At 42.2% G+C, this 144,179-nt stretch overlaps 2 protein-coding genes across 5 annotated transcripts; both read right to left on the bottom strand.

The window, feature by feature from the left end:
• Nucleotides 1-16,825: 16,825 nt before the first annotated feature.
• On the bottom strand, nt 16,826-61,084 carry PWWP2B (PWWP domain containing 2B). Of its 4 annotated transcripts, none has more exons than XM_054983425.1 (4): nt 60,981-61,084; nt 55,566-55,966; nt 37,738-39,406; nt 16,826-17,646 (listed from the first exon to the last, which is right to left on the bottom strand). In XM_054983425.1, the coding sequence occupies exons 2-3, from the start codon at nt 55,709-55,711 to the stop codon at nt 37,756-37,758; spliced, it is 1,797 nt and encodes a 598-aa protein (XP_054839400.1). In that variant the 5' UTR covers nt 55,712-55,966; nt 60,981-61,084; the 3' UTR covers nt 16,826-17,646; nt 37,738-37,755. The 4 variants fall into 4 exon arrangements, with proteins under 4 accessions (XP_054839400.1, XP_054839401.1, XP_054839403.1 ...); XM_054983426.1 differs by lacking the exon at nt 60,981-61,084 and adding an exon at nt 56,277-56,332; XM_054983428.1 differs by lacking the exon at nt 60,981-61,084 and adding an exon at nt 51,869-52,041 and having other exon boundaries at nt 55,566-55,642.
• A 19,780-nt stretch (nt 61,085-80,864) lies between these two features.
• On the bottom strand, nt 80,865-143,829 carry LRRC27 (leucine rich repeat containing 27). Its single transcript, XM_054983596.1, has 13 exons — nt 143,773-143,829; nt 141,116-141,181; nt 138,904-139,004; nt 137,360-137,589; nt 136,924-137,054; nt 130,161-130,219; nt 124,270-124,422; nt 111,595-111,841; nt 104,974-105,105; nt 103,449-103,545; nt 87,908-88,047; nt 83,638-83,764; nt 80,865-82,917 (listed from the first exon to the last, which is right to left on the bottom strand). The coding sequence occupies exons 4-13, from the start codon at nt 137,567-137,569 to the stop codon at nt 82,765-82,767; spliced, it is 1,449 nt and encodes a 482-aa protein (XP_054839571.1). The 5' UTR covers nt 137,570-137,589; nt 138,904-139,004; nt 141,116-141,181; nt 143,773-143,829; the 3' UTR covers nt 80,865-82,764.
• Nucleotides 143,830-144,179: the final 350 nt, after the last annotated feature.

Raw genomic sequence — 144,179 nt, 5'->3', positions numbered from 1 at the left:
CTAAGCCCCAATAAATTGAAATGCAGTTTGTTTCCATTATGTGAGCAGCAGATCATAATTCACTGTTCATGATTAATCCCCTTATCTGTAATAGGAGAAGGGGAATCTTTAACTGAAGTTTTTAATTATTTTCTGCCAAGGTAAAATGCAGTTTATAGTTAAATAAGAGTGAATTGAATTTAGAACCACAGCTGTTTTTTGCAAGAGCTGAACCACCAGATATACCAAATCCTTTCATTAACAAGGAGACTTAGGGGTGGTGACAGAGTTAAGAAACTGAAAGGATGATTATTAAGAAAATATTTAATTAAACCAGGCAATCAACAAAGCCACTGTTGAAATTTTAGCACATTGTGCCCCGAGTTTTCAACGCTCTGATCAAACATCTTGATCTTTTGGATCCATCAAGGACACTATCCAATAATTAAAGCCACACTACAAAAGGAACTATAATGCTAAGATACTTATTTTATTTTTATTTTATTTTATCGTATTTATATATTCCACCCTCCCCGCAAGCAGGCTCCAGGCAGACTTGTGCCCTCTTGTTTCTTAGTGGCTTTTCCAGGATGTTGCTTGAATGATTGTTCTTGGACATAGCAGCTCTTCTGGGAGCTGAGAAATAGGCTTATTATGTGCACAGATAGAACAGATACAACATGGTTCTTATGCAAAAACAGCCTGGTCTCACGAACACAGACTCTCAAGGATTTCAGACCTGCTTCAGTGTCAGGGAATTTACACATCATTCTTAGATAAGATATATGTAATGTTTGTAAGCTGCACAAATGTTGGCCTCCTGGCTTCATAATACATGCATATAAATGCATGGCAAGTTTGCTTCAGTGCATATTACAGAATATTCATGGTTCTATAATCTATATTGTTTTGAAAAGTTTTCAAAAAACAAGCTCTCTTTCCTTTGTTATGGAACTGGTGAAGATTGGGGTTTCTCCAGATGAGCTGATGAAATTTCTACGGCACATGTTTTCTGGGAAAAGACTGAAGGGTAGCTGAGCCATAAAGCATCCACATTCTGGTAAGTGCCTGAAACTCTTTTCCTTCTTGACCCTGGGAAAGGAGATTATATCATCCTTACAATTTAGTGTGGTAAGGTAATGATGCTCATTCCTCTCTGCCTGGTGTAAATGCATCCTATCCCTTGCATACCGAAGCTGGGTGCTTTGTTGCTCTTGCCCTATCCAAGATGGTGCGCATGTGCTCTTTTCTTTTCTGATCTGATACTGGTATACTGAACTTCTCTCAGGGAGTGAAAGTCCGCAAAAGGAAGGAGAAACGATATTTATAATAAACATTTTGAGGTAAATAGTTTTGAGATACAGTAAATTATGCTGAAGATGAGTAATTATGCTGAAGATGAGTAATTCAGCTGTGGCAATTAACATATACATGAGGTATGCAACCAAGCAGGAAGCAAAACCAATTGCTTCCATTGTACATAAGACCCAGGGTTAATTAGCAATTGATACATGATCTAGAGTTACTCACTGTGACTCTAAGTGGGTATTTTAATATATAATTGGTTTAATTTCCAGAATGTTGCTGGTCTAGTCATTGTTGCAGGCAGAGCAGGCTCACCTGATTTGTGAAAGGACTGCTTTCAGATTTGAAATAATCAAGTTTGGTTTAAAATAAAACACACTTTAAAACACACATACCTAAATATATACATTAATGTTTTAAAGAACGTATTAAATGGATGTTTGTAATTTGGGGACATTCACATGTGGATGCTTAGATAACTTTGTGAATACCCAGAAATAGGTATATACTTCTCCACTTTTCAGAAATACACAAGTAAATGATGATGATCACATTTAATTGACTGGAAACATTTAGTCATCTGTCCTGGATGTTCTGGACAGTTACAAAAGTTGTCTAGGTTGGAGACCCTGGATTGGGTAGAAAGGAGGCATAGAAATGTTTTAAATAATAACATATTATTATGTTTTAAATATAACAACAACAACAAAGAGGAGTTCTGGGGAGATACTTAATGGGAATAGGGTTGCCAACCTCCCACTGATGGCTTAGATCATTTCTAATGAAAAAAAATGGCGGCTTTGTAGGGTAGACTGTATGGTATTATTCCCTGCTGAGGTTCCTCCCATCTCTAAATGCCAGTCTCCCCAGGCTCTACCCCCAAACCTTCTGGAATTTCCCAATCCAGAGGTGGAAACCTAAATGGGAGGGAAAGGAAGTTCAGCACTCCTCATTCAGGCACTTCATTTGCTCTTCCACATCCGAACAGCCCTGAGAACATCTCCAACTAGCCTTTATAATCCTACTGTGGCACACTTATGTAGATCTAAGAAGGCACTCTCCATTAATGTTAGAAATTGTGACTGGGCAAGTGGGGAGGCAATTTCTTAGGAAGCCAACTAGTTAGGGCTTTATAGGTCATAATATTATCAGTTCTGACTTGTTGTAAATGTTTTCTAACAGCATGTAGCACTTCTATCCTCCAGTAGTAGAAAGCATGGCTAAAATAGAAAATCAGAGAAAATGGGGGCAGGGGAGGGGAGAATGAAAACTTGTCAACAAGGAAGCCAAATCAAGCCTAAGACTTGAGCTGGCAATGGAAAAAATAGCAACCCTCGGCATAAATACAAATTGTTTTCACACACGCCATCTGACTAGTTGTCAAAAGCTTTATCTTCCAGTGGAGCAATCTTGGTGTGAAAGATGGCTTTGTTTTCTAAGTAAACACTGATAGATATATGGTCTATGACGTAAATAAAGAAAACCCAGAACACATAATTCAGATTATGAGGCAAGAAGAGCACCTCTCACACAAACGTTCAGATATCCACAAGATTTTGCACAATTTTTGTATTGTAGTAGATGTCGTTCAGCACAATTTTCATTTTGCACTTTTTCCCGTGAAATGCAGGCTCACCGGAAGTGAGCATCTAGAAGCAATATTGAATTTCATTTAACACAGCACCTCTACAAATTTCATTAAAAGATTAGTTTACCAGGGCTGCCATTCTAGCTTTGAGAGAATGGGGGAAAGCCCTGTTCTCAGATCTATTAAACATTAAATTGCAAAAATGTCATGTTTTTAAATAATTTTCCATATGGTTACTTTTTTATACTCCATGATAATTAGTGCTGGACCAGGAGACCCGGATTTAAATCTCCACTCAGCCATGAAGCCTACTAGATATCCGTTAGCTAAACCTACCTCTCAAGATTATTGAGAGTGGACCATGGACGTCATCCTGAGGTCCTTGGAGGAAGGGTAGAATAAAAATATAATAGAAGTACTGTGGAGGAGTAGCCATGTGATCTGAAATATGATGTATGTGTGTATGTATACATGCACACAAACTTTAAGATCTCCCTACATTAAATCTACTTCACACTTTACTGGCAGTCATGTCTGTCTTTGCTGCATTGGTGTCCAAATAGGGTTTTCCACAGCAAACACATAAAAAGTGGAGGGGTGGTGAACTTATTGAAGTCCAGGGGGTCTAGAGTTGCCACAATGGTGCTGGAAATTTGTAGAGATTTATGGGGCAGGACCTGTGTAGGATGGAATTTGGGGAACTCAGAGAGGATGTGATGTCGCTTTGTGAGGTCCCTTCTAGTCAAAAGTAATGTGATGGCAAATCATGCAAGGTCACTGTGGTGGTAACGAGGATGGGATGGGGAAGGAAGAGGAGGAGGGAGGGAATGAGAGGCAGAGAGAGAGAGATGAGGAAGAATTCTGAGGTAACTGCCCTCTGGTCTTATGGCTATCCAGATCCCACACTCTGGCTTCTCCTTTTACTTGTTTAAAAACCCCTCAGTTGCCATAAACAGCAAAAGGCGGGACACAAGCTTTATTTAACTGGTTGGTAGTTGTCAGGCTCTGCTGTGGTGGCATCAGAGCCTGGGAGAGGCTCAACCTCCAGGATGGTCTACTTGGCTAGGCCAGCTGCCGGGCATGCCTCAGAAATAGGGAGGGGGGTTAAAGCACCCTCACACCCTCTCTCCCCTCTGAGTAGCCTGTCGTCCTTCAATCTCGCCAGCAAGCTACTCAGTCTTTTTCCTTCACAGCCACCCTGGAAGGTCTGCCTTTCTAGTAGATGACTGGGGACCCCATAAAAATTCTGCCAAAAAAATGCCGTGATGCAATGTCCCCCCATGGGTCAGTAATCACCTGATGCTTGCACAGGGGACTACCTTTACATTTTCCTATATTAAGTAGCAAAAAAAGAAAACCATTGTGGTTCTGAATCACAAATCTGAAGAATGACGTTTCTCTCTAGGTAAAAAAAAAATACCACATAATCCGCACCTGATTAAAACTTGTTTGCCCTACAATCATATCCTCATTGGTAATAAACCTTCTTCCTTCAAGAGCACTGGGAACCAGTGCATAACTGTCCTATTTTCATGCAAGGTCTGCGTATGTATGAGAAATCTATCAGCAATGGAATACATTTGTAAAGTTAAATATGATGACTGTGATAGGTCATATAAGACTAACAAAATTTGTGGTAGGTTATGAGCTTTCGTGAGTCACAGCTTAACTTTTTCAGCTGCTGTGACTCACAGAAGCTTATACCCTACCATATGCTCATACCCTACCACAAATTTTGTGGTGCTGGACTCTGCTCTTTTCTACTGCTATAGGCAGTAGTCACATGACTACCCATCTTGATCTGTAATAGGTCGGTATCTCTTCATTGTGGTTTGTTTCTCTTCCAAGTAGCTCCCACAGGTTTCTTCAAGGCATTTCATTCAACAACTCAGCTGGAGAAACTGTGTCTTTTGATGATAATATGGAAATGGGCACTGGATTTGACATTACAAACTTGATCACCTTCTCAAACCAGTCTTCCCACAGGGTGAAAGTTGGAAGGCTGGTTCCCTCACCCAGGCTCCATCCTATCCCAGTGTGATCTCTTCTCCCCCAGGCTGATTGAGTGGGCTGAAGGCCCATCTAGGGCTTCTGGGAGTTCTCCCTGCCCCTGCACCCTCCCCAGATCTTTAGGGCAGTTCTGCAGGGCAGAGCTGGCCGGCTATCTCCAGCAGTGTGGTGGCCATGCCACCATGCCTGTGTCCTCTCTTCTGGCCCTGCCCCAACCACCTGCAATGGTGCCACTCCTGGGAGCTTTCTGCAGTCTGGGGTGTGTTCAGTGCCACCAGGAAGGGTGGCCACCTGGCATGCCAGCAGTGGGAAAGCCCCCCATGTGGCTATGGCGTGGTTGCAGCATCTGGGGCCTTGCCCATTGACCAGCTTCTCGACCACTGGCCCCAGTGATGGCCCTGGCTTGATGGTGCCATGTCTGTGGCCCTTGGAGCCCTCTCCACCAATCAACTCTGCCAGCACTGGCTTCCACGGCAGCCCCAGCTTGGCAGCATCTGCTCCCAGCGTCAGCATCCCAACGGGTGAAAGTAAGACCGGGGGCCCTGCAACCCTGGACAGTAGCATTTAAGCTTTGTGTTCCCTAAAGGGTTCTTATTTGTGACTGTAATGATTTTAATATTTTCTCCTCCTCAGGATGTTTGATATCCCACCGCTAAGCTTCCACTTGTTACGACCCTTTCTTTCTCTTGGGTAGATTTTGCCCTTAATCTTTCTCTTACACCCTTTGGGTAGATTGCTGCCTCCAGGAATATTATATTCCAAGATATTTTATTTAATTTTCCCCTTTAGTAACGTGCCCAAGTGTCAAGCTCCTTTGTGGTACCATGTGGCCCTGAGGATAGGAATGGGATACAGGAATGATATAAAAAAACAAAGTAAACTTTTATTTTTATAAGAAGCGTATCGGTTTCATATTATTTCTTAAGCTTGATGGTATCTAAGAGAGTTATTGGTCCTTAAAGTTTCCTTTCATAGACACAGTCACACAGATTTTCTCTCAGGCTTCACACACAGTTTGCCTGCTTCAGATATCAACCTCTCACTAAAATCCACATAGACTTTCTCTCTCAGGTGCACACACAGTTTGCCTGCTTCAAATAGAATGAATATATAGTCTCACAGACACACACAGTTCAGGCTTCCACACAGGCTGCCTTTCTCTCAAAATACATGGACACTCTCAGGCTGCCCACAGCTTGCCTCTCCTGCCCTGACTGAATCCTTTTTCTCTCTCAGTAACTAAAAACTGCATTCACTCCACCCACACACTCAGTCATCAACCAATCATATCACTCACTCATCCCTCTCTTTCACCCCACTCTTCATCTATACCGCACCAAGCATTTAAAACATGCACACATTTAAAATCATTACAGTGACCCTACAAGAATAATGTGGAACTTAATTGTGAGGTAAGTATAACCTCATTCACACAGCTGTTTTAACTTGACAGGCAAGAGACAGATGGAACTGAATGACAAACATTTATTTACAGAAAATAAGTTGTGACACAGTAAAGGTTTAGTGTGGAATAATCCGTATGGAATGTACAACTGGCTCTCCTCTGCATTCCCCAGAGGTTATACTTTTTCCCTATTGTGAGTAGGAAACAAAGCACACACTAAGGGGAGATTTGTTTCCTGTTTCTCCAGATAGGGTTCCTCAGCATTCAAGGTTTAACACTAACTTTTTTACGACAGCTGAGAGGCTTACTACTCATGGTCCAGACTGCTCTTTTACTTCACAGGATCTCTGTTCATATGAACAGAGGATCTCTGTTCATAGAACCACTACACCAAAAGTTAGATTTGGTGGGTCCTTCAGAGGGTGTTTGTTTACTTCACTAAAACAAGTTTCCTTCCCTAACCTGACTCTAAATCCTAACTAAAAGCCAAAATTAAAAGCCTATAGGTCTCCTTAATTGGTTGGGGAAAATTACCATTAAGGAGGCAAACAAGAGGGGGTAACTAGGAATCTCCACCAATGTTTACAGAGATTATTCCCTTAGAGAACTCTCAAATGAATCAGGCAGATGTTCAACAAGAAAGATTTTTTATTAAAGAGAAATAAAAGGGCAAACATACAGAAATCATACACAGCACAATACATGGCTAACAAGAAAATCAGGGAGGAAAGAGGAAGAAATCAGTTTCGGGAGGGCGATAGTTACCAGTCTTGGAGATAGGAGTTCATTGAAGCAGCAGCAAAACAACCAGAGTTTCACGAGAAGAGAAGAAGCCCAAACAGATTTGGGGGTGTATGGTGGAACTCAAGACACACACACACACACTCAGCACTTAGCTGGGGAGCCCAGTTATAGGGTGAAATGCTCCCTGGGACAAGCTGACATCTTTGATCCCAAAATCATGGCTTAATGGCTGTCTCTGGAGGGGGATAAAAGTTGGAAGAGGTTTGATAAGTTTATCTATGGTGTACTTCTAAGTGTACAAAGGTGCTTGATGACCCAACAAATACTGGATGGGAAAAGCTCCCAGGTTTGGGATGTTTAATCAAGGTAAGTAATTGGGGAGAAGGGAACCCAGATGTGAACGAGATAAGTCCAGCATTCCTCTTGGAAGACCTCATTGTTCTAAGTTACACATCTCTCTCCAGGGTGTCAATCAATCAGCCATTCTGACTCACACTCTGGTAGTTTTCCAGGCTCCCACTGGATGGCATCTGCTCTGGACCAGGCAGTGACTTCAACTTATGATATATGAAGAAGGAGTGTTTATGATATCTCATTCATAACTGCCCTCTTAGCATGAGGAGCGGATCTGACTGCTAACAAATTAAGCTGATGCCCTTTTCCAGGGCTGTAATTTCCCTGTCTGAGGGCCAAGCTACACATGACGAATGACACTTGAACAGCAAGTGTATTTCTCCCTGTTCACTTGCCCTCCACTCAATCCACTTGCCGTTCAAGTGTCATTCGTCATGTGTAGCTTGGCCCTGAGAGGGGAAAGGATCTCTTTTCCCTCCCTAAGTTGAGGCTGATTTACCTCTGCCCATCCAAGTGAGTTCCAGGGGCTCTGATTGGCTAGCAATCACTTGGATTTGCATAAGGCTTAAATCACAAGGATTGGTTCAGAGCTCAGGAGGATGGGTGGGATGGTTGCCACAGTCATCTCCAGGTTAAAGGGTGAGTCATTAAACTTCTCCCCCTTCTGTGAAGTCCCTTCTTCTTTTCAAAATTTCACATCTTACATCACTTCCCACCCCATTCTCATAAGATGTGGGGGAGGTCACCACTGTAGGCTTTCAGCTGGAGCCTGCCAGTGCGTCCCCTTCTTCCTGCAAGACCTAGGGCAAATCCACATTACTCATTCTAAGTCGCATGTTCCCTGCATTCCCCATGCAATCCCGAGTGCCGGTCACATTACCTCATTAAACAGACGCATTTCATTCGCATTTCTCCTGAATATGTGGTCACAGGTTTTCAACGGGAGTTTCACAGTGGCCGTGAACAGGCCAATGCGCAATTTACGTGGTTTTTTTTAACCCCCCCCTTCCTGTCTCTCCGGCCGTTCCGAGAGTTCCTATTGGCTGATTCAACTTGCAAGTGCTCTGTAGTCTGCAAAAGACTGTTTTTGACTTCATAGCATTGGATTTATTGATCATGCTGTTTCTGAATCAAATCTGGTAGTTTGAAAAATCATTTTGGGGTGAATCCATCCTCAGAACGGACTCGCGAAACTTCCTTTTTAACTGTTTTTTATTTTTTTAATTTTATATTACTGTAATATCGAAATTACGAAATATCGAAATAATGACACTCCAAGAAGTGAAACTTCAGTAAAATTCAGGCACTGAACTGTCCTGCATAGGAAATGCCCACGAAAGCTTCCCACATGCTTCCAAATTTCCCAAAAAGAAACGGGAGAGAGCCATCAGTGCTGTCAGTGGGGGAAAGAGAGGCATCATTATCTTCAATGATGTTTCTTTATAAGGCAAGATCGAAATAACGGAAAAGTGCGCTCAAAAAAATAAAAAAAATGGGCGGGAAAAAAGATCCCACCCCAAAAAGCGGTTTTCGAGCGGCCGTGTGACCGGAGGGACGCGCGAGAAAGACGGATTGGAAGCAAGAATGTGAACGAAGAGGAAAAAATCGCAGATTGGAGGCAAACGGAAGATATCCGATAAACATGCGGGTAATGGGTGAATGTGGATTTGGCCCTACTTAGGGTTCCCAGGTCTCCTGCTATGGCAGGACGACTCCTGCTGGCAACCCCTGCTGCCAGATGCTGCTGTTTTATGTGCCACTGAGATAAAAATTAAAAAATCACCCTCAGTATTACAGCATTACATCACTTCCAGGGAAATGCCAAGGGTGGCCATGCCTCTCTAGGAATCACTGGAAACACTGGAAACACAGTTTTTAGTGATTTCTAGAGAAGATAATATTACTTCTGGGTTTTCCCTGGAAATGATGTAATGCTATTGCACAGATGGTACGCCCTATGTCCCCCACCAGTTGTCAGCTACTGGCTGGCAACCTTAGTCCTACTTATGAGTAGTCTGTAAGATTCTAGTAGTATGGGGTGCTTCTTTGGGCTTCAGGCTGACTCTGACACACACCTAGCCCAGTTGTAGTCACAAACAGAACAAAGCAGGAAGGTACCAGTACAGCTTCGGGCTCGTCTGAACTGGCATACCCTGTCCTACTCACAAGTGGCACCAGTCTGGCAAAGAGTTCATGCACTAGCAGGCTCCGGCCTGGGGCCTACTGGCGCCTCCCCCTCCTTCCCACCTTCTAAGATTTGCTTAGAGAAGATGGTGTAGGGGGCTGCTTTGGGCTGGAGCTTCCAGCCCAAAGCCCAAAGAAGTGCCCCTTCGCTCCATTTTACTTACAAGTAATATGCAGCAGGAGTCAAAGGCAGTGGCACTGCTTCAAAAGCTGTGAGCTCAGCATGAAGTGGTACACCCCATTTTACTTGCAAGTAGAGACAGCAAGGAGAAAAGGCATCACCAAGCATCAGTGAAGCCTAGCACCCCCTCCCCCACTTTGATGTACTCAGTAGAACAAGGAAAGGAGGTGAGCATTGTGGGGTCCTCAGGGGACCTGGTGGGGAAGATGAGGAGGTACTTTCCTCCTCCCTTCTGGCTCCTGTGAGCAGCCCACTGCACTCCAGCCTTTAAATCGGAAATATGACGTTCTTGGTCGCTTCCTATCTTTGTGATTTGTTCCATAGAAACAAAATACTGGAAATTCAAAGTGCACCGCTCTCATGGCAGCCGTTTTTTCTGCTTCCTCTCCAAGTCAGGACATTGAGGCTTTTAGCAAGTAATTGCCCACCTGCGGCAGGTAAATGGAAGCTTTAAGGAGACCTTGAATTTGCACCTGGTATGAAAGTTGTTGCACTAACTGCTGTGTTAAATATAATGTTGAACTATACGTGCTGTTGGTCTGATCCAGCACAACTGCTCTTGTAGTGCAATCCTAAGCAGAGCTGCACTTTTCTAAGTCCACTGGATTTAGGGTTGCCAATTCCTATTGTTGCTAGATGAGTTCAACAAAATTTTCAAGCTTGCAGGGATCACATGGCTTAGCAAGGCTGTCCTCCAAGCAGGAGGCAGAGATAGAAGCAAGCCACAAAGTCCCTCTGCTGCTGTGTGCACTTCATGCCACACCAACACTGGAACACAGATCCCCCACCAGACAGGGCAGTTTAGTGATTCTGGGGTCCTGGGCAAAAACCAAGGATGTCCCCCGCACCTCCTGTTTTGCCACCCAACTCACCCTAGAACTCAATATTCTGGTTCGGATTGCACTGTTAGGTTATTAACATACCAAGGAACTCTTATTAGACCATTCTTATTGGCTGTGGCTATTGACACATGTTCACTGCACGTTATGTTTGGTTTGCTTGTTGAATGTGGTGTGATTCTGGTATAGCCACAGCACACTTTTTAGTTTCTCATGAAGATGTAATGTGTAGAGTAGAGCCCTACTAGATGATGTCAGAGCTTGGGGGTGGGAAGGTCATGTGGAAGGTCTCTACTTAAGGCAGATCCCACTTTGTGAAGGGCTCTGAGTCCATAACTTGTTCTTCAAATGGGCCCATTAATAACTGGAAGCTTCAGAATTGACTGATTATGCATCTCTACTTTCCCAGGCCTGCCAGAAGGAAGGCTGCAGCATTCTGCACCAGCTGTAGTTTCCAAGCCAATGCTAAATGCTAGATCAGCTTATAAAAGCTTCCTTTAGCACAAAATCCTTTTGAAGCCACCTCAGATTCAGCATTATGTGCGTAATATTCTCCATGATATGGGAAATCACCTTGTTCCTCAGTTCAGTCAAAATGAGTACCAATCTTTCTTGCCAGTAGAAATGCAGCAACAAGTCGTGTATGCATGAATGTATATGTATGTATTTACAGCCAAGCTGAAATGTTTATTACCCAAGGTTGTGGTGTCATAAACAGTTTCCCTAAGAAAATGTCAAAGCGTTTTCCTCTTAGAAATAACTCGTGTATGGAGAGTTGTGGGGAGGAAAAGTTCAGTACACATTATTTTTTGACTGTAGACATTTTTCTTTGTATTGTATCAGCTACAAAACAGTCCCTCAGTTGTGTGCGTGTGTGACCAGAGAAAGGTTTCCTTGGTCCTCAAGATTTTGTTTGGAGGTTGCTAGGAAAGGCTTCTTCTGGCCACACCAGCTCTGGCAGTACTCATGGAACTGTGTGTGTGTGTCAAAATAAGGCCTGGTGCTAGTCCCAAATTGCTTGGGAGAGGCTTTTGCTAGACTCATGAGAAAATGTCCACTGCAAATATCTCTAAAATAAATCATGATACATTATGCTTGGTCTTCCTGTCAGAAACCACATGCTGGAGCATTTATTTCTGACCAATGGTGAAGGTTGCAGTGATGATTTTTCATGCCTATTCGGCATTTCTAGAATATGTAAGTTATTCAGATTACTTTAACATAAAGCAAGAAGTAAATTTAACCTCCCACGGAGTTATTTTCCTTTGAAAGTGCTCATTTGTAGAGAGCAACAGAGAGGAGCAACAGAACACAGCAATGTCACTTAGTGGTAAAGAGGGTTCCTCCCTGACCCTGAATCTTGGCTTGTTCCTTACTTGGCTTATGTTTCCTATGCCCAGTTCTCTTCGTCTGATGTTCACAGTCCTACCTGTGTGGTCACAATCTGGCTTCGCCTCTTCCTCTGATGTGACTGGTGTCAAACGATTCTAATGTTACATATTGCAACTCAATGAGTACCTGCATGTGGAAAGGTCATAAATTTAAAATCTGTTACAATTCTTCCTTTTATTCTCCAAGAATTTATGTTTTAGCTCAGTCAGCTGTTATTTTTCTGTAGCAATGGGGCAAGTTTTTCTGCTTAGCTTCGCAACTTTTGCTTTGGCATTCAAAGAACAAAAGTCAAGATCCCGTGAAAATGTTTCCACACTTCAATTTACCTGGACAGCTGTTTATCACAAATATGATTACCTATTGATCTTGCTAATGGAGTAGCATTTACCTACTTGAAATTATCACTTTCTGTAATCTTTAAATAAAAGCCTCTGCAAAAAAGGATTGCATATACAATGGCCTATCACCCGCATCAGTCTCAACAATACAGAAGGATATTTAGATCTTGTATATCCATATACCCTAATTAAAACTTTCACACAACTTCCTTGCAAGTGAGAGACTGGAATGTAGGTAATCATGGAAAATGGCCATACATTTTAAACATGCAAGTGACAGATTGGGAAATGTTCGCTGTAGTTCTGGAACACATTTCAGTCATGAAAATACTTGAATATTAGTTTGCCCATAGATATCCATTGCAGCTATGGAGTAATTCAATTTGTAGCATGGCAGCTGGTGTAGCATGACAGAATGCGCGTTTGGGATTTCAGAAACCGAAATAGATGCCAAACAGGGAATCTGAACCTGATTTTTAACTCTAAATTCAACTTTACTTTTCTATATTGTACGCTCCTGCAGAATGTGCAGCGTGGGAGCATGCCATCTCCAAATAATTTTTAAAGAGCGATCAAAAAAGTTGAATGCATACCACCCCACCTCATTATTTTCTTTGAAATGCTGAACACATTTGACATCCCCATTAACAAAAATTATTTCAGGGAAAACAACCAAGGTCTATGCAAAACAGATAGGGCACAGAGATTATTTATTGTGCAAAATAAAGGACCGTCTGACCACTTGCTGACACTTTTAACACTTGAAGAACCCATTGCTTTAATAAAGCTTCAGTTCCAGCTAGACAGTGAGAAATTTGGAGCAGAATCAATTTTTTAATTGATCTTTATGGGGGAGAGAGGAACAGAGAAAGAATGACACGTTTCCGCCTTCTTTGGCAGACAGTCACTTCACCTACCTGTATATCCCACAGGAGTCCTTTTAATTTTACATTTGGAACAAGTGACAGAGATACCAGCAGAAGAGACAAAAAAGACACACTAGGAAAGCCATCTTCTAATCAAGAACAATGGTTTTCTTACTGTTTCCATTTCTGGGGAGTGACAATCTGTGAGATCATTGGGAACAAGACTTTAATGCATGGGTTCCACTGTAGTAACTAACAGAGACTCTACCGAGAAACACAAATAAATACAACAGTGCCCAAGATTTAAAAAAAAATCTTATGGTTCAGACCACACAATCTGCAATGCCCACAGGAAAAATTCAGAACTTTCACTGGATGTTCACATGGGAAAATGCAGAATGTGGAATACTGTCCCAGCAAAAGATCAAATTAAGTCTCTCTGGGGAATACTGAAGAAATCACCTGAGATCTATCAAGTATTTTGACAAAACCACTGCTCAGTTTTGGTGGGGTAGAGCAGAATGTGCAAATACTAGTTTGCTTGCTCAGGACAGATTCCCAACCCTGCCTGAAAGAGTAATTTGTACTGGAGCGCTCCTCCCAAGCATTGACAGGCTTTCAAGTGAGAACAAATAAAAAGGCTTTTGTCCTATAAGCAGGGCAATCAAAATATGCTCTCTTAAGGGATCTAGTGTGTTAAACAATATAGGCTAACCAGAAATGCATCTTTCTGCATATCACATAAGAGGGCCAAGCTCCTTAGTACCCCTAGGAGTTGCTTTGAAGAAGGGAGAAAGGTACCAGGGAAGGAGTTTAACCATTCCTTTCATGCCTCTGAGTTAGGCTTTTCTCGTGAGCATGAAGTTTCAGGTGTAGGGATACCTGAAATGGTTTTGCTACGAGACAAGGGCACTGGCATGTCTGTAAGGAGGCTCTCACAGGGCAGCTAGAGTTGCCAACAGGCCTACCGAAAAATGTCCTGTTCCTTTAATAGAGGCTTGATGTGTGGAAATGAATAGCTGAAGCTTTAAAGCAGGGAGCTGAATAGCCTGATAAATAGCACCCCATTAACCCACTATTTAAGGGGCAGGACATTTTCCCCCAGGCTGTTAGCAACCCTAAAGCTGACCTTCAGCCTCATTTCAAAAGCCTAACTTCACAATATCCATGGGCAGTGAACCATTGGTATATAAATGTATATCTGTCTTTGTCACAAGCCTCTTTTTGTACATAGTTTCAGGTGAGTAGTCTGTTGGTCTACAGTAGATGAGCAAAATTCGAGTCCAGAAGAACCTTAAAGACCAACAAAGAATTTCCAGGGTATAAGCTTCAGAGAGTCAAGCTCCTTTCATCAGATTTTGTCCATGTAGCCCTTCCAACGCTGCAATTAGCTCTGCATGGGGGAAAAGACAAGTGCAAGTACTGAAGTCCATCTTTTCCTACCCAGGGAGCTAATTGTAGCTCTAGAAGGGAGCTTTAAATCATGAAAGCACAGAAGGAAAGGGTAATATACCCCCTTCTTCCCTGATCTTCAAGGCAGCTGCCTCCAAGATACTAATTAGTGTTTATAAAAGTGGACAGCCCTAATCATGGATCACTGGAGTCTTGTCTAGCTTAGCCTTTATGCTATTCTTTTAACTGTGCATCTTACTCATTCTCCATAATTTGGGTGGGTTATAGACATGTGAGGCAGCGCTTCTTTCATTTCTTGCTTTTGGACGCTGCAAACCTCCACCCCAGTCCCCTTGTACTGCTCTATGACCAGTCTTCACAGCTACAGGATAAAAGGATTCCTATGGAGTGACACATTTCATGCTTACCATTCGATTCCAACCAATCAGTTTTGAACTAGCCTAACCAGCTGCCTACCTGACTCTGAGACAGACAATAGTGTTTAAGACGGAGAGAAAGGTTTGGGAGAAATATTGCTTCTCAAATCCACTGCTTTTTGAACCCATTTATTTTTCCCACTCTCACTTCTGATTAAACAGACTTTGGAATAATTTTTAAAAAACCAGCAAAACCTGTTTATCAGGAGCGGAAAGAAAATCATCTACCACACATGGGATCAGTTTTAAACTGCTTCAAACTCTCCACTCAAAAATAACTGCTGGCCTCTATATTTTGTTGTTTTAAGCAGTTGTGAGAAATTTGCACTGATGTCTACAGAAACTAGCACGGCCCTCCTTTTCCTTTAGGAATTGTGTTTGCAAAACCATGAGGGATTTGCTTGCTCTAATCAAAATGCTTCTTCTTGAAGGAATCTGTAAAGCACAGGGCTTGCCAAGCCAGGTTGGCCATTTGTTTTAATAGTTAACTAAGCAGCCTTTCATTAAGCTGGTGCAGAGCTAGTTGAAGGTCCCTTTAGATACACAAACAGTTTGATAGGTGGGAACGTGCCATTCCCCTTTTTCCATCTGCATGAAACATTCCCTTGATGTCCATTCTCAGCTTTTCAATTTACACAGCAGGGATCCAATGAGGCCTCAACACTTTCCTCTGTAATTACTTTTGGACTCCTCCTCTCTTGAACTAGGACCAATTTAGTCAAACAGTGGAAGAGCCCACACCTGGAGAAGCTTGTTTGAACAGAATGTGGTCTCTCTCGGAACTAAATAAAATAATCTTTCACAGCCTGTTCTTCATTTTCTTTCTCATATAATAAAAAAGCGATAGTGTCCTCTCTTATCAGATGGCCAAACTGGCCCTCTATTAGGCTAGTTCCACACAAGAAGGATTATCCACATTCCTTCACTGCCACTGCAAATACAGAGACATGCACATTAGCGACGGAGTTTCGGCACATGGGAGTTTACTGAACAATTCTCTGTCTTTTTCCTTCTGGCTCTTAGGAGCAGGGTTATCACAGCTACCACGATGGGTTTTGTCCCCCATTTTTGTTCTTTTCTTCATGCATGTGCTATGGCACCATTAACAATTCTATTAAAAGTTTATGATGAAGTGAGCTGTGGTTCTCAAAACTTATGCTACAATAAAGTCAGTTAGTCTTAACAGTGTTACTGGACTCTTTACTATTAAAAGTAGGAATAGATAAGTGGCAATAAATTACTATAATCCGTGTGCTGTGCCCTGCAAAGGTACTGCTCATACTAACGCCATTTTCCTTGCAAGCCTCTTTCCCCTAACATTTTTTCCCCACCAGAGTAACAGAGGGCTTTTTGAGGGTTTTAAATAAATTATTGCTTTATTTATTTATTTCCATTTTTTATACCCCCCTTTTCTCCCCAGTTGGGGCTCAAAGTGTATTACAACTTGGTTCTTCCCTCCTCCATTTTATCCTTACAATAACCACCCTGGGAGGTAGGTTAGGCTGAGAATGTGTGACTAGCTCAAGGTTACTCTGTGAGCATCCATGCACATTGGGGATTTGAACAAGGGTTTCATAGATCTTACTCCAACACTCTAACCACTACATCACACTGCAGTGGGAGGCAGGGAGAAGTTGCATGCCACAGAAATGCCAATAAACCTGTTAGTGGAGGTTTATTGTGGGATCCATGCCATGGTTTGCAAGCAACAAAAAGTCTGACTTAAGCCAAAGAACAAGAACGGATCAGAAAACGGCATAGTTGGGATGCTTGCCTGCACTGCGGAGAAGATACTTCAGCCAAACCATCTCAACTTCTGCTAGTACTAAAAGGCTTTACAGAACAAATAGTTCCAGATGACTCAAACAACTGAACAAAACCCGCAGTGTGAAGGGTAGTATCTGGGCTCTGTGTATTAGAGTAGCTGGAAGCTTAAAAGGGGGGAGGAGGCGGGATTGTTTCAAAACCTCCTGCTGGAACCATGGTTGAAATGCTGATTCCTGCACCCAGCATGTTGTCTCAGAGAGACTGTGTAAGGGCCACACAGCCCATATCATCGCTTGGAATGAAAGCCATCCAACTGTGATGTGTTGCACATTTTCCAACTTTTAATAGAGACAGAAGTGAGTCCATTTTTCTTAAGACTACACTGATTCCACTGTGTTGCAAGTTCCTTTACAACTGGAGTAAACAGTTTTGCGCCTTTAAAATTAAGAGTGTGAGAGACCTTGTTAAGTAAAAGCAGCAGCAGCAATATGTGAGTGAGAGAGAACGGCAGAGGAATTATAAAGAGGAGCTAACATTTTACATAATAAATACATTCCATGAGGTGGTGCTCATTATTTCCCCTAGTCCACTGAAATGTGTATATATATGTATATATGTTGCTAGTTTGCTTCTCTTGTGTTAAGTTGCCTTATGACTTTTGGTCAGACTAGCCTCTGGAGGGTCTCCTAAGCAGCCCGGGGAGGGGTGGGGTGCCTGTAATCTTTCAGAGTCGATGAGCAAGGCTGGTCTGAAAACGTATCCAGCCACATATGCAGCAAAACCATACGAATCTCCTGGGGAGCGTGTCAGGATGTTTACCGACTTCATGAAACTCTAGAACAGCTGTGCTCTTATCTTCTGTTACCTTGAAGAAAGTGAAAGAGGGAGAGATTATTGCCTGTGGTGCAAAGCAGGCTAACATGAGCTACAAAACGTGTACATCCAGCCATCCCTCTAAATATAGCACAGAACTGCCCAGTCTAAATCTATCTCAGCAGAATCAGGAGTCACAGCTTCAGTTTTTAGGAGAGCAGATGCATATTCTGAAGTTATCAATGCAAAAACACCACACCTACAAAATTAAAAATACTCAGCACTCAGTCTTAATAAGGCAAAAGGTAACTTTTCTTTCTCTATAAATTTGTTGTAGAGGGCAATGTTTTACATCTTAGTGTCCAACCTGCAGCTAAGCGCGTGGAATGTATGTTCCACTACTGAAATGGACTACTGCACATTTCATGCAATGGGCTCACAAATAAACATGAAGTTTCTAGAAGGGATTTCAGAATTCATGTAAAGGGTTCAAAAGTGAGTCAACTCCTTAAGACCCATCTTTCAGTCAGTCTAACCACATGACCTATAAACCGTCTTGGCCCTTAGCGCCTCCCCTCCCCTCCCCTCCCCTCAACACCTCACACTTCTGCTTCTCGCTTTCTAGTTGGAGTTGCTCATTTAAGAAGACTTCAGAATGGATTTTACTGAGCACACAACTATCACATTTGGAATACCATCAAAAAGAACAAGCACTGAGATTCACATAAAAATCAACATTTTCCAAAACAACTGGAAGAATTTGGCCAAACATGTTGGTAGCACTTCCTTGTCCAAAGGCTGCAAAAAATAAAAAATTAGAAAATATATATTACAGATAATGAAATATAACTGATACTATTCAACTGAAACCTCCTGGACAGGAGGAGCCTTCTGTGAAATTTGTTACTAATCTAGTCTAGATACTTGTTACTGATCCAATTTGTTAGGAACAAAGCCTGCATGTATGGAATATTCTGTTTCCAGTCTTAAGAACATAAGAGTATTTGTTTATTTATTTATAGCATTTTAACGCTATCTTTCCAGGAACCTGCCTGAGGTTGCTTACAAAATAATAAAAACAAAACATTAAAAGTTATTAACATTAAGCATTTAAAAAGCCCCAGCCCACTATAAAAACATAAGATAATAAATCAGACCACAGACAGCTTCAAATAACAGTTTCTGGGCTAAAATAGCGTTAAACAATCAACCCTTTAATTAAAAGCCCAGATGAACATAAATGTTTTGGCCTGGCAACTAAAAAGAAGGAACACAGGCGCTAGGCAAGCCTCAAGGGAAACCAACGGGCATTCAGGACAGCTCTCTCAACACTTGGGTGATATGATCCCTGTATCCCACCAATGACAATAGCCTGGCTGCCACATTTTGGATGAGCTAAAGTTTCCAGACCATTTTCAGAGCAGAACCCCATGAGAAGCATATTACAGTAACCTAACCTGGATGTAATCAGAGCATGGATTACCGTGGCCAGATCATACTTTTCAAGGAAAGACCACAACTGGACATCAGCCAAAGGTGATAAAAGACAGTATGACCCACAGAGGAGATCTAAGTCTCCAACTGAAGGCCAAGATCTAGCAGTACCCCCAAGCCATGAACCTGTTTCTTCAGGGGGATTGCAACCCTGCCCAGGACATGCTGATTCCTCAGTTCTCGAGAACTTTTGACATTGGCCTGCAGCACCTCAGTCTTGTCTGGATTGAGCTTCAGTTTATTGGCCCTCCTCCATCTTATTACCATCCTCAGGCATCTATTCAGGACTTCCACAGACCCACCTGACTCAGTTATTAAGGAAAAGTAATGTGGGGTACCATCTGCATATTGATGGCACCTTACTACAAATCCAGTGATCTCTCTCAGCAGTTCCACACAGATGTTGAACAGCTTGGGGGACAAGACAGAACCCTGAGAGACTCCACAGCATAAATGCCATGGGTCTGAGCAGCAGTCCCCCAGCACAACCTTCTAGAATCAGCCCATCAAGTAAGAGCACAGCCACCAAAGCATGGTACCCTCGACTCCCAACTCAACCAGCCTCTCCCAAAAGATACCATTGTTAATTGTAATGAATGTCACACAGAGGCCCAGGGGAGTCAACAGAGACACACTGCCTTGTAACTCTCCTGGTTTTGGGGTGACCAAAGCCATTTCTGTCCCAAACCCAGGCCTGAATCCAGATTGAAATGGGGCTAGATAATCCATCTCATCTAAATCCACTTCAAACTATCTGGCTACTTCCACTCAAGTACACCTTGCCCCAAAATGGAATGTTGGCCATGGAGCAGTAATTGTTCAGGTCAGTGGGATCTAGGGATGCCCTCTTCAGAAGGGGGTCACATAACCACAGCTTTCAAGCAGCTTGGAGCTAACTATACCCTCCCACAGTGAGGCATTTATTGCCGCCTGGACCCATTCAATCAACCCATCCCAGCTCAACACTCCTACAGCCACAAAGAGCAAAGGTCAATTCTAGATGTGGGGGGCCACACACTTCTGAGCAATTTGTACACTTCATCAGGCCTCACTAACTGAAAACCAATCCAGACAATTAGGACCAGATTGCAGTCCAATGGACTGGACTGCACACCAACTGTGGAATCTAAATCATGGTGGATACAAGCGATTTTATCTTTAAAATGCATCATCAAAGCATCACGGTGAGCCTGAAAGTGTTCTGGGTCTACATTCTCAGAAACCTGGGATAAGAGCTCCTTCGCAATGCAGAAAACTTCACTGGATGGCAATGCGTGAAAGCAGTGATGTTGGAGAAATGAGCTTGCTTTGCTGCCATCGTCACCACAGAGCAAGCACCATAATGTGCTCTCACCTGTGCTCCGTCACATTTACTTTGAGTTTTTCTCCACTTGCACTACCCAACCACTTCACTGCTCCAAGCTCCTCAATAAACAAAGGAACATTCTGGACTCTGTCGGAGGACAGAGGTCACTCCAGCACGATCATGTTCACAGCCTGGATCATCTCCATATTCCACAGGTCAACCAGAGCTGTGACAGGAGCACCAAACCTGCTGACTGGAAAATCCTGAAGGGATGTGAGGAACTCATCCAGATCCTCCACCTTGAGGGCAGGGGACTAATCTAACCATCCCCCCTCCCCCTTGCAGAGGTTCTACGGGTCTGAATCTAAACCTCACCGGGTAATGGTTGATCCATGAAAAGTTTCTGAGGCTGTAGGAAAGTCCTGTGATGTTACACATACATGGACACGCTCAAGTATAAAACATCACTCACACTTCATAGTTTACACAGCTTCTCTGTTAACAGCCCATTTATAACAAATTCATTCAAACACAGAAAAGGTGGAGGATCTCTAATTTGGAGGGCCCTAACCAGGCTCCTCTAAGTCCAGCACTGCCAGAAAAAGGAAGCGCTCTCCTGTTCACAGCAGGATGTCTGTAAACGTTTGTTTCTGCTTCCTACTTGCACCTTTCTCATTTGAGCCCCAACTAGCTTAAATTTTGCCACTTTAATTTTGATGTTAGAATCATAGAGTTGGAAGTCTGACCCCCTGCACAATGCAGGAAATTCACAACTACCTCCGCTCCCCACACCCTCAGTGACCCCTGCTCCATGCCCAGAAGAACGCAAAACACCATCAGGATCCCTAGCCAAACTGGCCTGGGGAAAATTGCTACCTGACCCCAAGGTAACGATCAGCCTTACCCTGGGCAGGTAAGAAGGGGCCACAAGAACTAAGCACTGATGCAACCCTTCCTGCCCTCCCTCTCATGATCTGCCTAGGTTCACAGAATAAGTAATGCTGTCAGACGGCCATCTAGCCTCTGCTTAAAAACCTCCAAAGAAGGAGAGTTTTCTCCTATCCAAGCAGATTCTTGTTACACTACCTTTGCAGAACTTTGTTTCAAAATCCATGAGGAGTTCTAATTAAAAATTACTGTAAATCATTGTATATTAAGGAACTCCCTAAAACAAATGTCTCTTGTAAATCCAGAGAGAATAGCACCTTAATATAACCACAATCCAAAGATAAACTCTTGTTTTTGACAACAAAGGGCAACGGCAGGGGGGACACAATCCAGGAGAAAGACCCAGCTGCTACTACATACATTAGAGATCATATATCACTATAAAAAGGAAGCCGTAAACACGTTTGTACATTTCTACACCACGTAAGCTGTCCTGGACAACTTTCTGAAGCTCACTGCACTTCAGAGCAGCATTTTTAATACTGCATTCCAGGGAACCTACAGCTTCTTGGAAGCTTATGAGGGATTTCTTACTGAGCAGATCACCAGCAGCAGAGAAGCCTCCCTGGTTGACAGCTTGTTCAATCATTTCCAGCAGCAACCCTACAGATGGCTGGGTGCATTCTAGGTCATACAGACTGTGCCTTCTAAGTACGCAGTTATTATGTCTCTAGTTTATCCCACAAAGCCACCTAAGCAAGAAATGGTAGTTGCTCCCCATTTCTGAACTTCCCCTTGGAGTCTGTAAAGGTTAAATATCTTCTGCAGGGGGTGGGGTGGAAGTTTACATTTTTAGATTTTAGCTCTTAGTTGTTCACATTCATTTATATAAGTTACTAACAGCACAGTCCTAAACACAGATACAGCTTGCTAAGCTCGCTGAATCAGTCTTTAGGATTGTACTGTAGTTATTCTAAGCATGTACTGGAAAACAAGGATATATTTGTGAGTGTACTAACCTGCTGATAAGATCTGGCACTAAAGGAAGATACCCTTAGTCAAAGGTGCAATGCAAATGTATCTGAATTCTCTGGTTAAGAGGGACTCTGGGGAGCTTTTGTTTCCTAAGCAACAAAGGAACTATATTTTGTGAACATCTCCTGCAAGGCTGGAATAACATTTTAAACGATCCAACCATATGGATAGGGGCAGATGCTGTAGGAGGACCCACAGAAGCATCTCCCTGTATGCACGGCTGAATCATTTAAATGTTACTCTGGTCATATAGGAGCGACACTCAGAAAAGATGCTATGTGGCATTTAAAGAGCTCCCAGGGTTAGCATTAGCCATGGTTAACTCTGGGGGGCAAATATAAAGCCTCCCTGCAATTAAAATTGATGGAGAAAGGGCAGGCAAAATTTGCACTCCTGAAGAAAGGGGCTCCCAGTTTCTTAACCATACTTAAAAGGGATTCCAACAATCATGTCTGCAAAGGTCCAAAGAAATAGCTGCTGGCCACATTAAAGGTCTGAAACACACGTTAAAAATGCAGCATCTTGCTTAACTTGTTGTTAATCTAGCATTTGGTATGTTTGGTCTCTCCGCTCACCAGTTAGGAATTCAGCCCAAAACACACTACAAAGTGCTCCGACTCAACATGTATGCCTTGATTTAAATGTGCTGCAGGCAGGCTAGAAGAGCTAATCTGTGCAATGTTGAACACGCCCGGTGTCTTGTTTGAATTGGGCCACTATGCCTGCAACCCCACTCTGTGAGTATTATTAGCATGCCAGTGAAGTGTCTGCCCAGACTATGGATTTCTGGTCTTTTAACATTGCAAACACAGTGGCAGAAGGCCCAGTTTGAATCAGACACTGGGCACGTGCACCATTGCACTATTAAAATTGTTCTGCTAGCCAGCATCTTATTTAAATTAGGCTCTAAACCAACATGATGGGGGGTAGAGATTAGAGAGGAAGGAAGATGGAGGGGTGGGGGATTTACAAGAGAGCTCCTCGTGCAAATACATTTTTCAAAACCAGAATTCCTTGACTGATGCAGAGTTCCCTGCAAGATCTCAGGGACCTTAAATATCAAGATAAATTACTAAACTTGCTTTTCCTTAAAGTCCGAGACCCAGTTCAATAATCGGAACAGACATTGACTCAGCATGTAGATTTAGGCACACTTCTATACTGTCACATTCAACCCATCACTTCTCCTGTGTGGATAATCCTTCTGGCATAGCTTACAGGGGGGTTGTAATGCATACTGAGATAACGTAAAGCACTTTTGAAATAAGAGAAATTAAGTATTATTCAGCCTTAAATCATGACATTTTGAAGAATCTATTTTTTTCTTTTAACATAACTTCAGCAATTTCATCTCACTATCCAAATCACTGCAGGATGCAGTAGAGATCTTAAGCTGCTGCCTGAGGGCTGTGGTCAAGTGGCTGAAAGCAAACAAACTGAAACTGAACCCAGACAAGATGGACATGATGGTTGGGAAGGCAGCTATCTTGAAGGATACCATACTCCCCACTTTCGACGGAGTTCATCTGACCCTTACAGACTCAGTTAAGAGCCTAGAGGTTATACTGGATCCAGAGCTAGTGCTAGAAAAGTAAATTAAGGCAGCCGGAAAAAATGCTTTCCACAAACTCAGTGTAGCCTGGAAGATGGCCCTCTACCTCGACACAGCCGATCTGGCCACCCAGATCCATGACATGGTAATATCAAGACTTGACTACTGAAATGCACTCTATATAGGTCTCCCCAGGGCTCATTTCGAGGGGGAACGCACAGGAACGCAGTTCTGGCAGTTCCCCAAAGAGGTCACATGTCAAGTGGCCCCACCCACCTAACACTCGGCCATTTTGGGCCCATTTCAGCCTGGATTGGGGCTGAAACGGCCCGGATCGGGCCTCTGACAGGTGGCGGATCACTCTCCCCGCTCAGCAGAGGCCCAATCCTGACCATTTCAGCCCCTTTTTGCCAATTTGGGCCCAGTGTCGGCCCTGAATGGCCAGGATTGGGTCCAAAACAGCCAGGATAGGTGATATCAGGGGATGTGGCATACGCAAATGAGTTACACTAATGAGTTCCTCCAGCTCTTTTTCTACGAAATGACCCCTGGGTCTCCCCTTTAAGTTAACTCGGAGACTCCAGTTAGTGCAGAACGCTGCAGCTTGGCTATTATCGGGAGCTAAGAGGACTATGAATATTACTTCCATTCTACAGTCTCTCCATTGGGTATCTATCCATTACCTAGCCCAATTCAAGGTATTAGCTATCACCTACAAAGCTCTTCATGGCCTAATAACAACATTTGATTTATATACCGCTCTTCAGGACAACTTAACGCCCACTCAGAGCGGTTTACAAAGTATGTAATTATTATCCCCACAACAATCACCCTGTGAGGTGGGTGGGGCTGAGAGAGCTCCTAGAAGCTGTGACTGACCCAAGGTCATCCAGTTGGCTTCAAGTGGAGGAGAATCAAACCCTGTTCTCCCGATTAGAGTCCTGCACTCTTAACCACTACACTAAATTGGCTCATCATATCTACAGGATCGCCTCTCTCCTCATATTCTGCTATGGCAGCTTTGTTAATCTGAATAGGGTCTTCTGCAGATGTCAACTTGCAGAACAGCAAAATCAACAGTTGCCCATACACATGCATTCACTGTAGTGGCCCCCACTTTATGGAATGGTCTACCTGAGGAGGTTAGGAAAGCTCCCACTCTCCTGGCCTTCCACACATGATGCAAAACTGAATTATTCAAGAGGGCTTTTTGCTCAGATAGGAGGGCTTTGCTATAGGGAAGTAGTCTCATAGAGATCCATCAGTAAAAGGATAAGGACTTTACTATTATTTCTGTAAATATTCATGGACCATAGACTCCGCTTCTTTTGCTGTGGGTTACTGGGTTAGTTTCTGTGTTTTTTGAATATGTCAGTTGTAGAATTGCTTTTGCTGTGGTTTGGCATTTCCTTAGCTCTGTATTGGATTTCCTTGGGTTCCTAAAATCTTTGCAAATTTGCATATATAAAACCATTACATGTTTTATTGAAATGTCTTGATATTGACTGTACTAACCCACACTGTGTAATCCGCCTTGAGTCTCCATGAGAAAGGCAGACTATAAATAACACAAATAAATAAATAACGCAAAGTATCTTGGCTGCCTTATCTTTATTTTCATGGCCCAAGTTCTAAAAATTCCGAAAGTACACAGGAGAAGCCTAAATGTAGACTTTTAGAAGTTAACAGGTGCGTTAATTATTCTCAAATTGACTTCCTCATGTCACTTCATCTTAGGGTTGCCAACTTCAACTTGGGAAAATCATGGAGATATGGCAGTGGTGGCTGGGAAGGATGAAATGGGGGGAGGGGATCTGAAAGGGAGTGATGCCACAGAATCTGCACTCAGAAAACTTTATTTTCTCCATGGGAAATAACTTCTGTAGTCTGAAGATCAGCTGTAATTCTTGGAGAACTCCAGGCTCCACTTACGGGATGGCAACCCCACTTCTTCCTCAGATACATTTATGGGGTCAAGGGAAACCATGAAGGGCTATCCTCCAAAAATCCGTGTTTTGCCCTTAAACGAACTTCAGCATAAACATCTGAACCTCCTGCGGTTGCCAGTCTCCAACTGGTGGCTGAAGATCTCTTGGAACTACAACTGATCTCCAGGCTACAGAGATCCGTTCCCCTGGAGAAAATGGCTGCTCTGGAGTGTAGACACTATGGCGTAATGGTATATTCTGAGGCCTCTCCCCTCACCCTACCCTCTTCAAGCTCCACCCCCAAAATCTCCAGGAATTTCCCAACCTGGACCTGGCAACCTTAATACCTCCTTCCCACTAGAATTTGCATCACAGATTACATTTCACTACCTCAAAGATGGCTAACTTTTTGGGCTTAACACTGCAATGTCTCTCATCTTGTTTCCTTCCCCACTCTTTATGATCTGCCTGGCTACACAGAATATCTTAACCCCCCCCCCCCCAATTCTTAAAAAGGTCTTAATTTGCAAACTGGTAAGATTTTCAAAACAGATTTTTTAGGCAACATGCTGTCTGACTGGGTTCTACTGGAGAGTACCAAAAAACTCAAGCCCCTCACATAAGGCTATAGTAAAAGGAAAACTTGCATTTCTTGCAAGATGATTAGTATATTATTCCCGTTAGTCTCAGTGGGAAAGGCAGATTATAATTCCAGTAAATAAAATAAACTATCAGAAAGTTCTGCATAACCTATAATTTGCCAAAACCCTAGGAGGCTTTTCTTCACCAGAAGCCATAGTATTCATATTGGCCATGTACTTTAAGAGATACTTGGCAGGAGAGCTCCTCCGATATCACAAGGCAGCTGTTGGTCCTCACAGATTATTTCTTTCTAGGTTGGATAACCAATATTATTATTATTTATTGGGTTTATTAACTGCTTTCCCCCACACCCAGGCTCAGAGCAGATTACAACGTAAATAAATTACAATAAAAATAGCATTAAAAGCATATAATACAATTTAACAGTACATTTGGGCAGCAACCCATATAGTTCAACTCACAACCAAAAACATTCCATGAGGTGGGAGCAGGCAGGCAAAATTGATATATCAGTTCTTGCCTTTGGGCCCCAACCAAGTACTTCCTCCATCTTATTGTATGAATGAATTTGTATTGATTGCGTATTATCCTCATAACTCTTATGCTGGGACAGGAGAATTTAACTATTTCCATCTCACCCTTCCTTCAAGGATTTAACGGCCCTCCCGTCTCCCATTTTGTCCCAACACCACCTTGTGAGGTAGGTCAAGGTGTGAGTATATGAATGCTAGTGGTTAAGAGTGTTGGACAAGTTTCTGAGAGACCCAGATTTGAATCCTCACTCTAACACAGAAGTTTGCTGGGTGACCTTAGGCCAGTCACACTCTTGGCTTAACCTCTCTCAAAAGATTGTTGTGAAAAATGGAGACAAAGAGAAAAATGGAGACAAAGAGAATAAAGTAATCCACTTTTAGTCCCCATTGGGGAGAAAGGTGTGTAAATAAAAATAAAAGTGTTGCGAGTACATTTTCATCCTGTCCTTCTTCCAAGGAGCTCAGATTGCCATGTACTGTTCTCCCTCCTCCATTTTATCCTCTGAGATAGGTTAGGCTAAGAGAGAATGAGAGATCCAAGGTCACTCAGAGAGCTTTGTGGCAAAGGGGGGATTTGAACCCAGGTCTCCTGATCCTAGTCTGACACTCTCAGCCACAGCATTACACTATCTGTGAATAACAAAAATGCATTAATCTTTATTTTAGGATCTCAACATCATTATACTAACTATGCCTTAAAAATATACAAAACTATATGAGGGACAGCCACCGATTTTTTATTAGAGAAGGCCTCCAGTTTCCAAGACTTCCAAGTTCGTGTTGATAAAAATACTGTGCATGAAAGGATAGTAAAGCAAGAACCTTGGTAATAGAAAGACAGGTTACTACTAGTTTTAGGCGGGCAGCTGCAATGGAAAATCTGCATCTGAGTTCAGTGGCACATTAAAGACCAGTAAGATTTTCAGGGTATGAGCTTTTGAGAGTTCCCTTCTTCAGAATATTAATGGTACCTGAAAAAGGGAGTTCTAACTCTCAAAAGTTCATACTCTGAAAATGTTGCTGGTTTCCAAGGCGCCACTCGACTTAAATCTAGGTTACTATGAGGGAAGTCAATTTTTTTTTAAAAAAAATCTGATCAGGGCTGCAAAGCTTTACCTTAGAGTAACTCCATTTGGCAAAAGTGGGAGTTAAGCATGCACTGATTAGGTTACTTAATAACGTGCCATTCTACTGCACCCACATGGGAAACTTCTTTTCCCTGGGGCACCCCATTGGTTAGAACTTCGTGTGAATGATGAACAGGGAGGGGGGAGAGGCATTGCACCAATATTGTTAACACTGGCCCAGGCACATGGCATTGCCCGGTCAACAGCTGCAGGGAAGGGCATCTCAGCTAAAAGCCAAAGAGTTGCTTGGTAACATTTATACGTAACATGCACCATACAAAGATCAACAATAGGCAATTTTTAAGAGACCCCATTCTATTTTTTTTTTAATTAAATGCATATTCGACCTCCCTCCTAAATATTTCAGTTATGTGAATAGGGTTTTCAAGAGGTCTCTCATTCAGGACTTGACAAGATTTGGATCTGCTTAAGAGGCTATACAAGCAGACGTGAAGAGTAAAACAGCATTAAATAATCCAAGGTGAAGCACTTCATTATAACACACACACCCTTTCCCCTCCCCTCTGATGCCTTATAATTACTAAACAACACTCCTCATTGTTCAGAGGAAAGGTAATGCTCAATATTTCTGTCTCCCTTAGTGCAGAGATGAAGGAACCGGAATAACAGGCAGAGTGACAGACCCTGCATATAATTGCTGAGAGTTTGTTTGCTGTCAGACCCACTGACTAACAGGAGGGGCAGCAATTGCAAATCTGTCATTCAAGTTGTTAATTCATTGCCACATATAATCTGCTTCAGTTTGCAATCCTCTTTCCCAGTCCAGAAAGTCCAGGTTTTTATGGGCTGAACAAAACTGAATTCTCATTCCCTTTTCCCAACAGCCTCTTTTTTTTTTTTAAAGGCAGGCTTGGAAGGTTCTCATCAGTGGCCAATAAGCAGCAAGAAAAGGGCTGCTTAAGACTTCCATTTAGGGATCCCAGACCCCCGGTAGGGGCGGGGGATCTCCCGCCCCGCCCCCCTGCCCCCCCTGATCTGAGCAGTGGGGGGGGGTGCGCACCTTCCTTGCCCGCTCCCCCACAGCGCAGCATGCTCCTGTGCGCCACAGCCGCTGGGTTTGGGCCTGTTTTGGCCCGGGTCAGGGCCACTGTAGAGCACAAGAGCGCTCCTGCGCAGTGCTCAAAACAAGCCCGATCCACGGCAAACCGAGCCCGTTTTCAGCAGCTGCGGAGCACAGCGCAGTGCCCCAAAGCGGGCCCATTTTGGCGTGGATTGGGACCATTTCTGAGGCACTGTGGAGCGCAGGAACGCTCCTGTGCTCCACAGCACCCAAAACGGGACCGTTCTGCCACGGATCGGGCCCGTTTTGAGGCGCTGTGGAGCACTGGAATGCTCCTGAGCTCTGCAGCACCTCAAAACCGGGCCTGATCCATGGCAGAATGGCCCGTTTCGGTTGCATTCTTCAGCACCCAGCCACGCGATGACATCACCCCCGAAGTGACATCACTGCACCTGTGGGGCGCGCGCTCTGCACGCACGCACCCCCCTCTCCACAAAGGTAAGTGTCAGGCCCCTGTCCCCCACCGGGAGATTGAGGGGGCCTGGCACCTCTACTTCCATTTCTTTCCACAAGTTTTTTTTTTTTAAAAGCAAACCTTGCTGCTTTTCCTTCTGCAGAACTTCCTGAATTCTCACATATTTGCATACCAGTGTAATGGGTTCTAAAAGGCAGCTAGGCTAGCCAATTCATGGCAGGTCTATCAACAACTATAAACCTCAGCTGCGAAATAGAACCTCCAAATTCAGAGGCAGTAATCCTATGAATACCAGTGCTGGGGGACCAACAACAGAGGGAAATGGGCCTGTATGTCCTGCCCTGCTTTTGCACCTTCCAGGGACATCTGATTGGCTGCTGTGTGGAACAGAATACTTGACTAAATGGACCTGTGGCCTGATTTTGCACAGCCGCTTTTCTATTCTTATGAGAGCACACAGGTCTTGTAGCTTTTTATTTTTGTAGCAGCATCAGAATTCTCATACATCTGTCCACACTGATTATTTTCGGCAAGTTCATCATCTAGAGTAATATACATTTATGTCCCAATATTCTCAACTGCGGAGGCTTCAGCCAGGAAACACGGATACAATTTGATCAAACTGCAGTGGGGTGGAGTTGGGAGGGAGAATTTTAATATTTATTTCAATAGAACTGATTTAGTTTACCAGATACTCATCTTTTTTTGTTTGTTTCTTCTAGCCTGGTCCTAAATTTCTCACCTCTTGCTGTACAGCCTTGGTGTATATTTCCTTTAGTAGTTTAGTGACTAGGTGATGGGATAGACTTAATAATTTCCCACCTTTTAAAGCAGTGATTAAAAAGCAACACAGTTGGCAGAATATAACAAGAGTATCTAGAATCCAGTAACTCCAGAAGGGCATTTACTTTAGCTAGCAGTTCGACTCCACCCTCTGCCGTTCTGGAAGGAAAGTTTAAAGCTGTCCCTTACTCTCTTAGGCTTTGCTCCTATCCCCTAAGAGAAACTGATTCAATGGAGCACATCTTCTTTAACTGCCCAAGTCATAGTAAAATTAGAGCAGAAACCATCAGTCCATTAGTAGAATGATTCCCTGGAAGTTCAAATAAAATCAAACTTATCTTTTGTCTGATCGGAATCACCAGACAACACGTCAAGTAGCAAGATTCTGTGCCCAGGTCTACAAGCAACGTATATCGCATAAGGCAGACTGAATGTATTTTAACCTTTTAAACAACTAATTTATGATCTTATTTTTCTATTCTTATATTTATTCATTATTCTTCTCCTGTATCCAGTCTCAACTGTTTTTAAACTGATTTGCAAATGGTTTTATATGTGCTGGTCGCAGACTGTAATAATAAACTTGACTTGACTTATCTAGAACATCTTTCTTTCTGCATTTCCAGACTTAATTGTTAGCTTCTAATCAACTGCAGGAGGGAAGTTGTAGATCATTTTATTGTTCTATTTCCCAAATCTTGAGGATGTATTCAGTTGCTTATGATGAACACAAACCAGGTTTCTTTTCAGGTTCTGCCAACAGGCCTGTCCCTTTAATAGATGCCTAATGTGTGAAAATCAGCCACTGGATAGGCTGCTAAATAATATCACCTGGAAAAAAACATCCCATTAAGCCTCTGTGAAAAGAGACAGGACATTTTGTTCTCCAAGCAACTTGCAACTCTAGCTCCCACTGCACACACAACCATGATCAATAGGGTTGCCAACTGCCTCGAGAAACCTCCTGTCCCTTTAATAGAGGTTTAACGGGATGTCCTTTACCAGGTAATGCCATAAAAAGCTTCAGCCACCCATTTCCATATATTTAGTCTCTATTTAAGCAACAGGCCACTTTTTGCCAGGCCTGTTGACAACCCTAGCACTTGAAGCATTCCCAGTTTAAGACACCTTTAACCAAACCGCAATTTGTAGTGACATCCAAATTAAGGTATATTTTTTTTTAAAAAAATGGGCTTTGTTACCCTCCGAGTAAAGCTCCTTTCTAAAGCATGATTAAAATTATTTAGAAAGCTGGTTACTCAGAGATAAGACTGAGTACCACCCACATTCAGACATTACAACAAACTTTGCTTAGATCAAGGACTTCCTAAATCAGTATTAAATTTCAGCTCAACATGAGAGAAGAGGAAAGAACACAGAAGTTCAACAATATACACTGGTCATGCCAATCACAAATTTCTGGTTTGTTCATGATATTAGAATGTAGAAAGTATTCGGCAATTTTAAGAATATCCTAAAGAATTTAGTTTCCTGAATTTATATTTATTGTAAGGGGCTAAATCTTGTCTGTGCTGAACAAGATAGGAATAATGTGTTATCATACAACGTTATCTCACATTTTCTTGCTTGGAAACACTCTCCCACCCATGTAATTTATGTAAGATATTTTAGCATACCAGGTATTGTACATGCCAAGTTGCATACATGCCAATATTTTGCAAGCATGAAGAAAAGGTAGAGATACTGTACACATGTAAACATTTTTTACACATTACAAAACAGCCTTTTTGGGGTGCAAAATTTTAGGGTTTTTTTTTTTTGCACCACGTACTAACAGCTAATGGGAGCGAAGGCGGCATGGTATATAGCCTGAACTCATCAAATCTCAGAAACTAAACAGGGTCAGTACTTGAATGGGAGACACTGGTAAACCATCTCTGCTTCTCGCTTGCCCTGAAAGCCCCTTGCTGGGGTCGCTTGCCATAAGTCAGTTATGACTTGATGGCACTTTACACACATAGACATAAACAACTAAACATATGGCAAACTTGTAAGAAGTTACTTGCCTCCTGACCCAGTGAGATTAGTGTTTCTATTCAGGCACCTAAAACAAAGGCATCCGGTAGGCCAAGGCTACCCAGATCCCCGAGTCCAGAATTCCACCCCATACACTGACTCTAATACACTCTGTGCGGAAACATCTTTTTCCTTGACATTATACAACAGGCAAGCTAAATAGTGTCTGGCAGCTATCCTGAGATGGATTCAGCTGATACTAGGTAGGCATGTGCTGTCAAGTCGCAACTGACTTATGGCAACACCAGTAAAAGGGCTTTCAGGGCAAGCGATGAGAAGCAGAGGTGGTTTGTCATTGCCTTCCCCTGCACAGCCTTCCTTGGTGGTTCCCACCCAAGTATCAACCCTGCTTAGCTTCCAAGATTGGGCTATACCAAGCCACATTCCCTCCCCAGAAGATACTAGGGAGGTATAAAATGGAAAGCACAACGCCTCAATCCCGTAACTTTTGAGGATCTGCTAGCTTCTGTAGCTAGATTTCCAATTGCCTCCTAGGGCTTGGTAGTGTGGAGGGAAGGTTTCAAATTCCTCAGCACCTGACACTTGTGCATCATTTCTATAAGGCAGTCCAGCGCTTTGGGGACTGAGCATTGTCCAGCACATTCCAGCAGACCAGCGCCTGTCAGAATCAGGGTGCTGTAGCCGCATACTCCTAAATTCTACACAGGTTATTAATACTGAGCAACTTCCATTTATTAATTCAGGGTAGCACACCCTGCTCTCCTCCATTCCCTGCCCCTAAAAAGGCAAAGCTGAGAGGTGACTGGCCCACAGTTCCATAATGAGCCCTATGGCTGAGTGAGGATGTGAACTTGTATTTTTTAAGAGCCAGACTACAAGTGACGCCTGACACAGGTTGGACACTTGTCAGCTTCCCTCAAGTTTTGATGGGAAATGTCGGCAGCTTGGCGGAATGTTGGACAAGTGACAGTTGAAAAGTCCACTGGACAGCAGTTGGAGAGCCAAGCTGCAAGACCAGGACGCCTACATTTCCCTTCAAAACTTGAGGGAAGCTGACAAGTGTCCAACCTGTGTCAGGCGTCACTTGTAGCTTGGCTCTAAGTCAAGCTGCTCAACTAGCTACAGTACACTAAGCACAATGGAAGAGACTTGGCCTCGTTATTTTTTAGTGAAATAGAAGTCTGGTGAGCCTGGATGTTCACACCATCTTTTGTGTCCATTTGGTTGGTCCCAATAAAAGATATTATGCTGGTTTTGTTCTTGTTTGGGGACTTCCTGCAGACCAATATGGCTGCTTACAACTTTTTTCAACTAAACCTTTGGGCAGGACATGAAGAGAGGCTTAACATCATGAGCCCAAAGGCCCTTAGGTTTTTCTCAAAATATCAGCTCCCTCTCTACTGCTTCTCCCACACCACATGGCAAACTGATTTAAAAAGTGTTTTCAAAACCAGGTTGAAATACTGACGAGTGGGGAGGGGTACTGTTCAAAATCTTCTGAGCTATCATAATGCCCTGGGGCTAGCCCTACATTAGCTCTTGGGAATCCTGGTCCCTCTAGACAAGTCCACAAAAACAGAATTGTTGGCAATTCTTCTGGTTAAGGTTGGCATGCTGGTCAATCGATAACCTGCTACTGACCACAGTCCAACATTCCAAACCAAGAATCCAGAGTTGCACGAGGAGGGGGTGAGTTCTTTACAGTGCCATTTGTTAGCAAGGACAGAAATGAGGGTTCCTACACTCCACTTGTCCTGCAGCACACAGGAGTAAACCCAGCAGCGCTGCAACCTTCCCTTACTCCACACCTGCTATAACTACAAGCACCTCTGAACAGGAAGAACTGGCCGGCAGCTTACTTAGCAAGTCAAATTCAAAAGGCAGTTGCTCTTTTTAAAACAGCTGGAATTCCTTCTCTTTATTTAATTTCTACATTTTTAAAATTGCAGAGCACTTCTAGTGATCTAGGATAAAAGCCAAAAATGGAGAGTTTAGTGAATATTCACGTTTTACAGAAACGTACAACTCTTGACAATAATAATGAATCATTACATTCCTTCATCTTAAAAATTATTTCATGGTAAGTTTATTTTGATTAAAGTAACTCCATGTTCTAATAAAGTTAACATTTGAAAAAACACTTAATGTTTGACCAATCAACTGACCAAACCCTTTTTTGGACCTGGCAAAACCCCTCCTGGATTTCCATCAATATAAAGTATGCTAGCTTGCACCCACATGGGTGCAGACTCATCTCATTCACTAAAGCAGCCTGTAACCAACAAACTGATCCAGCAGGACCCGTAAAGCTGTTGTTCAGCAGCTAGTGTGTTAGCAAGCTATAAACTCTGTTTGTACATTAAAAAAGAGAAAAGTTCAAAGACACAAAGGAAATGTGATAAATACAATTTTTTTCTGTCCAGAAGTCCAACTGCACCCAGCACCATTTTGTTTATTCAAATCTACCTAGGGCAAGATGCAGACAAGAGGGCTTAAACATCGTCATCTCCCTTTTTTGGTCTTTACTTGCAAGGTAAGCAGCAACTAACACTTAAGCCACCTTCAGTTCCTGCAGGGTAGAAATGCAGCTAATAAATAAACAAAAAACCATCCTCAATATACTCATTTCAGAATAGTAGTTAATATGGGTAACTTTCCTCATCACTGGCAAAGGAAAGTTTGCAGAAGAAAAGGAGGCTTCTTGGAGAGGCTGCATAACATGTTAATACAGCACGATTTATGCTTGCCACTCAGCACACACACCATTCATGGAAATAAAAAAGCACGCGCGCGCACACACCGTTCGGCTTTGCAAAATAAACATTGACTTTCAGAGCCAGGCTCTCCATAACTATCTAGGACTAAAATAGTTGTGGAACTAAGTACTGATTCCTTACAGTTGAGGCTTTTGTGCTAGTATGTACAGAGGCCACTGTATAAACTGAGGCCATTCATACCCTATACAAGACAGTGCAAATTCTGCAGCCAGTACTTCTCAGTCAAGCATTTCCCCATGGCCTTCCAGTCCAAAAACGGTCCTAGTCAAGATTTGTCCTGGGTGGGTAAGTAGGTAGTCTGATTCCTCAATAGTCTTCAGAACAAGTTCCTTCAAAGCACAGTGCAACTTCAGGAACAACCAAACTCCAAATTTTGGTGGAGAAGGGTGAGGTCATCTGTATACAAGTGCAACACTGCACAGAAGTTCTCCAAGCCTTGCCCTCCTTCTGAACTTGGCACTGGGGGACAGGCACTGCACTGCTGGTGCTTCCGTTTCTAACTCATTTTCGTGCTTCCTTTCCCTCCCCCCCCCCATACCTGTCTCTCTAACCGCCTCCTCAGCTTCCCAGGCCTGGCATGCTAATGGCCAATCCACCTCCACTTCATCCTCATCTTCCCTTCCTAGCACGTCTGCAAGTCTAGCTGCTACTACTGCCCATCACAGTATTCCCTGAGGTAGGCAGCCTTGCCAGCGTTCTGGATGTCACAGCTAGAAGGGTTTGGGATCTGCGGGTGGAAAGCAGAATTAGTCTGTGCACTGAGCACTGGTGGTGCTGAAAGGTACTGGTGAATAAGTGAAAGAGGAAGACTTACATGCTCAGCACTGGCTAATGCTGGGAACAGAAGGAAGGAAGCAGGAGCTAAGCTGCTCAGTCCTCTTTGATGGATGGTGGGTGGAGCATTGCTGCCATAGCCAGTGGATGTGAAAGCCACCAGAAGTTAATGTACTTCTGGCCAGAAACTGCCAAGTCAGCATAGGTCTATCAGTTGGTAGTAGTTATTCCAAATTAACTACCTGGATCCTGACAAAATTTAGCAAATATTGAAGGGAAAAAACAACAACATTGCAGCAGCAGGACAGCCATGAAGGGGCATGGTATCACAGCAAGAAGGGGAAACATGACTAGATGAATGAGACCAAATACATAGCAATTAATGCAGAGAAACCACCTCCAAAATGGCTGCCTGATGCAGGTCCAAAGCTTTACCAAATTTCACTCATCATCAGTCTGCTTTGTATACGAAGTCCTGGAATATGTGAAGCAATAATGGAGAGAGGTGTTTTGAGCATGTGCTGAACACCTTTCCTTGGTCACAGAAACCTCCACTGATTGTTCCCACACATTTAGGCTTGAGGAGCAGAACTTATAACAACGCATTAATCAGAAACCAAGTGTCGCATCGGCCTGGCTCTCAGATTTCAATTCCTGTACGTAAGAACTTGGAACCTGCTCTTTTCAAGACAAATATGAACACTGGATTCTAGCAGACTAAGTAGCAGCTTATCTCTGCAGTCTCCCATGACAGACTGTTTTTCAAACTAGAGGGGAAGAAGAATGCAAGTCACGTATTTAACATCATATATTTCACTGTGATTAGCCTACAATTATGATTCGTTTTATCCCAGGCACTGACCCCACTTGGACCATAAAGAGGAATGAATTTGAGTCCCTGACCGCCTTTGGCTTAGTTGACATCATGACAATGATAAAGTTGCAGACAGGGAAGTGGTGCAGGAATCAGATAAGTAAGGAAGCTGATCTTTAAGAATCCCATGAGATTTTCAGATTGAGGGGAGGTCAGTAACAGTGAAATCCTAAGCAGAGTTACTCCAGTCTAAGCCCATTGAAATCAATGGGCTTAAATTGGAGTAACTCTGCATTGGATTTCACTGTGTCTATACACATGCAGTTTCATGCAGATGTTACCAAAAAAAAGTGGGAGTAGGATATAAACAGAAATATGGAATCAATATCGTTCTTCCCTTTGCAGCTATATCTCAAAGTTCAGAAAGACCCCTAGCTAAGCAGTCCAGGCAAGACAGAGGAATCTCCTAAACTGCATCTTGTTTCATACACATGAAATTGTTACAAAGTAATTGTCATTAGGTACATATTGAATTACCAGGACTGGTTACAATTGAATTGAATTCCAAAACATATTCACAAAAGTTACACAATCAATGCTAACAAAAAAATAGAATTTTACACAAAAAAGTTTCTGGTTATTTGTCAAATATGTCAAGGATACTTCTGTCTATTTTAGTGCAATCCTAAGCAGTTACACAGATCTATACCTATTGACTTTAATAATTTAAAATGGTACAGCTGCTTACAATTGTGCTGTACCATTAGTGCATTTTAAACAATTTATTACTATTGCTTTTATGACTGCAGCATGCACATATATGCATACACACACAAGAGGTAATATTATCTCTGTATTATATAGGTAATATAACACATACTATAAATTATACATAAACACACACCCGTATAGTATTTTTTATTCATTTGAAGCAGCTTGACCCTTACCATTTAAAAAAGTTCTAAAAACAAACTAAGCAAAATAAATATTTGACCAGCTCCTGCACTGCATCTGTGGCATCGCCTATACACTCACCTGTTAATGAAGCTAAAATTATGTTTCAAATTGTGTTAAGATGTCTCTTATGTCTGGGGTCAGATGCTCCACTGCCTTGGCAGCTTCTGTAATAGCTTTCCGATACATCCCTTTCTTCTTACGATTAAATCGCAGTTTGAAATATTCAGAGAAAGGGGAGAGTTTTGATAGTGACAAGAAAGATGTTGTTGGAGAACCAAACCATGAAACTTTTGCTTCTTGCCAAGAAGGGTCTCCGTTTTCCTTCTGGCTAAGATTTATATCAAGAACACGGGCCGGCCACCATGGGAAGCCATGAATTTTACCCCAAACGACGTCCCCCACCGATATAGTTCTTCCATCTTCAGTGACACATTTGGAGACACTGTGTGTGTGGAGTCGAACTGTTAACGGGGGCACAATTTTACGCTCCTCTTTTGAAGATGAAGAGACAGAGGCATCATCACCAGGCAAAAAGTCACACATTTCTGGGGATGTTACTTCTGAGCTGGAAGATTTGGATTCATCTAGGCTATCATTGCTACACACCGATAAGCTAGAAGAATCTGCTTTCCTTTTACGATAATTCATAAGGAAAGCCAAGTTATCATGTCCATCTTTACCTTGGTGAAACCTTTTGAAGTCCTCTTCTTCGCAAGAGCTGCCTGAAGACATGTCTGCTAGACTTCTATCTGCAGACTCATCAGTATAAAAAGCATCAGCAGCAGCCGCAGCATGAGACCCTCTGCTACTGGGAGGGCCATGCATGTCATCAATAAGTTCAGCTTTATATATTGAAACATTATCCCCCTCATTCATTCGATGGGGCTTCAGCCTGATCTTTGGAGGCGGCACATCTGTGCTGGAATGCACAGGCCTTGTTAACTTCAGTTTTGGAATGGAAGCAAGATGGCCACTCGATGACTTGTCCACAAAACATTTCGGTTCCTGACACTGCTCTGATTCTCGGTCCTCCTCCTGGTCCTCCTCTCCATTCTGTAGTAGTCTCTGAGGACAAAATGACTTCCCTGAGCCATGAACTCGAGAGGGAATTTTCACCACTTCCCCTTTACCTTGTGGGGTGCTGTAAGATATTTTGATCACGGGAGTCCGATGCAGCAACTCCCCAGAGAACTTCTCTTCTTCTCCTCGCTTTTCTCTTTTGTTCCTTTTCTCTACATACTCGGACTCGCTGTGCCTTTTTTGCTCCTTGTCCTGAATGCTTAGCTTCCTTCTGGTTTTAGCATTTTGCCTTGCTTGATTACCCTCCTCTGGATTCAGAGTGTTCTTACACTTCTCGCAAAGTACTTGCCTTGGTCTCAACCTAATGGTGCTCATAATGAGCCTTCCGGGGTCTCTATTTCGGGACAAGCGTCTCTTTGTTCTTTTAATAGTTCTTGGGGGTGGCTGTGGCACCCACTGATTATATGTGTGCCTTAGCCATAATGGAGGGGGGAAAGGGGCTCCCTCAAAATAGGGAGGGTAAGGAGGAACAGCACCTGAGGGGGGTGGAGGCAAGAGGGGAGGGACATGTTCCTCGCTATTTGCTTTGGAAAGTTTTTCTTCCAAAGACCACAGTTCAGTTTCCAGCTGTTTAGGCTCTCTGTCTTCAGACTTCCCATTAGTGCAAGGTTCAGGAGGGTCATCAGTCTTTGGTAATGAAGCTGGCGGTGCACAAAACAATCCAGACCTGGAATAATATGGGAAGGAAACAAAACACAATCAGAACAGATTCAAAACAATGACTTCTGCCCACTGACAAAACTACAATTGAAAATTCATATTGTAACTCAACAAACATTAGATGCTATGTGCTCATTTGACCACCCGGAACCAGCATAATCTCTATACTTGGATGGCCCAAATGAATTCGTATGCTTGAGATTCCCCGAGTATTCTTTAAAGACAGAGATAAGCACATTTAAGTATTCAGATGCAGTATGGAAAACCAAAATACCCATAGAACTGAATACGCTGCCCTGACTTACATGGGGATAGAGAGGTAGCACTAAGAGATGGCTTTCATGTGTGAGTGACCCACCATCAAGCCAACACCAGAGTTAGAACTTGTTCATTCGTTTCAACAGCAGCTGTCCACACATTCAGAAACAAGTCATCAACTGTGGAGTAATATTTTTGGCTAAGTGAACTAGCCCTGAATCTGCGGAATCATACAGTCCCACAAACACACTGCCTGTACTACTATTCTTAATGCCAAAGGAGTAACCATGCTTGTAACACCAGAGAGAACAAATGCTATGGGACCTATTTAAAAAGCTGGTTGTTTACTGTGGCATGAACTTAGACATCTCCCACACGGGGTATCTGACCCAAGTTCAATGCTTGGGAAAAACAGGTATTTTTCCTAATTCCCCACAGCACTGTGGTACATTTGTGCACATCTGGAGTTTCCCTGGCTTTTCTCGGATCTTTCTCAAACCTGCTTTGCTTAGACGTTTTGGGAATGATCACAATAAAGCCTGTTATGGTTGCTATGTGGGTGGGAAAATTCAGATTTTCCCCACCTTGAGGCTTTTTAAAAAAAAAAAATCAGTGCTAGAATATTGTTATATATACTGCTGTAACAATAGGTGCAGCAGGCTCTCTGAATTCACAGCTTTGATTTTAAAAAAATAATTCTTTAGACCCACCCCTTATGGAGACAAAAGGCATATCTTCGCAAGGGAAGGAAGGGGCTAGAGACTTGTTTTTAAAAATGAAAGGTGGGAATTCAAAGACTCTGCTACACCTACTGTTACAACAGTGTATTGCTATAACAATAGTCAAGTGCTGATTTTTTTTTTAAAAAAACTGCAAAGCCCTGGTGGCCTATGGGAAGGGGGGTGGCCACTTCCAGGGGATTGGGGCAGGGAAACTGTGGGGAAACCTGCCATGGGGAAGCCCCACTGCTACTGTGCTTTATATGCCGCTGCACTAACAATGAGAAAACCACAAAATCCCATCCCTAAGTGGAAGATATCTTTGACTGAGATCCACAGCCACTGGATCAAGCTACAAGAAACTAGGTCCCAACTTCATAAAAATTGGGTCTGAAAATAAACTATTCTTTTGCTTGAATTGAAAGCAGGTTAAGCCCTCAGTAGCAAGTGAAGCTTGAAGTAACTAATACTGATAGATATTTGAAGATGTTACAATTTATATACCTACTTTGTAGGCTTTTAATGAAGCAACCATAATAGCCAAAAGCAGCTGGACAACACTTACACGAAGAATATGGTAAATTAAGGGCCAGAAAAAATTACCAGGAAAAAAACCTCTCTCCCCCGCCCCTTCCTTTTTTTTTAAAGTATGGAGAGATTTTGGAAGCAACTGTCACTTTGGGTTGCAATGCTGGCCTTTCTAAATGTTTCACAATGTTAAGGACTCAAGTTCATTAGTTAGTTATACTTACAAGTACAGACTTGTAGAGGGGTGGGGGGAGGGAATCTCATTCCTCTACTCCCTCTCTCCATCTAACCTTTTGTGTTTGCCTCCCCTTCGCAGTGGTTGCACTCTCTCTTCTTTCCTTCTCTCCCTTACATCCACTTACCTACATTTTTCAGTATGTCCTCTAAGAGTTTCCCCTCCACAAATGTCACCCCCTTTCTGTTCCATTCCCCTGTTGGCCGTTTTCCCTTTTTTTCTCCTTTACTCTCCAAATTCATTTTCTCTTCCTCCTTTTTTGCTCTCCTCCACACCCCAAAACTTGGAAACATCAACAATTTTTACTGAGGCCTGGGGGTTGCCTACCAGCCCATAAAATGATCACCAAGCTTTCACAATATTCAAGTAGCATTTTTTCCCAAAGAAGCAGACATTTATTCCTATTATTTTAGGCACAGAGTGGAATTCTGTACCTCTATGTATTTTATTATGATGTTTCATTGTAAACTTCTCTGTATACGGCCCCATTGTGTAGATTTTTTTATACGAACTTTGAGGCCATTGCTCAGAATTAAATATAATGATATCTGTGAGGCTAAACACAAACATATGGATCCAAGAAAATGTTTCTGGGGGTATGAGAATTTCTGCCTACAGTGATTTCCCCACCTCTCATGGCAGCCCAAAATACCCTCTGAAATCCTATTCCTGGGAGTTCCCTCTTCCCTAAGAACAAGAATTCAGGAGGGCATTTCAGGTGGCTGGCGGAGGCAGAAAAGCTGCACTCTGTGGGAGGAAAACCTTGCACCTGTGGAAATACCTAGCTGGGATCCAAGCCTGGAAGAGCTGGGGCCACAGGACATTTTTTAAAAAAAATTCTATCTGGTAGAACTAGCCAAGGAGTCAAACCTTTTGGCAAGAAGATTATGTGAAATCTCAAAAAAGGGGTGGGAGAGTCTGATAAGAATGGTTTCAAAGTAATTAAAACATTCTAACTAGTGTCTTTAGCGTTTACTACTTTGTAATGTTGACTTATGAATTGATAAGCATATTGTTATAAAAAGAAGTAATAAATCAAGCCATCTTCTTAGCTGCAAAGCAGCATGGTTCAGCAAACAGTATATGTATTTTTAACTATGTAATTTTGAAATGCTTTATTGGTTTTTAAACTGTACAAACTATTTAATGTAATTTTAAATTATTTGGATATAATCCGCCCTAAGCCTGCTGGTGTGGGGAGGGTGGAATATAAATCGAATATAAATAAATAGGTCAAAGGCTCACCTGTTCCACAAAAGCACATAATAACTTGCTGTAAATTAATCTGATATTAAACAGCGCCCTTAAAGACAGCACAAACTAACTCTTACAATCCCCAAACCATGATTAAGGAAATACAGTTGTGGGCAAATGCAATCTCTCCCCTTAGTCCCACTCCAATTGCACACATTTTCCCAAAGTTAACCATCATTACTGCTCGCTAGGGGTCACAAAAGCCTTAATTCTCCCCTTCTGTAAAACAGGTTTCCCTTGGTTGAATGAGGATAACTATGGTAGCTCCATCAACAGCTACTATCCTTGGTGAGAAATGGGTGCCTCCATATCCAGAGGGAGTAAGCCTCTGAAACCCAGTGTAGGAGGCAACATTAGGGAAGACCTTAGCCTCTATGCCCTGCTTGGTGGCCCTCCAGGGCAACTGGCTGGCCACTCTGAAACAGGGCTAGCAGGACCACGGGTCTGATCCACAGGGCTCTTCCTATGGTAAGGTATAATTTCAAAAACAGAATTATGTTTAATCTTTGTAAACTATTTAGTTATTTACCATGAACATATACACAAAAACTTTGTGCAGGTTGCAGGCCTTTTGAATAAAGTCAAGAAGGAAGGGAAAGAAGTTGCACATTCAGAGGTGAAAGAAAGTTACAAAGAACTGACAAGCTGCCACAACATTACTAGGGCAACAAAGTTTCTTCTTCAGATAGACTTTGTGCATGTGCATTTGGTGCCAGTTTGGTTAAGAGGGGCAGGACTCTAATCTGGAGAGCCAGGTTTGATTTCCCACTCCTCTGCTTGAAGCCAGCTAGGTGACCTTGGGTCAGTCACAGCTCTCTCTGAGCTCTCTCAGCCCCACCCACTTCACAGGGTGATTGTTGTGGGGATAATAACGACATACTTTGTAAACTGCTCTGAGTGGGCGTTAAGTTGTTCTGAAGGGCAGTATATAAATCGAATGTTGTTGCTGCTGCTATTGATAGAGACCATAGCCCACTTGTTATTGTTTTGTCCTCAATGGACTGCTCTTATGTCAAATACCATCTCCCAGTGGAGCCATGGACGATATCCTATTTACTGGCAGACAATGGTCTGGAAATAACGGTCTTGGTGGCAAAATTTTTGGCAATTATAATTTCACTGAAATGTCAGAATCAGTCTCAAACTAGTTTTTAGGTGAGAGTCTATGTTGTCATTTGCACTTAGAATCTGTAAAGTTTTGATTCTCTTTTACATTTAAATACTGAATTTCAATTATATGGGTCTATTTTGTATTTATTCTATAAACTATTACTATTTTTCATTCACTTTTCATTCTAAAGATCGTGTGTTTTTAATGTATTGCTACCTGGTGATTATATAGTTGTATTTGATTTTAATTATGTTTAATTATGCTTAAGGCCTATGGTCATATGAGCAGAATAAAATGATCATGACTAGGGCATCAAGAAAGGTGCTGACAAGTCTTTTGGCTGGCTGAAGCAATGCGCAGGAGAGACTGAAATAATGTTGGAAGCCGGCATTTGAAGTCTCAGCTCTCTTGGAGTGTACCAACTACTTTGCACTCAATATAGGGATCAAATTCAGGCAGCAACCGCACTCAAGAGTGCAGTTCTTGTGCCTAGAAAAAGATTTGTAAGTAATGTGGGTCACAGGTCTCCATAAAAGTGTCATCTTGAAATTAGTCTACTGAGATACATTTTATGGTCTCAAATGCAAGGTCACTAGAAACTTATGCTGGCACCTAGGTTCTTTGCAAACCAATTGTAATGGGCCCCCACAGACTCATTGGAGGGACACAACACTATGCTTCTAAGTATAGTTTCCAATCGAGCTTGACAGGTTCTGATAAAAGTTAGATGTTACCAAGCAATATTTGGCAGTCTTTTTTGTAGCACAGTGTCATTCAAAATCTGTGTTGAAGTTCATTAAAAAACATAACCATCAACATTTATTTATTTTGGCTACCTTAAAAATTTCAAGGTTCAAAAGCGTCTGTTTCCAACTATAACTCTGCTTCAGCCACTCCAGACTGGCATAGGCCAATAAGATTCATCCATTTTAACAGACGGACCTTAGTAGTGCTCACATTCCTTTGCGTGCATCAACTGGTTCCATCCCAGGAAATGAACTGAAAGATTCCTCAGGTGGTTAAGCTCCTCAGCCTATTAGAATCCCTGTGTCCTTAAACACAACCGGATACAGTAAGCAAACTCCAATCATAGTTTGTAAAGTTAACCCTCTCTCGAAAGAAATTAGGCTTCTTGAAGATTTTAGGAGTCAATATTCTAAAACAAAAGATTCAGGTCACTGTGGCAAGAAAATATAGAAATATCTTTGGATGGATTCCATTCCCCTCGAGCTATTGTTCCAGGTATGGTTGGCAGGTACATGATATCTGCTGAAGCTAAGCAGTTATGTGTCTGGTCTGTGCTGAAACAAGGAACCTTCCAAGGGCCCTGTTTGTTACCATGATGCATTCCATGACGGCAGAAAGAGGATATGAATGTGGTAAGTAAATAATATACCATACCACTTTCTATAGACCAGGGTATCCTATATTCAATGAGTCCCTTTCAAGCAATTATTTGGCAAATAAAATCAGAATTATGCAATAATCATAATTTTGTACAGTACGAGAATTCTGACTACAGAATATTTGTTTTCTTGGCTTAGAATTTAATTTCCTTTCCAGGCGCAAAGCCTCCATCTCAAGCTATCCCTGGGGCAAATCAAGTAAATGGTCAGAGAGCTTTGTAACCCAATGGCTTGATTTGGAAGGCATCCGAGATATAATATTGCCTGACAAAAAAAGAACACAGCCATCAATTGTGCCTTAGCTTGTGTGTGTGTGTGTGGGGGGGGGTACTTCAACTAGTGAGCTGTTTTCATCACATGAGGAAATTACTGTCAAAATCATGAAAAAGATTTGTGAATTAAAGAGATGGCCTTTTGCATATGGCAGTAATATATAGCGGTTTCCTGCACTAACACGTCTGTCTGTACATACAGAGAAATGTAATATTTTCTCAAAATTAAGAAGTTTTCCTCCTGAAGTTTCTGGACTGTAATCTTGGATCTTCTGACTTCTGAAAAGAAATGCTTTCTCCTCTTCCTACTTTCAACATACTCTGATAGCCTTACAATCTGTTGTTATTTCCTTTCTCAAAGAAGTGAGATCTTTTAAAGATTCTGCACATTACGATCTAATTGGGGCAGACAACACAAGCCTTTCTTTTATTTTTATGCAGCCAAGTCATAGTTTGTAAAGCTCCAAGCATTCCAGCTTTCTAAAGATCACTGGCCACTCCACACAATCCAAATCTGAAATAATGTGCGGCATAGGGCTGAAGCCACCCACACATATGTGAGACACACACACACACACACACACACACACACGTATGCACAATCTGAACCTTCTAACTTAAGAAAGGTCAGCTCTGGGAGAGGAGCTGGGGAACACTCATGGGTCCGCTGCAGAGGTAGATTTAAAAAATGTGATGGCACTAGTATAGCTTTTTTTAAAAAGAGGCAGGGGATATCAAAGGACCGTCTCTTTCCGTATGTCCCTGTGCACCAGCTGCAGTCTTTAGGCAGCCATCTGCTGGCAATCCCACCTCTCAAGAGTGACTCGCCTGACATCGACCAGAGCTTGGGTCTTTTCTATTGTGGGCCCTGCTCTGTGGAATGAGCTCCTTGAAGAGATGAAAGGAGCTCCCACCCTGTAGATCTTTAGGAAGTGTTGCAAGACCTTTCTGTTTGCCAGGGCTTTTAAGGAGTAGGGGAGGGGAGATTAGGAGGTTGTCTTATTTTGATTTTAACTGTAAATGTTTTTAATCTATTATTGTGAGCCGCCTTGAACCACAAAAAGGCAGGATAAAAGTGTTTTAATAAATAAAATATAAATGAGGAAAAATGCTTCAGCAGTGTGCAAAATTACTCCATTCTACGCCTATCAGTTCCAATAGGCTCCATTAACTCTGCACAGGATTACACTACAAGTCATCCAAATGCATTATGTATTGCTCTGAACCCTATGGACATATGCCAGCACTTTCCAAAACAGAAGACTGGGATATTTTTAGGAAGAGTGTTTTCTCACCAACTGTGGCTTGGTGTTATGTCAAATTCATGAAGGTGTGGCCTTTACTTCTGCAACCCATACTTTCAGGCACGTCAGCAGGGCCTGGCACTAAATCACGTCCTTTCAGAGGAGTTCCCAGAGCTGAACAAGTACAGCCTGATTCTCTCTGTCTCGCAGCAACATTCAGACATCAGCTCCAAAACAGAACAAGCTAGACAATCTTTTGAGACCCAATTCGCAACCCTGCCCCCAGAATTGAAGAGTACTTGGTTTAAAAAAGCCAGTTGATTGTTATGTCCAAAATCAGGCACTTAAACAATTTACTATACCTATAACCTGGGTTTTTCCACTGGAATTAAACCATGGTGCAGAATCCCAGTTTATAGCTGAGAAACAAACAGCAATTCGCAAGAACTCCCAGTTCAGAAGTCACAACAAACTTTTGTTTTTTTTCAGACTAGGAAGTCAGTCCAAGGGGGTTCTTTGGGAAACAGGTGGGAAAGAAAGGTAAATAAGTAAAGCAGAGCAGTAAGAGTTTACTGAACTGAAGGCACACACAAAATGAGCTATTCAGCTCATTCATGCAGTAACTTGATAGTATCTGGAAACCTGAAAGGGTGAAACAGACAAGACTGCCTGTTAAAGAGGTGACCTAACAACATAAAATGGATGCCAACCTGGGAAATGTCAAAGCAATGTTGTGATATATGATGACACCTTAAGTTACAGCTGACTTAATTATGACAGTAGGTATGTGGACAATACTAAAAAACAACCTTTGCAAACACTCTTAGCAGTCACATCATATGTAAAAGTTCTCAGTCCAATAAACTAGTCTTCCATACATTGCTGCTATCACCCAGATAGTATATGTACACGTGTTAGCGTGAAGAGCCTGGACCATAACTCAATGGATAATGCTTTGCATGCAGAAGGTCCCACGGTCAGTCCCCAAAATCTCTATTAAGAGATCCCTGGAGCAGAACGTGGAATGATCTCTCTGCTAGAGACTTCAGGGAGTTACTCTCAGTCAGATTAGATGCTAATGGATTAGACTGACCAAGATCTGATTCAATAAAAGGTGGCTTTATACAAGTTACAGGAGGAAAAAGCGAGATCTGCTCAAGTTCACAGATAGGTTTACTTTGCGGCAGATAATCATGTTCACAGCATATTCACCCCTAGAAGGAGACATTGTCCTTAACTTGGGGAACTGATCAGACATAACACACACACACACAAGATGGCATATATTGAATCACACACATATTAGAAAGTTGACTTTCCATTTGATATATTTTTTAAAGAAATGGTTTGTAGTCTTCATAACTATAAAGAAAATCTTGATAATGTACAGATGTGTTAACTAAGACGAATGCTTCTGGTGATGGTAGCACACATTAAGTAGAAGGCCCATCTTTTGTCACGGAAAACCACTTTTGTCATCTTTCTCTTCAGCCTCACCCTAGTTCTTGCCAAGAATGTCACACAAACTCTTCCCTTACTGTACTCTCCAAAAAGTAAACCAACATAACCACATAATAGCTCATAATGTAAATAATCATCAGGAGTAGTTTTTTAGCTGTGCTTTCCAGCATTTTTAGCACAGTCTTCAGAGTCTTTGATTAAGGTTATACAGTAGGGGTGTGGTTCTGTTGGACTTTGTGGGTTGCAAGGGAGTTCACGTTGAACCAGAGAATCCCAATCAAAAGGGGGAGAGGGCAACAAGCCTTGGAAATGTTTCCTCCATAGGAAATAATTAAGAATGGCTGGAGGCACCCTGTTAAGGGGCCCATAGAATTGGCCCTGAGGTCCAATCCTCCTTAAATGTGGGGGGTCTTTAGTGGACAGGCAGAAGTAGATTCTCTGCAAGTTTGGTGGAATTTGCATTAAAAATGCACCTCCATCCCCCAGGTATTTTTCCCCACAGGAAAAATCGCCAGATAAATCCAGGAGTCTCTATTCCAGATCAAAGAATCTGACCTGGATTTCAGAGATACCAGTTTTGGGTTTTTTTTAAAAAAAAAATCTGAAACCTGGTTTATCAGATTTGGGGGGGGGGGGGACATAATCCTACTGACTGTATTACTAATTTTGTGGAATGTGGGTAAATAGGTTGAGGGAAATTGATTTTTTAGCATATTGTGAATTCAACAACAAAAAACGCTTGATGAGGAGAACTGGTGACCCAACAAGGTTAATGGTGTTTAACCTTTACCCTGCTGACCCCACTAGTCATTTTACATTTTTTCTCCAGCTGGTCTACAAAACTGGAAGCAAGCCCAGTAGTAGAGGCATTTACAAAGGAGAAATAGTAGGTCCAGGAGAAGTTAAGCACTAATTCTCCTCTAAACCCCCACCCCACATTAGTATCACCCCACCAAGGGAGGCTTTGGGAGCATACGTTTACCAAGGAAACCTGTAGTTTTACCCTCAGAAATTTTATCTTGAAATGGGTAATGTTCTGAAGAAGAACATTTAGTCCTTCACACCCAGAGGACAGCAGAGAGCAAATACAAATCCCTGCAATGTTAAATAACTGCAGGAAAGACTTTAAAAACATATCTGAACGCCTTCCTGAACAATGACTAAGTCACATCAGACAGCACATCGCTGCAATCTTGAGATGAGTAATACCCATATGAGTACTGTTAAGCATTCTAACTTTTACACACCTCTTTTCGGTTAGCAGACTCTTACTTTTCTAACACCAGCTTTCTCTTCTTGGCCTAGGCTCCATTTTCTCTTGTTTCAGTGCTTAATTTCAAACATGTGAAGAGCCAGGTTTAAGCCTGCTTGGAAGAAGCACCCCCTGAAAGTATTTTTGATAGTCCCCAATGTGTGAAGGCTGGTTGTGGTTACTCACTGGTGGCCAGGAAAACAAGGAGCAAGAGAGTTACTCACTAATGTTCACAAAGCTTATGTGCCTTTAATATGTGAAAGGAAAAGGCCTGAGAGGTACAATTTAACCCATCAGAGTTCTGTTGTGATGGGCAAATCTGCTAGAGTCGCAATGAAGGCCATATACTGAGAAATGCCCAATTACCTTGGTGGTGGAGAGTGCCCTCAAGTCACAGCTGACTTATGGCAACCCCTGCCTGGGATTTCGTGGCAAGAGACTAAGAGAGGTGATTTGTGGTGCCTACTTCTGCAGGAGGTCTTTGCTGGAGGTCTCCCATCCAATTACTAACCAAGGCCAACCCTGCTTAGCTTCTGAGAGCTGACGAGTTCAGGCTTTCATGGGCTATCCTGGTCAGACCCACTGCCTTACTCTACCATATATGCCCATACTCATTACAGTAAGAAACAGAAGATTCTGGGAACTGAAATGCTTTTCAGTGACAAACCTGTCAGTATTCACATGGATACATTTTGTAATGTTTGCATCACAAAGTTTATGCTGGCATAGCACAGCCCACCCAGAACACTTCTCACAGCAAATTTTATATTTACACGTTATCCTGCCCATCCTCCAAGGAGCTCAGAGCACTGTGTAAGTTTCTTCACTCCTCCATGTCAGTGTCACCACAATTCTGTGAAGTAGTTTTGTCTGAGAGGGAGGAACTGGACAAGAGTCAACAAGTGAACACCATAGCAAAGGGGGGGGGATTTGAACCTGGGTCTCCTTGTTCCTAGGCCAAAATTCTAACTACAACACCACACTGCCTGTGGTTTGTGTGTCAGTGAAACCCATTTTAGCATATCTGTACCAGGCCTTTCCTTTGCAAGGTGGCGCACGCAGGAGGGTTTAGCATACCTCATCCTCATAATAACCCAATTAGGAATGAGACACGCCGGTTTCCCCAAGGTCATAGATCCAGAGGAGTTAGCCATGTTAGTCTGTAGTTGCAAAACAGTAAAAAGTCCAGTTAGCAACTTTATTGAGACATAAGCTTTCAAGAACCACAGCTGTCTTTGTCAGATGCAGAGATCTGAATCTCGGGTTCTCTGGACAAAATTCAACACTGTGCCCCCTCCACTGCTTCTAAGGCTCTTTTGTAGCCATGATGGTGGGGAAGGGAGGTCTACCAGTTTTATCCAGCAGCTAAGCAGCATTCAGCGGACTGGGTCCACAAAGCAAACTGGGGGGGGGGGGAGGTGTCAGACAACTGGAAGCTATATGTTTGAATGCACATTTCATCACAACTGTAACATGGGAGGAGTTAGTCACCATGATTGGAAGCTACAATCTTCCTATATGGTAAGCTTTTAAGTAGCTACTACATGGCTGCCAGTAGTCTAAATCCAGCCAAGAATCCCTTCTAGCTAATGGACTGAGAACAGATTATGTGCACATTTGCACATAAACACTTTTGCTATTCCTCTCCGAAACTTGGGTTGTCTCTTCACATCTTCTATGTTTGCCTCTTCATGCAACCACATCCCACCTCCTCCCTGTTCCCAGTTATCTAGTCCTCCATAAGCAAAGACATCTTACAACCAAAACCATATCAAAACACTCAAATGTGCTGTGCACATTTCTTAGGGAAATGGCCTGTTAACTCAGAAGGACTTACTTCTGAATAAATACACATAGGATGGGGCTGCCAGTTCATTCATAAATAATGGTGTTTTTTTTTTTTTTAGCACATTGCAAGTAAGAGGGAAGCCACAAACTGTCAGCTACCATTTTGCAGAAGTGGAAAGCTACTGAAATTCCCGGCTAGTCAAAATTTTGTAGATTATTTAAACTGTGAATTGGAAAGGGAAGGGAAGGAGAGAAGACTTCTGTATTATTGCTTTTTCCCTTCCCAGAGAAAGCACAACCTTGCTGAGACCAGCTAAGAGAGAGAATGGACTGGCCACAAATGCGTATCTCCTTTCCCTTTATATTACAAATTTTCACCTCACTGGTGAAATATATCTGCTGCAAGGGTGGAGAGAGAGAAAAAGGGAAGGGATGCTGTTAAATAGGCACAAGGTACCCCCATCTGTTGACAGCTTAGAGCCAGGTAGGCACAAGGGTACTCAACAGATAGCCAGGGGCAAGGGCCCCGTGAACCTCTGCTGAGCAAGACATTCAGCAGCAAGACATTCAGCAGCACACAGCTCCATTTATGCTGCAGTTCAGAGAAGATAAGAAACAACAAGATGCTTTTCTCAGCAGCACAAAAGGCTCCTGTGTCTTACCTTCTCCCAAACCACAGTCTAAAGAACCCAGCCCCCACTTTCAAAAGCCCTGAGAGGCTGGGGAAGAGAGCTTGCGGTGGCAATCACAAAAAGCCAAGCCAATATTTGTGGACTCTTTCCCATAACACAAGCACATTTTTATCACCATTACACTTAAAACAGCCGAGTAGCAGGATTTACAACATGGGATGAGGACCATCAGCCTCATGAGGTCATGAAATCAAAGGATAGTATGAAAGTCCAGCCTGCCTTCCCAGGACTACACAAAAATTTCCTTACATGTCAGCCTCTGATAAGCACGATTAAAAGAAATCTTTCTGCATATCAGTCACTTGAAAGAGAAGGGGCTCCATTTCCCAATCAATGGCAGGGGGTCACTACAGCTGGGCTGGTGATTTAACCAATTCAAATCAAAGATTTAGTTGAACAGTCCCAATAATAATTCAGCATTTCTAAAAAAAAAAGAGCAAAGATGCTTTAGTCATCACCAGCAAGACTGATACTATGCTACTAACAGAAAACGTGCTTATTGTGAAAAAATGAAATTAACTTTTCTTTAAAAATATACACACTGAATTCAGAGGAGTGTAGTGACCTTTGCCACTGATTGACTTTCAGCTCCTGTGTGGAAATGCCTGCAATTCTAGCAGGTGGCCAGCAGGAGAAACTGGCTTGTGCTGCTAGGCTTGCCCTGACCAAGGTAAGGCTTAGGCACGAGCAAACCTTCATTTTGTAAAGGAAGCTGCTACCCAAACAGTGGCATTTGGCTTCACAGAATATTCTACAGCAATCAACAAGCAACATCTGAAAGCATGGCCAATCCTATACTGCAAGAAGGAGGGCTTCCCTCCCCCTCCCTGAACTGTCTATCATTATCTGGCCTTTTACCTTCTCTAGTATTTGGTTATCATACACATTTTGCTAGGCTTTTCCTCATTTCTAATTGCATCTAAGCCTATATACTGCCCTTCAGCCTTGCAGCACACCTGTACTTTTCACCCCCTTGTGAAGCATTTAGCTTTGGATTTTCTCTCCTCCTCTCCATTTCCTTCTGAAGTCACCTGATAAAAGTCAGCATGGTGTGGTGGTTAGTGTCAAACTAGGATCTGGGAGACCCAGGTTTGAATCCCCAGTCTGCCCTAGAAGCTCACTGGGTGACCTTGGGCCAGTCACACACACTCAGACTAGCCTACCTCACAGGGTTGTTGTGAGAATAACATGGAAGAGAGAAGAATTACGTAAGACACCTTGGGCTCCCACTGGAGGGAAACGTGGGGTATAAATGAAGTAAAATAAAAAATATAATAAGGTTCAGGATTTTTTAAGGCTTCCCTAAGGGATCTGTAAAAGGGCAGTAGATTAACAGGCCACGTGACTCAACCTAATAAACATGCATGACAAGGCAAGTTCCGGACGTGTTTTAGAGGCCCGAAAAGAAGACAGGAACTAAATGAGGAACATCTTATTGGGAAGAAAGATCAAAAAAAGAGGTTGGGTAAATAAGGAGGGGGGAACCACAGCCAAAGTGGACTGGCACCAAGCTTCTGAACAGTCTGGGTGGCTTGGAAAAGAAAACAAGAGATAAAGCTATTTAAACTTAGCACAGAAAAGCAGCCCACAGATTTAGTTTATGCTGGCCTTATCCAGGAAGGCCTAGGCGCTTAGGAAAAAACTGTAATCCAGCCCAGCTAAGAATATTAGCAGAGATGGTCTCCAGATCCCTCAGTTCTACCCTGTTATTTAGAAAAACTCTTATTGCTGAAACGTACCAGATGAACTCAAAGGCTAGCACATGTAATTACATTTTTTTCTGAAACAATCCAAAATAAAGTACAAGCTGCACTCTTACGCAGAACCAATCCACAATACATGTGCTGAACACAGTCAACGTGAGCTGAAGGGCACTGCCACAGGCTATTGGGCCTGATTTATTGTACAAAAAGTCACCGGTTCACAAGAGCGAGTGTCTACAAAAGACATATTAAAAGGGTGCGCGTGAAGGGATACAATGTCTGGAAGAACTTGGCAGCAGGCAGCTCAGAAGCAGTGCAGGTGTGCAAACAGTCTACATTGGGCAGGAGGCAGACTGGCACAGAGGCCTTTCTGAAATTCTGGAAACCATGGTAACAACCCAACATGAAACTCCTAATACACTTATCCTGTGGAAATCAGTGGGAGTTTCACAAGAACCTTGCACACTTCCAAGCAAGATTTCCCAAGCATTGTGCCAATTCTATATTGCTTCAAAACCTGAAGTGCCAGAGAAAAATCAATACAGCTGCAGCAATGGCTGACCATATAATACAAGGCCTTCTGTGGCTACAAGACAATGCTTAGCAGCCTGGACAATGGAAAGGGAGGGGGAGACCCCCACACACCGACAATTAGCTGAAAATAGTTCAATGCAAAGCAAGTTCCTCGCATTGAATGAGATATGTCTGAAGTGTGCATGAAGCCAGATATGATTTTAGCATGAATCGCTGTTGGCATATCTAATTAGGAGATAATGCTGGCAAGATAATCATCAAAGGCTAATGGCTGCACATTGCTGAAGGGAACCCATTCCCCCGACCAAAACACAGAAAAACTGCCAAGAACTCTGAATCTCTATTAAGAAACATGAATTTTGGGGCCTTCAAAAGTGGCAGGCATTTATTTATAGTTCCCTCTCAAAAAAACCGAATGGCAAGGAAAAGCCTATGCTTGATGTATGCCCCCTGATCTTCACAAGAGGCATCAGAGGATCCCATTTTTGTGTAGTAAGCATTTTCAAAAGAAGTTTTAACTATGTCAGGACAAAAGAAAAAGAAGTGTATGCCCTACAGACTGTCAATTCTACCACAGGTCATTTAGACAATGGCATTTTTAGCCAGTAAGAAATCGGCACAATTAAGCTCAGTTTTCTATCACTGAATGTGTTTGAAGGTGGTTGTGTGTGTATTTTTAAACTTCCTTTACCAGGGACCCTTCTCTATTTTCTGTTTTAAAATTATTTTACATGCAAGGTTTTTTTTTTTATTTTTGGTAATATAGCATAACAGAGCAGACCCTTTTAGATATTACATGTTGATATACTTACTATTTCATTCTGTACACAATGGCAGAAGCACCAGCCCCTTTACAACAGCAAACCTTTCACTCAAGATAACAAAAGCCCCAAAGGAGCTACTGAGCCTGTGTTCCTGTGAGTTTGTGTGCGAGCCATCATTCTGATACCTATATATCAAGGACAAGCTGGGAGAGTTTTAATCCAAGGCACAGGCTGTTTGAAGTGTGCAATACTTGTGAACAAAGAAGTCAGTAATTATGGCAACGTGTGACATCATAAGGCTGTGCATCAGCTCAGCTACCACCCATATGCAGCACAAGTGGAACCTCATCTAGGAAGAAACTTTAGCAAACTCGCAGCATTCGGGGGAAGATCCGTCTTTTCTACCTGCAGCATACGAGATACAGAAGATTTGGCTGGGGTGATCTTTTGAAAGATTAGGGCAACCCTCCCCCTTCCTCCCACGACACGTTTTTTTTAAAGAGCCTCCATGCCCATAAGAAGTATGGCCATTTCAAAATAGGCCTTTTTTAAAAAAAAAGTCACCAACAGAGGACGTGTGTTGTACAAACTGGAAAACTTGACATTTTTCTGAACAGGGATTTCTTACATGCTGGATTTAAAACAGAAAATGAAACCACAGCCTCATCTTCAGGAGGGAGAAAAACCTGATCCCCCCCCCCCCGCCCGCCGTACGTCCCACCCTTCCCCCACCGCAAAGTGCCATATAACTTTAACTCTTTAATAACATGGCCTAACCGCTCCTCCTGCCCAGCTGCACCGCCTTCTCCTTCTTGCAGGCCCCAAGCGAGAACAGCAAACTTCTCAATACAATCCCCTTCTGGAAGCTTTTGTTTTGGTTTGTTTTAAATTGGGGGGGGGGGCGCACACAGAAAGAGGGAATAATAAAGCGATGAACGTTCCTACTTTTTAGTGCAATCCAGGAGGATCCCGGTGAAGCGCCGCTCCCCACAGCTCAAGGTGACCACCAGGGTGTCGTTCACCATCTGCTCCACCAGCACAGGCAGCCAGGAGCCGACCTGCGGCTCTTTCGCTTCAGCCTCCTCCTCCATGCTTTTGCTGAGGAACTCAGCGGCGGCAAGCTCGGTTGCAGCTGAAGTGCGGCTGCTGGATCCCAGGCGGCCTTGCTCGGGCCAGCTCCCCTCCCCCCGCCGTGGAAGCTGCTGGGCTGGCGGCGGCTGCTCTCGGGATAGCTACAGTGGCCGCTGCGATGACCTCATGGCTCCAGGCTCCCCCTCAGCAGGGAGGATTAGTAGGTGCGCTGACGTCACAATGCTTCTCTCCCGGGAACGTTCCACGGCGGAATCCTGAAACGATTGACTCCATTGGGATGATTGTGGAAAAGCAAGCAGGGTGCTTCCCCCTCCCCCAGCTCTGCTCTACCAAACGGGTTACCCCTAAAAGGAGGCCTGCCCTCTGGCCCACACTTGTGCTCTCTGAAGGGTCAGGTGATTAGGTTTCAAGGGTTTGCGGCCCTGTACAGGGAGAAACACCTTCAAATGATCGGACAAAGCAGAGACAGCGTTAAACGCACTTTTCTCTTACTCTTCCCCCGCAAAGCTATCACCTAAAAAAAAGTGGAATGTGTTTCCAATCTGCTCCGAAGTGGCTATTTACCTGGAGTGGATGGCTGCAACACACTCCACTTTGTATCTCGCAGATTTCTAGACAAGCTCGCAATACGTATCCCCCCCCCTTCCACCCTCATTACTCTGTTAAACGGGCAATCTCTCTTTGTGGCTTGCAAATAAAACGTAGGTGAACTCCTCCAACTGGTATCTGAGTCCAGCATGCCTCAATGACGTTTAAAGGTAATCCGTTTAAAACACAGTTTCGAAAGTAGTAATAAATGTAGCGAAACGCTTTCATCAAGCGACCACGCAGCGCCCTCTTCAACTCTTTCCCCCTTTTCAGGGATGTAGGAAAAGGAATGACAGGATTGCCCATTGGAAATAATGGGAGAGGTTTGAAGGCCTATTGGAAATAATGGCACCAGGAATTCCCGTTTACTCGCATGGGCTCCATTGAAATACATTACAGCACAAAAAAAGTTGCAAAGAAAATGTGGAAAGGATTTTCCCGGAAGGTCTCAGGACCCAAATAGACTATTCAGGAACTGGAATGACAGCCCCTGGGAGTAGCAGAAGCACTCTGGGTCTGAAATGACAGGCCGCAGAGTGGAATGACAACCCCTAGGTGTAGCAGAAGCACTTTGGGACTAGAATGACATGCCTCTGAGTGGAATGACAGCTCTGGGAGTTGCAGATGTGTTCTTTGTCTGGAATGACAGGTCCCTGAGTAGAATGACAGCCCCCTGGGAGTAGCAGAAGGGCTCCGGGACTGGAACAACAGACCCCTGAGTTGAATGACAGCCCCTAGGAGTAACAGAAGTGTTCTGGTCTGCAATTGGAGTCACAAACAGTAGAACAGAATTAAAAACTTTACATTTTAACTGATATTTCTGGAAGATATGTAGCTATCACCAAACCAGTTCCATTTGTATATTTATCTTCCTGTCAGCTCCTCAGTTTACTTACATTTTCATGAGGTTGATATCAGCCACCTCCTCTATTTTCAAGCTTAAATCCTGCCCTTGACCCATTCCTGTTCCCCTATCCAATTCTTAAGCCTCCCAGGCCTCCATGTTCCTATTATGTGTCCTATTACGTGTCACACTCTGGCTGAGTTCCTTGCTCACTTTTGCTCACTCTGTTGACCAAAGGAATAATTTTAAAAATCTGCACAGCCCATCAGTAGCCTTGCTGGGCAAAAGTCCCATCTGGCCCCCCTCTTTCTTAAAACACTTGGTGGGCACCAAGAAAATGTTGCCTTGTGCCATAGTGCCCACAAGCACCATGGCCCATTCCGCACGGCACACTTGAAGCTGGCAATGCTGAGCATTCACATTGATTGGTGCTGAAACGGCTTGGGGTCCCATCATTCTTTACTGCACAACCTTGAGGTAATTTTGTGTCTGCTGATGAGTTGAGATGTGTGTGTTTGGAGCCGCATTTTGTGGGGGGTGGATCTGACATCAGTTTTTCAAAAAAATTATTCACAGGTGGTGTAACATTGCAATGTTGGAGCCCACTCCCCACCTCAGCATTTGCTAATTGGGCTGTCCACTGCCCACTGGAGAGGCAATTGGTAGTGCAGTTCTGGGGAAAAACATGTACTTTTCAAGCTTGTTATAGTCTCATTAATTTTTTAAAAAGCAAAAGTAGGAAAGGGTTAAATTGCCGGTGCTTCATTCCCTCCCAGCATCTTTTCTGCCACTTTGTTTTGTAAAGTGCTGTGCATCAGGATGGGATGGAGATAAGGGAAAAGCTAGCAGCAAAGACACATCTGCTACTCACAGGAGCTTTTATTCCCCTCAAGGGGCTGTCATTCCAGTCCCAGAATGCTTCTGCTACACCCAGGGGTCGTCATTCCACTCAGGTGTCCAGTCCCAGAGCCCTGCTGCTATACCCAGGGGCCGTCATTCCACTCAGAGTCTTGTCATTCCAGTCCCAGAGCCCTTCTGCTACAGCCAGGGGCTGTCATTGCACTCAGGGGCCTGTCATTCCTGTCCCAAAGCCTTTCTGCTACACCTAAGGTCTGTCATTCCACTCAGGGGCTTGTCATTCCAGTCCCAGAGCCCTTCTAATACTCCAGGGGTTGTCATTCCAGTCCCTGAATAGTCTATTTGTTTCCCGAGACCTTCCTGGAAAATCCTTTCCACATATTCTTTGCATCTATTTTTGTGCTGTAATGTATTTCAATGGAGCCCATGCAAGTAAATGGGCATTCCTGGTTCCCATTATTTCCAATGGGCCTTCAAGCCTCTCTCATTATTTTCAATGGGCCATCCTGTCACTCCTTTTAATACATCCCTACATTTCAATACCACCATGGATGAAACTGACCTGGTCTTGAATTGAAACTCCCCTCCACAGGTTGGCATACTGAGACACAAACGTAACATTTCTCTCCACAATTTAATTAAATCAGAGAATCAGATTTAGTGTTTTGGTTTAACCAGATTGTGAAAATGGCTGACAGTTCATTTTTGCAGGAAACGGTGGGCAGTTTCATCTCTCAGTTCCTGTTAAATCAATTCATTTGTTCATAGTGAAGAGCATGTACTTTTTTTGCAGAGGGGAAGGGCCAACATAGTGTAATAATCAGTTACTTTTCTCCAAATGACATGGGAGATTTCAAATGCCAACCACAAAGCAAAATACTTCATCTCAGGAATGAGCTGTTTAAATACTAAAGCTCATCCCCAAACAGGATGTAAAGATGACTTTATCGGAACAAGCCTCCTTTTGGAAAAACAGAATTATGATTAGCTTTCTTACTCATGGTAACATAGATTTCACCTAGCTATCTTCTGTTTCTTTTTACTAAATACTTTGTTCTTTTATAATAAAAATAATTCAAGCTGCAGTCTACAGGTTTGTTACTCCATAATAATCCTATTAGAGTAATTGGGGCTTCATTGAATATACTGAAGATTTCAATTTGCATCTTCCAACTAAAATTCTAAACTTATGTACCTAGACATAAATCCAAGGCTGTGAAAATTACTTGCAGATAAGCATCTTCTGATCAATGCTTTCTGTTTTATGAACAGGGCATTTTCAAAAGCAGCATTCTTAATAAATAATGGAACAATCCCCTCCCCCGAATTACTAATAACTGCATGCAGCTCACTCTTGTACATATTTACTCAGAAGTAAGACCCACCTAGTGCAACGAGACAGAAGTATGCATAGAATCACAGCCTTTCAACTATTGCTGGGTGTGTGCGGGTGTGGAATCTTCTACAGCAATGAATCTGCAAATAAAAAGTTTTGGAGACCCTGATCCTCATAGAATACAATGGGGCTGGGCGGGGGGAGATTTCTACTGCCAAATCATTTGTTCACAACCAGGATGTAAGTGACTATCCCCCTCAGATCCCAGTGCAATCAAATAACTGCTTGTACAAGATGTTTACATGAAACGACTATCGTTTGAAGTTGCAATTCAGCAGCAGGCCCAGTTTCAGTTCCAGCCAGTGAAACAAAACCAGAGTGGGCAAGTCCAAGTTCCTTTCTATGGAAAAGTCACAAGGAAGTACAAACTGTTTGTTCAGGAAAGAGGTTAATTTTTCTTTTACGAGAAGAAGCAAACAGAGTTAATGGTCTTGTGTTTCTGTCTAGATGCATTTGGAGTTTTCCACCGGGTGAAGATGAAAATCTTTCTTAGAATTCAATGACACCACATGGCTCTGTGTGTGCACAGCATGTGTCTCGTGGGGCTATGCACAGCGCAACAAAGGAAGCAGGCCAGCAGTCCCTCTTGAGCAAGGCTGCACTGAGGAGGGCTCCAAGGTCAGCAGCTCTTCCTGTTCCTGCCACTCGGGCATTAGCACTCTAGATAGAAATCTATAATGCTGCCAAAAATATTGGTGGGTGTAATGCTTCATAAGATTTATCAAATGAATAATAGCGATCTTAGCTGCAAAATTCATTGAAATGTAGCAGCTAATTTCAACATCCAGGTCTCCATCTTTGGAAGGGGTGGGGATTGAAAGCACATTCCAAAAGCTAGCATGTGGTTAAAAGCCATATCTTTATACAAGCAAATGTTACTTCCTAGAGCACATTTATTTTCAGGATTCAAGACTCAGGATTAAGGGAAATGAGGACAGTAACAAGGGGATGCATGAAGTGCCATTTTTAATTGGGTACATTTTTTAAAAAGCATATTTCTTGGCTGTTCCTTTTTTGTTGTTGTGCGTAGCTTACATATGCTTTATGCTGAATGTATTAAAATATATTAAAACAAACCTGGAGGGTTTTTTTTTATATCACCACCCCCCAAAAACAAACTACTGTTACTCAGATGCAATTTCTTACACAGAGCAAATAAATTCTTTTGCAAGGCCCAATATGAGTAGCACAAGACAGATAAAGCTTACATTCCCCTGATACATTCCGTGCCATTATTTTAGTGTGACAGTAACATTCATTGTACTTTCTCCACACATTCATGCTGGTGGGTTGTCTGAACTTAAAATGCGGTCACTTCAGAATTTGTACAGAAGAGTTGAGGATTTAGCTGGTCAAAATTTAATCATGATTTAACCCCCCCCCCCCCACACAGAAGGATGGCTTTTTTCCCTTTGAAGTTATGCCATAATCTCCTTCAGCCTGAATAAACAAGAGCAGCCAGAAAGCATTTAAAGGGGAAGGGGGGGAATCACCCAGTCAAGTATGAATTAAACCCTGGAAAATGAGCATAATGGAAATGTACAGAAATAAGGAAGAAAAGGAAGTCTGTGGCTCGCATTACCTGAGCGATCCCTGTCTCCGGCCCTTTTAACCATGACAATGTTTGACAATTCGGCGAGGTTACTATGTGCCGCGTTTCGTTTCCATCACGCTCCCCCTAGCGGCCTCTCTCTGCATTTCCTCCCTAACACTGACCTCTGCGGTCGCTCCTAGCTAGGAAGCGCCGCCCCTGCCGTTGAGATTAAACTGAGTTGTGCTTCTGTCTGGACTGGAAGGGTGTGTGCGTGTGTGTGTGCGCAAAAGGCGCTGGGATGCGGATGCAGCCTGGCCTCCGCTCTCTAACACGTTCCTTCCATGCTGGTGATTCCCAAAAGCGCGCCTGGAACAGGCAGGCTGTCTTACAGTAAGTATTTGTGTATCTTTTCTGGAGCCCTAGAAGACAAAAGGGGCTTCAACCCCAAAACGGCGTCCCAAATTTTGACTCTCAGTCAGAACTCATACCTTGAAAATCTAGTTGGTCTTTAAGGGGCTACTGGGCCAGAATCCAGCATAGCTACCCACTTGAAACTATGCCCCACATGTCATTGTGATGTCTCAATGCTCAGCGGAGTTACCTGATTTCCTGCAAACGTAAAATAAGCAGAATCAGGGTGAACTGGGATGTTAAAGGAGCCTCGGAACAAGCAGAACCAATTGGCCCCCCTGCTGCTGGCAGTGCCATGGGCTGCTGTGCTCAGACCTGAGCCATAGTGATGATGGGTATGGAACCAGGGGTCAGTGGCAGAACATCCACTTTGAATGCAGAACGTCCCAGGTTCAAACCTTGGCATCCTCAGATAAACATAGCAGGAAGCAGTTGATGCGAAAAGCCCATAATGCAGCTGCTAGTCAGAGCAGACAACACTGGCCTTGATAGACCAAAGGTTGACTCCATATCAAGTGGCTTCATATGGGTGGTTTCAGCCAGTGGGCACTTGACTCAGCTTTTCCGCTGGCCACCACTGGTCTTCTAATGACCAAGAAGTTTCCCATGAAGTTAAAGATCCAGGCTGCCCCAGAATGGAGTGCCACCTTTCCTTGACTACAGATTGTCTCATCTCAAAAGAAACTATTAAGGACAAAGAGAAGGACCAGTACATGTCCTGGAACTCCCATGGATCCCTGGTTGGCCTACAGCAACCTGACCCATGTTCATGGGCACTTAAGGGCACGTGGCTGTTACTCATCCTTAACATGTTCGCTACAGAAAACACAAGAAGCAAATGGATTGCAGTGTAAAATGCTGCTCCATCCCTCTAGTTCCTAGCTGGCTCCATCTTTCCATACAGTGTACATGCTGCAAAATGAGTGTATGAGCATGCTGTTCCCACACAGAGAGGCTAGGAAATACTTGAAAGCGCATGGCACAGCAGCCAAGTATGTGCATAATGTGTTTAATTCACATGGAAGGTACAAAGGGAAGCTGTTTATCCAACATTCTGGGTCCCAGTGGATAGGTGCCAAAGAACCACCGATAGTCATTACCTGGTGCACATTCACTGCTTGTTTGGAGATGCATGCCTCCCCTTCAGATGCTGATGGAGAGTGCATGTACCTGGGAACCAAGAGCAAGAGGGAAGCAGTATTTGTGTAACTGATGAGATCATATTATAGCTTCTCTAAGGGTGCACTCTATGTACATGCAAATACTGTAGGAAAATATAGCAGAGTTTGTGCAAAGATTGTGCATTGGAAGTAATGAGAATAGATTGACAAACACACTCCAGTGTAGCTCTGTAAAAATTACTTTACTAAAGGATAAAAATTAGGGTTACATTTGGAGAAAATAATAAATTGCTAAGCTGACTACATCTTGCTGGATAAGTGACTTAGAGTCAAGACAAGTGAAGTAGTGGAAGGAGAAACAGAAGTGAACAAAGAGCAATAAAACTTCAGTATATAGCATCAATTAATTGCCCCCAATAAATTAACTGCCCAATAGAAAATCCTAATCTTACTTCATTATGCTTAGTGACTCCCCTTTCTATGGCGGGAATCTTATTCGAAGCTCTAATGGTTACATTCAAAGTATGTTTACTAATTAAGTAGGTAACACAAACAGTTTAACTCTTTCATGACTGAAATGAAAACACTTGCTAAATTCCCACAATTACACATTATAGACGCTCTTAAGCAATATGGCATTGAGGCAAGGTGCCCCTTGATTCTCGGTAAACTCTGTAACCAAGAAACAGGTTGGACACAATGCCCTGGAATCTTTTTTTTTTTTACCCCATTGAATTTAGATGAATGGAAGCTAAGCAAGATCACAGCAATGCTTCCTCAATTAAGCATCTAAGTTCAACTGGGAGGTTCCTGGTGGATTGTGCCTACTGTAGGCAGTCTTTCCTGTTCCGAACAAACTAGGCCCTTTGCTCTGTCCAAACCACCGGGCGACCCCTTCTCTTCTCTTGCTCCCATGGGATCAGATTCCTTGCCAGTCTGCCCTTGTTGCTGTACAGCTATTTGGCAGTTACTCTGTGGCTCATAGTCATGGTCGCTGTGCAGCCACAAACATATGCTGCTCCATAGCAGCAGAAAACAAGACAACTGGCCCGGAGAGGAGCACATTTCCTACTTAGCGATGTGCCTAAAACGAGTGCTGCCTAAATGCTGTTCCTAAGACACGATCAAATTTATTTATTTATTTATTTATTTATTTATTTATTTATTTATTTATTTATTTATTTATTTATTTATTTGCACTTCTAGACCACCCTCCCCGTCAGACAGGCTCAGGGCGGTGTAACAACATACAATTTTTACATAAAAATTAAAAGCAATAAAACATTATAAAAACATTAAAACATTATTCCATATACAATTAAAATGGGCAGATATAAATATTAAAATACAGCATTTTAGATGCAGGGCTTGGCTTTTGCATCATGCTCTGCATCACACTTACGAACTCCTGCATGGGTGGTGGATGTTCTTCAGTGGTATGGCTGGCAAGAGGACAGCCTAACCCCCACCAAATGCCTGGCAGAACATCTCCGTCTTGCAGGCCCAGTGGAAAGATAACAAATCCCACTGGGCCCTATAGTTTCCTCAGACAGAGAGTTCCACCAGGTTGGAGCCAGGACTGAATAAAGGCCAGGTGGTCCTCCTTGGGGCCAGGGACCATCAGCAAGTGCTTATTGGCTGATCGAAGTAACCTCCGGGGAACATATGGGGAGAGGCGGTCCAGAAGGTATGCTGGGCCCAGTCCGCATAGGGCTTTATAGGTCAGCACCAGAACCTTGAACGGGACCCAATACTCAACCGGTAACCAGTGCAGCTGACGGAGGATGGGTGTTATATGTGCCATGATTGAAGCTCTGGCAACCACCTGTGCAGCTGCATTCTGAACCAGCTGCAGTTTCCAGATCAAGCCCAAGGGAAGCCCTGCGGAGAGCGAGTTACAGTAGTCTAATCTGGAGGTGACCGTTGCCTGGATCACTGTTGTAAGGTCATGGGTCAATAAGTAAGGGACAAGTTATCGAGCCTGTCTTAGATAGAAAAATAAGGATCGAACAACCGGTGCTACCTGTGCCTCCATAGACAGGGAAGCATCCAGGACCACCCCCAGGCTCCTCACTCTCGACACTGGTGTAAGTGGCACTCCATCGAGAGCAGGGAGCCGGAGTCCTGCACCCATGGACCCTAGATCCTCATGCAGGACCTCCATCTTCAAGGGATTCAGTCTCAGCCGACTCTGCTTCAACCATCCAGTCACAGCTCCGAAGGCACGTTCCAGGACATCTGGGGCAGAGTTGGGCCGGCTGTCCGTCATCAAATACAATTGGGTGTCATCTGCATATTGATGGCACCCAAGCCCGAAACTCTGTACCAGCTGGGCGAGCAGGAGAGTATTACCCCTTGAGGGACATCACACACCAACGGGTGGCAGGATGACAACTTCTCCCCTAGTGCCTCCCTCTGTCCCCGACCATGAAGAAAAGAGACAAACCACTGCAGAGCTGTCCCTCGAATCCCCACATCGGCAAGGCGGTGGACCAACAGGTCATGATTGACCGTGTCGAATGGTGCTGATAGATCAAACAGTATCAGCAGCGCCGACCCGCCTTGATCCAGCTGTCTACGGAGATCGTCCATCAGGGCGACCAGTAATGTCTCTGTCCCATGTCCCGGATGGAGGCCAGACTGGAAAGGATCTAGGGATGAATCATTCAGGAAGACCTGTAGCTGCTCTACCACCACCCGCTCAATCACCTTGCCCAGGAACGGGAGGTTCAAAACTGGGCAGTAACTGACCGAGTTGGTAGGGTCCAAAGATGTTTTTTTCAGGAGAGGCCTAACCACAGCTTCCTTCAACGCTTCCGGAAATGGACTGGATGAACATAGCTGAAGCACTTCTAGAATGCATTTGCCTTCTGGGTTTGGGCACAGAGGTTGTCAACAACACCCCGCTGAAAGCTGGACGTTTACTGCTACGTACACCAATGCCTTACCATGTACAGCTAAGGAAGGAAAGTGAGTTACAGCCCAATGTAGTGCACAGAATTTAAAAAGTCTAGCTGAGTTCAGTGGGACTTATTCCCTAAAAATTGGTAGGATTGCAGTCTTGAGGGACAGTGGGGACCCATATTCAGATCCCTAGATGTGTTTTGGCTGAAAAAAACAGTCATGGAGCACTCCTGCTAGAGATCAGGCTGCTCTGCCAGTGAAGTGGAATTAACTCTTCCCTTGTACCATTTCTTCAGTTGGTAATGCCCTCCCCCCCCATCCTTTAAGCCTCAGGAAGAAAAAAAAAGACAGGTTTTCATAGCATCTCCTCTTTCTGCCCAAAAAAGTTTGCAAATTCTTCATCACCATAGAAGTAAAGGCCCTGAACTGACCTCTGGGTGATAATTCAGCATTGTAAACAGTTTTATTCCTTGTGTCAGGAAATGGGTAGTTTATAGAGTTTTGCTTATTTCAAGTTAAATTATATACTTAGCTGGACATGCATTTTGCTGGGTTTTTATATAGCGTATCCCTTGAGTAATAAGTCTTCCATATACATAACCACTGAGGCCATTTTCTGAAAAGATTTCAAATTGCCAGTATTTCTATGAAACTTGTTAAATCAGAGGAGAATAACTTTGCCATGTTTCACATTTTAGTTTATCACAACCATTTCCAAAATAATCACCAAAAAAGACCCATTTCACACAAGGCAGTTTTCTGCATGGATAATCTTCCACTACAGAAAGCACACGATACCATCTGGAGATGCCCCCCGCCTCCCAACAATTGTACATTTGGTTGTATATACATATGGCAAAACAGATGTTTGCATACGTCACACCATTTTCTTAGAGATGTGAAATCCGTGAGAGGAAAAAACTCTTTCGTCACGCTGCACTATCAGTGCAATCCACAGATCTACAAAGAATCCTACTCAGGTTTTTGTTCAGTGAGGCTTACTTCCAGGAAAGTGTTCTTAGGATAGCACTAAGTCTCTTTGGATATCATGACACAATTAATACAGCATACAGGCAATCGTTTTCAGGAACTTGGGGGCAGTCTTCTAATTGTTCCTGGTACAGACAGTCATTTTTTACTTTCTGCTACAGTTTTTGGTCAATCCAGTTTTTCAGATTTGCAGAGCCTCAAGGTATACCAGACAAAGTCAAAACTAGCTCGCAGCAGTGTGGCATGCTCCATGGCAATAGATGCGTGTACACATATTTGTATTTCAAGTCCCCACTGGACAGTGCTCGTGATATCCCCACTGTCCCCACTGGACAGTGCATGTGATGAATAATAACACAATTCCCCCACCTCCAAGTCTTGAACAATCTGTGACTTATATTGAAAGGATGATGATGATTGATGAGGGTAATGTTTAACCATATAGTTTGTGTTTTGTTTCTGTTGTTTAATGTAGAGTTTTTGAATATTTGTTATTGTGGTTAAAAATTCAGGCCTCTGAAGTAAGGAAGAAGTAGGCTGTATGGGTGAGTGAAGAGGGCTCTGATTAGATGGTAGTTATACCCTAGGGGGCAGAGTGAACTGCAGTTTAGACAGCGTTGTTCTGAGGGAAAGAGTTCAGTGTGTTATTCAAATGTTTATCATCAGAGGTGTTATATGGGAAAGAAGAAGGAGTGAAGTCCTGTAATTTGAGGGAAGTCTCTGTGTTCTTTTCTTTGTGGAAATTACTAGCCTAACTGGCAACAGGGGGGAAAAAAGTCTTTGTGACTGAGTTTGATTAGAAACAATTGAAGATCTGTATCTATCCTGAAACTATTACGCTTATGAACTACTTTGAAACCAATACGTTTATGAACGACTCCGAAACCATTAAATGTATGTACTTATAAATAAACTTAATTTTTGTTTATCGAAAACGTCTGTTTCATCTACTGTAAAGGATCCCTCACAGCCCCCCATGAGCTAATCGTTCTGTCATTCTGCCAAATATAACAAAGCCTTCCTATAGTACAAGTCAAACAGAAAACTAATGAGAGAGTCTTTGGTGGCAATGAAAACCTTTTGGGAACACTAAAGAAGTCAGGGAGGCAGTAATACACAGGTCTCATAAAGGAGCAAAACCCTGATGATGAAAATAAGATTTTAAATGCAGAACAATACGTGCTTAGGCTTCCTATCTGCATTATCCCCACCCAAATACAAAAGCCCTTTCCAGGTTAGTTTGTGGCACTGTGAATGCACATATAGAATGGGTATGCTACTCATGATCCTCCCAATATGGGCAATCACAATTTCTTCTGAAACGGGCAATGCACATATACTCGATCTGTGAAGAATGTGCCTGTGATACAGATTAATCTTGTGTCTGGTATGCATGTACCAAGGTGCAAAATCCACATGCCCATTCCAGATGAAACAGTGATTGTGCATCTCAGGAGACGCATATGTACTGTGTTTGTCCCATATGTGTTCACTGTGCCAGAAACATATCATTTGGAAAAGGTTACAAACACTTTTTAATGCTTCCTCTTTGGGGGCAAAGTGATATTTTATCAGAGTGACTCTCTAGGGTTTCAAAAAGGCTTCTTTCACATGACCATCTCTAACCTGCTCTCGTTTACTGAAGATGCCAGGGATTGAACGTGGGACCATCTGCAGAAATTAGGACCAAAACTAACAGGCTTATCCTCCACTGTGAGGCATTTCCTTCTCCCCTTACTACCAGTGCTGTGTCAGAACTGGTGTTTCAGTAGAGGTAAGGGAAGTTTCCTCTATTGCTCTACAGAGATCTCTGCACAAATCTGTGCATAGATTTACAGTATTTTTGGTGTTGCAATTTTTCAAAGAAATGGGGTATTAAAAGTCCATGCTTGTTAATGTTTTAAGATATACATACACAGAATGAGTCTTTGCTACTGGCAAGATTGTTATCTGCGGCACCTAGATCTTATGTAACAAGATCAGAGTCATGCCTTTAAGGGCTACCCCTTTCATGGCAGTGGATGCAGCAGGTGTGCGATGTGCAAGTATATTGGAGAAGATCTGCTGCCTTTACTGAAATGAATGGGAGCTTCCTCCCTGCAAGATTCTCTGAGTCTATTGAAGAGCATGTGGACCTCTGCTTTATTATTCATTTATACCCCACTTTCTTCCCCATGGAAGGTAAAAGTTTACATCGCTCTCCTCTCCTCCATTTGTTCCTCACAACAATCCTGTGAGACAAGTTAGGCTGTCTCACAATCCTGTGACTGGCCTAAGGTTACCCACCAAGCTTCCGTGGCAGAGTGGGGATTCGAACCTGGGTTTCTCAGTTCATAATCTGACACTTAAACCAGTGTAATCACTACACCGCACTGACTTTAGGGTGAGTATTAGTTGGGGATAAAGTGCATTAAATTCAGAGGGACTGACTTCTGCTTCAATAATGCATTTAGGACTAAATAGTAAGTAATATGTTTACTGCCGTGATTGCTTAATTTTAAAAAGAGGCATAATAAAATCATCCACATGTACTGGAACCACTGTATCTAACAGTAAATTGGGTGTGTCCATCACAAAAAAAAGAAAGGCAGGCCATGCAAAGACAAAATGGGTTGCATATACCTGGGGTATATACTCTTTAGCTATAAAAATTAACCAAAAGAAAAATACATCCACATACATTCCCAAATGATAAGGAAGACATGTGCTTCAGGACGCCTTGAATGTTAAAAGTGGTTAAAGAGGGAGAAGAGTGAGAAGAAATTAGCTGGTTCAAATCCCTGGGAAATTATAGAAACCTGGAGGTGGGGAGTCTATGAAGTAAAGCAGATTGGGAGGGATTACCAAATTGTCCCCAACTAGGGTCCCCAGTCTCCTGGTGGGAAAGGGGATCTTCCACTCCCTGCATCTTCCCCCTGCTGCCTCTTACCTGGCTGGTGGGAGGCAGAGGTGCCAAGAATGGGCCTGGGAGTTCTGAAGCACATTCCTGTGTACTCCAAAGCCTTTGTTGTTGCGCCAAGAATGACGCCATTTCCAGCATGACAACAAAGGGCAGGCCCCTGCATGGGGGTATTTTCCTTAAAATCGTCCCCCAAGACACCCCCCCCCATCCCCTAGGTCGGGCCCCAGGGGACCTGGCAACCCTATCCCCAAACTATGTTGTTTCATTATATTAACTTCATTTATACCCTCCTCTTTTCCCCAGTGGGGACTCAAAGCAGCTTAGAGCATTCTCCTTTTTATCTTTGCAACAAGCCTGTGAGGTAGATTAGGCTGAGTGTGACTGGCCCGAGGTCACCAGCACGTTTCCATGGCAAACTGGTTATTCCTCAAGGGCTGGAATATTTATTCAACCAGCCCAGATTTGCATGCTAGGCTCTTGAATTCCTGATCCTGTCCCACATACTTCCATGGACATGCCTTTTCTTTTGTGAGAAATACATAATGTACTTTGACAATTCATCTCGAAGACAAGCTGTCAACTGAACTGTATATTTATGAGAAAAATCAACATCACACATTGACATGTGCTGATGCAATCCAGACTGGTTGCTATCCAAGAAAAGAAAAGGGCAGAAGAAGGTTTAATATGCTAGCCGAGTAGAAAAAGAGTTGGTTAATATTTAGCCTCTCGAATCCCTTTGTAGTATGAGAAGGCTGGAGAATGTTGGAATGTAACAGCAGTGGCTTCAATTGTTGCTGGCATTACATCACAGCCATTTAGATCAAGGCAACAAGGCAGACTTCTTTTTAGGAACAAAGCAAAAGAAACAATCTTTTAGAAATGGATTTGTAGAACTAAGATATCAAAGGAGATTGTTACATGCAACTCTAATAATCCACCAAATTGAAAGGGTTTAAACGTGAAGTGATAAATCTGTGAAGCATACACACATTTTATTATTCAATCATGTGTTATTTTAGATACACGCATATTCATGTGCAAAGTGTGTATGTTGCAATTCCACCGTTACTGCAACCCATCGATTGATACGAGCTAGGGTAGGGTGAGCTTGATATGCCACATTATAATGTATTTGAACACAACGCAGTGAAAGGTTTGGATCCAACACCAGTTTCCATGAGAAGAGATTTCTGTCCGCAGAGCGGAACTTCCTTGCTTCCTGCTGCTGCTACAATTCAAGTGCCTCCTGAAATGCTGTTCCTTTCGGGCAGGGGACTCCCGGAAACTGCGTCTGGAGGAAGTTTGGGGTCTGCAGCAGAATGAGAAAAATCTCCCTCTGTTCTATTCATGAAAATTCCCCTGGTGTGCATTTAACCCAAAGGATTTTTTATCCTTCTTTCCTGAATAATATGAGGATTTGAAGAATCTTTTCATTGTATATTTCCCTCTGAGGAAACGGAGCTGAAATTGTTTTGTAAAAACAATTTTAAAAGATTTTATATTTTTTATTTTAACTATTTTAAGTAAAAAAATATTTGCAAAGATAAACAACAGGAATGACAAGTAGTACAGCCGGTGAATTTTCTTGGGGCGGGGGGCGGGAAACAACTTTATCAGAGAGTTGTATTGTATAGCTACTGGATTCTTTTTGATATAGCTGCAGAAGACACACTTATGAGTATTTTTTCCAGTGTTTTTCTGCTAAATTCTCATTAAATATGTTTACTTCTGCATTGTTTGTATTATTGCATACTCTAGTTCCTTGAAGTCAACAATGCTCCGGATCTCTTGCTTTGCTCCCCACCCCCCATCATATCTAAATAGTTCTACCCCAGGGCGGCAGGAAAACAGCGGTTGTCAGTTTGACCGACCCCACACTGGCCTCAGCCCATGGGCTGAACCCGGCACCAGGTCTGTCAAACTGACTGCTCTCGTTCTCCTCCCACCCTGGGCTGGAGGAGAATGAGACAAGTCAATTTGACAGACCCAGCGCCGGGTTCAGCCCCTGGGTTGAGACCAGCATGGGGTCTGTGAAACTGATAACCCCTGTTCTCTTTCTGCCCAGGGCAGCAGGAAAACGGAAGCTGTTTGATAGACCCTGTGCTGGCCTCAGCCCAGGGGCTGAACATGCCGCCAGGTTTGTCAAACCAACAGCTATCATTCTCTCTTTTTTTTTTTTTGAAAATTTTTTTATTGGGTTAGAATCCGTTATATTTACATTACATTCAATTTTCCCCAAATTTTTCATTTCTAACCCCCTCCCTTTCCCCCCCTTTTGCTGACTTCCAACAGCTTTCCAACCCTTTGTCCCTTTTCCCTTACTTCTATTAAATTCCTCTATCTAAAACAAATATACATTCTCCATTATACTAAGCAGTACATCCTTAACTACTTTTCTTGTTATATACCCAAACTGTAAGTCCTTGTTTCCATCTTGGATAAACAATTTATCCCATTTTCCAGTTTTAAATATTTCTATATATCATAAACCTATATATCATAAACCATAAAAATCTTACATTTAATTCAAACAATTTGACTTATTCTCTATAAATTACTCATTGTATCTTTTTATGGTAATTCTATATAGCTCATCACATAGTCAATCAATTTGACTCTTCTGTACATTCAGTTTGGTGCATTATATAAATCTTATCAAAGAAAGAAAATATTGTTGGTTACTCAATCCTTATATTTAAACCTTATCATTAATTATTTTCTATCAATATTCTATCTATTAACCTATATATATCTATATATATATCAATCTGTTAATCTAACTGCTTATAAATTCACATTTATCTCTTCCCCCCCCCGGTAAAGTCACCCCCCTCTACATTTTGTTATACTTCAGTAGTTCTCAAACTGCCACAGTTTTCCTCCCACCTCCCATTTCTTCTCCAGATATTGTTTCAGCTTCTCCCAATCTGTGTTGAACTGCCCTGAGTCCAGATTTCTCAATTTTCTTGTCATCTTGTCCATTTCTGCCATGTACAGCAATTTGTAGATCCAATCTTCAATAGTTGGCACTTCTTGTACTTTCCATTTTTGCGCATACAAAAGTCTGGCTGCTGCTGTCATATAAAATATCAACGTCCTATGATGGGCTGGAATTCCCTCCATTCCCAAGTTTAGTAGCAGGAGTTCTGGGTTCTTATTTATTTGAAATTGTAAAATTTCACTCATTTCTCTTATTATTTCCCCCCAGTACTGCCTAGCTACATCACACGACCACCACATGTGATAGAGGGAGCCCTCATGCTTCCTACATTTCCAGCATTTATTAGAAGTGTTCAAGTTCCCTAGCGCAATCTTCTTTGGTGTCATGTACCAACGATAGATCATTTTGTAAATATTCTCTTTAATATTTGTACATGTCGTTGTCTTCATTGTAGTCTTCCACAAGTATTCCCATGTCCCCATTGTTATCTCTTTATTAAAATTTATAGCCCATTTCACCATTTGTGTTTTAACTGTCTCATCCTCAGTATACCATTTCAACAGTACTTGGTATACCTTGGATATTCTTTTCTTGTCCTCTTTAAAAAGGGTCTGCTCTAGTTCCGAATTCTCTGTTCGTATACCTCCCTTTACAGAGTCCGAGTTATACAAATCTCTGATCTGTCTATACTGGAACCAATCGTAGTTCGGTGATAGTTCCTCTTGCGTCTTTATTCTAAGTTTAGATGCTTCTATTTTAGTTATTTCTTTATATGTCAAACATTGTCGTTCGTTGTCAACAGCTCTCGGGTCTATCACCTCATATGGAACCACCCACCAAGGAGTTCCTTCTTGTAGGTAAATTCTGTACTTCTTCCAGATTGTGTATAGACTTCTCCGTACAAAATGGTGCAGGAACATCGAGTTGACCTTTACTTTGTCATGCCATAGGTATGCATGCCATCCAAATATTTTTTTATATCCCTCTAGGGCTAATAGTTTCTTGTTCTTTAATGTCATCCACTCTTTCAACCAAACTAGGCAGATTGCATCATGATAAAGTCTCAGGTTGGGCAGTTGCATTCCGCCTCTTTCCTTTGCATCTTGTAAAACTTTCATTTTCACTCGAGGCTTCTTGCCTGCCCATACAAAGTCTGATATTTTCCTCTGCCATTTTTCAAATTGTTTAGAGTCTCTGATGATTGGAATTGTCTGTAGCAAAAACATCACTCTTGGTAACACATTCATCTTAACCGCTGCAATCCTGCCCAACCATGACAGATTGAGCCTATTCCATTTAATCAAGTCTCTCTCAATCTGAATCCACAATTTTTCATAATTATTCTTGAACAAATCTATATTCTTTGCAGTCAGTTCAATTCCCAGATATTTCACCTTACTTGTTACTTCACAATCCGTTGTTTCCATTAACAATTGTTGTTTCTGCTTTGTCATGTTTTTGCATAGTATCTTTGACTTCTTTTTGTTAATGAAGAAACCTGCCAAGTCTCCAAACTCCTTGATCTTATCTATCACTTTTGGCATGTTCTCCAATGGGTCCTCTACAATTAACATTATGTCATCCGCAAATGCTCTGACCTTGTATGAATAGTCCTTTATTTTTATTCCTCGAATTTCCTCGTCTTGTCGTATTTGTATCATCAGAATCTCCAATACTAAAATGAACAACAGTGGAGACAACGGGCAACCTTGTCTTGTTCCTTTGCTTATAGTCAATTTCTTGGTCAATTCATCATTTACCACAATTGCTGCAGTCTGGTCTCTATAAATTTCCTTAATTGCTCTGATGAATCTTTCTCCTAATTGTAGCTTTTCCATAGTGGCAAACATAAAGTCCCAGTTTAAGTTGTCAAATGCCTTTTCAGCGTCAACAAAGAAGAAACCAACCTCTTTATCACAACGCTTATCATAGTATTCAATAGCATCAATCACTGTCCTTAAATTGTCTCTTATTTGTCTGTCTGGCAGAAAGCCTGCTTGCTCCTCCTCTATAACTTCCGAAAGCCACCCCTTCAGTCTCTCCGCCAGTATCTTCGCAAAGATTTTATAGTCATTATTGAGTAACGATATAGGTCTGTAATTTTTCACACTAGTCAAGTCTTGGCCCTCTTTTGGGATCAATGATATGTTCGCTTCAGACCAAGTGTCTGGAATCCTTTGGTCCCTTAAAACTCCATTGATCACCTCCTTTAGGAATGGTGCCAGCTCATTGGCCATAGTCTTATAAAATTTAGCTGTAAGTCCGTCTGGCCCTGGCGCCTTTCCTAGATTTGCAGATTGTATTGCCTTACTTATTTCCTCATCCGTTACTTCACTGTTCAATTTATTTCTCCAAGCGTCCGAGATTTCTGGAAGTGTCATTTTCTCCAAATATGACGCTATTGAGTCTTTATTTACTTCTTTCTTATTATACAGTTTAGCGTAGAATTTATAAAAGGCTCTACTAATGGTATTCTGTTCCAAATACGTTTTGTCATCTTCACAAATTTTATTTATTGTTTTCTTTTCCCTTCTTTTCTTCAGTTGCCATGCCAGGTACTTCCCAGGTTTATTTGCACCCTCAAACACTTTCTGATTCAGCCTTTTGAGATTCCACTCCAATTCTTTATTACTCATTGCTGTTAGCTGTTCTTGCAATATTTTAATTTCCTGATATAATTTCTTTTTCCCTGGTCTCTTTTTTAACTGTATTTCCTTAGTTTTTATTTTCTCCTCAATCTCTTGTCTCTTCTCCTCTTTCTTCTTTCTTGCTCTACCATTTAAGTCCATTAGTATGCCCCTTATAACCGCCTTGTAAGCATCCCAAACTTTATCAGTTGGTACTTCTTTATTCACGTTGTATTGAATGAAAAACTTTGTCTCTCTTCTCAATATTTCCATATTCTCTTTTTCCTGTAACAAATCCTCATTTATTCTCCATGCTTTCCTTTTCCTCCTTTTCCCCAGCTTCCACATAATTGGGTTATGATCTGAGCCTACCATCGGCATTATTTCTAAATCTTTAGTCCATAACGCCAAATCTTTTGAGGCCCAGATCATGTCAATTCTTGATAACGTGGAATGCCTTGCAGAATAAAAGGTAAACTGCCTACTTTTAGGATATTCTCTCCTCCATACATCTTCAAGAGTCTCTTGTTGAATCAACTCAAAAAAGAGCTTTGGTAATAGTCCTCTTTTCTTTTGTGTCATTGTAGTCTTTTTATCCAGTTCCAAGTCTGTCACTCCATTGAAGTCTCCAGCAAGTATTATTTGGTCATATGAAAGATCATCTAAATGCTTCCTCAAATCCTCAAAGAAGCTCTCTTTTGCGGCGTTGGGTGCATAGATTCCGACTACCAACACTCTCTTTAAGTTCCAAGTACATTCCACTGCTACGAATCTGGCTTCCACATCTTTCATTATAAATTTTGGTTGTAGCTCCTCTTTTACATACAACACCACTCCTCTTTTTTTTTTACTTGAGGCCGCTACAAAGTCTTTGCCCAATTTTCCCAATTTTAGATATTTTACATCCTGTTTTCGAATATGAGTCTCTTGCAAACAAACAATGTCACATTTTTGTTTTAATAGCCAGTGAAAAATATTTTTTCTCTTATTCGGTGAATTTAGTCCATTTACATTCCAAGATAATACTTTACACTCCATATTCATAATCTTGTTGGTAAGTCTTTTTCATTGTCCCTTATAAATCGCTCCATCTCCCGCTCAGACCTGATACGCTTTTTAGCTCCTCCAAATTCGAAGGACAAACCCTCTGGGAGCTCCCATCTGTACCTGATTTTCATGTCCTTCAGCATCTGGATTAGCCCTTTATATTTTTTCCGATCTAGTAGCACTGATCTGGGTAGTTCCTTCATTATGATAATTGTCTTGCCATCGATCTCCAATGGATCTTGAAACTGTTTAGTCACAATCTTCTCTTTCATGTTTCTTGTTGTAAATTGTACAATCACGTCTCTTGGTAGTTTCCTCTGGGTTGCAATTCTCGAATTCACACGATATGCCACATCTAGGATAGCCACAACATCCTCCTCCTCCTTCCCCAGGTATTCAGCTAACACCTCCGTCATCTGTTCTTGCGCTGTCTTTCCTTCCACTTCCGGCAGGCCGCGAAATCTGAGCTGCTTCTCCATATGTCTGCTTTCCGCAACCGCCATCCTTCCCCTCATCTGCCTCATCTCTGTTTGTTGCGTATCTGCTAGGTTCTCCATCGCTCCTTCTACTGTTTTGACTCTCTGCTGCGTCCCTTGTAATTCACTTTGTATTGTTTCCATACCTTTCTTCACTTCTGACAGCTCCGATTTTACTTCTGACAGCTCCGATTTTACTGTCTGTTTAACCTCTTTAATCAGCTCCAATTTCATGTCTTTAAATTCTTTAATCACCTCCAAAAGTTTTTTATCCAGGTTTTCTATTGCCGATTGCCACTCTTTCTTCGACATCGTGGGGCTTGCTTTAGCTCGCTCCCACGAGTCCGCTCTCTTCCTTAACTCCGTGGCGTTAAATTTAGTACCTTTTTTATTTCAAATGTCCTGGTCTTCTTGCATTAATTAATTTTAAAGGGTCCAAAATGTCGGGCGTCTTTTCTCTATGGTCTCTCTATGATTTTATAATCCAATATGGCCTACTTCCTTTTCCGCTGAGGCCGCGGCCCTTCCCCTCTCAAAGATGGCGATTCCCTTCTTCCTGCCCTCCAGCCAGGGCCGCTTCTCTCCAGCCGCTCTATTGCCGTTACGCACTTCCTGTCTCCCGTCTTCCCACAGCAGATCTCGCGATGGTGTCTTTTTCTCACAGCTCCAAAGCCACAGGTATTCAAAACAATAGTCCGATTTCTTTAATAACTTCTTTAAACTTAGTCTCTTTTCTAATACAACTCCTGCCGAAGCTTCCCCTCCTTTTCACTAGTCTGTTGCAGTTTAAAAGTCTACTTTTTTTCCTCTCTGTTTTTATCAATCTGTCCCGTATCGGAAGATAGTGATCTTTACCTTCCCTTCACTTTTCTCGGGTTGTAATCGCTGTTTCAATTTCAGATTCTCCTTTCCACTTCTTCCCCCAATCGAAGCTTGGGTATGTAGGTCTTATGCCAGCCGAGTTGGCCCCAAAACTGCCGCAGAGATTGTAGCCGACCCGTCTCAGGGTGGGACCTCAAGGATCGGGAGGGGACCCGTTGTGTAGAGCCCCCCCTCGTCCGAGATCAACGCGCCCTAGGGTCTCGAGCGTTCTTTGCCTGCTCTCCGCCTGAGAGCAGTCGGCCGCGGGCTATTTTCACCCCGCCGGCCGCTTAAAACGGCAGTCCGGTCAGCTCCGCAAATGGAGCTGCGTTAGACCTCCATAAATCCCAAACCGGAAGTCAACAGCTATCATTCTCCTTCCATCCAGGGCAGCAGGAAAACGGGCTGTCAGTTTGACAGACCCCATGCTAGTTCAGCCCATGGGCTGAGGCTGGTGCAGGGTCTGTGTCATGGGCTGGGCCAGCCCAAGCAGGGTGGTTCAAGTCCAAGCACCAGCACAAAGCCCAAGGGGAGTTCTAGGGTCAAAAGCCAAGTCCAAACTGTGGTCAGAGCATGAGTCCAAGAGCCAGGTCACGTAAAGTCCAAGGTCAGTTGCTAATAGTGTCAGATCCAAAGGCAGTCACGAGCAAGGTACACAGCACACACAGTGGTTGCAGGTAGTTTGACACTTTGCTTCCATGCCTGGCAGTTCCCTCAGCTCAGCTTTTATAGCCAGGCATGGATTACAGCCAGCTGCTGGGGCTCCATCCTACTGCTAGTCATCATCGCTCTCCAGCAGCTGGCGTTGGTTCAGGAGACGAGCACTGCACCATCTCTCCTGCAGCTCCAGCCTCAGCCTTTGTCTGTGGCGTTCTTTATGCGTGGGCGAACCTGGGGGGTGGAAGCCCCTGGCTGGGCTTCCCCTGTGGTGCTGGAGCTGGAGAGTACTAGTAGCTCTGCTTCAGCTGCTGGCTGTAAGCTCCGATTAGCCAGCTGCTGTGGCTCCTGATTACCAGCCTCTGCTGAGTCAGGGCTGGCTACATGGAGCTCCTCTTCTCCTGAGGAGTCCTGGCTGGCTACACGAAGCCCCTCTCCTCCTGAGGAGGAGTCCTCACTCTCACTGAGCCCAGACTGGGCCATGACAGTCTGTCAAACTGACATGTCTCGTTCTCCTGCCACTCGGAGGACAGGAAAACGAGAGCTGTCATCTTGACAGATCTGGCGCTGGGTTCAGCCCATGGACTGAGGCCGGCACGGGAGTCTTTCAAACTGACAGCTCCCATTTTCCTGCCACCCTAGGCAGAAAGAGAAGGGGGGCTATCATTTTAACAGACCCTGCGCCAGCCTCAGCCCATGGGCTGAACCCGGTACCGGGTCTGTCAAACTGACAGCTCCATTCTCCTGCCACTCAGGGGACAGGAGAATAGGGCTGTCAGTTTCACATGTCCCGCACTGGCTTCACCCATCTGATGAAGCTGTGGAGGTGTTTTGAAACTGACAGACTTCTCCTGCCGCTTCAGGGCAACAGGAGAAAGGGGCTGTCAGTTTCTAACACCCCGTACCGGCTTCATAAGCTGGTGCAGGGCGTTTGAATTCCACAAACTACAAACCACGAACCAATTTGTGAACTGGTACAAGTTTGTGGATTTCCTGGTTTGTAGTTCATGGAACAGCGACGAACCACGAATCAGGTGGTTCAGGGTTTTTTTTTGTTCATGTCCATGCTCAAGTCAGGAGAGAGAAGAAGGAGGATATTGCCCTGTTTAGCCCAATAGGATATAAGACAAGGAAATGACCTTTAGAAGACAAGAGAGTTGTTGCCCTCACTTTCCTAACTAACTGATCCTTGCTGCCCCCTGTATGGAAAGGGTCCTCTTTTTCCTTATTGTACACCAGACATTGCTATTCCCAACAAAGATTACACAAAATGTTGTGCAAGGTTTTCTCCAGAGCTTGTCAGCAGACTGCAAAGAGTGTGGAGGTGGGGGGAGTTAGGGGAGAGAGAAAAAAAGATATTTCAGCCTTTGGTCTTAAGGCCTTTTGTAAACATTGTGTATAGAATGCCAAGCACGTTTGTGTAGATAAAACAGTGCAGAGTGGACCTGGTGTGAAGTTGAATCTTTGGTCTTCTGGAAAGAAAAGGAAAAGTGGAAGCATCGGATTCCAAATATAAATACCCATAGCTGATCATTTTTTCTAACAACAAAAGGAACACACAGGTCCCTTAAAAGGCTGAGAGTGGAAGGGAAGCATGGTGGTCATTATGTCAACAATACTGAAGATTAATTTTAGTTGATGCAGTGACTAGATAAAGAATCAATGGAAGCAAAATTGAGAAATATCACCTTGCAGTGGGGATGCATTCTGGCCGATTGTGTTAATTGGAACTAACGATAGTACCATGTGGATTCACTTCTCGGTGCTGATCAGGAACAGATTTATGCTTCATCTTCCAGCATTAGTTAGAATGCTTTCCATACGACCTGAATAAAGCATTCGAATTTTCCAGCACTGAAACATTTCTACTTCCAACTACAATTCTCAAAGGAGATTAGAAAAGGTCAGCATCTCTATCCTACACAATTCCTATCAGAACTAAATCTCTTTACTGCTACGGTAGGTTCAGGCAAGCAATTTTAAGAGTTCCTTCAGAACTCCCAAAATAAATTTGATGTGGCTGTCCAAGACATATAAAGTAGGTAGATCAGGAATATCTGATCTATCTTTTGTCTCAGATGCATTTGCCATTCAAAGAGCTAATTTGACCTAACACTGTTGGATTGCCACTAAACTCAATTCAACCTACTCAACTTTAATAAGGAAGGAGGAGAAGAGTCCACAGTGCTCGGAATCTGGCTGTAAAACTATTGCCAATGATATTTAGTTCAATTCTACAATTAAGCTTTTCTGTTACCCTATTTCTTATAATCTGAATGTTCTTTCCAATCTTGCATTTATTCCACACCATAGCAAGGCAAAGGATTACACAAGTTTATTGAGGAATGGGATATCATTTTTAGAAGATACTGGGTGGGCATAAGATCAGGACTGGCAGAAGCTGTTTTAAAGTAACAGATAATAGACGCTGTGTAAGAGCTGTGCACTCATCTGGTGAAAAGGTATGTATGCACCAGTGTGCTATGTTGTACTTCTTTACATTTTCATTTGCCTCCTGATAGCCCTTCCATATATTTGCATACCACCTCCTAATACCATTCTTGAAATCAATTTAATGGGAAAATCAAAAAGGCCTAGTAAGCACAAAGATAACCGTGTGCACTACCAAGCTTTAATTTTTTTTAAAAAAAATGCCACCAGAAGAGCTGGCGAATGGGTGGGATCCCCCAGGGTTTATCTAGTGAAATGAAGGGGCATTGTGGGAAATTTACAGTGCAATTGAACCCATTTATTTAAATGGTCCTAAAAACACATTGATTTAAGTTGCCTTAGACTGGAGTAATTTTTCATTGGATTGCACTGCTAGTATCTCTAATGAGGTGCAATCTTTTACACATGGAAAAAGGCCAGAGTCATTCTGGACATCAGAGGTCATGCATATAGCAAGCCTAGGTCCTTGAAATATGAAAATGAAGAAACTTTTATTTCCAACATAATTTTAATGGAGGCATTTGCAATGACTTTCTGCTAAAGTTATGTTTGTTTCTTCTCCATATTAAATGTGAAATATTGCATTGAGCTAATAATTTTTAGATAAAATATATTTTATAGCCATGTCTTCTCAAGAATAACTTGTTGTTTTCTATCAACCTCAACTTTTCCATAATCACAGAAACCTTGAAAAATGGTGCTGACACAAAAACTCAAGATTTTCTGAAGTTTCCAAGGACAAACCAAAAACTGTGAACTAATCTACTGAGGAAAGCTTTTAACTAAAAATCAGACCCATATTGTTATGATGATTTATAAAATGTTAAGGGTATCTTCTAGACAAAGCATATGATATACTCTTCAATATCTACAAATCAGTTTTGTTCATTCCTTCATAGGGCTAGGTTGAATGCCAACCTCATTTACCTTCCACTCACTAATACACAATAGCTTTTCTTCTGCAAAATAGTCTAGCCATATACATTAAGCCTACGCATTTTTAGGGCACCATTTTATTACTGGAAATAATTTTGAAGTGTCTAGGATGAAAATTTTCATGGGTTGGGTCACTTTTCTAATCTTGGCATTTGGCAGCCATCTTTTAAAATGAATAATGAAAATAATAACCACCAATATCTTGATATTGAGTCCACTTTTGAATGTCTAATGCATTTAAATAGGTATTGCAATAACCTACAAAATTCCTTTGTTTTAATGAGTAATGACTCATTGTTTTATAGTTCTAAGCCTTTGAATTTTTAAAAAAATCATTCTTGAACAATTTTTTTTACAAGAATGATCTGCAAAAATTAGTGTCGTCCCCATACACTAATGGCCATGGTGCTAAGGAGAAGTCCCACCTTCTGCAATCCAGGCCTAGTCTAGCTAGGTAGTCCAGAAGAATAGTATGGTACTGAACGCTGTTCTGGACAGCTCTCTATATTTAAACCAGGGAGAAGACTCTGTAAAACAATGGTTCGTCACATTATTTTGCATTTAATAATAATTCAAAAATGTGCATGTCCACCAAATGTGTAGTTTATTTGTGAGTTTATAGTTGTTTAGAAATTCAAAATTGGCCTCAAAGGATCTGAGAAATTAACATGTATTCAATTCATTTCATTAGTCATGACTACTATTTATTAAAGATGGCAGGAAGACGCAAGCTAAATTTCTTTTTTAGCACCTCAGTTCAAAAACAAAACCTGTTTTAAAAAACTTGGGCCTTATATATGAGACCAGACTAATAATGGTGGTTTTACATATAAAGGCTTAAGAGTCGCCAAACCATAGAATGGTTCTCTTCAAAAGGCAACGGTCATTTGTAGGCTAGTGCAATACTTACGTACAACCAATTAGAAATGCCAAGATAGGAACTTTTACCCTCAGGCAAAGTTTCATTCCAGGCACTTCAAGATTATTTTCTGCCATAAAAGGTCCTCTGCAATGCACAAGCTGCGTATGTATGAATGGAATAAAAGTTTCTTTTGGTAGCCCCATTATTCTGCTCATCTGCAACAGCAAAGACAAATAATAAAAATTCATTTAGAAAGACATTAACTGTTTTTTCATGCATTACAGAAAATCACCACAACAGAACTGTATAATTTTTGGTTTAATATTTCTCCTTCAACTAGGAGTCTCCTTATAGGATTTCTACTTGCAACGTATTACCTAGGGCTGCATGGTGAAGTTCTATGAAGACCTAAATTGTTCAGCATGAAAATCAATGGGTAATGACTAAAGGCACTTCAAAACCTTGTAGATATGTCTATATTCAAACTGGGGAGAAGTTAAGAGTGAAAAAGGTGTCACTCTAATTATTTCTATGTTATTAAATACAAACAAAATTAAAAGAGAAAAGGACAATTTTATGAAGCCTAGTTAGAAACAGATCCAACTGCAGGTGGTTGTTTCATGAGAAGTACTCCTTTATATAATTAAAATGTCATGTTGAAAAAGATATTTTGAGGATTTGTAACCGATAATGAATTATCTGGTGATGCTGGCAATTCTCCAGTAAAGGCTGTGAACCGATATTCTGGGTGAAGGTCCTTTTTCATGTCAGCTACCTCTGCTTCTAGGTCTTCAGCCTGTAGGGGAAACCATTAACATACAAATAAAACTATAACAATCATTATCATATTAATGCGACAGCAGAAAAGGTGACATTTCCCTCTGTACCTGAAAATAGTGTCTACTTTTCTATTTATAAAAATGGATGCATAAATTGAATGGCTGCCACAATGGTTTCAAAGTAAAATCGAGAACTGTATTCAGCTGTTTTCTCATCGGAATTTTTTTCTATGCAAACAGCAAGAAGTCCCTGCAGTTAAAAGTGTTTCCAGACTGCCCAATTTGTGCACGGTTTCCCTGGTTCCTGTAGCTTCACCTTAAATCTAGAGAAAAACCTTGTTTTCTCTGAAGTAAAGAGCAAATTTCAACATGGCTGTAGGTGGAGCATAAATCGGGACACCCTTCTGTAGTCATCCCAAAAGCAGGGGCGGGGACTAAATTCTACCTCCAAAATGATAGAGCTAAACTCTGCATTCTCCTTACTCCCCCTCCTTTAAAGAGCTTTTGTCATTTGTTTACCAAGCTGTAGCTATATGGTAGAAAAGAAGAAGAAAATAAAATCCTTTACATTGCAATCCGAACCGCATTTTCCAGGAAGTAAACGCCATTGAATGGATCTAAGTAGGAGTCTGACTAGATCTGTACAGCTTTGCTGTCTTAAAGTGTTAAAATCATATGCTACCTGAGAGTAAAAAGCAACTTTTCACTGTATTTCAAAGAGAGGAGAAGTAACCTACGATTTTCAAGTCTTGCTTTGCTCTTTCCATATCCTCATGGGGTATTCCAGTTAATTTTTTCCTTCTTTCTTTCATTATCTGTGTGTGCTGCCTGATACGGTTTTCCACTTCTCTGTATTTGGCAGCCCTGAAAAACAAAGCAAAATTTAATTATTTTTCAAATTGTCCATACTTCTGTACCTTCTTAAGATCCTTGCTGCATATATAGCATACACTATCACAGCTCAGGGAAAAGAAATTTCAGTTGTGCAAGTGCACTGACACTTCCAACAGTGCTTTCAACGTTTTGATGCCTATGGCACAATTCACACATAACAAACATGCCATGGTTTGTCATTACAGGAATGAGTCCTGGAAGACACTCACTGCTCCCTTCCCTCTTACCCTTTAACAGCTCAGAAGTAAAACACCTCCAGCTGCATGGCAAACCGTAGTTTGCCATTAAGCACAGGGCCAGGTCTAGGGTTGCCGGTGCCCAGGGCAACCCAAGTCCAGCCTCCCGCGCTGTGTGATGACATCACTTCCATGACATCATCACGCAGGGTGGAGCGTGCCACCAGCGGAGTGGCAGCAGTGTGGGCAGCTGGGAGGCCGCCCGTGCCATTCGCCTGCCCCACTGAGGGGGCAGCCAGCTTGCTGTGCGCTCCCTGTCCTGCGTGGCAGGCGAATGGCGCGGGCGGCCTCCCAGCCCTCCGTGCCATTTGCCTGCCCCGCTGAGGGGGCAGCCAGCTTGCCATGCGCTCCCTGTCCTGTGGGGCAGGTGAATGGCATGGATGGCTGCTCAGCCCTCCATGCCACTCGCCTGCCCTGCTGAGGGGGCAGCCGGCTTGCCGTGTCCTGTGGGGCAGGTGAATGGTGCGGGTGGCTTTCAGTCACCTGCACTTCCGCTGGCACACTCCTGGCAGCTGTGCCTGGCACCCCCTCTTTGGCAATGCCAGGGACAGACTACCCCCCTGCCCACCCCCATCGATCCAGCCCTGATTAACCATGGCTTGTTCTCTTGCCTCCAAACTGGGATTCTAAACCACAGAAGCTGAACAAGCTATGCTTTACTCCTGAAAGTAGAAATGCTTAATTTCCAAGCAGCATGTAAAGAGAGGAGGGGTGGGAAGGAGGAGAGAGCCCAAGATTTCCAAGGTTTGTTCACATAATAGAAAACATGGTTTGTTGTTACATGTGAATCATGCCTGCTTACATGGTTTGGGAAAGGAGTTTTCAAAATCTGCAAAACCAAAGTAAGTGTTGAAATAAAATACTGGCACTTTGAATGTGCTAGGCCTAATCTACAAACTCGGTCATGCTTAAGATCTATCGATTTCAATGGGCTCTCCTAACATGTCTGGTTCAGGCCTCTGATTTTGAATAAAAATCATCTGTGAATATTAAGAGGAATTCATGAAGCGCTGCTGCTAGATGCCTCCCATTTACTTGAATGGGCTTCTGTAGGATTCATGTGCTGTTTTTATTTATTTAATTAAAACATTTCTATCCCATCATCCGTTTATTTTGTATTTTTTTAAAAAAATTACATTCTACCTTTTACTCAATTTAAGACAGCACAACTTTAAACACATGAATGTTAAACAGCAGGTGCAGGAGGGTGAAATGTATTTTAAAGTGAATTGCTTTTGTAATATAACAAGAAGTTTTAGTCAGCCCATGAAATGAACGGCTTACCTGTATGACTACAATATATTTTATGTTTTTGTCCTGCTTCTAAAAGCTCCTAAAGCAGATTAATTATAACTAGTAAAAGGTGGTATCTATTTTGCAAATATTGGAGATTTTCAGAAGAGCATTGTACGTAGCAGAAGATAGTGTTTAAATGTCTAGGCCATCTCCCTCAATGTCTTTTATTTCCAAATATAAAATTTTGAGAGTGATGAGGTACACAGAAAAGCATGTGAGTAAATTTATTAGGCCATTAACAATCTACTCTCCCACCCCCAGGATCAGTAATAAAACAAATAATAATAATAATAAATCAAATCAGTAAAGGATTTAAAACAAGAACCCCCAATAAGGCCTTCTCAAAAAAAGGACAGCCTTATATGCCTTCCTAAAGACCAAGTTCTAATCTTTATTAGCAGACCATTTCGTAAGTTTGGAGCCACTGTAGAAAAGAGCAGGCTGAGGTTGTTCTAATTATCCTGAGGTGCAGTGCGCACATGTGCGCGCGCACACACACAAAGGCAGCTGGTCAGAGAAGCATAGTTGGTGGCAGGGTTTATCAGTAGGGAGAGGCAGTTTCTAAAGTATGTGGGTCTCAAGTCATAAAAGTCTTTAGGAAACAGAACCTTGAACTGAGCCCAACTAATCAAGGAAGCTGTCTTAAAATCAGAGTATCATATAAATTAGCTTGCTTCTGCCAAAAGGTGAGCTCTATCACCTTAAGTTTCCAAGTTGTTTTCAAGGGCAGCCCCATATCGAGTGTACTGCAATAGTCAAGCTCTGGGGTTACAGCTACATGGATCAGCATAGCCAGGACAGTTGAATCTAGAAAGGACAGCAAATGTTCTGCTACACACTATTGGTAAAAAGTTATTTTTTGCCTGTTTCTCCATCACCAACGAGGGAATCAACAAAATCCCCACCCCTTGACTGATTCAGTTATTGAAAGAAATGTCATCCAAAGCTGACAATACATTCCCTTTGAGAACACAAATCTCTCCAGCCAGTATCACTTCCATCCTATTTGGATTCAGCTTTAGTCTGTTTACCTCACCACTTAACCATGGCAAGTAGTAATCAAATACAGTCCTCTTCTCTAGGATGTGAGTGCTCTAGGAGGTGCAGGCACACATACCATCTTTCCATCCCTGCTGTGTGCTTTTCAATACTTACTTGGAGAGTTTGGCGGCTAAGGGGAAACTGAGGGTCGAAGGGATTGCTCCTCCCAGAGAGCGGGCTGTTTTGGCAGGAAACAAGCTGCACATGTGCACTGGGAAGGGGTAGACGCCTCTTAGAGGAATTTTTAGCTGCAGAGCCTACTGATTGGCAAGACGGCTCATGGACAGTCCCATGTGGGACTGCATAGAAGACCAAAGATGAACTCTCTCCTCCCTTCCTTTTTAGCATGCTGCACAGAGTTAATGGAAAAGTTGGCTAATAAGCCAATGTGATGTGGTGGTTGAGCTGATTGCTTTAGATGAGAGGCTTGTCGTTAGATTCCTGATTACCTGTGAAGCTCTCACTGGGTCCAACTGAACCAGGCACTTAGCTTAAGCTTTGTGAGGGAGTAGCTGTAAGGAAAAAAATGGCATACTCCTTGTGCATCACCATGAATGCCTTGGAAGACAGGTGGGACACAAATCTAACACATATAAACAGAGGGATTTCCTAGGTTACTTTTTTCCAGGATCTGAGAGGCAAGGAGTATCTGTCTCTGAACTCTACTTAGCAAACATGTAACATGGTTAATTCCTCTAGCCTGACCATAATGACTGTTGTTTGTCCAGGGTATTAGTGCAGAACGTTCAATAGCACTGGGCTCGTTTGGCTAGCTATATATGGAACTTTCTTCCCTCCCACAAACCCTTACGGATGATTGCACAGTTTCTCTTGGGCAATTAGCATATCAGGCTGAATTTCTGATAGTCAACCCCAACTGCTGTGCCGCTGATAAAATGCAGTTGCACCACACTTTCATAACAGCTGTTTATAGTATAATAACAGACAATATACTGATACAACAAATGCCACCTGCCTCTCCTACAGTCCCCTTTCTTTTCTTTAGGCTAAACATGTCTAATTCTTCCAACATTTCACTGGCATCTATACACTGGATTGAAACTCAGGGTTATAGCATGGACACTGTTAAACTCATTTGCTATGGTAACAGAGATCTGAGTACAAAATTAAAGCAAAGAATCTGTAAATCCACCCCTAAAATGGTAAGGATGACATAAGGGAGGGGGGTGGGAATTTTACAGTAAAGATGGGTAATTCTGAAAGCAGTTTGAGCTGAAATGAGTGGGAACTGGAATCCAGATCTTTTAAGTGAGAATATTTGCATGTATGAATACTTATGATTTAAAAACAGGCCTGGAAGCAGCACACTATATGATGTGAGTGTGCCAGAGGTGAAGAAGAAGGAACCTTTGAACTGTCCTTTGAAATTAACATACCTAATTAAAATGTGATGCATCTGAGTTCAGAGACATCTCAGAAACTTCAAACACAACAGGAGCCAAAAGAGAGGATGCCAGCACAGGAGTCCTAGGTGCAGTAACCCAGTGTAAACCCGGTATTCTTCTAGATTTGCTCTCACCTCGCATCCTCAAGGGTTTTCATTGCACTCATATTTAGCATCTCAATTGGATCTTCTTGTTTGTTCAGCACTTCCCAGCCTTCTAGCTTGCTGTGATAATGGCTATTGTCATCAGTAGCATAAGGTGCATTCTGTGAAACCTAGAGAAATATAGCATAGTATGACATTAGTATGCCCTAGAGAAAATAACAAATGTCTTCAGTGACTAGGACTGCAAAGACTCTGCAAAGCACAGGGCTCCTCTCCAAATGCATATTAAATCTGGCAAGTTAAAGTCCTATTGAGGTTATCTGTTTCCTCATCACTCTCTAATAGAGATCTAGTTTCAGGTGCAAAACTCATTATGCAGGACATCTCATTCAGTTGATAACAGTTGTGAACCCCCCGTATCATAACATATCTTTTACCTATGTATGAAACAACTAAGGAAAAATACTATGTCATGGGAGTGAACACCCTACTAAAGACATGGGATGTTCAGATAGGACCACAATCTGCCCCTTCTGGTGGGGTGTGCAATTTTGACTGCCACTGCAAGGTAGTCAGTGGCACACTTCTTTACTTAGAAGTAGAAATGGTATCACCAATCAGAGACCTATGGAATTTATGGAGACATGATCGGTCAGCTGTCTGCCTTCGCCTCTTCCCTCAAGGCTTCAGTGAGACAAGAGCAGATACACAGCACCAATGTGTATTTTTGGTTGATTGGTTAATTTTGTAGAGGGGACTCTATTTTCCTTAGCCGACTGTACATCCCCTAGATTTGGTCTTTTCGCTTTGTTTTCACACCCATTTCTAAACCAGCACCATAGACAATCAAGGAATTACCCACCTCTGTTCACCAAACTGTGTCTTATAGAATCTGCAAGGAACGGCCACAAAAGGTATTGGTTACATGATATGAGAGTTTCCCATGTGCCATGTTTTGTTTGTTCATCTCAAGCTTGGCTTTTAAACTTTAAATTTTTTATTACGTCTGTATTTATTCCTGCCAAACTACTTGAGTTGACACATAGAGGCATGAAACAAAGAGTTCCTCAAGGTCTATGTTTTATATGTTTATTCCGAGCCTTATTTTAAATTTATAATGTTTTTATATGCATTTCTGTAGCTCAATATGTGCTGGTTACGAACTGTAATAAATACTGATGATGCTGTTCACCAAACCGTGTCTTCTGGATATGCTATCCTCTGCCTCATGTAAAGATTCATTTTTATTTATGAATTAAATAAAGACTAAGAATGCAAAAAGTGATGTGTGTGTCCGTGAACCTGGCTTCTCGTTGGATTCACGCACACATCACTCATCTGCCTTGTGGACGCCATCAACATTTTAAAGCCCAATGAGGCAATTTCAAAAGGCCAAGAAGGCATGTAGCATGATGCTGTTGTCCCCTCCTCATGATGGTTCACGTGCTGAAACAGCGGCACTGAGGTGTGCGCTGCTGTTTCAGCAGTCCTAGTGAGAAAGGTGGACTAGAAATAACATAAATAAAGAAATCATAGCGCCTCGTCTTGTTGCGCTGCAGCCCTGGCAGCACTGGGCTTTAAAATGATGGTGGCATCCATGGCTCTGACCTGTGGATGCCATCACATCTAGTTTGGCCTAGACTGCAAAGAAGGAATCCAGGTTAGAAATTAACTCTGGGTTCCCATGATATATGAATGCAGGTGTGCGGGTTAACTGGAGTTAGTTTTCCCATAGGGATTGCTTCTTTGTGTTTATGTGAGAAGGGGGGGGGGAGAGAGGAACAGCAACTAATTGATCCCAGCAACAAGCGGTTTGTATACATACTGTCTTAATCTTAGTTAAATGTCATATCTGAATGCAGCCTACAAGTTTATCACAGCCCTCTGAGGTCCCAGCTTCCTAACCCTTAAGATCTCACAGTTTGTGAAATCTTTGGCAGTCATATGGCACATTCTGTTTACCTGGTAGGTGATACAAAGGTGACTTGGCTCTCCTCCAGGAATTGGCAGCTGTGTAAAGATGAAGCTCTCCACAGGAATTTGCCCTTAGTGTTGGCTTGAAAATCTAGTGCCTTGAGGAACACGTCACCTTTCCACTTTTATTGTCACTGACCAGGTCAGAAGTTTTGCCACCCCAGAAAATAGTGTTTTACAGAATGTGAATTCTTAATAGCATCTATAAATTGCTATTATTTGAATTTATTTTACAGAAAAGTCAAGCCTGTGGTCTGGCCAGTGTTAGAATGATTACTACCCATTTAAGATATCTGAGGCCTAGATATTCTTATCATAGCATGTGGTGCACCTCCTACAGTGAACAAAATGTGCTGTTGCTAATGAACTTGCCTAGTAAACAATTCAAGCCAAGAATAGGACATAATCTATGAGTGACTGTTTCTTCCCGTACGCCTAGACAACCTCTACTTTTCCTAGTTTCATTATTATTGAACTGTCATGGGGTGAAAATACACAAGACGGGGTCCCTGGATTTAAACCCATGTCTGCTGACTCCATTTTTAATCCATTTGTAGTTTTTTAACACAGAGCTGTGAGGACTCCCTCCAGAACAGGTGCACAGTGGGGCAGCCCTAGTTGATGCAGGACAGAGAAAAAGCAGACAGGCTTAATGACTTTTTTGCCTCTGTTTTCTCCCTGAAGAACTCAGGCACATGTAGAGATAGTAGAAAATGTGGCAGGACACCTGAGTGGCTAATTGACATTGACAGAGAGGTAGTGGAGAGGCATCTGGCTGCACTGGATGAATACAAATCCCCTGGGCTGGATGGGGTGCACCCAAGAGTGCTGAAAGAACTTTCCAGAGAACCTGCAGAACCCCTGTCCATCATCTTCAAGGCCTCCTGGAGGACTGGGGATGTGCCACAAGATTGGAGAAGAGCGAATGTTATCCCAATCTTTAAGAAAGGGAGGAAGGATGACCCGGGAAACTACAGGCCAGTCAGTCTGACTTCTGTTGCTGGAAAGATATTAGAACAGATTTTAAAGGGATCAATCTGTAAGCATCTGAAGGACCGCTCAGTGATCCGGGGAAGTCAGCATGGTTTTGTTCCTAACAGATCCTGCCAGACCAACCTGGTTTCCTTCTTTGATCGAGTGACCAGCTTACTGGATCGGGGGAACTCTGTTGACGTGATTTATCTGGATTTCAGTAAAGCTTTTGATAAGGTCACCCATGACATTCTGATGGGCAAACTGGAAGACTGTGGAGTAAACTATAGGACAGTTCGGTGGATAGGGAACTGGTTGGGGGACCGCACTCAAAGAGTGGTGGTCAACAGCGTTTCATCAGGTTGGAGGGAGGTGTCCAGTGGGGTGCCGCAGGGCTCGGTTTTGGGCCCGGTACTTTTCAATATTTTTATCAATGATCTGGATGAAGGAGTGGAAGGGCTGCTCATTAAATTTGCTGATGATACCAAATTGGGAGGGGTAGCAAACACCCAAGAAGATAGAATTAAAATTCAACAAGACCTGAATACTCTGGAGAAGTGGGCAGCTGTGAACAGGATGCAATTCAACAAAGACAAGTGCACAGTATTACATCTGGGCCACAAAAATGAGAAGCACAAATACTGGATGGGGGATACACTTCTGGGCAGTAGTATATGTGAAAGGGATCTTGGGGTAAGAGTGGACTGTAAACTGAATATGAGCAGTCAGTGTGATGCGGTGGCAAAAAAGGCTAATTCAATCTTGGGTTGTATCAAAGGGGCCATAGCATCGAAATCGCAGGAGGTCATAGCCCCTCTCTATACTGCCTTGGTCAGGCCACACCTGGTATTGTGTGCAGTTCTGGAGGCCTTACTTCAAAAAGAATGTGGACAAAATCGAGAGGGTGCAGAGGAGAGCGACGAGGATGATCAGGGGTCTGGAGACTGAGCCCTACGAGGAAAGGCTGAGGGCCTTGGGAATGTTTAGTTTGGAGAAGAGGAGGTTGAGGGGGGACATGATTGCTCTCTTTAAATATTTGAAAGGCTGTCATTTGGAGGAGGGCAGGGAGCTGTTCCAGTTGGCAGCAGAGGGTAGGACGCAAAGCAATGGGCTAAAACTACATGCACAAAGGTACCGACTGGATATTAGGAAAAACTTTTTCACCGTCAGAGTAGTTCAAAAGTGGAATCAGCTGCCTAGGGAGGTGGTGAGCTCCCCCTCACTGGCAGTTTTCAAGAAGAGGCTGGATGAATACTTGTCAGAGATGCTTTAGGCTGATCCTGCACTGGGCAGGGGGTTGGACTAGATGGTCTGTATGGCCCCTTCCAACTCTATGATTCTATGATTCTATGAGTATGCTTGCTGACCCTCCAGCTCGCCCAACAAAGATGCAGGAGGAAGACAGGCCTCTCTGATAATAAGGCTGATGAGCATCATCTGCCTGCCTCCCCTTGCCCAGCCTGGTGTTGAATCCACATGCAGAAAGGGGACAGCTCAGACTCAGCTTCACTGGTGCTTCTTTGCAAGGGGCCAGGGAGAGCAGGACATGCATGCTGGGCTTCTCTGGGCAGAAAGAACCAAAGACATGTAATCCCCACCCCCATCCTGGTTCCCTGACTCCATCAATGTCCATATTTACAGGACCCATGAAGTGTCTGTAAGCTGGGCAGAATCTGTGCTTTCATTTGGGCACTTTCACAGTGCAACCCCCCCTCCCCTTTCAGGATAGTAACATGCCCATGAATCACTCTGCAGCTATTCCAGAGGAACCCTTCCACCCTGTCTTTTGAAAGAAATACAAGGCAGCTCATACTACAAAATCTATTCATTTTTGTACACATTGAGGTTTGCCAAGTGACACCCCTTGAACACATTTGGTGACTGCAGTTAACAGCAGGGAGACAGTGATGGGGCTCACCAGTCCATCTTCCACCTGTGAAAGGAGGAATCCTTTAAATCCAGGGTCCCTGTCTTGTGTATTTCTATTCACAGAGCTGGATGCAACTCCAAAACAATTTTGGGAACCACACGGAACCGGTTGCTTGGATTCCTATATAATAGGCTTCTCCCACCTTTAATACAAGCAAGTGAACAAAACAAAGCAAACCCAGCAGGAAATTAAAGTATTAAGCCATCCTGCACTTGACTTTTTTAAATAGTACATCTCCAAGGTAAAGGCTTTCCAGTTTGAAGGGAAAGCCCTTCTCGCTCTGCTCCACCAGTCAGTATGCCTCTTCCACTTGCAGTCCTAGCCACCTTGGTTGCTCAGTGGGGACACAAAGGTGGGGTAAAAATTTGTTAAATAAATAAATGACTAAATAAATAAATAAATAAAATACATGCTATTGTTTGTGCCTCAACAGCTAATATAGCCCTATCAGATCAGACTAGCACAGAAGGCCCTAACCTTGATGAACCTGGGGGCACTTCAGGAAATTTGAAAAAAGTAATGGCAGCCATCAGATGGCGTATGGCCAACCACAAGATGATAACCATGGCTGTTGGGAGCAACCATAAAATGCTGGGAAGTTTCAAGCCAAGCATCTTTCCATAGTGAAGGCTCTTATTTCTGAATGAGTACACAGGGCAGACACAAAGATGAGGCCTCCCAGGTTCTTCTAAGATACCTCCTTTCCAATGAAGTATAGGAAAGCCATTATTGCCTTTTTGTTTTTGGGAAGAGAACCTTCGGGAAGAAGGAGGTGAATACCAGGAGGTACACTGGAGAACACCAAGTTAGAGATCACTGGACTAGCTGTAGCAAGAGGTTGACAACTGAGGATGCAGAAACAGGCCTTGTTGTCAGTCTTTTCTTTTTGCCCATGCTTGTGGCTGGTATCCCCAAATTCATATTTTTTTTCTTTTATGACATTTTAACATCATTTATGTATTACAAATGTAGACCTTTGAAAAATTCATAGGAGAGAATATCTTATTGCATCTACGTATTAAAGCCAATAAGCTCTCCGACCAGAAAAAGACAGCAATATAACTAAAAAGTTACTGCTGTTCAATATACATTAAAAACAGCAATATGACTAAAAAGTTACTGCTGTTCAATATTCATTAGAAACAAGTGATGTTTAATTGCAGTAGCTCTATATTTATTCATATCCAATATTGTATTAAAATCCAGGTCTGCTAACATAAATCCCCTCACTGTTCCCTGCTGCCTCCTCCTGTCCCTCTACCCACTGCCGCCGCCTTCCTCTCCACCCTTGTCGCCACTTTTCTTCCCCACCCTCATGCCACTGCTGCCTCCTCCTTCCTTCCTCCTTTCTCCCTCTCACCCTTCCACTGCTGTCCCCCTCCTTCACTGCCTCTCCCTCCACCTCGATACTTCCCTGCCCTCCCACAGGCATTTCCTGTTGTCCTCACACATGCCTTATTCTCTCTTCCTGCCGCCACATGCCCCTTTCTCCTGCCACTGTAACTGCCTTCTCCTCTAAGCCCGGCTTCTTCTCTCCTTCACCACCATCTGCTCCTCCCCTTCCTCCTCCCTGCCTCCTCCATTTCCCCCTCTCCACCATTCTTGTTTTTCTCTGGCCGCAGCACTGTTTACTGTGGTTGCTAAGAAACCTCCAATATTGCATGCTTTCATTACTTTTTTTTATTTAACTTTTTAAGGGGTTAAATTGTCCTCATTTTTTTATCTAGTTCTCAGATTTATCTGGATTTCCTCAGATCCCCCTACTCATGTCTCCCCTGGCTGTATATGGCCAACTGTGCAGATTTTGTGATCCACAGTGTGAGGCCATGCTCAGCAATTATATACAACTGAAGCAAGAATATTGTTAGCAATTGTGCAAATTTTATAGGAGAAATTAAGCATGGAAAAATGGTGCAAAAACAGAGACTCACAGATTCAATCTGTACAAGGGAGAAATGTGCATCCATTTCACCAATCCAGTCATTCTGCAAGTGAAAGTGCCTCTTGTGTCAGCAGAAGGCTCCTTTCACCAGAACAAAGTGCTGCCATCACTGGAACTGATCCACAGAATCTAAACTAGGGATTTTAAAGTCAAAACAATAGAGCTACACAATCCTGTAAAATAGAAAAGAGTCCAGTAGCACCTTTAAGACAAACCAACTTTACTGTAGCATAAGCTTTCGAGAATCACAGGTCTCTTCGTCAGATGCATGGAGGGTAAGAAGAAACTGGTCATCTATCTATCTCTCTATCTCTCTATAGGGGGAGGCAGTTTCCCATTGGAGTCTGTTTTTGAAAGGCTTCTGTTGAACTACAGTGACCTTTAAGTCCTTGATGGAATATCCCGATAGATTGAAGTCTTCTCCCACTGGTTTCTGGATGTTGCCATTTTTAATGTCAGATTTGTGTCCATTTATTGTTTTGCGCAGAGGTTGGCTGGTTTGTCCAATGTACAGAGCAGATGGACATTGTTGGCATAGGGACTATGAATGGTTATCTGATTCTCAAAAGTTTATGCTACAGTAAAGTTGGTTAGTCTTAAAGGTGCTACTGGACTCTTTTCTATTTTGCTACTACAGACTAACACGGCTAACTCCTCTGGATCTATGAACACAATCCTGTGGCATTTGTATTTGGAATACACACAGGGCCACACAATTAACTAAAACTTGTCAGAGACATGCTCTATTTTATAATTTACAGAGTCCCAGAGTACAAAAGAATCTTCACATGTGGCATTGACCCATAAAGTCATTTCTAAGGGAAGTCCTTGCGTCTTCTGATACACCACAGAATAAATCACTCTGGCTTTTGAGAAACAGCCTTAAGGAATGTGTCAGTGATGTTCAAGATGAACATTTTGGATAAAAACAGATTTATCAGCTGTTGAAGACATTTCAAAGAATCCGAATTTGTTTATTTTCAGAGAAATGTGTTGTGTGATAGGGTGGTATGAACACATTTTGACAGCTGAAGGCTAAAACTCCCTTTTTTTAAAAGAGAGAGAGTTTGTTTCCGTTTTATACAAAGAAAGATGTGTGTGCTTTACAGTGCTGGCATTCCGACAAGCTCTAAATGCTCTAATAAAGTGGGAAATGTTAAACAATCTTTTGTTATAAATTTGTTAGTAAACATGGCAAACATAGAGTATAAACATATCTGGTTTTGTGTTTTATATTTAACATTTGTCTTATATGGCCTTGGAAGATAAAGGGCTTTTTCCATGTCAAGAAAGTGGCCCGAGTGTATCTTCATCATAGCATGATGCTTCTTATCTGGTTGCCTAGAGGCTAGTCTTGGTCACCAGATGAGTGGTTATTTATAAGCTTGTTTTAAGATTGGCTTATAAGTGAAACTTTGGGAAAGCTTGAAACCGAATCTGTCTTCTGTTTTTTCTGTGGCTGCTGTTACTAAACTCCTTGTAGAGTATGGAATGGAATATTGCTAAAAAAGGAGATTCTACTTCCTTTCAACCAGGAGGGTTTTGTTTTGTTTAAAAATTTTTTGGCACCTATTGAGAGATTCTAATTAATTAAAAACATAATTGTTTATTTAGTTGGTTATTGACTATATTAGTCACCTTTTCCACACCTGTTCAATGGAAAAGCACAGCTGCGAAATACAACCTAATGCCAGAAAGTCTACCCTGAACTCAATTTCCAAACCGTGTTACATACTTCAGCCAGCAGCCCCAACCAAATAAGAAATTTTCCAGTGTTCTGTGATAGGTGATTCATCCAAGTCTTATCAAGTGTTCTACCAGTCTTCTTATTCAGCCATATTATTTAACCATTTTTACTCCACTACAATTAACCTTCTTTTCCATGCTGATATTTCTATTATTGGAGAACAGTCTTACAGTGCCATCATAAGCAGAATTATACCTTTCTAAGTCCAATGAAGACAAAGGTCTTTGAAAGTGTAAATCTGCTTAAGAATTCACTGAAAGGTACATGCCAGGCTTAACTGGGCAAACTGGTAGACAACTGGATTTTGGCATTCTGTGCGCAATCTCTTGTGCATGTTTTTTGTGCCACATCTTTGCAAGCTCAACTTCCCTATGCTAACGCTCCTTGATCATCACCTTGCCTTTACCAGTGTAGCTATGGCGAAGTTCATTACAAGCACCACCAGGGCCAGATCCACATATTTCTCAAGAAAGAGAAAGATGGGATATAAATCCTACAAGTAAATAAATAATTTTGACCAGTCTTACAATTTTCTGCAGATTACTCAATGCTTTGAAAGATGGCATATACATGTTAAGTATTATTACATGCATTATCCTACATCAGCAGCAACATTCCTCATTTTCTGAATGCTTTGGATGTCCTCCTCCTGCTCCCTGTAGCACGCTGGATTCATGTAACTCTATGGTATGTATATCAGTATCAGAAACAGTCAGCTAATCATACCACTGGTGGTGGTGGAGAGTGCCATCAGGTTGTAGCTGACTTATGGTGACCCCTGCTGGAGTTTTCAAGGCAAGAGACTAAAAGAGGTGGTTTGTCATTGCCTGCCTCTGCATAGCAACCCTGGTCTTCCTTGGAGGTCTCCCATCCAATTACTAACTAAGGCCAACCCCGCTTAGAGTCTGAGATCTGACAAGATCGTCTTGTCTGGGCTATCCAGATCAGGACAAAATCACTATCCTGCAAGCAGTAATAATATTCTATGCAGGATGTTCTCCATTGCTAGTTCAGAAAATGCAACCTGCATTGCTTAATCAGTCTGAAGACTGGCAGTGATCAAGGTCATAAAAGCTCAAATAGGTAAATCCTGTTCAGTTTGTTCTTCTATGAGTAAACGTGATGATATGCCTGTAAGCTCCCCACTGCTGAATATATAGTGCTCCACTGCCCTCTTGTGTCATACATTTTATTGATACAAATATATTTGTCCAAAGTAAGCAACATCTTGTGAGCTTTTGAGCTACGCAGAGTTCTTACTGAGGTTCATGATCAGACCCAGAGAAAAAATTATGATATTCTAGAGTTGAAGTGGGAAATCTGTGGAAGGAGAGGAGAAACTGGATGGCAGCTGTGAGCACAGGTATCTATGTGGCGGAGGCTGGATTGTAAAGGGCTATGAAATGAACAACCCCAGGATCCAGTGCAGGGAAAGAGGGGAGGAAGTGCCACTGAATCAGTGGTGGCTGTGCTTGCTTATGCTATATACGCTTGAGGTTAATATTTATTATTGATTGATTTGATTTGATTTGATTTGATTTGATTTGATTTGATTTGATTTGATTTATACCCCGCCCTCCCCACAAATGGGCTCAGGGTGGCTAACAACATTAATAAAATACAGTGAATTAATCATAAAACTATAAAATCAATAATAATCTTAAAACAATTATAAAAATAGTCCAGGTACAAGCTATTTAAGTAAATAGTTGGGAGTCCGTATATCGGCATATATATGGGCATAACACATGGCCAAGGGTAGTCCCAGAAAGAGTGGTGGTCTTAGATGGAAGAAGGGGGACAACCTGCTGGCACTCAGCCAAAGGCCCGGTGAAACATCTCCGTTTTACAGGCCCTGTGGAACTGTAACAGGTCCCGTAGGGCCCGGATCTCCCGTGAGAGAGTGTTCCACCAAGCCAGGGTCAGGCAGAAAAAGCCCTGGCCCAGGTTGAGGCCAGACGGATGTCCTTCGGGCCAGGGACCACCAGGAGATGCTTGTCTGCAGAGTGCAATGCCCTGCAGGGGACGTAATGGAAGAGGCGGTCCCGCAGGTATGCAGGTCCCAGTCCATGAACGGCTTTAAACACCGTTAACACCTTGAACCGGATCCAGAACTCCACTGGGAGCCAGTGCAGCTGGCACAGCACAGGATGAATGTGCTCTTGGATTGGCGCTCCAGTAAGGATGTGTGTCGCTGCGTTCTCGACCAGCTGTAACCAGGGCCGGTGTGCCCACTGAGGCCAGGTAGGCGGTGGCCTCAGGGCGCGGGGTGCCGGAGGGAGCACTGGAGGAGGTGCGGGGGGCAGGAGAGCGTACCACGAAGCTGCAGCCTCCTAGCCCTCCCGCCCTGCACTGCTGCCACCGCCAGCACACGCCCCTGGCCAGGCGCAGCAGCCGCGGGCAGGCATCTGCAGCGGTGCAGGGCAACCAAGCGGGAGAGCTCGGAGGCCACCTGCACGCCATCCCAGCTGCCCGCAGTGATCGAGCCAGTGGGGCGCGCACACCTGTGATGACGTCACACGTGACATCATCACGCAGGCTGGTGTGTGTGTGTGCGCGCGCGCGCGCGGGGCAGCCGGCCAGCCGCCCGACCGGCTGCGAACACCAAAAACCCTGGCGCTACTGCTGGCTGTAACTTCTGGGTCAGGCCTAAGGGCAGTCCAGGGTAGAATGAGTTGCAGTAGTCTGGCCTGGAGGTGACTGCATGGATTACTGTAGCCATGTCCTGGGGCAAAAGATAGGGTGCCAGTTGCCTGGCCTGTTAAAGATGAAAAAAAGCAGACCTGACAACGGTCACGACCTCCAGCCTCCATTGAAAGTGTGGCATCCAAGGTCACACCCAGGCTCCTCACCATTGGCGAAGGTTTCAGTTGTACCCCGTTGAGGGTTGGGAGTCGGGTCCCCAGCTCGATTGCCCCATGACCCAGACACAGAACCTCTGTCTTCAGGGAATTCAATTTCAGGCAACTCTGATGTAACCATGCCATCACAGCCTCAAGAACCTTGGCCAAGGAATCTAGAGCGAGATCAGACTGGTCGTCCATCAGCAGATAGAGCTGGGTGTCATCAGCATATTGATGAACAACCCAGCCCAAAGCTACAAGCTAACTGGGCAAGGGGGCACATATAGATGTTAAATAGCATTGGGGAAAGAATCGCCCCCTGAGGGACGCCGGCCCGCATACCAAAGAATGGCAAGCAGACATCTGTTCCCCAAGTGCCACCCTCTGTCCCTGATTGTGAAGGAAGGAGTCCAGCCATTGCAGGGCTGTCCCATGAATCCCCACATCGGCAAGGTGGTGGGTCAGAAGATTATGATTGACTGTGTCGAATACTGCTGTAAGATCTAAAAGTATCAGCAGTGCCAGCCCGCCACAATCCAGGTGTCGCTGCAGGACATCTGTGAGGGCGACCAGAGCTGGATCCAGGATAGAGGCATCGTCAAGGTATACCTGCAACTGTTCCGCTACTGCCTTCTCAATTACCTAACCCAGGAATGGAAGATTCGAAACTGGGTGGTAATTGGATGGATCAACAGGATCCAGTGATGGTTTCTTTAATAAGGGCCACACCACTGCCTCCTTCAGTGAGTCTGGGAAAATCCCAGAACTCAGAGAAAAGTACAAAAAGTACACATTCAAAATTCATAAGTTGAGCAAGTGGCCACTGTGCATGGAAACTGTTATGTGATATACCTCGATTTGTCTCTTTGTAACTGCCAAGAGGAAGGGGATATCAGAAATGGGAATCCTTGCTAGCAAACCCATTGCGGTTACTACTCTTTGGAATGCTTGATGTATAAAGCATTGCAAACTTGATGCTGCCATTGGAATCTGGATTATATTTCTGTACCTCGGTTTGTCACTTATGAAGTTTGAATTTGTACTTTTTGTACTCTCTGGTATAAGGAGGTGCGGTTATTTGTAGCTAGCTTTTGCACCTTACAACTGAGTATTGATTAGCATTTTTGCACTTTGTAACCTTCATAAACATCCTATAAGATGTTCTTGTCACTTCATTATGGAGTCACCGCCACACTCGCTCCCCCCACCACACATACCAGTTGGCTGGAGGACCAGTTGCCAATACATCAGAGCCAGAAGATATACTGGGGCAGGGGAGAAGGAGAGAAAGAAGGAAGAGATCTTCTGAGTTATTCCAAGCTCAGAATTAGTCAAGTTTTATATAGATCTTTTTGTAGATCAAAATACAATTCCAGTTGAGCTTAGGGGGACTTGGCCATCACTACAGCTGATAGGCTCTAGTCCATGTAAGCTTCTGCCAAAATAAACCTGTTAGGCTTCCACCAGACTTTTTCTTGTTTTTGGAACAATGAACATAGCTACTCTCTGGATGGAAACTGATGTCCTTTTGTGCAGCTTGGCTTTGCTGGCATTTCTTGAGGTCAGTTCCTCCAAGCATTCTTTCTTAATTCTACTTCTGCTACAAAAGGTCACCTTCTTCCCTCAAACTTTTTCTCTTTGGAATTTTTCTGACAGCCCTGCATGCCTGTATAATGCTTAGATTTTGTATGGCAATGGCTTCATAACAAAGCTATAGGTTAGGGGCACTTATGAGCCCCCTCTAGAAATACAAACACAGATATTCTCTTTTGAGACCAGGATGACAGATTTTGTTTTCTTCTGGAACAATTGTAACATCTAGCCTACAATGTTTTCAATCTGGAAGAGGCAAAACCTCAGGAGGCATCCATCAATGATAACAATTCTATTTTAAATTAAAGTCCTTCTGTTTCAACGCCTCCAAACAGCCTGAGCAGCCCCAGCTTTGGAAAAGCTATGCGCAGGATGTCTCCACACCTACAAAGCACATGGGCCTTTCCTGCATCACCAAGAGCTAGCTAGAGTATGTATTTACTTATGTTTGCACCTGCTTCCTGAACAGGCTTCCAGTGGACAACAACAATGTAAGATAAAATTGCCTATTTAAGAAAAATTGTGCTACGGGGATTAAAGTGTAAGGGGCTGATTATGTATAGGCTCTTATCAGTGCAGATAATCCTATGGTAATACTGCAGATATGATATTTTATTGCAATCTCAATGACTAGAGATTTATCTGCTTTTGGAGGAACATACATTCAGAAGCAGGCAGTTCTCTGGGCTCTGGGCTCCAACCCCCTCAAATGTTCTTAGCTCATTCTATGTTCTGGATAAATCATCCTAAGTAGCACATCAGTATTGCCTAGCAGGAACTCTCTCTTTTGATTGTATTGTTAGCTTCTTATGGAACTCAGAATTATTAAGCACTCAAGCAAGGACATATTGATAAAAATTCAGTAAGTAGCCATAGACAGAAGCTAAGCCTGAATCCCAAGAAATCTTGTCTACCTCCCAGCTTCTGCAATGATACCAGAGACAGCTGACAATTTTTCACGTTTCTCTCACCAGCTCAACACTTCAGCTATGAGACAGTGTGGTGTAGTGGTTACATGTCAGGCTGCCCTGGCAAGATCCAGGTTTTAAAGCTAACTCAGCCTTGAGGTTCACCAGGTGACCTTGGGGGCAGTCACATGTTCTGTCTTCTTAACCTACTTCACAGTGTTGTTGTGAGGGTAATAGGCAAGAGGAAAGAGCTATGTTTACTGCCTTGAGTTCCTTAGAGGAATTGTAGGATAAAAATGTGATTATCTAAAGCTAAAAATGCTTTTTAATTCTACATGAAAATGGAAAACCTCAGGATTCCTTGCAATTATGCCATACTACAAACATGGTCCAGGAACCACAGATGGGCAAAAGGCTGCCTGGAGGCACAAATTCCAGAGAAGCAATAACAGGCCAGAGAAGGCTTATCTGCCACTTCACTGATACAAATCTCCTCCTCCTGGTACCTCTTTGCAAAAAAGAGGTAGCTGTGGTTTAGTACACAATGGCTGCTTCCATGCAGAGCTTTTGAGCTAGTTTTATGACTGAATAGGTGAAGGATTTTTGGACTGCCCATGTGACATTGCTGCCCAATCTTGCGCCAGTCTTTTCCCATCCTTGGTATTTTCTCCATGGCCAACAATCTAACCACTGTACCATGCTAGATCTTTCTGGGAAGACCATTGTCAAAGCAGGTTTACCCACCATGCAGACAGGCAGGTGCAGATTTTCGACCCTCCCCACCTCACTGAGGCCATTTTCCTTTCCTACCCCCTTACACTTACCATTCCTTCCATTACCATTGGCAGGGGTTTTGCCACCTCAAAGTGGGCATGAGGAGATACCAAAGAAAACTTGGCGTATACCCCAGTGCGGACATGCCATTGCCACTGTGAATGCTTGCACAACAGGAAGCTGTCTCAGTGTGGATGGAGCCATGGTAACTTGCAGTTCCTTCTATTAATTTAGTGCATTGTTACCCTATCTTTCCCCCACAGAGCTCAAGCCAGTGTATGTGGGTCCCCCTTCCCCATTTTATCCTCACAACACCCATGAGAGATAAGTAAGATGGAAACTGGCTCAAGTTCACCTAACAAGCTTCATGAGAGAATAGGGATTTAAAGGTCTCCAGACCCTAGACCACTCTAACCACTACACCACACAAGATCTTCAGTTCAGCCCTTCAGTGACTGATTCGATTAATGCAGCTACAATCTCTATTAGAATGAATATAGAGTGCATATGTACTCCAAATTTGGCGAGGTTCTACTGACCTGAATGCTGCACACTGAAACCATATTGATCATATGAGTAGAGGCTCCAGCTTACGGCCCTATAACACTGGTCTGGTAAGAGGATGGTTGGTGCTTCCACACTCCTGGTGAAAGTCAGTCAGTAGCAAAAAGCTACTGAAAATGATTTAGTACCAAGTGGAGGGGCCCAGAGCAAGTTCCTGTTTAGCTGGAGAGTCATAAGTCTCTCTGTATGCCACAGCAGCCAAATCAGACCCTTAGGACAGAATAGCAAGACAAAAAAAGCAAGTGGTAGCCCAAGACCACATGGCACATCAATGTCAAAGATGAAAAACAACTCTTTCAGACAGCTGCTGTAGCATTTACATACCGTGTCTCCTTTTTCTGATGGAGAAGTATATAGTACTTCCATCCTCTCTCTCATCAACTTGGCCTGTCTCCTCCATTTCTGAAGCACTTCTTTATCTCTAAAAAATAATTAGCACGGTTTTTGGAAAATATTTTTAAAAGTTCACATGTCTCTCAGATTATTGAGGGTGCTGAGTAAATGTTAAATAGTAATAGTGGCAGTAGTAAAGCATAATCAGAGATTTCAAAGTATTAATTCCATTAACCATCTATGAAACGTGGCAGCAGTGTGTGCCTGTATTTCACTGATGTTTAAATCTAATCATTTACAAGGAATGTAGGGATATGTGGAGGTTTGTGGAAGTATGGATTTGGGTGGTTGATCAGTATCAAAATTAGAAAGCTAACATGATGTAGTGATTAGTTTTGATCTAAAATTTGGGAGGCTTACGATGAAATCCTTACTCTGTCATGTAGCTGGCTAGATGGCCATGAATCAGCCATGCACTCTCAGCCTAATCTAACTTGCAGAATTGTTATGAAGATAAAATGGAAGAATGGAACATGATGTACACTGCCCTGAGCTCCTTGGAAGAAGGATGGAATAAATACACACTAGGCAAAAAGAAACCAATTATTTCTTCACTATGCCATGCGAATGAGTGTATATCACTCACTGTTACCACTATTATCAGAGCCAATGAATCAGACTCTATGACTGTACAATCCTATGTAGAGTTACTCCAGTTATGGGGTTTGCAAAGAGTTGTAATTCTTTGTTTTTAGCAAATGAAAATATGTAGTGCTAACGGTTGTATCCAGTGTCCCTACACTATGAACAACTTCTTCTGATTCTGCCTTACACTGAATCAGGCCATTGATCCAACTAGCCCAGCACACTTCTTACTAGGAGTGGGTCACCAAGGCAGAGGCTTTCCCCCAGCCCTCCTGCCACAGTTCCTTTTCACTGAGGACTGAACTGGGGGAAGCACACATGAACAAAGCAGACTTGAATCTTTATCTGCTGATTGCCACCTGTGTGTGTGTGGGCCTGTTAAGATCTCACTGCACTTTCTGTTTCTGACTACAACCCTTCTCTCTAGGCTATTCCCTCTCCCACCACCCATCGAACTTCATTTCCATACTCAAGAGAGAAATGGGAGAAATGCAACTGTAATGACATTTTGCAAAAGAAGGAGAGTGGCAAGCAGGGAAGGATTTGCCTTCCCCCCCTTCTTGCTTGCTGCACACACATTTATAACCACACACAAACACACTGCTTCAGAAACAGGAGTCTGTTACCATCACCTGTCATTCCGCCCTCAGTTGTGGATCTGGCCTAGATCTGGTTTGGTCATCAGAAAACAATGCAAATCCCCCACAAAGCAGAGCCAAGTGTGTACATATTCTTATCAGCAGATCACAACATTTGAAAAGGTTGTGCATTCTGTCAACTAGGATACAGTCACATGGTAGCAGGAGGGACACTGCAGTGTTCAAAGACATGCACAAAAACCAAAGAAACCAAACACCCCACGGATACTTGCTTTCTCCGCTGTTCAATTAAAGCTTGTTTCTCCTTCATTTCTTTGAGTGCTGCCAATCGACCCTCTTCAGCCCTCTTAGTCTGAACTAGCAGATCATAGGATGAAATTGCAGGAAACAGATTCTTCTTGCCCCTTTTGAAATAAGCATGTCAGTACGGTCAATTAAAATTTTGCACTGTAGGATAAAGCAAAGCAAACATTTAACAGCAACTTTTGGAAACAAAGGAAGGTCTCCCTCTCTCCCCTTTCCAGGATGCTCCAGCTCTATAAAGTAAGCCCTCTATTTCAGAATCAAAAAGAGTCCAGTAGCACCTTTAAGACTAACCAATTTTACTGTAGCATAAGCTTTCGAGAATCAAGTTCTCTTCGTCAGATGCTTGGTACAGAAACTGTGACCAGGGCCGATTCCAGACGACTAACCGGAAGGCGCTTCATGCCACCATGTTCCGGATCGCAATGGGGAAAACACGATATTTCACGTTTTCCCCGTCACGATCCGGAACATGGCGGCCTGAAGCGCCTTCCGGTTAGTCGTCTGGAATCGGCCCAGTTTCTGTACCATGCATCTGACGAAGAGAACTTGATTCTCGAAAACTTATGCTACAATAAAATTGGTTAGTCTTAAAGGTGCTACTGGACTCTTTTTGATTTTGCTACCACAGACTAACACAGCTAACTCCTCTGCATCTATTTCAGAATGTGTGCTGCTCTGGTCAGTTCTCTCATTTGAGTACCACAGCTGAGTAATATCAGAAGCACTGATGGCAACATTTTACATATGGCGGTTTAGATTTGGTGTTGACTGAAAAATCTAAATAATTTAGATTTATACCTTCAGTGTCCCCTGCCCCCTCCCCCCACGCCAGGAAAGCAGACGCCAGCAGCTTTTTAACATTAGCTTGGTCACATCCAAACAAGTCATATGTATCAACAGGATAAAAAAATTAACTGATTTAACCATAACCCTTCATGCAGTTATGGCTAAATGCATTTGCAGGGTTGAGCTACATGAAGATTTCTGTAAAAACATAATCAGGTTACAAGAGGGAAAAAAACCTAAACTCCACAGCACCAGTCCCAATAAAGTTAGCTGTAATAACAGTGCCATCCTAAGCAGAGTAACACATTTCTAAGTCCATTATCTTCAATGAATTTAAAAGGATGTAATTTTACATAGGATAGCACTGTAAATCCCATAGAGAGCCAGGGCTTGTGACAAATTCCACAGGTTTCAGTGGGACTTAACCATGAGTAACTTGAGTTGGACTGGAGCCAACACACACACACACACACACACACACACACACACACACACACACACACACACAGAGGACTGCGGCCCATATATTTTGCACTGGAACACACAAGAATGAAAAGAAATGCAGGCTAGGATTAAGGAAGTATGCATTATTAAGGAGCTGAGCTGGTGGGGATCCCTGCTTAATGTTTCCATAATCATAAAGTGATTCTTATAAAGCGTATTAAGAAAAGGAATCATGTACCCACTATTGGCAATAGTTTCCATTAGTGTAAGGTGAAAGGCATTTTAACAGATGCAAAAGAGCTTAGCCTGTTGATTTTGATTTCAGGAGACTGTGCTAGGAATATGAGAACAAGAGGAGCTGCCTTATACCAAGTCAGAGCACTGGTCCCTTTAGCTTTCAAAGACCTCCCCACTGACCAAGAAGCATGGTTTCAGGCTTCACAGAGTGACAGCAGAGCTTTCAGGGGGAAGGCCTTTTGGATCCACTCAAGGTTCAGCTACAAACCAACCAATAAAACCCACAAACCTCACATGTTGTTTGCCATGGGGTTCATTGCTATACTTGACAATAACCAGAGGCGCAGATGCTCTTCGGGAATAATAGCAGATGACCTAAAACGTACATTATGGTGGTCCTTGCCTCCCCTTCTCTAAATGGTACTTTTGAATCTCTCCCAAGTTTCAGAAATGGATAGCTGCAAAGCATTGTGTTGTTGCTACAATTGTATGGTGTTTTGGATATTTGCCTCTATTTGTGAGTGACTGCTCAAGATATTTGATCAAAAGAGATTTAATCAAAGGAAAGGAAAGGACTCTTATTTGAGATCTATTTAGGAACTAAAGAAACATAAGCAAGCATGTTAACATTGCTCATTTCAAAGAGTGTGTGAACAGCCTGCCACCTCCTGGTTTTCTTCAGAAAAGAAAATACAGGGATTGTTATTGTGCCACACATCTTTGTGCTAAGCGTGTGACTTTTGATACACCCTGCAGGTTAGATGCCTTGTTTGTGGCACTCTTTGTTGACAACTTTGAATTGCTCAGCACATGTGCCTTATCTGTTTCCTATTCCTCCCTAGTTTACTCTCATAGCATTCCCTTGTCTGTCCAAACACGCCACAGTCCATTTTTCTCTTAAGAGAAAAATAGGTGAATGTTTATCCTGTCAAGCAAAGAATAACTCTGTGCAAGCTGAAGGGTGGTTACCTTTTATATTATTGTTTGTTCAGCAGACTAGACTATATGGAGATATACTTTTGCTCTTTGAAATGCAGTGTTGGCTTTTGAAGAATTCTGCTAGAGTGGTCTGAAAGAATGGGAGCATTTTTGATACCTTATTTTAATTTGAAATGTATCATGTGGTGCATCTCGAAATATTGGGAGGGGACCCAGCTGCCATAATTGTGTGGGTGAAGGAAAGCATTTTAAAATTTAAATTACTATTCACGGAGGTCCACAGGGGCTTCATGTTAAACCTCAGAACAGATTTTAGCGCATGTACTATAAGAAGAAGAAGAAAAGAGAAAGCAAGATCAGGTACTCATAAAAGCAGCTCCTGAAGAGACATCAAATGGCCTGAGATAATTTTGCTATTTTATTGTGCTGTCTTTTGTATCTTTTATTTAGGGTGGTCATGCTTTAATAGTTTAAACTGAGAGCCTGGGCAGAGAAGTGGTATATAAACACAGCCAATAAATGAATCAAACAAATAAACACAGAGGAAGGGTTAAAATAATGTGAGCAGAAAAAATATGCTGAGTTATGCTGAGTAGAATCCCATGGTCAGAAATACCCAAGGAGAAGTGAGTTCAAGATGGGTGGCAGTTTCTTAAAAGTGAGATATTGAAGGAACAATCACAAATTATTCCAATGAGAAGGAAAAACAGGAGGAACCTAAAGAAACTGGGGTGGCCCCATAAACAGCTTTCTGAAGATCTGAAAATTAAGAGAGACTCATTTAAGAAATAGAAGGAGGACTGTATAACCAAAAATGAATACAAACAAATTTCCAGTGCTTGTAGGAAGAGTGTTAGGAAGGCTAAAGAACTAGGAAGTAGTAGATCCATTGCAGGGAGAAGAAAGTGGATTTTAAGACAGGGCAGAACTGCTCAATTCCTACTTTGCCTCAGTATTCTCTTGCAAGGGAAACTGTGCTCAATCTGGCAAAAAAAGAAAGATGACAAAGGAAAGGAATTGTAGCCTAAGATAGGCATAGGGGTGGTACATAAACACCTAGCTTCTTCAAATGAAATTAAGTCCTCAGGGCCAGATGAATTGCTTCTTAGGGTACTAAAGGATCTTGCTGATGTAATTGCAGAGCCTCTGTCTATCATCTTTGAGAATTCTTGGAGAACAGATAAGGTACCAGAAGACTGGAGGAGGTCTAATGCTGTCATCTTCAAGAAGAGGAATAAAGGAGGATCCAGATAACTATCAACCCGTCAGCTTGACATCCATATCTGAAATTTTGGAACAAATCATCTAACAGTCAGTTAACGAGCATTTTAAAAAGACAGCTGTGATTACTAAGAGCCAGCATGGGTTCCACAAGAACAAGTCATGTCAGACTAACCTTATCTCATTTTTTGAGAGAGTTACTAATTTGTTGGATCAGGGGAATGCTGTGGACATAGTTAATCTTTATTTCAGTAAGGTTTTTGATAAGGTTCCACATGATATTCTTGTTGAAAAGTTGGTAAAATGTGGTTTGGTTCTTACTGCTGTTAAGTGGATTTTTAACTGGTTGACAGGTCATACTCAAAGAGTATAAATGGTTCCTCATTCTCTTGGAGAGGAGTGACAAGTGGAGTGCCTCAGGGATCTGTCCTGGGCCCTGTGTTGTTCAACATCTTTATAAATGACTTGGATGAAGGAAGGAATAGAGGGGATGATATTTGCAGATGATATTAAATTGGGAGGGCTTAAAAATTAGAAATCAGAATCAAGATTCAAGGTGATCTTGACAGGCTGGAAAACTGGGCTAAAATTAACAAACTGAAATTCAACAGAGATAAATGTAAAGTTTTGCATTTGGGTAGGAAAAATCAAAGGCATAATATAGGATGGAGGAGACTTGTCTTGGCAGTAGTACATGTGAAAAGGATCTAGGGGTCATAGAAGATCATACACTGAACATGAATCAGCAGTGTGATGCAGTAGTTAAAAAGGCAAATGCAATTTTAGGCTGTATCAACAGAAGCATAGTATCCAGATCATGGTATCACTATACTCTGCTCTGGTTAGACCTCACTTGGAGTACTGTGTTCAGTTTGGGACACCATAGTTTAAGAAGGATGTTGACAAGCAGGAACATGTCCAAAGGAGGGCAAAAAAAATGGAGAAGGGTCCGGAGACCAAGGAAAGATTGAAGGAGCTGGGTATGTTTAACCTGAAGAGGAGGTGACTGAGAGGTGATATGATAGCCCTTTTCAAGTATTTGAAGGGCTGTCACATACAGGATGGAGCAGAGTTGTTTTCTGTTGCCCCAGAGGGTCAAACAAGAAACAACAGGTTAAAATTAAAGCAAAAACGTTTTCAGCTAAATATTAGGAAGAACTTCCTGGCAGTTAGAGTGGTTCCTCAGTGAAACAGCCTTCCTCGGGAGGTGGTGGTTTCTCCTTTCTTGTAGGTATTTAAGAAGAACTGATGTTAGGCTCTTGTGGCCCTTTCTTACATGACTAAGGTAATGCCGATCACCACTTTGGGGTCAGGAAGGAATTTTCCTCCTGGCCAAATTGGCCAGGTATCCTGGAGTTTTTTTGCTTTCCTCTGGGCATAGAATAAGGGTCAATGGGGGAGGTAAGGGTGGGAGGAGATAGCTGTGGATGTCTTGCATTGTGCAGGGTGTTGGACTAGATGACCCTTGGGGTCCCTTCCAGCTGTATGTTTCTAATACCCATAAAGTGCAATAGCTACAGGTAGAGCTTAGAAGGCAGTAGATTTTAGCTAAATGTTAGGAAAAACTTCCTAACAGTAAGAGCCGCCCAATGGCGGAACAGACTATCTTGGGAGGTGCTGGACTCCCTTTCATGGAAAATCTTTAAGCAGAGGTTGGATGGTCCTCTGTCAGGAATGCTGTGTTGTATTCCTGCACTGAAAGAGAGGTGGATTATATGTGCTCCAAGGTTCCTTACAGCCTTTAACACTAAGACTTCCAACACTACCATTAGTGCAGTCCCTACAGCTGCTAACATGGATCAAATTCGAGGTCACTCATGTCAGTCTATTGCAACAAAAACAACAGTCTTGTGGCATTCCATTCAGCTTTTCTCTCTACCTCATATCTTCCATGCAATACGGTGGTTTTGTGTATAGTCTATTGTTCCAGGGCAAGCAGCATGAAAGAGGCAGGCAGGACTATGACCTAATTTACTCCATAGCCAGGCACACTAGCCTTCCTGTTCCTATTCAAGAATGTCATAAATTCCAGTTGCTTTTGTTGTGCAGAACCCATATGTCTGGTTAGGGGCAATTTTAAAACACAAAGAAAAAGTAGTGCCCATATAATCCAGGACAGATGTGTGCTGAAGTGTCTGGGAAAAAATGACAAGAAGGAAGGATGGGAGGACTGTATTGTAGGGATGGGGTCTCAGATGCTTTGCTAATGAGTTAGGGACCGTAGACTTCATCACTATATTGCCTTACATATTATCTGCTGCTTTAAATAGGTACTCCAATGTACAATGTCAGTCCTAGAACTGATTATGTTCTGTTTCAGTATTTTTTCTACTCCGTATTGGATTCTTGCTAATACTAAGTCTTTTAAACTTGTATCTGTTTACCCTATGGTATTGTTTATGGAAATGTCCTTGTCCTTGATACTGTATTGAAATATACTTGATACTGATTGTACTAATCTCATGCTGTGTAATGTGCCTTGAGTCTCAGTGAGAAAGGTGGACTATAAATGACAAATAAATAAATAAGGAAGGAAATAAATAAACAAATAAACAAATAAACAAATTGATCCTACCCTTATCCTACTATTCCACATAGCAAAGTTTATTTATCTATTAATTAAATGAAATATTTATACACCTTTCCTTTCGGCTGAAGTTTGAAGCCTTCCTCCAAATTAACCGGCTATTCCACTGGAAAAAACTACTTAAGTGGGAGAAAGGCTCCTTACACTGGAGGAAGGAGGATGGTTGGTTCCACTCCACTATGCAGGGACAGTCAAATAAGTAGAGGGGTCAAGCATAATTTCCATAAGCCATGCAAAGAGGCCAGTACAGGAGAAAACAGTCCTTCAACCACATAGTCCCAAGAAGTTTGACTTTTAAAATATAAATTGCAGCAAAGTTTGTATTAAGACAAGCTTACTGTATCCCAGTTCTAAGGAAGATAAAAGATGTCACCTGGATGATGCAACAGACCATTTGCGAGAGAGGCTTTGTTTTGCCTTGGGCTTCCTTGAGAACATGGAAGCCATAGATTCATTGGATAACTTTTGATCAGCCAGATACTCTTCTCTTTCATCTTGTATCATTTCTTCCCTCAGCTTCTGAAATCGTATCATTTCCTCCTCATTAGGCCATCCATCTGACAAATCCATACTTGATTTCATGAGGTCTGTCAAGTTTAACTTTTCAATGGGAGGCATTTCTGTTGGAATCAAAAAAAGGTCACTAGAGTCATTCACAGAACCAATCAGGAAGGGAAGCTGGCAAAAGCAACCAGCAGGCAAAAGCAGCCCTCTTCAGGTTTAAGCACCAGGATAAATGTGACTTTACGCTTGAAAGTCTGACTGCCTTTTCTCAGTCTCTCCTCTCTTCATCACAAGTAAAGTGCAATCATAATCTGAAGAAGGAGCAGTAGGGAAAGAAAATAATAGCAATATTAATAGAACTGGTGGTATAAGGCAGAGAACAAAGCATGATGAAAAGGAAAATAATACATGTTGCAGCTTTTTTTTCTTTCTGCCACATGGATTTTATCTGAGTCTAATTTTTCTACATCTCCTAGGGCTAGATCCAGCCCCCTTTTTCACTCAATCTTCCCCAGTTTTTCTCCTAGTACATTCCCAGTCCCACATGACTTTTGTCCATGAGTGTCCCATAATTTTTTTTTGGTTGTCAAAGGGGAGCCCTCTTCCCTTTTTACCAGCAGAAAAACTGGTTGTATCCAACCCCTAGTTTCCTTCTATTCATGCTTTTATGCTTCCAGTTTTAACAAGCTTTAATAGAAAATAATCTCCCTCACTCCACCAGCTATCTTAAGACACTGCCTTCTTGGTTTTTCAAATTCTATAACCACACAATCCTATAAACTTTTTATTCTAAATATTGCCTCATTGCAAGTAAATGCAATGCCTACTGAAATATCTAGATAAAGAGCTATGATCGAAAGAGGTGCCTTTCATCACACTGGAGAAAAAAAATTACAGCACTTTTGAAACCATGCCAACTCATTTGGTTTAATACAAGGTGGCAATGGCAGCCTGATGCTTTCTTCATGTTCTACTTCATGAGTCTGCCTTAAGTCATAAGATCTTTCCTACCATCTGAGCATCTTCATTGCTTTAAATCCCTTCACGTTCAGGGATTTTTCTAACATTTAAAATACATATCTCTTGGCTGTATTCTGAAGCAGTAAGGTCCATTCTAACCATACCCTACTGTATGGCTAGACCTGCCGTTAATTCATGCAACCAGTCCTGGAAGCCTCAAGGTCTGTGATTTTACTAGCCACTTGCTACTCTCTCATAGCCATGAGATGTGGCCTGATAAAGTACAACCTTCTGGTGAGAGCTGCAGGACCACCTGTTTGGAGATATCAACCACCCATAGCCAGCAGCATACCGCAGGGTCAGGTTGCGCAACAATACATCTGCGCTTTATGGCCTATATTTGGATGAATTGGATTTGGGCCTATTGTTTTACTAATCCTAAATTAAACATGTATATGTAACAATATCCATGCCACATTTTTAATTTTACACACTTACTTATGCACCGGTATAACAATCTCACTAGTGGATGCTTGGAGTTAGAATGCATTAAATGCACATTTATGAACAGAAGAGATTATGGGCACAATTAAAATAATCGAAAACAAACTCCAGAGAATATACATATCAGGTGGAGGTAAAACAGCAACACACACAAATCCCAAAGCACCTAGGCTTGTTGGATGTCTCCTGATACTTCCAAGCCATAACTTGAAATCTCCCTCCTTATGAAATGTCATTGAGGCTAGAAATATTTAATATAGACAGAATCCCTGAAGACTTGTCTTTCAATCTAATTGGTCTCCTGGGTAGAAAACAGGATAATTTTTATTCATTTATGGGTATTTGTTCATATATATTAATGGAATAATGGGAGGCTTTTAGATTTAAAAGGTTAGGCATATGAATATAACAGAACCTGAAAACTTGGTATTAACAGACTTTGAGGCTTTAGTCTTTAAACAATTTATTTAGAATTTTCTCACTGAAGTAATGAACTACTCCAGGAACACTTCCATGTAGGGATGTGCAATTCGGGTTTGAAATACAGCAAAAACATTGAATTTTCAGATTTGGTGAAATTTGGTATTACTGAACTTAAATCTGTATCCCACCCCCACCCCCGGGAGAAGACTGCAAGCTGGGGAGGCAGAGCTGGCATAAATGCCTTTGGCTCTGCCCCCCCACCCCTACCCAGCAGATCCCTGGATGCCTGGGAAGTGACTACTGCCTTTTCCTCATACAGGGGGCGGGGCGCAAAACTGGCCCCTGGCCCTAGCAGCCTGGTCTGCCAGCTGGGAGAGCTGAAATGAATTCAGTAATACAGAATTTAAGTTTACCTAATTTATTTGGTAGACTTCAGCAGTGCTGTTTCTTGCTTTCCCTTTGCTAAGAAACAGCAAAGAAACACTGCTTCCTGTCTTTTTTTACCAGATGGGAAGGGGGAGAAGGGAGAGGGTCAGAGGCAGAAGGGGGAGCGTGAATGACCAATTCTTGCAGCAGCTCTCCTTCTCTGGCCAATGGGATTCTCAAGAAGGAGTGTACCTTTTTAAAACTGCTGCAAGGAGTTAAATTAGGAGGCTTGTCTCAGTCGGCCTCCATTTTACTCCAGCCTAGAGATTCAAAGACACTGCCTGCTTATTGCAGCTGCTGGCTGTTGGCTTTCTCTCCTGGCTTGCTTTGGACTGCAACGGGATCCTATTGCCCAGTAAGTGGAGTGGATTTCTGGCTGCTGCCTGGTTTGAAAGTTGTAGTTTTTTTGGCTTTTTTCTCTCTTTAGGGGGGAAGGGGGTTGCCCTGATGTCTGGGAGGGAGAAAAGTTTTTATTTATTTATTTCAAATTTGTATTCCACCCTCCCCGCAAGCAGGCTCAGGGCGGATACCAACATATTAAAAATACAATTAAAATACAATAAAAAATTCATATTCATTAAAAACAACGCATTTAAAACAAGATGGTGGACAGCTTTCACAGGGAAGGTTTTATACACCCCTTTTTTCCAGGCCGGTGGAGGCCCAGCCTCAGCCATATGCCTGGCGGAACAACTCTGTCTTGCAGACCCGGCAAAAAGATAGTAAGTCCTGCCAGGCCCTGATTTCAGCAGACAGAGCATTCCACCAGGTGGGAGCCAGGACCGAAAAGGCCCTGGCTCTAGTCGAGGCTAGGCGGGCCTCCTTGGGGCCAGGGACCACCAACAGCTGTTTGTCCCCTGGTCGGAGTGTCCTCTGGGGAATATATGGGGAGAGACGGTCCCGTAGATACACTGGTCCCAGTCCGCACAGGGCCTTATAGGTCAATACCAGAACCTTGAATCTGATCCAGTACTCCACTGGCAACCAATGCAGCTCGCGTAAGAATGGTGTTATATGCGCCTTATTTGGCACTCTCATAATAACATGTGCCGCTGCATTTTGTACCAGCTGTAATCTCCAGGTCAGGCTCAAAGGCAGCCCAACGTAGAGTGAGTTACAGTAATGTAGCCTAGAGATGACCGTTGCTTGGATCACTGTAGTTAAGTCACGGGTTGACAGGTAAGGGACATGTTGCCTGATCTGCCTCAGATGGAAAAAAGAGGACCTGACAACCGCTGTGACCTGTGCCTCCATTTTCAGGGAGGCATCCAAGATCACCCTCAGGCTCTTAACCCTTGGAACTGGCACTAATGGTGCCCCATCAAGGGCCGGGAACCGGAGTCCCGAACCTAATCCCCCGTGGCTCAAGTACAGGACCTCAGTCTTCGTCGGGTTCAGTTTCAGCCGACTCTGCTTCAACCAACCAGTCACGGCTGCAAAAGCATGTTCCAGGACATTTGGGGCTGAGCTGGGCCGGCCGTCCATCATCAGATACAACTGGGTGTCATCTGCATATTGATGACACCCAAGTCCGAAACTTCGCACCAACTGGGCAAGGGGGCGCATATAGATGTTAAACAATAAAGGGGAGAGTATTGCTCCCTGCGGGACTGGGGAGGGGGGGGGCACTGGAAATTTCCAAATTGAATTTCCCACAGGAAACAATGACCGAATTTTACCAATTTTGCTCTATATTGCTGAACCGGAGAATGAATTAGGTGTTCCCCAAATTCTGTGTATGAGAGCTATACATGACCTACTTTTTTTTTTGTAAAAGCCCAGAAGGAAAATAAATGCATCAGAATGCAAACAATTTGTGTAGTGATGACCTGAGTATTGTTTTCATTTCATCTTTTACTTAGTTATTTCATAATGTCTGCAAGGAACAGAACATGAACAGCACAGCTTATTATGAGGTTTCAAAATATCTTTTGCATTGGAATTTGGAAAGCAACACAAAATCCCATTGCTTTATAAAAAATTAAGAGACCTACCACATATTTTGATGTATAATTTATTTGCATATAAAACAACTATATTTATTACTTCTAAACAGTCATAACAAGATACTAAAAATACAATTTTCAGAAATATGTTGACAATAATTTATAATGCAAATGTTACATGTGTACAAATAGATTTCTATTAGAGTAAATATATATAACATCCATTATAAATGTTTGTGTCTTTTTATTATTTTATTCCAGTAACTGCTGAGTATACAATATGGATGACAATACATTATGAGCTTCAATGGCATACAACAAAATAATTATCTTCAGTCTTGTACATTGGTAATACATTTTTCAGTCAAAAGTATAACATTCTTTTATTCCTAGGCACTGTATCAAAACAGGTTATTTGATGATAAAAACACCCATGCAGGAGTTGAGGAGTCCATTTATGTTTGGAAATAAGCAGGGCTTTTTTTTTTGGAAAAGAGGTGGTGGAACTCAGTGGTGGAACTCAGGCCTGCACAATGATGTCACTTTGGGTTAGCTGGAACAAGGGGGGAGTTTTTTAAAGTTTAAATCGCCTTTGGCGAAAATGGTCACATGGCCGGTGGCCCTGCCCCCTGATCTCCAGACAGAGGGGAGTTTAGCCCGTACTCCACACCACTGGCGTGGAGGGCAATCTAAACTCCTCTCTGTCTGGAGATTAGGGGGCATGGCCACCGGCCGTGTGACTATTTTCAAGAGGTGCCGGAACTCCGTTCCACTACGTTCCCGCTGAAAAAAAGCCCTGGAAATAAGAGGAAAAGACCATGGCCCCAATCTAAAGCTATATTTGCTCTAATGCCACTGCCTGAGTCAGCTTGCCATTCATTTCAGTGGAGAACCTGCTCTACACCCCCTTTGCCTATGTGGAGCCATCTCCTCCACTGAAGCGAACAATGGAGCCATCCACATAGATTAATACATTGGTTTCAGAATGTCTTGAACAAAATTAACTCATTCTTTATAAGACAGAATTAATTTTTATCATACTTTTGAACAGAACACCGGCTGAAAAGCACTCCTCTTTTTCAGAACATTGGTAAAAATGCACATTATACCGCCTAAGAGGCAACTGTGTTAGATGGTTGCACACATCCTAAACCTCTTTCTGAGATGCCTACATGATATTGTTGCCAAACAGGTTTCAAGTCATGTTTTGGGCTACTGCAACGACACTGGATTCTGGTATAGACAAACATCAGTAATGCACATTATGGAAGTGCATCCCATTTCATAATAAAAAATAATTTATGAGTACAGACTTCAGTTCCTTTTTAAAGATTCCAGTGACACTAGAAAAGCCACAATACGTACAATCATTTGTACCATTATGTTTGCAACATGAAAAACTGCTTTTCCTCAGCAATTTAACAATGCAGTTTGACTGTGCCCAGCAAATATGTATCAAGAAGTACACAAAACTAGCTTAGTTTGGAAAAAGTCCTTACTTGTTTTGATAATTCACCCCAAACGTTTATACTGTATGACTGAATTATATTTTCTTATACTGTGTTGTAGAAAAACTTGAATTAGTACAAGTACAAAAGAATTAAAAAGAAAATTTTGTCCTTGTCTATCACTAATGGCTCCTATTAAACTCACTAATGAGGCTCGCCTGTTTCCACAAATCGTTGAAAGCTTTCCTGCGATCTGGTGGTCTGTCACATTTTCTCTTGTATTATCTAACAATGGCCTTTGCTTCTTGTTGCAGTGGAGAAGACAAGTCTGTGAAATATAGAATTTCAAAGGAAGTGCATGCTTTATAAAGGACTGAATTGATATGGGCTAAAGGTTTGCAAAACACATTATAAAGCATTCCTTGTCCTGTCAATGGTTTGTTCTTGCAGTGATCAACAAAATACCTGAGTCCGGTGCTGATATTTGTGCGCTCTCTCTCTCTCTCTCTCTCTAGTATTTTCTTGGGAGATATGTTAATGTGTAGAAGTCACAAGCATGTTTGGTCATCCAAAAAAGTGTCCCGTAAGATAGTGAGATACGGAGGGTTTAAAGCAAGAATCAAAGATGTAGTATATAAGTAGGAGTTCAACTGATTCTATTTTTTGCTTTCTCAGTGAATCTCCAGTCCTAACTAAGTTACCTACAATAACTTTTCTATTCTGCTGGACATCAAAAGATTATACAAGTACTAAGAAACACCATTTGATATGGAAGGCGCACAGCTTTTTACATTACGAACAGGCAGCGTCTGTGTCCCGAACAGGTTAAGAACATAAGCATAAGCAAAGCCATGTTGGATCAGGCCAGTGGCCCATCCAGTCCAACATTCTGTCACACACAGTGGCTAGAAATCCAGTGCCATCTAAAGGACTGTCAGTGAGGCCAGGACACCAGAAGCCCTCCCACTGCCTTCCTTCCAGCACCAAGACAACAGAGCACCACCTCCCCACAAAGAGAATACCATCTATCTCCTGTGGCTAATAGCCACTGATGGACCTCTGCTCCATATATTTGTCCAGTCCCCTCTTGAAGCTGGCAATGCTTGTAGCTGCCACCACCTCCTGTGGCAACGAATTCCATGTGTTTATCACCCTTTGTGTAAAGTAGTATTTTCTTCTATCTGTTCTAACCCGACTGCTCAATAATTTCATAGAGTGCCCACGAGTTCTTGTATTGTGAGAAAGGGAGAAAAACACATCTTTCTCTACCTTCTCTAACCCGTGCATTATCTTGTAAACCTCTATCATGTCTCCCCTCAGTCGTCTTTTCTCCAGGCTAAAGAGCCCCAAGCGCCTCAATCTTTCCTCATAGGGAAAGTGTTCCAACCCTTTAATCATTTTAGTTGCCCTTCTCTGTACTTTTTCCAGTGCTATGATATCTTTTTTAAGGTGTGGCGACCAGAACTGTACACAGTACTCCAAATGAGGCCTCACCATCGATTTATACAGAGGCATTATGATACCGGCTGATTTGTTTTCAATCCCTTTCCTAATAACCCCTAGCATAGCATTAGCTTTTTTTATGGCAGTCGCACACTGTGCTGATGTTTTTAGTGAGTTATCTATCATGACTCCAAGATCTCTCTCTTGGTCAGTCTCCGCCAGTTCAGACCCCATCAACTTGTATTTATATTTTGGATTTTTGGTTCCAATGTGCATTACTTTGCACTTGGCTACATTGAACCTCATTTGCCACATGGATGCCCACTCTTCTAGCCTCGACAGATCCCTTTGGAGTGCCTCACAATCCTCTCTGGCTTTCACCACCCTGAACAATTTCGTGTCATCTGCAAATTTAGCCACTTCACTGCTTAATCCCAATTCCAAATCATTAATAAACAAGTTAAAAAGCATTGGACCCAATACCGACCCCTGTGGCACCCCACTGCTCACCACCCTCCACTGTGAGAAGTGCCCGTTTATACTCACTCTCTGTTTCCTATTAATTAGCCAGTTTTCGATCCACAAGAGGACTTGGCCCTTTATCCCATAGCTACTGAGCTTACTTAGGAGCCTTTGATGAGGAACTTTGTCAAAAGCTTTCTGGAAGTCAAGATAAACAATATCTATCGGGTCTCCCTTGTCCACTTGTTTGTTCACTCCCTCAAAGAACTCTAACAGATTGGTGAGAGGTTTTTTTCAGTCTGTCCATATGGTTAATGCTGCATGTGATATAATCCAGGAAACAGCCATTTTTTATTTGAAACAGCCCCAAATTGTCAGTATTACATTTAATGATTTGTAGACATGCACTTCCTTATTTTTGTAAGCATATGCAAATTTAAACATCAGTACTCAATATTCTTGCTATAGAAAATAGAAATGTGGTTCCTTTACACACTAGAAAATCATGTGTGTGATCCGATTCATACACAATAGTGCTGTTCTGGTTTTATGGTTGTACTGGAGAGAAAAATATTGCAGCTAGATTTTGTAAAGTAATGCAGTTACTAGAGAACATACTGTTTCACAAACTGGCCTTTTTATACCACCATTAACAGGTTCATTACATGAGTTCACTATTTCTCCTGTCCCCTTGATAGACAATATTTTACAAGGCAAATACATCATTACTCCTGACATCAACTTCTTTTTGTGTAGGAAAACAAGGGGTTTCTTTTCCACACATAAAAATCCACATTCAAGCCACCAATCAATCTTATGAAGTCATTTCTGATTGAATATGAATACTCTATTGGGAAGGAGCTATGGCTTAGTGGAATAGCCTTTGCTTAGCGTGCAGAAGGTCCCAGGTTCAATCCCCAGCATCTCCAGTTAAAAGGACCAGGGAGTGGGGTGGGGTGAAAGACCTCAGCCTGAGACCCTGGAGAGCCACTGCCAGTCTGAGTAGACAATACTGACCTTGATGGAGCAATAGTCTGATTTAGTATATAAAGTAGCTTCATCATCTAAATATTAGCTTTTGACCACAGCATCAAAAGCACCAATTCAGAAAAGGATCATTCTCTGGATCAGGAAATGTCGCTACAAATCCAAGTTCCAAAGAGTTTATTGTCTATAGCCATAGGCCGTCACAATTTACCAAACATCGACTAATAAACAATTAAATCAGAAAGCTTTATGCCAAACATCTCCTGGAAAAATTTACATCGTGGTTGGAGCAGGATGATATAATGGTCCAGGAACAAGCTGGGTTTAGGCAGGGTAGATCTACGATGGACCATTGTCTCATACTCCAGCACCTCATTGAAAAATATTCTGGTAAGGGACCATCCTCCCTGTATGCAGCTTTTATTGATCTTAAAGCGGCCTTTGATTCCATCTCCAGATCTATTCTTTGGAACAAATTAGAAGCCTCTACTATAGACAGGAGGCTCTTAGCTCTAATATGTGTTCTTCATGAACAAACCTCATTGAGGGTGAGATGTACTGGTCAGGGACATTTAACAGATAAAATCCCCACTTTTAAAGGAGTTAGGCAGGGGTGTATGTTAGCCCCAGTTCTTTTTAACTTTTATCTCAATGACGTGGTGGACCATCTAAATGGGGCTGATCTCCACTCGCCTAAATTGGCACAGCGTCCCATTTCCATTCTCCTGTATGCGGATGATGCGGTCATTTTCTCTAGAACTCCTATTGGTTTAAGGAGAACACTCAAGAGATTTGCCAGTTATTGTAATAACTACAAACTGGACATTAATTATCAAAAGACGAAGGTGATAGCCTTCGGTAAGAGACCTCGAAGTAGAAATTGGAGTATAAATGGCCATATTCTTGAGCAGGTTACTCATTATCGTTATCTCGGAATGATTATCCAAGCTTCAGGATCCAAGGTCGCGCATAGTCATGCATCAGCATGTGTGGGAGATAGATCTGCTCAAAGTATACTGAAGTTCTTCCGCACTTCAGGGGGATATTTTGTGCCGGCAGCCTTAAAATTGTTTAGGGCCAAATCACTAACTCATGTTATATGGGTCACTTCTTGGACCACCAACTTCTTGTTTTGCACCTTTAGAGTTAGTTCAATCGAAATTTTTGAGAGCGGTCCTTCAAGTTCCAAAGTGTGTTTCTAATGCAATGGTTCGCCTTGAGACTGGCATGCAGAAAGTTGAAGCAAAGATCACCCTGCATTCCATTTTCCTATGGATAAGGATAAATTTAAATCCTTGTGGTTTATTACCCCTAATCTTAACTGATGATTTTCAGTCCAAGTGGATGATTGCCACTAGACAGAAAATTAGGGCAATAGGATTTTCCCCTCAAGTGCTTCTCATGATGGGAAGCGATCAAGCAAGGCAAATGGTTAGGCAAAGGATTGATGATATTGAACGACAATCTGACTTACAAGGCACTCCTGCTTTTATAACTCCTCCTAGTAACAGATATATTTCTGCACCTGCTTCTTATTTATCCATTCTGGAGGTAAATAATCTCAGGAGAGCGCTTACTTTGGCCAGATGTTCTGCCTTACCCTCTGCTGTTCTGGATGGCAGATTTAACAAGATTCCTTGGAATGAGAGGCTATGTCCTTGCATACTTGGGGAGGTTGAAACCCAGGAACATGTTTTCCTGAGATGCCCTTTCTATAAGGAAGCATGTATGAGATTTATTATTCCCTTTCTGGATGGTATCTCAGAACATTCGGATAAGAAAAAATTAGAGAAACTGCTGTCAAACTCAGATTTTACTGCATTACATCAGATAGCGAAATTTTGTGCTCTGGTCGTTAAAGCCCATTAGAGTGTAGGCCTCCATTTTGGTTGCTTGCTTAGAACTATGCTGACTTCCTGGTTTTTACAAATTTTGATAGATATTAGGAAATTATGTTTTTAAATTGTATATACTTATATGCTTCATGTTTCAAATGGTTGTAAAATGTGCACTTAAATTTTATGGTTAACGTACTGGCTAAATGCTGTAATAATAAAGAGAGAGAGAAATAAAAAATAAAGAGAGATGCATATCCAAAAGTAGATGTTCTCCTTCTTGAACTGCATTGCTTTCATTGAGATGCACATCTCCATCCACATCCTGTATGCATAAATTACTCTATTTGAGATCAGAGCAAGACTGAATGCCACCTATTGTTTCTTTTTAAAAAAGTACTACAAGTCTCGGCACCGACCATTCACAGCAATATTTTCCTTCTTTATCAGTTCTGAGCCTTGGTGCTAACAGAGAAGAGGCAGGAGAGAAAAGTGAAGTGCTGAAACTTTGAATGAAATGTTATTCACATGAGAATCTCCTGGCCTTTAAAAACCACGTTATCACTTTCAATTTCTCTTCAGATTCACACAGTTCTGTTATCCACTGCTGTTTTAGAAAGATGCATGTCTTCTCTTTTCCTCATCGATGGTTGTATTTATTCCTTTGTGTTCAGCAATCTCCAGCAATTAAATTATCCTGAATGTTGACATCTTTATCTCTATCTATTCACCACTTCTACTACATCATACTGGAGCCTCTTTTTCACATAGTACAGAGCAGCAGTTACTTATGGTGAGTTCAAATCAGAACTAGGTAGTGTGAGACCTACAGCTTGAACTGAAATCATGAAACAAAATGGATCTGACAAATCATGAAGACTGGAACTACTGGACTCATATTGGCCTGCAGCTCTATCTCGTACCAGATCCTTTATGCAATCCAGCTGCTTGTACATGAAAGCAAAATGGCTCCACGACTCTGGCTTCCAGCACTTCTTTAGAGGTTGAAACACAGTGGCTTGGATCCAGTGATGCACAAGCAGAAACATAAATGGACTTAGCGTAGTTCCACTTGTGCGGGATCTTGTGCAACACAGAGACATTCCCTCACTGTATATTACGAAGTCCAGAAATCAGTGCACGAGATCTTGTACAAGCAGAAACACAAGTAGGGATACGAGTTTGACTTAATGCAAGTGGCTACTGCAGTCTTTTTATTACATTTCTGTACAAGAGCTTATGTGTGTATTCAACTGGAATTTCTGCACAGGATTCAACTCAGTTTTTAATGTTAGATGAACAGCCCCATTACATTTAAGAAAACAGCTATTTATATGTAGTATATCATGGCTAAAGACATCATGATAAATAGAAACTGATTCACAATGGCTGTGGCAGATGACTATGCTCTCAAATGCTTCCAAGAAAGTGCTGACACCTGTTTTATGTGCTTAACGGTCAAAAAGACCATATGTGCAGAGGTTCCAGCAGAAGGCAGCGGTGACAGGTCATGTCAGTTCATATTGTCAAGCTAATGTTAAACTAACAGCGCTGTCTCTATTGTGACTTACAAGTTCTAAGTTCATTGATCTCATTACTCTGCACAGGATTACACAGTAATTGTTGTGCATCTTTGAAACCTGGATGGCACAGAGAACGCTGATGTGGCGAAGATAGTCCCTTGGGATACATTTCCATAAAAGGAAGAATACCAGTATTATGGCAGTGGAGAATCAGAAGACATTGACCCCCAACATTTAGTACATGGATCATTAATTACCTTTATTAAATATGAAGTCTATATTAAGAAGGAATAGTATTAAATATTAAGAATATTTTATATTCCTAAATATTAAATATCTTAAACGGACAAACTACCGATATTAACAATGCAATTTTAACCAACTGCATCTTTCTCAGCCCACTTGCTTCAATGGACTTGTAACTCTGTTTAGTACTGTACTGTAAAACCTTACCTCTCATGCTCTAAAACAGAAATAATAATGCTCCTGATGTCTAAACTGTATGTAGAATTTAGTATGAACAATTCTATCCCATGCACTCAATAAATACTATGATTCAAATATATATATATTAAAAAACCTTGTACCTGGAGTAACAGGATCCGAGTCATCAAGATTCTGCTTACTGTACTTTCGAAGGAAGCATAAAATAACTGGGAGGCCCTTCTGTACAACTTCAGGAGGTGGATACTCCAGAGGACAATGTCTGAGATTCAAGGCTGTAAGTGAAGTTAAGTCACCTGGGGAAAATACAGGGACAAAGTTTAACTTGAGAGAGTCTTTTTAAGAAAGAACACTCCTCAGATTCTGTCCTGAACCACTGTGTGTGGGGGTGGGGGGAGCAAGTATTTGGACAAATTAAAGACAGCCATGGGCCAAAATGGATCTGACAAGATGCCAAGCAAAACCACCTAGTTTTCAGGCCTTATTATCATTATACAGAGGCACCTGCATTCCAGTGCCCCAATCAGCAGACCTCTTCCTACCCAGCACTTCTGCATTCAGTCTCCATCTCTACTTTTACCTTCTATCCCCAACATTCCCATTGTTCATTCTCCTAACACCACCCTCCCAACCTCCAATTAACTTGCTGCTTCTTCCCTCCTTCCCTTAGTCTGACACATAGTCAGTGGCAACCCCCTACCAAGGAGCCTCACAGGCTGTGCTTCAACTGCTGTTGTCTACTGTTCCCAGGCTCTTCTTCCTTTTCCTATGAAAACTCCAGATCTCAGCATGTCTTCGAGATAGGAATGTAGAAAGGAAGGGACAAGGGCAAATCTTAAATGATTTCCTTTCTTGATTGTCTGGATAGACAAACTTGAAACCCCAAGAGCTGCATAGAACTTCTGAGCCACCATTATTAGATCTTAAAACGCTTTCAGACAGCATTTTTTGACAGATGCAAATTCACAAAGGGCAAAACTCAAGGCAGTCTGTGACAGTTCTGTACTGTTTGAAAAACATTTGCATCTTAAAGTGCAGCTGGATTGGTACCCTGAATTTTCCCAGAGAGGTGGCTAAAAGGTTTGTGTTGTTGCATATTCTGCACAGATGCTGGCAAAAAACTGTGGAATAATCCCTGGTCAGCCCTGTGTAAATCATAAGAACAGATGGTAGAGGCTAATTTTGTATAGACTAAAAACTGTACTTTTGCCACTGAGCCAACATGATCACACAGTGAAGGAAATATACTGGCTCTCATATGCTAAGACGCAGTTAATCATGGCTCTGCAAAATGGGAGGCATTGTAGAGAGCAGCTTCTGCAGGGTAAACTGTATAAACTTGTGATTTTAAAAAGTTTTTATGCCATTTCGCTCCCCCTCCCCCGCCACCCAACCAGCTGTAACAAAGCTACTACTAAAGCTGTTTATATCAGGCAGAGTCGAGATCCCGGAAGATGAGAAATAGCCTTGAAATCTTGTTGTATGCATACAACAGACATATACTTCTCTGAAGTAGAGTGGAATAGAAATCCTCCCCTGGGAACAGCTCCTTAAGTAGCTTGCCTATCCAAGCCAACAAACCATTTAAAAACATATAGATGCCCTATGGTGTATATAGCTGCTGAATAGCTTAAACTTTTTCTATTGTCTCCATAGGACACTGAGGGAAAACTCCAGCAATGCACACCTTGGATCTTTTGCATGCACAGACCTTGGACTTGCGAATCATAGCCTTTAATTGATATTACCACCTTCTCCTCCATAACAGAAGTTTACATCATGTCAGATATTACAGAATGGCTCCCTGAGGCTCACAATCTAAAAATATGTGTGTGATTGAGTGTGTGTGTGTGATTGAGTGTGTGTGTGTATATGTATGTGTATATGTATATGTATGTATCAGAATTTATCCCAATAACAGTCAATAACATATTTTTCACACTGCCTTGAGAAAATGCATTTTTGAAAAAGTCTCTTGCCTCTACCACAAAGTTTAAACCTAAACTGCTCAGAAAAACAGGAGAAAGACACAATTCCCAGTAGCAGAAAGGTGGACTCTCTTAAGCTGCAGTCTAAGTGTGTATGCACCCGACTTCCTAACTCTTTAAAATCCATGGGAATTTTGCCATTGATTTCAAAGACATGAAGGCAACATCCATTATCTTCAATAATGAAACAACCACAATTGCCAAACATTATTATGACTTGGGCTCTAGGATGACAACAGTCAATATTTTATTTGTTTTTAAATAACAACAATAACAACAACAACATTCTATTTATATACCGCCCTTCAGGACAACTTAATGCCCACTCAGAGCACTTTACAAAATATGCCATTATTATCCCCACAACAAAACACCCTGTGAGGTGGGTGGGGCTGAGAGAGCTCCAAAGAACTGTGACTAGCTCAAGGTCACCCAGCTGGCTTCAAGTGGAGGAGTGGGGAATCAAATCCGGCTCTTCAGATTAGAGACCCAAACTCTTAACCACTACACCAAACTGGCTCTCATAAATCTTTTTTTTCATTGAAATTTACACAAATGGATTAATAAAAAAAGCACTTATAGATATTTGTGAACACACTTTGGTATAACTGCTATCTGGTTTGCATCTGAATGAAAAATACACTTTATGATGGAAACCTGCAATAATGCTTTTGCAAAACAAGTTCATGTATACAAGGAGTTCTGCTCTACAGTAAGATTATAATTCTTTACACAAAATATGTGCTTAATTTCATGTAAACAGAGCTCACATCAATAAGCAGGGCACTATATGGAAAGTGCCAAGAAACTGAAGACAGTCAATAACATGTTTTTCACACTGCCTTGAGAAAATGCATTTTTGAAAAAGTCGATTCTCAACTTGAATGAACATAAATTTTCTTTGCTTTCTGAGAATGAATTACTTAATATTCCATATAAGTCTGTACTTTATTCATTACTGTATTATGTAACATATTTGCACACAAATTCTTTTAGCAAAGCCTCGCCTGGATAACAAATATCCTAACAGAGGGGAGTTGCAATATTCTAAATTACTCACAATTAAAAGCTAATAAAAATGTTTTAAAATAAACTTCCTCTTGAGCTCACAAAATGTTAACAACAGTAACAGCAGGTATCCAGCTGTCTGCAATGTATTGATTATTTTTGTGCCTCTTTTTTCCTTCCATTCTCCCTCAGACATTTTCATGAGCGCTCCATTGTGTTTATATAATAAGAAAATGTTCCTATTTCTGTTATGCAGCCCCTTGGCTATACAGTACTTAGTAGATCGCAAAGGCTGCTACTACAGATTCATTCTTGAGGTGCAGAAGCTTCTAAGAAAGAAGGGTATACAATGTGTAGGTTTCTTTATACACATAATATATACATGGCTGTTGTATAATATAAGATGTTCCCTGATGAATTATAAAGTATATACATTACCGGCATTATAAATCTGTGCCGTGTCATAATATGTGACATACTTCAGGAAAGGGAAAGTTATACTAGATGAATACATTGTCATAAGGAAGGTAAACTGACAAAGGTTTTTTTTTTAAATTTGGCATGGATGAAATCATTTGCCCAACTGGCCACTGTTTGTATTTGATGACTGCCCATATCATGCACAGGTGATTTAAACAGCCTTTATTTGTAGTTAATACTTTTCTGTTATGAAGTAAAGCATTCTAATCTCTAAAAGAAATTACCACATTTCATGCATGCTAACATTTCCATCTTGTTCCCCTAGTGTGGGATGGCTATGGTTCAGCCCTTGTATTAATAGAAAACCTGGGATATCATTAGGGGAAACCATTTTATTTATTGCAGATCTTCGCTCGCTGTGTCAACTGAAGAAGGGAGCTTTGACTCTCAAAAGAATCTATTCTGAAAAATCGTTTTGGTCTCTAAGGTTCCAGTGGACTCAAATGTTGCTGTTCTACTGCAGACCAGCACGGCTTTGAGTCCCTACATGAAATTAGCTGGCTGTGCAATCTCTGATCTCTTTGGTTTAGGGAAAGCATGAGAATAGCTAGCTGAACTATCATCAAGACGTATATACATTTTTGGAATTTTGGGCACTACCTTGAGGTGAAATTCCAGCCATGAGTAAAGGTGTAACAGAGTACCATAATCTGAGAACTGGATGTTTGTGGATTCAGAAACAAAAGTAAGTCTCAGCAGAGGGGTGGTTAGAACTGGAAAAAATAACAGAGCCACCCAGGTCATTCCCAGCAGAAGCTAACAAGGAGGTTTTCTGCACTGGGGTTTTCGTTGGTTTTATTTCTGATTTCTGCACACATTTTTTGCCTTTATTTTTCCCTTTTTTTTTCTCCAGTTTTTTTTAAAACCACTTTTACCCCAATCTTTTTTTAAAGCCAATTCTGAATTGCTTTTCCTCCTCATGTATAACGTTTCTTTTGGTTTTGTTTGTCCAGCTCACTCCCACCCACTTCCAACCCACTTTTTGACAATTGGATATTCGTGATCGTCAAACTGCTCCCCTCCTCCCTCCCCTCTTGGTTTTGTATTCAATCTTTTTTAACAATCATCACTTTCATATCACTATATGGGCATCCCATTGTAATAATAGATGCAGCAGGTTCTCTGAATTCACAGCTTTCATTTAAAATAAATAAATAAATCTCCAGCCCCTTCCCTTAAAGAGAGATGCATTTTCCCTTTATCTTCATATGAGAAGAGGCTAGAGATTTACTTTTTAATATATAAATGAAAGCAAGGAATTCAGAGCATCTTCTCCATCTATTATCACAACGGTATATCAATATATTAATATGAGAGTGATACATTTTTAATTGCAAAAGGCCTGGTGGCCCAAGGGAGTGTTCTGGCCACTTCTGGCACCAGAAAAAGTGGCACGGTTTGAAAGAGACATAACTGCTGCTGCTCCAGGCTTCATCCTCTTAGGAGTTGGCTTGCCCACTGGTGCCAGCCTCTGCCTCCTGACTCTGGGTTGGTCCAGGCAGGGCGCTCCAGTTTGGACCAGGGAGGGGAGGACTTAGGGATGGGTGAAGGAAGTGCTTTCCTTTTAGGTTCCCCCATGCAAGGACAAGCAGTGTGTTCATTTTGGGTATTTTTTTAAAAAATCAGCCCTTATATTAGTATGCCAATATAATCACAAGCAAAAAATAAAAAGGGTTTGTGTGCTGTGACACCACTAATGTTGCCACATATGATGATGACAGCACCCTTCCTTGAAAACCATGATTACTTAAGGCACGTGACAAAGACAGTAAACATTCCAAAATTGTAAAAATGCAAAGGGAGGGCTGATGTGTGGAAAAACTGAACCCAAATCAATTCCAATACTTGTGAATTGACTGCTAAGAAAATAAGGAATGAGTCACAGGTATGGACAAGCCCAAGAAAAGCACTAGTGCAGCGGAGACCTCTCATACCAGTAACTGGTTGTTTAAGAATAAATACTTAACTACTTGATGCAGAAGGCCGCTAAAGGCATGGTGCTCAGCTGACTAGGCAAGCACCCCCCCCCCTACACACACTGAAGGGTTGCATCTGTTGCAACTTCGGACAGTGCTGTTCCTTGAATTCCAGAAATGGATCTGAGGAGCTGAAATGCAGAACTCTGGAAATTCAGGCGTACAGAATTCTGAAACCAATATTAAAACATCCAGCTTCTCAATAATGATCTCAAGTCCCTTGGTGCTGTGGGCTTCTTTTCTCTGGATTCTGTCATATCTAGTATGGGAAGAGAAGCCCCAATTTCCTTCTCTATTGTTTGGTGCTTAAAAAAATAGTGTCCTAGTCTCATTCTGAGGAACTTTTATTGATTTATTAGATCTAATCCTGATGTTGCTAGTCTTTTCCTTCTTGTCTGTTGCTAATGCATTTTAATTCAACAGTCATCATGGCACACTGTGCAAAGGGGGTAGATGGATTGTATTACGATGAAACCTGTTCCAAGTTTTTTTATTATTCAAGAGTGTGTGCACAGTAAGGACTAATTACTAAAAATTGCCAGATTTTTTTAAAGCGTGCATTATGGAAGAAAAAATACTTACCAAACTCAACAGGCAGTCTTTTAATAGGATTTCCTTCTAATAGCAGAGTTTTCAGTTGCCTTTGCAAAAGAAAAGGGGAGAAAAGACAATAATAAATATTTAAACAGAAAACAAAAACTCATATGACAATTGTTATTTTAAATTATATAATTTAGTTTTGCAACTTTTCCCCTGTTGTGTGAGTTATGTGCCATCAAGTCACCTCCGACCTATGGTGACCCTATAAAGGAAAGACCTCCAAAACATCCTATTATTAACAGTCTTGCTCAGATCCTGCAAACTGGAGGATGTTTTATTGAGTCAAGCCATCTCGTTTTAGGTCTTCCCATTTTCCTACTGCCTTCCATTTTTCCTAGCATTATTGACTTTTCCAGAGAATCTTGTCTTCTCATGATGTGACTAAAGTATGATAGCCTTGTCTTGTCATTTTAGCTTCTAGGGAGAATTCAGGCTTGATTTGATCTAATACCCACTTATATGTCTTTTGGCTGTCCTGTCCATGGTATTCACAAAACTCTCCTCCAGCACCACATTTCAAATGAATCCATTTTCTTCCTGTCAGCTTTCTTCACTGTCCAACTTTCACATCCATACATGGCAATGGGGAATAGCATAGTTTGGATTATCTTGATCTTGGTTCCCAGAGAGACACCTTTATCTTTAAGGATTTTATCTAGTTCCCTCACAGCTGCTCTTCCAAGTCTCAATCTTCTTCTGATTTCTTCATTGCAGTCTCCTTGTTGGTTGATGATTGAGCTAAGGAATAGAAAATCTTGAACAATTTCAATTTCCTCATTGTCAACTTTAAAATTGTGTAATTCCTCAGTAGTCATTACTTTTGTCTTCTTGATGTTCAGCTGTAATCCTGCTTTGGCACTTTCTCCTTTAACCTTCATCAGTAGACCTTTCAAGTCTTCACTATTTTTTGCCAGTAATGTGGTATCATCTGCATATCTCAAATTGCTAATGTTCCTCCAATTTTTACATCACCTTCTTCTAGATCTAATCCAGCTTTCCATATGATATACTCTGCATAGAGGTTGAACAGGTAGGGAGATAATATGCATCCTTGTTTGACACCCTTGCCAATTGGAAACCATTCTATTTCTCCATATTCTGTCCTGACAGTAGCCTCTTGTCCAGAGTACAGGTTGTGCATCCTTGTTATAGGAATAATATTTCAAAGAAACAGATATATGCAGCCAGAGTCTGAAAGGGATCTAATTAATGAATTAGGATTATCAGAAGAGTACAAATAATGTCATTCTTATCAAGCTGCGCAGCTGGAGAATCTTCATAGGATGGACGGAGAACTGACACTGTAGGTGCTGGTAACAGTGTCATTTTCTGTAGTGTACAATAACTTCAGTAGATGACTGATTAGAAAATGCACAATGTCTTATCACCTGATGATAATTTTCCCAACTTTTGGGGGGGCAGAGATATTATTTTGATGACGTTAGCCTGTACTGGCACAATCCTATCCCACACAGCTGCGCATCACTGCAATGCAAGTCTTTTATGGATCAGGGCAGTAGACCCTTAACTACACTCAATCCCTGATGTTTCTAGCCTTTTTGTTTTGGAATACACTGTATCTAACCATTAGCTTATTGCAGGAGTCCCCAACCTTTTGAACTTGCGGGCACCTTTGGAATTCTGACACAAGAGTGGTAACAACTACAAAACAGATGCTGCAGGAGGCAGAGCCAACCATAAAATTGTTACCACAAGAAGCAGAGCCAACTACTAATGGTCAGGGAGTGCGATGATGTGTAACTCTTCAGGCAGAAGCTGTTTATCTTGATGCCTTTTAAAATGAAGGTATGATGCTGTGGTGGCAGCTGCTGCCAAAAGCACCTTTAAAAAAAATCTGCACAGCCAATCAGATTTGCAATGGCCAGTCAGAAGCCTTGCTGGGCAACAGCCCCATTTTACCTCACTTACTATCTAAAAACACTTGGCAGGCACCAGGAGGAGTGTTGGCAGGTTCCATGGTACCCTGAGGCACCATGTTGGGGATCTCTGGCTTATTCCATCCAAGATTGCAGTCAGTCCATGTTTCTTGTGCTCTGCCTCTTGCTTTTTCTGTGACCTACAGTCAATTGATTCAGTGGCTTGTTTGGAAGTACTGTCATTTCTGCTTAGACTTTGTAGTACAGGGGTTCCCAACATGGTACCCATGGGCGCAATTGTGCCCACTGACACCGTTCCTTGTGCCTGGCAAGTGTTATTAGAAAGTGGGTGGGGCCAAGTCAGGCTTATGCTCAGCAGGGCTTCTGATTGACCACTGGAGAGTTGATTGGCTGTGCAAACTTTTTAAAGCATTGTTTGGCAGAAGTTACTTCCTCAGCTCAAGAATCCTCACTGTGTTACTGCAGGTAAGCTATAGCAGCCATTTAGTGGTAGCCAATTTACTGTTGCACCCACCTTACAGAATTCCAAATGTACCTGTAGGTTCAAAAAGGTTTGGGGCCCCTGTTGTAGTATCAGTCTTCAACTTTATATTTATCCTTAATTCTTATTTGCTGCAACCTCTGAATAAACTATTTCTCTCCTCTGATCCTCCAGCCCCAGCTCAATTCTTCAATGAGGTATCTTGGTTCATCATGCTTTTGTGAAGCTGACTGTCTCCAAAGGAAAATGAAAAAAGATGTGGCTGATTTTGTCCTTTATAATTCATTCTCTCCTCCTTCTCATCTGCCATCTATTTAACTAAGAAACACTACTACACCAGTTTACTTACTTGATTTATAGCTGCCTTTCTCACAGAGACTCAAGGCAGATTACACAATTAAACACAATGCAACGTATCAGTATAATAAAGTACCCCCCCCCCTTTCCCAGGTTACAGTTTTTAAAGAATACATTAGAAAACTATATAATACATACAATAATGTAGGGTATCAAAAGAGGAATGCAATAAAATAGCATAATATATGGACAATGCAATGAAGACTACCTAGAATTTCACAGACAATGAGTACAACCCTGTTCCTTTTATAAAAATCCTCCCCTGAACAATTCTGTTTCATACACTTTGTGGAATGGCAGAAGTCTGGGAGAAGTGGTAGAAGTTGAGGAAGATGCCCCTGGCAAAGGTGGCAACAGTGATGTCACTTTGCCTTCTTGGTTAGTGCATCCTTTCTCCCCAACTCCCATCCAATTTCCCTTCTACCCTTTGCCTTCAAATCCTAGAGCATGGTGCTTACTTTTGTGGTCTCACTTTTCTTTTATCCTATTCTTTCTTTTATCATATTGACTTCCTAAAATCTGGCTTCTACCCTATACACTCATCTGAAACAGTCCTCACCGAAATCACTGATGATGTCTTCACTGCCAAATCAAAACTTTTCTATATTGTCCTCATCCTCCTTGACCTCTTGCTGCCTTTGATATAGGATTGATCATTCCCACCTGAATTACTTTCTTCACAGTCCAACTTTCTGTGATTTTGTCCTCTTCGGGTTTTCTCGATATTTTTCTGATCTCCCGCCCAGTGTCTCCACAGGAGAAAGTTCTTCTGTTAGGGTCTTTTGTCTATTAGGGTCTCCCAGGGATCTGGCCTTGGTCCTCTTCTACTCTTCTTCTACACATTGTCCATGGGATACCTCATCAAATCTGATGGCTTTCAGTAGTACCACCCATAATGGTGACAACCAAATCTCATTCTTTATAATAATAATAATAATAGTACTTTATAATACTTTAAGGTTTAATAACATTCAATTTATACACCACCCTTCAGGATGACTTAACATCCACTCAGAGTGGTTTACAAAATATGTTATTATTATCCCCACAACAAAACACCCTGTGAGGTGGGTGGGGCTGAGAGAGCTAGGAGCTGTGACTGACCCAAGGTCACCCAGCTGGCTTCAAGTGGAGGAGTGAGGAATCAAACCTGGTTCTCCAGGGCCGATTCCAGACGGCCCTCCCCATCCTGAAACGTCGCGCATTGTCGTGCGGAAAACGCGAAATATCGCGTTTTCTCGCGCGAGTTTTGCGCGACGTCGCGCAAAACTCACGCGAGAAAACGCGATATTTCGTGTTTTCCGCACAACGACATGCGACGTTTCGGGATGGGGAGGGCCGTCTGGAATCGGCCCAGATTAGAGTCCATGCTCTTAACCACTACACCAAACTGGCTTTACCATCCAATCCTGCATCTTCAACAGCTAGTTTGATATCTCTGGCTATCTCATTGTCTGCTCAAACTGAATATATCCAAGACTGAACATATCATTGGTCCTCCTAGTCCGTCTTTTCTTAGTATACTTTCCATATTCATTGACAATGTCACCATCCATCCTGTACAACAAGACTGAAACCTTAGCAGCACGAGGGCTCCCTCTATCATATGTGGTGGACGTGTGAGGTAGCTAGGCAGTACTGGGGGGAAATAATAAGAGAAATGAGTGAGATTTTACAATTTCAAGTAAATAAGAACCCAGAACTCCTGCTACTAAACCTGGGAATGGAGGGAATTCCAGCCCATCATAGGACGTTGATATTTTACATGACGGCTGCAGCTAGACTTTTGTATGCGCAAAAATGGAAAGTACAAGAAGTGCCAACTATTGAAGATTGGATTTACAAATTGCTGAATATGGCAGAAATGGATAAAATGACAAGAAAACTGAGAAATCTGGACCCAGGACAGTTTAACACAGATTGGGAGAAGCTGAAACAATATTTGGAGAAGAAATGGGAGGTGGGAGGAGAACTGTGGCAGTTTGAGAATTATTGAAGTATAATAAAATGCAGAGGGGGGTGACTTTACCGGGGGGGAGAAGAGGTAAAAATGAACTTCTAAGCAGTTATGTTATTAGATTGATATATATAGAATAATAAACAGAATATTGATAGAATATAACTAATCATAAGGGTTAACTATAAGGATTGACTAACTAATAATATTTTCTTTCTGATTTTGTACAATATACCAAACTGAATATGTTTATATGAAGGTATATATGAGTCAAATTGATTGATATCATATATAGATCCATGATTGAAGGGAATAGAAATATCAATGTAAAAATATAACTAAAACAGAAAGAAGAAGATAGAATGAATAATATATAGAGTATAAGTTAAGTGGGTTGATTTATATGATTGTATGGCTTATATAGTTTACATAGTTTACGTTATACAGAAATATCTGAAAACGGAATTATGGGATAAATTGTTTATCCATTATGGGTATAGAGCACTAAAAATAGTTAAAGAAGTATTGCTTAGAATAAAAGGAGAATATACATTTGATTAGATAGAGGAATATATAAAGAGTAAGGGAAAAGGGACAAAGGGTTGGAAAACTGTTGGAAGTCAACAAAAAAGGGGGGGAAAGGGAGGGGGTTAGAAATTGGGAAATGGGAAAATTGACTGTGATGTGTAAATATATGATCCTAACCCAATAAAAATTTTTTCAAAAAAAAAAAGACTGAAACCTTAGCTTTGCCTTTAACTCCTCTATCTCTTTAGCTCCCCATATTCAGTGTGTTGTCAAATTTCATCACTCTTAATTTTACAATACTGTAAAAACATGGCTCTTCATTTCCATGCCCTTGGTTTATGTTCTGATCATCTCTAGCTGTGAATTTTGCAATTTTATTCTCCCTGTTTTCCCCTTTTTGCACCTCAGCTTCCTCACCTCTATCCACTATTCTGTTCCAAAAAAACCCCTCCCTTCTTGTGTTGTTCTGACCTTGTGATGCCCCTCATTAATTTTTTGTATCCTTATACATCCCTGCTCAAGACTTGCTTAGCTCTGCACCACCCGGCATTTAAAGGTATTCAGCTCTCTCGTATGATTTACTCTGACTTACTCCTTGCAGCTCCTATTCCTAGAAACTGCTTACCAAAACACATGTGAGATGCCACCTCTCTCACCTCAAACTCCTTATTAAAACTCATCTTTTCTGTTAGTCTCAGGGACAACCCATTAGATACCCACTCCTACTGAAGTTGTTTAAGTATGTGTTACTGAAATGAAACAAATTGGCCTTTTTTGAATTCTGTGAAGCATCACGCACATTGATGGCACTAAATAAATAAATATCTTAGGAAATCCTGCCCCCCCTCTCTCTCTAGTTGCTTAAACTACTGCATGTACCTGTAATATGAAATCAGTGTATTGCATCAGTATATGCATTACAGTTATTTCATAAATTGGACTGGAAAGACCTGCATTCAAATCCTCACTTTGTCATGAACTTAGCAGCCTTGGACCAGTCACTATATCTCAGCCTAACCTATCTCACATAGTTCTTGAAAGGATAAAATGGGGATGTAGGATGAAAACACATACAGCACCCAGGTGGAAAGGCAGGATAAAAATGTGTGCAACAATCACAGTACATTGATTTTTTCCTTCATTTCTTTACCCATGTCTGCCCTATTCATAAATAAAATAATGGATGGGTCTCATTTTAGCAATCAAAAAAGTTCGTGTCCGAGGGGAGCTAAGCCCTCCCACCTCCCAATAATCCAGGGATCCCCAACGTGGCACCTATGGGCACCATTGTGCCTGCTGACATTGCTGGCGATGGTGGAATTAGATGGTGATATTAGTGTAATTTACATTGTCCAAGATCATCAGTTCATCGGACTATTTGAAATACAGAATTTCTTAATCATACTTCACTTTCTAAGCCAGTGAAGAACAGCATTTACTAATTTCACAATGAATATTTATTATGCAGTAGACAGAATAAGAATAAAATTATTTTTTGAAGTAGTAACACAGCAGAAGACTTACTTGTGGCATCCAATTCCAGGGGGAAGCTCTTTAATTCTGTTATACCGCAGATCCAGCCAAATAAGATTTGGCACGTGCTGAAAAAAATCCTCAGGAATCACCGACAGGGCATTTCCTTCCAGATGCAGATGCTGAGACAAAAATATATTCCATGTACGCATTTGAAAATTCAGCAATGTTAGACTGCTTAGTGTACAATTCATGCATATATAGCAAATATGTAAAATTTTATTTAACAATTATGTGAGTAATTTTTCAGGATTGTATATAGAATTATTGAAATGTAAAATGCATATTTAATTTGTTTAATCTCTTATAAACTTTAAGAAAGTGGAGGAGACAAATTTTAAAAATGTAAGGTTTTAAAAACCTACAATTCAACTATTCTCTAAAGAGTATACACATTAATAATTTGTGCAATATCTGAGAAACTTACTTTCAGGTTTAGTAAATTATATATATCGTTAGTTAGATGCTGCAGATCCTTTCTGCTCAAATCCAGAGAGACTGAAGAATTAGACAAGTCCTCAACAGACTTGCTGATACATCTCAAGGAGGCAGAAGTAGAACCACTCTTCTCTTTTTTTTGCTCATTCTGAAGGTTATCATCACCACAAGTTTCTGTGGAAGACCACTTTTCCTCCATTTGATGATAATGTACTTAGGCTAAACCAAAAAATTCAAGTTCATAATTCAAAGATAAACAGTGTAAAAATTAGCATAGTTATTTTTTTAAAGGAATATGCCAACATACACCCCCCCACACACAATATGCTGCCTACAACAGGAGAGCAGATGAGGTAACTCAACAGTCTAACAGCTTGTATGGGCAACCTCTCTTCAGGGCAACAGCAACTGTTCCCTTTGCACTGCGGTAATACTTAGGCCCCCAGTAATGTAATAGTAATAACTGTACAAAAAATAATGGGGGAAAGAGGGCAGGGATTTGATGAAGTGGAAATATACTTGCATCAGGGGGGTTCTGAACACTTGAATAACATCCTTTGGAGAAGGCAATGAGAGATGTGCATTATAATGGGGAGATAACATTCAAAGAAATAAAAAATAGATTTATTGCAGCTGGAGGAAGATGACATTGCACTATTTTTTTTCATTTCAAAGGACTACACTGTCTGGATGTAATACTAATAAAACAGATAAACTCATATTTTACTGACAAATACTAATTGCATTGTGATGGACAGGACTGGTTCTAGCTCCACCTCTCCTGAGTGGGCAGAACGCTAGGCCCATGACAGTTGGAGCCCATTAGAAGGGAGTTAGAGAAAGAAGGGGTTTGAACACTGTTTAGGGAGGCCGCAGAAAAGTAGTGGCTGTTAATCTTTTCTGTTACATAGTAATCATTCCCTGTTTAGCCACAATAATATGATTTTTGAAAATATTCACTCCCATGTTTAATCTTATAAATAAAAGTTCTGTTTTGTATCTGTACCTGGCTGGTCTGAAGTTGTTAGCTGAGGGGAAATAACACACAAACATACACCTCAAACACTCTGGTCACACAGGCCAAGTTTGAGTATATGGTGGTAGTGTATATACGGGAAGTAAACACTGAGTTCCCTGTCCCCACAGTAGCCCTAGGCAGTAGCTGGTGGAAAGGAAGTAAATATAGGGAACTGGATGCCTGTTTGGTAGAGCCTCTGGAAGAGGAAAGAGGGGACCGTGTGGATATGAGTCAAGGCTCTCTGCCTGAAAATTAAAGGTTAGACAGATGGTGTGTTCTTCTGACTGCCCTTAATTGCTTGGGAAGCCCCCAGACCTGTGAAGAGAGGTTATGGAGGGCATGGGTAGTGGTGTGTAAAAGGGTCATATATATACTTTTTAAAACAGTAACAAATACACCATAGCGTTGCCAGCTCCAGGTTGGGAAATTCCTGGAGATCTGGGGGGTGGAGCCAGGAGAGGGTGGGTGCTGGAGAGGGGAGGGACCTCAGGTGGGTATAATGCCACAGAGCCTACCTTCCAAGGCAGCCATTTTCTCCAGGGGAACTGAGCTCTGTTGCCTGGAGATGAGTTGTAATTCCGGGAGATCTCCAGCCACCACCTGGAGACTGGCAACCCTAATACACCACGAGGAAGAGAGAGCTGTTTCCCATTTTCATTGATGTCAAGTGCAATAGGTACCATTGACTGTCATGCAAAACTATCAAAACTCTTCTGGCTATGGATTTCAAATTTTAGCCAGTGTCTCCTGAGGCACTACAGTGGAATGCATCTGGAGGGGAATGTCTGTATATTCCCATACTCCTATACCTCGCCCTTGAGGTGAGGTGCAGCATTGCTCCCTCTTAACTATATCACACTCTGCAGTTCACTTATTTTATTAATTAATTTATTATTTATTTATGTACTTTATAGTCTGCCTTTCTCACTGAGACTCAAGATGGATTACATAGTGTGAGATTAGTATAATCGGTAGCAAGGACACGGGCAGGTAATTCCATACTGTGTCAAGGACAATTCCATAAACAATGTCATAGGGTAAATAAATACAAGTTTACAAAGACAGCATTAGCAAGGATTCAATATAGAGTTGAAGAATTGCTGAAACAGAACATAATCAATTCTAGGACTGACATTAGACAAAATGAAGCACAGGTAGTTTATAGGAGTACATATTTAAAGCAACAGATAATATGTAATGTACATATATATACATGTAATGTATAACAGATAATATTTTGTTCTGGAGAACTCAACAGGAGCCACTGAGAACAAAGCCCTATCTCCTCTAGGGTTGCTAACAGCTAGCGGGGGGGGGGGGGCGGGCGGACCTGTCTGGTAAGTTGTGTGTCTGTGTGTCCCCCCCCCTCCTTTCAGTAGGGCAGTTGCCGAAATCAAAAGGCAAGACTTTTCCCCCAAAGCCATTTTTAGGCTGTATATCTTAGGTGAATAAGCAGCCATTGTGCCGGAATCCACTCTCAGACCTAGTAAAAATTACTGGGCTTCAGCCCAGGACCTGCTAGAACCTGCTAGGCTGTGCCCCTGGTTACACTCCTAGGTCCTCTGTGAATTTCATACCAATAATTATCTAGATACAAATTTTTATTTCAGAAGTTGGTGATCCCATACATAGCTCACGTCTATCAGCACAATCTTGCTCTGTGTTCATGTTCTTGGGCCTGGTCAACATAAGTGACAGAATAAGACAACAAAATATTGAAGCCGCAAAGTGGATCGGACCACTTCAGGCTTCATGTGGATAACACCAATTTTGAATATTCCCCTATGTAAAACACCCTGCAAATAAAAATCTATCACATCAGTGCCCATTCCCTGCTGCACTATTATTCTACTTGCAGGGAAGTTGACAGGCAGTTATTCACCATCTGCAGCCCAATGTGGTACAAGCTTTTCTGTTACCTCAGAATTCTATTTGTCATGTGCAGATCAGGTTTCAGCTATGCAGATCATGACAAAGAGATAATGATGGGAGTTGGTATAGATCTAGATAATGAGACTCTCACTGGGATGGCCCAGGCTAGCCCAATCTCATCAATCTTGGAAGCTAAGCAGGGTCAGCCCTGATTAGTACTTGGATGGGAGACCAAAAAGGAAGTCCAGGGTGCCTACAAAGAGGCAGGTAATGGTAAACTGCCTTTATTCATCTCTTATATTAAAAACCCAATGGAAGCACCATAAGTCAGCTCTGACTTTATGGCACTTTAGACAGAGACCAAAGTTGAGAGAAATTATCTAGTATGCTACATATCTTTCTGGCATTCCTTCCTACCTCCACCAAAATTGTTACATCTTGGCTACTATTTTCAGTTACCTTTTCTTTTTCCTGCTCTAGGGCTTTTAGGTGTTCTGCCAGCATTCAACACTTGAGTTTTCGTGTGTTTTTATGGTTATCCAGGCTGTGCATGAACAATGAACAGTCAATAATAACAGTATCTCAAAATAATCTATTTTATCTGACAAACAAAATTAACTGAACAAAATAAATTTTGCCTCCCTGTTTTACTCTTCATAGTGTAGTCTTCATGCTACCATACTAAAACTGTGTTCTCAGTTTTCAAATCCAGATCCTGTAAAAGCATTCTTTTGCTTTGCTCATACCACCATATACCATATGCTTTCATTTCACCCCCTCAAAACCTCTCTCCCTTTATTATGTACAGTAAGAGCCCTTGTAAGAGCATTCATTTTCTATGACAAGAGCCCTTACCTCAAGCCATTAATTCACATTTGTTCCTGTTGCTGGTCCTCATTCACAATATTCCAAAGAAATAAACTATGGAAATGAAATAACAACAAGAGTAAATAATGAGAGAGAGAGAGAGCATGTGGAAGATAATTAACTTCAAAGATTCTATCATGTTAATAAATTGCATAAATCCTTTCTTTCATGCAGGGTTCAGGCCTGATAAGATCCAGTCAAGCACTCTATGATTTCACAGGTTCTCTTAACAGAAATTAGCTATGCTTTAGCTGATACATGATCCCGAGAAGGCATTCTTGCTTTGTAAATTTAACACCTCATTAGACCATATAGGTTCTTGTTTGTTAGTCTGTTTTTTTTAGCATGCATGCCTGAGCTACAGACTCATCAGAATCCTCCCAAAGAATCCTCATCTTAATAGACAGAATATCTTAAAGATGGGTTGGAATGCATAGTAGTACTTTGGGATCTTTCCATCAGTTGTTGCTTGTCCACATTCCAAATTGAGACCAAGGTGCAGCAGCAAAGCAGGAATTAAAATGCTTCCTGTTAGGCAAAGGATGCATGCAACATTTCTGCTCATCTCCAAACTCTCTGGAAGACAAGAACTCTCCAGGCCCTGAGGCTTTAAATACTCCCTGGCTCCCTTTGCTGTCTGTGGGCCCTTAATCAATACAAAACCAAGTAATGACATATAGAGCTGAACCTACATGTATATAATCACATGCAACAACTACATATAATTGACTGCAGCTTCGCAGCACCGTATACACACACAACTGCAATAATCATGCATGACATGCATTTTTCCTCCCACATGGTAGTAGCTCTGTTAGTGTAGGAATACATGAAGCGGCCCACTGTTTGGGGGCAGAGAATAATGGACGAAGCTAAAGTTGGTTCTCAGTTCCTAGTTCCTTATTCGCAGACCAGTTCCCAGTTCCTAGTTCCTTATTACCCCAAAACAAAGACTATAGGAGCACATATCCTACATCTCCATATTCAGTGGACTCTCACCTCTAAGTGGACATGGGTCCTCCTACAAAGCCTAGTTCTTGAGTTAACAGCTTCAAAGTAGGGTAAGAGATAGCAAGCTCTCTGCACCCCCCAAAAATCTGGCATGGCCCCACATCACACAGCCCTGTGCTCACTAGACAGTCCCCTACAACCAGACAGCTGCTGGTGCCCATCCAAACACTGGTTCTGGAGCTAGGGCCTCCTGTTTGGGCTGCTTTGGGAAAGGAGTGTTTGTATTGGGGCCCAGCACACATCTCCTTGTAGGGGACAGCCTCTGTAGGGCTGAGTAATACAGGGAGATCCAAAGATTGTTGGGGGTGCAATCTTCTCTCTTCCTGCCTGTGCATTTCTCTTGGGGGAAGCCTACTTTGGAGCAGATGCTCCAAAGAATTTCACATCAACCCGGTAAAGTAGGTTAGGCTGAGAGTGTGTGACTTGCCAGAGGTAACTCTGGTTCCACTTCTCTTCCCCAAACAGGCTTGTGTGGGACTGCCCAATAAGAGCTCCTCTCTCCAGAACCAGTCTTTCAATCCCTTCCAGGCTATGCCTTGTTGTAGGATCTGGGACATCCAGGTTCAAATCCTCACTGAGCCATGGAAGCTTGCTGGGTGACTTTGAGCCAGATATACACCCTTGCAGGCCTCCCACAAGTATCACTGATCTCCACACAACAAAGACCATTCCCCTTGGAACAAATGGCTGCTTTGGAGGGTGGATTCTATGGCATTCATTATACCTAGCTGATTTCCCTGCTCTCCCCCTAACCTGGCTTCACCAGGCTCCAACCCCCAATTCTCCAGGAATTTCCTAACCCAGAGCTGGCAACCATACACTCTCAGAGCATCTTGCCTCACAAGGTTGTTGTGAAGGCAAAATGGAGGGGAAGAGAATGATGTACAGTGCTTTGGGTCACCATTGTTGAGAAAGGCAGGATGTAATAGAAATAAATAATATTTTGTTTTAGGCAATTGTACATGTAAGAAAAATCCTGTTGTTTTTTTAAATTCCTCTGAGAGTCCAAAGAAAATAAAAGTAAGAATGAAAGTCACCCTTGACTAATTTCTGACATCCAGATGTTAAAAGTGCTGTGCCGGTAATTAACCATTTCCCCACTGACATGTGAATTTCTGGACTCTGGATCAAAGCAGATTAAGATGAAGGGGTCTGCGCCATTTGGTCAAAAGTATACAGCCCCTGACATCTTTCTATAATATAACTGGGCTTTGTCTGCAAATAAGGAACTAGGAACTGCAAATAAAGAACTGGCAACTGGTCTGTGAATAAGAAAGTAGGAACTGCCTACGAGGAACTGGGAACCAACTTCAGCGTCATGAATAATGGGAAATTGTTTACACACGGGATAGGGGGGCAGAAGAGAAACAATTACATTAAGACTGAATGATGTAACGCGAGATCAGAAAGCTCCCCCCCCCCTTTCCTGTATTCTCATTCTCAACCCCTTTAGTTTAAATACTGTAATAAGCTCCTGCGCACAAACGCAGTAAGATGTTTAAGGTGCAGCAAAGCATTACCAAAAAATCCTCGCACGGTGCAGATTTATTTGCCAGATAATCCCCCCACACATACACACAATACTGCCCCTTCCCTTGCTTATAATGCCCCAGCCAGCCCAGTTTCTGACCCACCTGTTCCCCAGGCTTCAAGGGACGCCGGGTAAGTCGGGGGATGAGCTCCCTCTAAAGCTAGACACCCCTCCCCCCCCCACTGTTTTTCTTTCTTTATGTCGTGACCAAAATGCAACAAACAGGCCGCAGGCAGCAGCTGCCGAGGTCGCCATAGCAACGCTCAAGCACCCGGGAAAGCGCAGGAGGCGGCCCCTCCTTGCCTCATCGGCGCTGCGAGGGGAGGAGGCGAGAGCTGCGAGGGGAGGGTTCGCCTGCTCTGGGCCACTTGACCGAGCCTTCGCCTCCTTCGCATAGGAGGAGGGTTGCCTTGCCCGCCCCACCCCTCTCCCCAACGCCGGCTTCCTTCAATTCCCGTTATTTTAAAATCAGAATTTTCGAATATGACACAAAAAGAGGAGGAAGGGAAG

Source organism: Eublepharis macularius, chromosome 6 (genome assembly GCF_028583425.1).
Source record: "Eublepharis macularius isolate TG4126 chromosome 6, MPM_Emac_v1.0, whole genome shotgun sequence".
Lineage (NCBI taxonomy): Eukaryota > Metazoa > Chordata > Lepidosauria > Squamata > Eublepharidae > Eublepharis > Eublepharis macularius.
This window is presented reverse-complemented; position numbering and strand designations above follow the sequence as displayed.

Excerpts from the sequence above, each read along its gene's own strand:
- PWWP2B (XM_054983425.1), bottom strand. The coding sequence starts at position 55,711 with ATGGAGGAGGAGGCTGAAGCGAAAGAGCCGCAGGTCGGCTCCTGGCTG. Across the intron at positions 39,407-55,565 it reads CTCCTGGATTGCACTAAAAA|GTCTGGATTGTTTTGTGCAC; the intron begins GTAGGAACGTTC and ends ATATTATTCCAG.
- LRRC27 (XM_054983596.1), bottom strand. The coding sequence starts at position 137,569 with ATGGAGGAAAAGTGGTCTTCCACAGAAACTTGTGGTGATGATAACCTT. Across the intron at positions 88,048-103,448 it reads CATCAGAAAAAGGAGACACG|GTTTCACAGAATGCACCTTA; the intron begins GTATGTAAATGC and ends ATATTTCTCTAG. Across the intron at positions 82,918-83,637 it reads CAAAGCAAGACTTGAAAATC|GCTGAAGACCTAGAAGCAGA; the intron begins GTAGGTTACTTC and ends TTTCCCCTACAG.